The 144,179-nt window shown below is 46.4% G+C and overlaps 5 protein-coding genes and 1 long non-coding RNA gene across 8 annotated transcripts; 3 read left to right on the forward strand and 3 right to left on the reverse strand.

Moving 5' to 3' along the window:
* Positions 1 to 12,580: 12,580 nt before the first annotated feature.
* LOC126527734 (uncharacterized) lies at positions 12,581 to 20,078 on the reverse strand. Its single transcript, XM_050175609.3, has 2 exons — positions 19,662 to 20,078; positions 12,581 to 14,636 (listed from the first exon to the last, which is right to left on the reverse strand). Exons 1-2 carry the CDS (start codon positions 19,953 to 19,955, stop codon positions 13,353 to 13,355), a joined length of 1,578 nt encoding a protein of 525 aa, XP_050031566.1. The 5' UTR covers positions 19,956 to 20,078; the 3' UTR covers positions 12,581 to 13,352.
* Positions 20,079 to 26,203: 6,125 nt separating this feature from the next.
* On the reverse strand, positions 26,204 to 34,471 carry LOC140213315 (sodium- and chloride-dependent glycine transporter 2-like). Its single transcript, XM_072284528.1, has 5 exons — positions 34,343 to 34,471; positions 33,487 to 33,586; positions 30,819 to 30,919; positions 29,780 to 29,935; positions 26,204 to 26,610 (listed from the first exon to the last, which is right to left on the reverse strand). The coding sequence occupies exons 1-5, from the start codon at positions 34,469 to 34,471 to the stop codon at positions 26,281 to 26,283; spliced, it is 816 nt and encodes a 271-aa protein (XP_072140629.1). The 3' UTR covers positions 26,204 to 26,280.
* Positions 34,472 to 38,252: 3,781 nt separating this feature from the next.
* On the reverse strand, positions 38,253 to 58,867 carry LOC126527652 (sodium- and chloride-dependent glycine transporter 2-like). Its single transcript, XM_072284529.1, has 9 exons — positions 58,844 to 58,867; positions 55,226 to 55,358; positions 51,363 to 51,494; positions 49,788 to 49,957; positions 44,687 to 44,868; positions 43,966 to 44,098; positions 41,739 to 41,873; positions 39,442 to 39,545; positions 38,253 to 38,472 (listed from the first exon to the last, which is right to left on the reverse strand). The coding sequence occupies exons 1-9, from the start codon at positions 58,865 to 58,867 to the stop codon at positions 38,253 to 38,255; spliced, it is 1,233 nt and encodes a 410-aa protein (XP_072140630.1).
* Positions 58,701 to 73,296, forward strand: LOC126527736 (uncharacterized). Of its 2 annotated transcripts, XM_055068919.2 has the most exons (7): positions 58,701 to 58,901; positions 59,915 to 60,180; positions 63,020 to 63,114; positions 64,800 to 64,820; positions 66,199 to 66,252; positions 67,708 to 67,912; positions 72,840 to 73,296. In XM_055068919.2, the coding sequence occupies exons 1-7, from the start codon at positions 58,866 to 58,868 to the stop codon at positions 73,081 to 73,083; spliced, it is 921 nt and encodes a 306-aa protein (XP_054924894.1). In that variant the 5' UTR covers positions 58,701 to 58,865; the 3' UTR covers positions 73,084 to 73,296. The 2 variants fall into 2 exon arrangements, with proteins under 2 accessions (XP_054924894.1, XP_050031568.1); XM_050175611.3 differs by lacking the exon at positions 64,800 to 64,820.
* Positions 73,297 to 75,345: 2,049 nt separating this feature from the next.
* LOC126527739 (uncharacterized) lies at positions 75,346 to 79,885 on the forward strand. Its single transcript, XR_008611709.1, has 4 exons — positions 75,346 to 75,431; positions 75,508 to 75,685; positions 76,704 to 76,999; positions 79,797 to 79,885. It is a non-coding gene; the product is annotated as an uncharacterized lncRNA (long non-coding RNA).
* A 15,520-nt stretch (positions 79,886 to 95,405) lies between these two features.
* On the forward strand, positions 95,406 to 110,180 carry LOC126527653 (uncharacterized). 2 transcript variants are annotated; one of them, XM_055068831.2, is made up of 7 exons: positions 95,406 to 95,707; positions 96,588 to 96,787; positions 100,412 to 100,503; positions 102,057 to 102,077; positions 103,061 to 103,114; positions 106,210 to 106,414; positions 109,736 to 110,180. In XM_055068831.2, the coding sequence occupies exons 1-7, from the start codon at positions 95,423 to 95,425 to the stop codon at positions 109,986 to 109,988; spliced, it is 1,110 nt and encodes a 369-aa protein (XP_054924806.1). In that variant the 5' UTR covers positions 95,406 to 95,422; the 3' UTR covers positions 109,989 to 110,180. The 2 variants fall into 2 exon arrangements, with proteins under 2 accessions (XP_054924806.1, XP_054924807.1); XM_055068832.2 differs by lacking the exon at positions 102,057 to 102,077.
* Positions 110,181 to 144,179: the final 33,999 nt, after the last annotated feature.

The raw sequence follows: 144,179 nt of genomic DNA on the forward strand, positions 1-144,179 counted from the left end.
GCCACAAGACTGTCAAATTTAGCGATATCAAGGATATTTAGGCGGTGAAGGTTAGGGCGGGATCTAAAGGGAACTTGAAACGCAAGATGACAGCCTACAATATAATGATCGGCCAGTTTACACTTTACTACCGCTGAAACAGTGCTAGCCAATGGGGCTCTTACATTCACATGGTCAAGACAAGATGACACCATTTTGCTTCCAATGTATTCCTCTCGCGTGTAGGCACTAATGGTTGGACTGACTCCCCATTTTGTCAGAATGTTAAGGTACTCGCAAACCACTGGCCTTGATGGCGATAGAGTGTCAATACTAATGTCCCCAATCAGACAAAGTAGACTATTTGGTGATAACGAGAGGAGAAGATCATTCAATCCTGTTAAAAATAAATTTGCATTTTCTGATGGAGGCCTGTAAATAGAAACTAGGCTGATATCGGCATCAGGCGCTAAAATTTTTAGCGCAACACACTCTGCAGAGATGAATTTTGTGGCGAACGATAACACTTTTAAAAAGAAAGCTTTTTAAAAAGTGGTATTTCAAACATGGATACAACCAATGGCACCTTGTTTGTAACAGTCTTTAGCTACTCGAAACGCTGTTACTCTGCATGCTTCGTTTACCAATAAGAATCCTTTACCAAAGTCCTCAAATATTTGTTCCAGAGTGTGTTGGAACCAGCTGTAGCAGTTGTTTTCATAAGTAGTCTTTTGTGAAGATTTTTTTTTCACAGGATTGCAATACGTGAACTAGTTATATTCCTAGTACTGCCCATCTGCATGGCTGGACTGCAGTGCTCTAAACTGTGTTTTCAATTAACAAGATCCACATTGGCTTCAGTATACAAGCGGATCAGAGTATTTGGCTCCATTTTCAGAGCTAACCAATTGTTCATCAGTTGTCACCACGGTGGATATCCACGCTCACAACAAAATTGCTGACATTGCTGCCTAGCCGTTTTATATTGGGTGACGTGGACGGCTGCTTCGTTGACACTTGCAAGCAGTCTTTGCACTTAGAGAACACTATACTGGTGTACAACCATGCGACATATTTCCGAAAATTTTATCAGGCTTCCTTGCACACTTCAAAGAAAAGAACTAGGTATGTATAAAGTAGCATCAAAAATAAAACAGCACCAGGCCTTCCCAAAAAAGCTCTCCTACTTTTTCAAATGAGACCCATGCCCTAGGATGCATTTGAGAGACAAATACAAAGATAAATACTGCATGAGATACGATAAAAGATACTTGCAATGTAAGATAGATACTTGCGTGATTAATCATGGTTATCTTGCCAGCTATGTGCGCAACAAAATACAGCCTATTATGATGTGCCACACTGTTCCCTAAAGTATGGTTCTAATTATGAGGAGTGTCCAAAAAGAAACCGAACTTTTGGCATAACATCTTTATTATTTATAGTACTAATTTAGGCACTGTCCCCCTATAAGTAGTCCCTTCTATTGGCAATACACTCTTCCCATTGTTTCTTCCATTTTTGGAAAGCCTCCTGGAGGTGTGCAAGTCCCTTGTTGCATTGTCCTGAATCTACTCTATGGTTTAGAAACTACACCCTTTCAACTTGGTATCAAGTCTGGGATGCAGAAGAAAGCCTGCTGGGGCTAGGTCCGGAAAATATGATGGATGGGGCACAATGCGAAAGTGACGTCTTCTTAGATAGCTGTGGACAAGGAGTGACGCATGAGCCGGCACCTTGTCATGATGCAGCATCCGAGTCTGGTTTTCCCACAATTCAAGCCTTCTACAGTACATAGCATCCCTCAAATGTGGTAGAATTCCCTGGTAGACTTCCTTGTTTGCATCTGGCCACGTGGCACACATTCCTCATGTACAATGCTTTTGCAGTCAAAAAACAGTACCAACATTAGCACGATCTTTGACCAATTCATGCATGGTTTTTTGGATAAGGAGACCCTTTGCTCATCCATTGCAACGACTGCCCCTTTGTTTCAGTATCATAGCCATAAACACATGTCTGATCGCCCCTGTTACGATGTTCTTAAGGAAGTTTCTATTGTCAGCTGCAGTGGCACGCAGTTCCTCGCTGATTTTAACATGGGTCTGTCTCAGATCATCAGTCAACAAACGTGGCACGTATTTTGCACTGAAACAATGCATCCCGAACTTGTCACTCAATATTTCATGACATGGGCCTACACTGATGCCCACTTCTACAGCAACTTATTGAACTGTTAAACAGCCATTTCCACAAATCACAGCACGAACTGTCTTGACATTGTCATCATATGTTGAAGCGCAAGGTTGTCTAGGCTTGGGATCGTCACTGACCGACATTCTCCAGTCTTCAAGATGCTTAAACCACTCCTGGCACTGCGTGTGACCCATACAGGGCTCCTTGCATGCTTGGATAAGCAATTCATATATGTCTGTGATAGTTTTGCCAAGTTTGTAGCAAATTTTCGCGCACACACTTTCTTCTTCAAGATCTTTCACAATAACTATGGCAATATACTGACGAACAGATTGTGGACATGCTCACTTCAGCAGCTGTAGCTCGCCAACTAACGGTCAGAGCGAAATGTGGCAAATGGCAGTTCGTTGTCTAAAGCTACCACTATGTGCAATCAGTAGCCGCAGCGCACTCCCTCTGATCTTTGCCATGCTATTTCAAAAGTTTGGTTTCTTTTTGAGCACAGCTCGTACAGGAAACACCCTGCACGACAGGGCTGGGGCTACAACATCATTTAGAATTGGAGGCATACTTGTTTTGCATAATGTATACAGCGTTATTAATGCTGACTCATTATATAAATATAAGTTAGATTCATGTTGAATTGCTGACATTGTAGACTGTTCAATCATAAGAAAGCCTTGGTTCGTCTTGACCAGCACTTTACATGTCCTTTTACGGCTTTCATGTGCAAGCAGCATCATTGAACATGTGACGGCAGCCTGATGCGCCTGTCAGTCATTATCATTGGAAGTAATAAAAAAGTCGTATGGGCTAGACACAGAAAACTATTGTATGCCACGATATCCGTAGAAAGCTTTTTTTGTTAAGAATGATGTAAACAATTTTCCTACAAAGCTTTTCAATAACTATATGCAGAAGACCTCTTTGATATGATCCTGTTTTGTATGATTTCTTGGTGACAATGTTCGCAAACAAGAACAGCAAAAATGACCCAATACAGTTCCATTTCTTTAGACCTATTGATACTTTCCAGAAAATCCTAATCTTTTCGCACCAATGTTCATTATATTGTCAAACTGCAATAATATGGTATGTTTTCTGGCTGCTAGATCCCATGTAAACAAGAAAGGTGCGAGGCAGGCACGATTGAAAGCAGATTGGTGCCCACAACGGCAGCTTTCCCAAACTACTTGCCCACCGGTGTGACGTGAGAATGCCGCCACGCATTCAGTTTCCTATTCTGGTACCAGCAAGTCTCCTTACGGGACATCGCGCATCCCCATTCAGAGCTATCGCTGCCAACCAATTGAAATAAGCATCTTCACCAACCTGTTTCAAAGCAAGTGCCCTACAAGAAGCTACTGACCCAGGCTGAATATCAGGAACGCGAATGTGAATTTGACAAAGCCGAATAAAACAATGTGCACATTGGATTGCAGACCGGCGAGCATCGGCATATTCAGCTGAAACAATTCAGGCAAAGCTTCCTAGTAGATGTCAACTACAGTTAGTCCACCCCATTCTTTAGTGTCTTTAAATGACACGCTTTCCTGGTTAGGATGTTTTCTCGCAGTTTTTTTTTTTTCAAAAGACATGAACGAGGTTCACCGCATTTGCATCCATGCTCAGCACTGCATGTCTCGAACTTTTGAATACAAGGGCTAGTTTAAACCATCAACTGGCACATGTTCAACTAGCTCTGCCATTCTGCAGCCGTCAGAGGTTGCAAGCCGCCCTTCTCCAGTTTGCTTTTGCTTCAAAGGGAACTCATTTGCACGAAATAATGTTACGCCAACGAAAGGCGTTTATTGTCAAGCCACATAGAGTTAGACGCGATGGCCTTGACCAGCTGAGCGCCTGCCACGATTCATCTAGCCAGCCGCACGCCGTCTTCCTCGTTCAGCTCTGTTGGGTGCCCCCCATACTTTTTGTTAAGGTGTAAACCCACTACGCGCGTAAGGGTGTTACATTTCCGCCTGCGCGGACGAAGCCAGCAGGACAAGCCAAACAGGTTGTCGAGAAATAAATGGCTTTAAACGGGCGACATGCGAAAGCTCAGTATTTACTGACCGTTGGCCATTTGAAGTGCGGCGTGCTATGCAGTAGGTTAATTCGCTGATATGATCTGTAATAACATAGGGTCCAACATAGTGGGCCAGCAGGTTTCCACATAATCCACGTTTTCTGGTAGGTTTCCCGAGCCACACTAAACCACCATGGTCATATATCACGTGTCGACGTCGGCGGTCGTGGCGTGCCTTCGAGCGGTCTTGTGAAAGAAGAATGCGCAAAGAAGCAAGTCGTCGGGCTTCTTCAGCAAGACAGACTGCCTTGGATATACAAAGATTATCGTGGCTTGAAAACGGGAGGATAGTGCCTAGTGTATAACGAGGCGGACGAGCACAAAGAAGAAAGAAGGGAGTGTTGCCCGTAACTTTCTGCTGCGATGTGTTAAATGCATAAATAATGAAAAGTAGCACGCTGACCCAGTTCTCACGATCTGGCGCGACGTACATGGACAGCATGTTAATAAGAGGTCTCATCGTGCATTCCGTAAGGCCGTTTGTTTGTGAATGATACGGTGTGGAATGTCAAAACTTCAACCACATAGATGAAGAATCTCTTCGACCACGTCAGCAGTGAACTGCCTCCCACGATACCCGATGACGACTCTGGGAGGTCCATGTCGGAGAATGACAAAACGCAGCAGAAAAATACGCATTTCGGTTGCAGTAGCCGATGGTTTTGCAGCTTTCTCACAGTATTCCTTTCAATTGATGAAGTACCAATAGTGACGGCACAGTAGGAAGGAACAAAGACAGGACAAGGTGCTTCCTGTCTTTGTCTTTGAACAAAGACAGGAAGCGCTTTGTCCTGTCTTTGTTCCTTCTAGTCTGCCGTCATTATTGGCGCTCCCATCTATTGAAAGCTATGCATCAACTAGCCCCACAGCTTGTTTTACTGAAAATCTCACAGTAGCGTGTCAAGTGATTGGCACACACGACAATCCAGCAATTCCCTACAGATGACCGCGGGAAAGGACCGAGCAGGTCGACGCCAACTTGCTGAAACGGACTACTGGGGGTGGCACTGGATGTAGTCGACCAGGAGGAGCACTCGTCGGACGCTTGTGAAGTTGACACTCGCTGCAGCGGGACATGTACTGGGCGGTCGTCTGGCGCATTTTAGGCCAGCAGAACGTTTCTTGAAGCCGGTAGAGCGTTCGAGCAGATCCCAAATGACCATTGGGTCGTCATGCATTGCGCGTAAGTTGGAGACACGGAGACTCTCCGGGACCACCAGAAGATGTCGTGGGCCGGTAGCAGAATAGTTCTTTATCTAAATAACCCCATCACGAACACAGAAACGAGTGGATGGTGTTCATTGCCTTGCAGTAATGAGTAGTGGTTCTAAAGTTCTCTCTTTTTGTTGCTCGACCTTGAAGGTATCTATATCAGGAAATCCGGGCTCCAGCGATGCGATATAGCGGTCGAAGTTGTCTGCGCGGCAGTCCGTCGTTGGAAGCGGCATGCGCGAGAGGCAGTCAGCGTCGGCGCGCCTGCGGCCCCTTTTACACGAAACGGTAAAGCCATATTTCTGTAAACGAAGTGTCCAACGCGCAAGCCGGCTTGACGGATCACGGAGATTAACGAGCCAGCAGAGAGAATGATGGTGTGTGACCACAGTGAAGGGGTGCCGGTACAGGTATGACGGGAAGCGCTGTAGTGTGAAAATCACTGCAAGACATTCTTGCTCTGTGACGGTGTAGTTGCGCTCTTACCACGAAGAGCGAATGGCATAGGCGACAACGTGTTCTTTGGTGTCGACGTGTTGAATAAGGACAGCGCCGATGCCAATACCGCTAGCGTCCGTATGAACTTCTCTGTGAGCTGGATGGCACAAGTGTCAGAGAATGGGATGTGACGTCAGAAGAGACTTCAGCTCACGAAAACTAGCCTTCCATTCAGGAGTCCATTCAAAGGGAACGCCCTTCTGGAGGAGGCCTGCCGGTCAAGACGCGATGTTGGTGAGTCCACTAATAAACTTGCGGAAGTACAAGCAAAGGCCTAGGAAACTGCGTAGCTCTTTTACATGGCGAGGTTCCTTAAATACTTCCACCGTAGCAGTCTTCACTGGATCGGGTCGTATACCTTCCTTGTCCACTAGGCGTTCGAGAGCCAGTGTTTAGTGTCCTCGAAAATGACATTTCTTCGAGTTGAGCACCAAACCCGCTTTGCCCAAGCAATCTAGCACAAGATCTAGACGTGCGTTGTGCTCACTGAACATGCGCCCGAAAATCGCTACATCGTCTAGATAGCACATGCATACTTCCCACTTAAAACCACGCAGTATGTTGTCCATAAAGCGTTAGAAAGTTGCAGGCGCATTACAGAGCCTGAACGACATCCCATTAAAATAAAAAAAAGTCCATCTCGTGTTACAAATCATGTTTTCTACTTACCTGCTTTGTGCACAGGAATCTGCTACTACCTAGACCTCAAGTCTACAGACGAAATGTCAGACGCTGATAAAAGGCAGTCGATAGCATCATCAATACTCGGAAGAGGATTTACGTCCTTTTTAGTGATGGTGTTGAGGCCGTGGTAGTCAGCACAAAATCGCCATGTACCATCTTTCCTTCCAAAGAAACAATTTATGATAACTCAAAGGGAAGCTCATTATTTTCCGAAGCGAGATCGGGATGCCTTAGAGCACGCACCTACAAAGCGAGTTATAAGAAGGAAGAAGAAGCATCTGCTTGCTGCGGTAACTGTGGAACTTGTTTTATTAGAATGCGAAGACGTCTACCCAGCGGTTTTTCTTTTTTTTTTCTTTACCTAGGTAGGACAATAGGCAGTGTAGCAACAAGAGCTTCATGGTGCAACCCACCGCCACGTCCCAAATCCGACGCTTATAACACCCATACATCCATGCATCCATGCATCCATACATCCATACATCCATACATCCATACATCCATACATCCATACATAGTGCCGGTCGCGCGGGGACAGGCAAAAGAACGAGAAAGCTCGTCTTCGCGCGTAGTGCTCGCCGCAAGCGTTCCCCGATAAAGATTACGGTTACACATGCTGTCATTTCCGAGAAACTGGGATGCAGTCTCGAATCTTTGATTACTATTGCGTCCTAGTCGTAAAGGCGAAGCTTAAGCGTCTCCCAAGCATTTGGAGTGCAGTTCATCATCATCATCAGCAGCAGCAGCCTGGTTACGCCCACTGCAGGGCAAAGGCCTCTCCCAAACTTCTCCAACAACCCCGGTCATGTACTAATTGTGGCCATGCCGTCCCTGCAAACTTCTTTATCCCATCCGCCCACCTAACTTTCTGCCGCCCCCTGCTACGCTTCCCTTCCCTTGGGATCCAGTCCGTAACCCTTAATTGCAGTTCTTAGGTGCCGGTTACTCCGCTGAATGTCGGCATGCCTCGGCGTGACTGGTAACCGAACAAACGAGAGCAGCGAAGGATGAATGAGCGAACGAGCAGTGCATCGGGAGATGAAAGATGGTGAGAGTGAGGAGAGAGAGAGTAATATAGGAAGGCAGGGATGCTAACCAGTCAATAGTCTGGTTGGCTACCCTACGCTGGGGGAAGGGAGAAGGGGAAGCGAGAGAAGGGAGAGGGAACGTGTAGATACGTGTACGGACAGCAGTTGAATTAAAGCCGCTCGCTCAAACCAGAAGTTCTGAGAAAGCATAAAAGTGCCTTCACTGCCTTCTGAACCGATGATCGGTCGGGACGGTGCTCTAGTAACGTCTGTTTACTCAGAGGAGAGTGAGAGTGAGGAGAGTCTGATAAGGAAAGCGGAAAGGAAGATGAGGAAGGAAGGATGATACGGAAAGGGGAGTGCAACATTAGATATGATCCACGGCGGCGAGCCACTGTGCATGCTTGATTGCGCGCGCGCCGACTCAGGTAGAGATGCGCTCTCACAATGTTCCCGCATCCTTGTTCCTTCTTTTAGAAAAATGAGTGATGTAACCAGAGGAAGTGGTGCGCGGACGAGAGCACACTACCGCTGAAATTTGAATTTGAACGCTGATGTTCTCACAATTCGAGAATAACGGGAATTCAAAACCCCTAAGATACGGTGCTGAAATTTCGCAGTATCGTAATCGCCGGTAAACTTGATATTGTTACGTGCAGCAATATATGGGCTTCTTTATAGCGATTAGTCTTACCTGACGGACGGCTTTACTCGTTGGGTAAGCTCATAAATGCTTACACGCCTAATAAATGACACTTGGGCAGATCAGCAGCTGGAGTTATCAGCCCAGCTGCTCCGACGACGTCCCTATGATTGGTACTCGCGATTTTGCCGGTATTCGCAACTCAGTGTAGATTGAGTGATATTGTACCATGACGTATCGGCTCTGCCCAGTTACAGAATCAAGGCGAATAAAATAGTGTTTAAGAGGAAGTAAAGTATTAGTTCACACTGGATAAAATAATCAAGGCAGTTTCATTGACCGTGTTGCGCACTGTACGACTGAACTACAAAACGTGATATTGAATTACGCGTTTTTTTGTTTCGCTTTACAGGTGGAGCTAGGATACCACCTCCTGACCGAAGACCAGGTGCATAGCGCCGTCAAAGGGCTAAGGAACATGGGCCCATACAACGTAGCGCACAATTCCTGTCAGACCTTCGCGACGAAGCTCCTGCAGCTGCTAAACATCCCGCTGCCAGAGGATATCGTGCCGTGCAAGGCAGCGGTAAGCGAGCATGGAGGGAGCAGCTGACGGGAGCAGTGGGGCGTATTGGGCCTTCTGAGATCCATTGGGCCAACACATCTCTCTGAAGTGCCCAGACCATGTCAGAATTGTGTCACACCTGGCAAGATTCCACCAGCGCCAACTCGTATCGGCTGCAGTGACGAAGGTGGTGCCACCTTGTCGCGACGACCCGGCCTGTGCCGCTGAGTACAATGCGTTTCTGCAACCGCCGATGTAGTGGGCCGCAAGCTTGGTGTTCAGGACGCTCTCGCCGCATCGTTGACACGGAAATGCGTGAAAGGCGCACTCTGCCTCGAAGTGTCGCAGAAGGGTCTCCAGGGTGCCAGCAAAATCGCAGCCGTGGACTTCGTTCCACCAGTGAGCCTTCAAAGGAGAATGAATGGGAACCCGGCGGGACGTAGTGGTGTTAACAAGCTACTCGGCACAATGAGTGTTCTTTCTTTGTGTTCCTTCTGCAATGCCGCCGCCTCTTTCAGTGTTAGTCAGCCATATCGCCCTCACCTCCTGCCGCGCTAGGAAGATTCTGCATAAGAAAAGGCCTAGTCTCACACGAGATCTCCTGCCTGTTTGGTTCTACCAGACCTTCACCTGGCCACGTCAAGAGGATATGCCGAATTTTACGCGCGGAACTCTGGCGTCAGGTACGTCTTCTGTACGATTGGCTGCAATGGATATGTTTTCCCCAGAACTCTGCGAACATTGCAGGCGTGAAACTTCAGTCCTTCAGGCGGCTGGCCGCCCAAACTAGTGAATTCATGTGGAAAAAGACATTGCCGGTACTATTAAAATGTGTTAAAAGAAGAAACCAAGACAGCAGCATGGCGCTCAGGGTTCTGGGGGGTACTAGTATCCCGGATGATGTAGTTGCCATCCTTAGGAAGGGCCCGAAGTACAGCATCGAGCCTAGGATTCCAGGGCATGAGCTACTTTCCTTGAACCGAAGGATTGCCGGTAAAGCTGACCCAGAGGACCAGGAAAGGTGCTTGCTAGATGGAGTGGACAGCCTCAACAGGACCGCGCCCATCAAGCACTCGGTCTGACCACTGAATGGCTGTAAATTACAGCAATAAAGTGTATCCTATCCTCATGTAAAACGCTCCCCCTATTTCACGCTCTCTTAGTTTGATGGGTGAAAACATCTGCATTGGAAAACGTAGGTATGCATGCACGCTATTTGCAATGTTGAGGCTTGCTTCAGGACGCCTGTGTAAAGCATGTTTCCGCAAGAGCTAGCAAGCTCTGGCGTTGTGGAGTGGTAGAGTAGCTCACTACCGCGCAGAGGGCCTGCGTTCGATCCTAGCGGGAACTTTTTTCTAATTCCTGGTAACAGCTGTGACGGACACCGGGGGTGGTGGCGGAAAACATCGCCAACCGCAGCAGCTTTTGAAATTAGCCCATAACAGTTTACGCTGTAAAACAAAGCAAAAAAGCGTGCGTTAAGATTGCCAGTTGTCCGGCCTTGGCACTGCATGAACAAGAGGTGTCAGTTTTCGAGCGCGCAGCTCTTTGGCGCTTGCTCCTGCGGCCACCGTCGGCATCGGCGAGAGAGCGAAGGAGCGCAGCGAAGGATGAAAGAGCGAAAGCGGAGCGTCGCCGCGGATGGCAGCGTAGTGTGGCGACGATGGCTACGAGATGGCACCAGAGTAGCGCGCGTTGTCTGATAGGCCTGTCGGCGGCGGCCGCTGCTGCTGCTGCTATGAACCTCTCGCTGGATCTCGCGATCTCCATATTGGCGAGGCAGTCACGTCACACTTCGCTCCGTTTGCAAAGTGTCGCATGAGACAGAGTGTCCTCGCCAGCCAATATACCGCAAAATGAAAATACGTATTCAGTTGCGCTTAAATTTCGCATTAGGTGGTACCGTAATCGTCGGTGAATTTTTTTTCTTTTCGTGTATTTGTAGAAACGTGAATTGACTAACCAGGCAATCTTTTAGGTGATGATGTTTGCTTTATGTGTCTGATGCACCGTGCGTAAAAATAGCTGGTCGTTTGAAATTAACGCTAGACGCTATTTCAGCGCACGCCACGTCGTTTGTGCTGGCTTCGTCCTTGTTCTTGGCGCTGTTTACGGACACTCGAAATCAACCTTGTCTTTATCGACGTATTGTTGAAGGGAATCAAGATCTCGTGAACACGGGACATAATGAATAGACAACAGACACAGCTCCGTGCCTGTTGTGCATTCTTCATGCCCCGTTTTCTGTGCTGCTCCATTCCTTCCAACGTGTACCAACGGGCCCAGTTTAACACAGTTCCCAGGTATTGCACCTATTGTGATGACAGTGTCACCTGATGAATCTAGATGTGCGACATTTTGCTGTCGCCGGAGCGCTCGACCTCAATAACGCGACATTGACAGAAAACAGACAAACTATTCATTTTAACAGTAATATAACACTTTGGCAATCACTCTTCTAATTCACGAAAAACACTCGAATTCATAAAACAGACGACATGGGGAACTTGTACTAGTTAAAAAATTAATATGAAAATATACGTGCACTTGCACACAAAATATTGCGGGGCGCGCGAGACCGACGCCTTCGCGCATGCGCGTACCTCGGACACCTGCAAGCATGCATGTTTCCACTAGTGTAGTAGTATAGTCTAGTATACTCGGCTTTTCACGCTTCCTCCTTGCGCGCCGGCGATATACGAGCCGCGAGGTGCCCCTCTTGCGATTGGCGCTGTGGCGGCTTCAACGGGCAACACTTAGTTTACACTACGGAAATCGAGAGTTTATTTTCGTCTTGCCTGTCTCCTCCTACAGAGCGCGTTTTGTGCACACGCTCTTCCCGGGGAGAACGCTCCGTTAGTAAAGAGAAAGGAAGGAAGATTGGCCACAAATAGGCGCAGCACATAAAAAAAAAAAAAAGACTCGTCGCGTTCTTCAGCGGGCTCCGCGCTCGTGATTCGACAAAAAGCGGCCGCAGAGGCGCGCGCGAGCTCACCGGCGGTCACCGGCGACCATTTGGCCATGTACCGTGTCGCGATTAGATTTAGATTCGGGAGCCTCGTTTAAACTTTGTGCCGAACACCAGAGGTTAATAACTGTTCTCTGTTGCTTATATAGGAGCTTCGCCTATGGTATCCCTTGCTGCGCGCGCGGTCTCGCCTTCCCCTAGCTGAGGCCGGTGGGGCGCGTGGGTGCGCAGTGGCTAGTCGGTACACGGAGCGGGCCGGAGCAGGCACGGACACGGCACCATGCATGCATGCATGGCGGCCAGGAGTGCTCGAACCCGTTGCGGTCGTCCGGCGCGCGCGTTATCGGATCGTACGCGCCAGTGAGCATAGCGAGGAGGCCCCAAATTCTACGGATATACCCGCCGAATCAACGTTCGCGTGATTGACATAGATTCTGCAACCCGAATAGTGCCCGCGGTGTCTTAAGATAAGCACGACACGAGTGTCTTCAGAAATTTTGACCTGCCACTCAATTTTGGTGCTCGTCATGCATCTAAGTACGTCCAACCAGCTACTAACACTTTGACATTTGTGGTAAGTGTGAACCTAATGTCCGTTTTTGTAGTATTGTGCACTTCCGCTGGAATCTGTTGCAATGTTGCTATAGTTTGGAGCGCAAAACCCTAGATTCTCTCTCTCTCTCGTTTTCTTTGCTTTGAGCCAAAAAATCACCTAGAAGGCTGTGAGTCAAAAATAACTTTTTTTATTTTGAAAGAAACCAGGCAGATACACATTTGAAGTCACACGAATATGCGAAAGGTGTACAAATCAGAAAACAAATGTCACCTCGAAATAATTTCAACATGCACAAATCAACGTGGACAAGTCAGAAGAGAACACCGCAACGCAACACGGAAAATGACGTTGTGTGAGTGATTTCATGAATCCCTTCGCAGTCGCGGCTTAAGAACAGTATTCCTCTGTTTCACGACCTACTGAGTCACTATGACAAACTGATTAGAGAAGAGGTATTTGTATGAAATACGAACTGTTGTATTTGCTTAGATTACACTGAAGTCCATGCACAATTTGCCTTTCACGCCATAGTATGTACTTTTCTATTAGATTTAGCGGCCCCTTCTAATTACACTGGCAACCTTCGCAAGACGCACACTTCACTCTTAGGCTGACAGCCTACTCACGCGTTTCGCTGTGGTCAGATGTTTAGGGCGTCGAACTTCTGAGGGTAAGTTCTCGTCCTGAGGTTCTACGCCGATGCCTACACAGGAGCTCATGGAGTTTTCTAAGGTTTCGACGTTATCTCGCCACTGCTCGAGAGTTGTCCAACGCGTCTGCAGGAAACAGTCGCTTTTCAAAGTGGACTTATCACACGCGGCAAGGTAACAATAGCAGCGTAAAAACAGCCTTTTGTTTTGACGGCAAAAAGAAAGCATACGAATCGGATGTAAATGCAGTTCCATAGCGTCATGGTGCGCTCGGCTAAAATCGTTGATCAAAGTTGAAGCCGAAACTTAAGTTCTCCGCCTTTTATAAAGCCCTCTGCACCGAGCGTTCGGGTTTCAACGTAAAATAACACGTCATTTGTTGAAGCGTCGGATTCGCTGAAAGCACCAGGAGCGCAATCAATGCAATTGTCATTACACTGGTTCTCGTTTAGTACCGTCAGTGCGGCATTGTCGCAGGAATACCAAGGAGTGTCCGCAAATGAAAGACCGCGGACCAGTACTACAAATCGCCCTACAGCGGTATTCGCAAAGACAATGTGCAAAAAGATATCACTGCGGTGCCGGAGAATCCACTCTGCGAAGACGCCTGCCTTCAGGCTAAATATTTTGCCAGCGTTTCTCAAAGTTACAACGTACGCACCTGAAGTGCAACACACTTCAGAAATCCATGGGCGGCCGCCATGCGACAGACACTCCTGCCGCATTAATTCCAGGGTGCGTAGTGATGCACTGGCTAATTCATCCAACTTTCGAAGGATGAGCTTCTTTTCCGACTGCCACGGCATGTTCGTTTTCCCTGAACTGGTCGCAGCAACGGCACCTTCACTTTCCGAAGATAATTTTTTCTGCTCACAGCAGTCAAGCACTCTTTGAAGAGGCTGCAGTTTCAGTGCTAGCGTCGAAGAGAGATGTGCCTGAAGTGTATCAATTTTTACCCCCAAGTTACTTTCCGAGTCTCTAAGCGCCGCGGTCATTTCCCGAACTAAGGCAGCGTAATTGGCCTTTGATTGATCGACGACTTCGTTCATTTGACCCTGAAGATTGGGCAGGTGATCAGAGCACGGATCTCTGAATAGCACCTTCAGCTCTGTCAGACCGGTGTTCAGCTGTGCAACCGTACAGCAGATACTTGACTTGAATTCTTCCATTTTGTGCACCAAGTTTTCCTCGGAACTCATGACCACGTCGCTGATCTCCGACAAACGCACGGCTTCACAGTTCCTAAATAGTTGCAAGAGTTCGTCCATTCGCCTCCGAGCTATTGCCAACTGCTGGTGACACGGGCCTGTCGGAATGGACGTCATTTCGTCCATTGTTTCACTCGGGTCACGAACGGCTAGTGAATCGCCACGTTCGCAATTCTGTGCAGAACACGAATCACCGCGGGAGCATCCGGCCACATAGTGCGCGGCAAGCTCTGTGCGCTTCACTCTGCGTGCACACCGTGGGCACTGGAGGGTATGCAAGACGCACTCTCTCTCGTAGTGAAGCAGTACAGCTTCGATGGTGCCTACGAACTCGCAGCCGTTGCATTCATTCCAGCAATGGGCCTGGAAATAAAAAAAAAATGCGTTAAGGTTGATAAGCTTCCGGCGTAGATATGCGTGACGAAACAGGGCCATCTAGAGATTACAATTTTACTTGGTCACGGAGTAACAATATTAGCAAGTGATCAAATATTTTCAGTGGTTGCCGCTGGGATGATTTCCAATGGCACCCCATCTGAAACAGGCAGAAGACTAGTAGTTCAACCTAGCTTAACTAATTAACCTGCGCTACATATATTGTAGTGAAATCCGGTTACAATGTCTAACCGGGGTTGTTGGAGAAGTATGGGAGAGGCCTTTGCCCTGCAGTGGGCGCAACCAAGCTGATGATGATATATATTGCGGTCTACAATTCAGCTTTCCTCTACCTCGCATTTATCGCCGTTAGAAGGTCTGCGTTTATTCTGCTGTATTACCTACACCTGCTACGACCCCGGAAGCTTGCTCGCTTTCTACATTTTCTCCCCCAGACTTCCGAACGCCTCCCGTTTCTTTTGACCGCTGAGCAGTTAGAGCATGCAGAGTCGCTACCTGGCACATTCCCTTGGAACCAGATCAGCGTGAACATGGCCATTAGAATACAAAATTAGAAATAAATACTGACTTTAAGTGGCGGGAAACTTGAAGCGACTATAAGGCCCGCCGTAATGGTGGAGTGCGGGATAATTTTGACCGCCATTATATATATATATCTATTTAGAGAGAGAGAGAGAGAGAGAGAACCGCAACTGTATACATAGTGCGCTAGGCGACCACAATGACAATTCCTCCTCCCGTCGGCTGCTTCCTAGTAGGATGCACACGGACGTGTAAGGCGAGCTTGTAAGGACTGCTTATTCTTTTGTTGCAGCCCACCCACGATTATTTCAGATTTTTATTTGTCGATAAGCGGAATCGCTGTCTCGCGCTGTCTTTCAGGTATCACAAGATCAGCGATCGTCTTCGACGAACGCGCTCGGCGTTTTCGCAACGCTATTCGTTGACAGCAGACTTCTCATTTTTTTAATTGCGATAGCAATTATAGGGACACTGCAAGCGCATATGTGCCGTCCGCGTCGCCGTGAGGTTCTGCATAAAGTCCAACGGCGATAACACACTCCCCGCGCGTCCTATACGCTTTATGTGCGAGTGAAAGTTTATAACAGCTGTGTCTTACCAGTACTCACGTACGGGGCAGAAACCTGGAGGCTTACGAAAAGGGTTCTACTTAAATTGAGGACGACGCAACGAGCTATGGAAAGAAGAATGATAGGTGTAACATTAAGAGATAAGAAAAGAGCAGATTGGGTGAGGAAACAAACGCGCATTAATGACATCTTAGTTGAAATCAAGAAGAAATGGGCATGGGCAGGACATGTAATGAGAAGGGAAGATAACCGATGGTCATTAAGGGTTACGGACTGGATTCCGAGGGAAGGGAAGCGTAGCAGGGGGTGACAGAAAGTTAGGTGGGCAGATGAGATTAGGAAGTTTGGAGGGTCAACATGGCCACAATTAGTACATGACCGGGGCAGTTGGAGAAGTATGGGAGAGGCCTTTGCCCTGCAGTGGGCATAACCAGGCTGATGATGATGAAAGCGTGCGAGGAGAGCCGACGATCGCGGCTCAATCTCGTCCGCGCGAAAGCGACAGAAGCGGTGAGGCAGGAAGCGCGCAGTCTTAAAACCCCTTAAACTTGGTAAAGTAGTGCCACGCTTTGAAGAATGCCGCCTCCACTTCGCGCGCTCTGGCCGAGGCCGACGCCGAGTCGCTATTGGCCTAATGGCATCACGTGGGCCCTCGCACCGTGCATCAGCGCCATTTTTGCTCGAGAAGCGTCTACGGAGTGGCGAGGAGCTCATGTTGGCGCCGTTTCTACGGTAGAGCAATGTAGGCGGCTCCACGGTCGACGAGGCAGCGTGGAAGAGAGGAGAAACGAAGAGGAGGGAAGGCGGAGGAGAAGAGTGTCATTACTTTACTAAGTACAAGGGGTTTTACGCAGTCTCGTCGCGCACTTGGAGCCCAACATTGCGAGGCATCGCGGGAGAGGGGAAGGAAGGGTGGCGACGTTCTACTTCGGCTACAACTGCGCATGTCGCGGCGGCGCGCTGTCGCGCCCTAGATTGCACGACCGTATCTTGAGAGCTGTCTGCGTTGGGGCCAGAGTCTAGGTGCGGCGACGGCACATAGCTTCGTGCGTGCTGTGTGTTCTCGGCGCTCACTTTGCATTGAAGCGATACGAAGCACGAATGTCGCTTCAGTCGCTACTGCTGCGGCATTTCCTCACGCCAGCGGTTTAATAGCGAGTTACCGCGGTCACCAAGTGAGATGTGTTGGTGTTTGCTTGCGCGCGCGTGACACGATGCATGTTAAATTAGTATGCCTATGCTCACAAGTTTGTATTGTCGATAAAAGTACTATTATTACCTGGTATAGCTGTCCACTAATTTGCTATCACCATCGACGCTACGCCTTTCGGGCGAAACTGCGACTTTGTTTTCTTTTTAGCCACTGATGATACATAAGGCAATGTTATTTGTGATGTTCGGAAGAATATAAACATTAACTGTAGAATACGAACTGCTGCAGTCATTTGATGGCTGGATCAGTCCTATTTGACATTTCCCGTCAGTCAAATGAGGTGGAGTAAAAATCACTAACCGCATAGAAACGTATTTAGGCTTCCACACTCATTGTGTAATTCACACACTGTACAGTTCCGTGAACGTCCTATCGTGGTTAAAGAAAGGCGAGTTACCAGCGGTTGACTCAAAAGAACGACAAGACCTTGCTGGGCTAATTAGTACGTGTGCCATGTGGTTGGTTCTTTTATGTTCGCCCATGCTTGTTTGCGGGTGAACAGTGGCTCCCTGAGAATACCTTGTGTTTCTTTGACGTTAAGCGCTGTCGAGTCCCTCCAACTTCAACGGCACGTTGCCTCGCTTTGGGCTCTTGCAAAGCACCCGCTATCTAAAACATACTTCACTTTCCACTTAGAGTACGCAATCTCCAGGCCTGGCAAGATTTTTAGTATGTACTATCTCCGCTATGCGCACATATTTTTTCGTTGAGTAGAATCACACTCTCGGTTTCTGTTTCACGTGCGCGCCGATTGAACTAGCCTACCAGGGTTTCATTTCGGCATTTATCACTAACTACGAATTATGACTGCTCCGTACATGAGTCTACGCTAACTTAGCGTGTCTTTTTCATCCCTAGCTTCATCGTCACGACCTTTTCATTGGCTGCAATGCATTGGCTTTCATTTTCAATAGGTTGCAAATTGTGTAGTATACAAGACGGTAGGGGCTAGAAACTCGTAACGCACGAACCCCAGAATCGACCTGAACTCAGTAATAAAAAAAATGTCTGCAACAAACTGCTTCTCCATGATCTCAAAATCGAGAATACGATTGCGAGGACAAACATTTTGTCTCTCTGAATACATCTTTAAATTATCATGCCGATTACAATCGGAATACCCTGAACCACCGCCTGAACAATCATAAAACGAAACCTGCCTCAATGTTAGCGTCCCTAGTGCTCAAACATAGGGTGGTTCGGCGTTAGACATGCAAATATGCTGCGAAATGAGTCTTAACATACCATTTCAAACATACAACGCAAGCTGAAGAAATGACAAAGAAAATAATGGTGGGAAAAAGACAGTGCGTAATAATCCCATGCGTTCATGATCTATGGCAACAAATATGAAAGATCTAAGCATCACTCGCCCGGTCCCTCTCAACCAAGTGTGCGGCAATGGAACGCCCGAAACAGACATGGAATAAACAACGACTAAGTTTCTTCGTCATGTGTGCGGCGTACATCCAGCCATAATCTTTCTTTTTTTCTTGTTGGCACAGTTACGTTCGGCAGAAAGGCCGACGCAGTGGTTCTAAAGCCGCGCCCGCTTGGCTACCGCCCACTACGGAGGGGGCAAAGGTTAGTAAGGTAAAGGACACGAAAAGTAATACAGAGGCAGTCAGAGTGAACACACTTGGAGATGAATGTTCGGCGACATTCAACAGCGCTCGTACAGTCAATCAGCCATATTTCATCAGGGCATGCCATCAGGGCATGCAATCAGTCATATTTTCAATGATACCGCAAAGCCGTCGATCGCATGTTCGTGAGCGCCGTGTATATCACGGTGACCGGTGGAGAAGCGGGGGATAGTACGCTGACGCGCGCAATGAAATCTTCAGCGCAACCGTTGTGTGCCACGCCCTTTCGCCTATGACAGTGCAAAGCATTTGGCTTTGTGGCCGACGAGGCATCATCGTTCACACGTATGCCCGCCGGTTCCTCGCTCGTGCTGATATTTTGCCACTTTCTCATTCATCTTTAGCGCATGCTTCATTCCTGTGCTAAGGCAAAGCAATGAAAAACGCATTGTAGATGCCATAACGCACCTATTTGGCTTCACACCGTTTTAAGCAGGGTCGAGCAAGTATGTCTGGCAGAGGGATGCATGTGTCTTCGTGGCGTAGAATTAACTCGAGGGTTCAGTATTCATTGTGCGCGAACTATCAGTGGTCTCGCCATTTTAAGACCTTTACCATGAGAAAAGCCGGAGCTCGCGTGATACTGCTAAAAATCTTGTTGATTGCGCTTCAAGAAGCGCAGTCATGTTTTAGAATGCCCTGCGGAAGTTTTGGAAACTGTTAAGTCCATTGCTGGAACACGAGGGTTATTGCTAAAAAGGGAGGCTAAAACGGTCGTGTGGACACGGGGCACTTGGAAATTTCCCGGGCTTTGCAACAATAGTACGTCGCATACCAAGGCAACACCAATGTGCAAAGTTAAATTATTTCACGCAAGATTTCGTCCGCAAGTTGCTGTAATATATGAAGTAGTTAACCCAACCGAAGGGCCGCAGATTGAAGATGTACGGCTCTGGGAACCCCGCTGATTGAGACTTTCGAACCGCCCTACCCGCATACCTTGTCGCAGCGATGCCGGCTCTGTGAAAGGGAGCATTCTGCACTTTCTTAACAAGAAGTCTCCGCCAGTACCACGAGCAGAATCGAGCTGATATTCACTCACCTTGAGGCTGCTCGCTCTCGAGGCAGGGAAGTCATTCCATAAGCACTCGCCCTCGTCGAACGGTTGCAGGTCCAAGGGACACATGCAGCGGCCATCTTGATCTCTGGCGTCGTTGCAGGAATCACACAGGAAGTGCGAGCAGGGCAGCTCCACCGTTCTACTGGGAACCGTGCGGCAGAGGCTACAGACGCGCGACTGCGGCACTTCTTTTGTGAAGTGGATCGGGCGCCAGTTCGCTCCAACGACGTTGTGGCCGCTCAACGTATGCACCGCACTTGCCGCCGGGTCCGGCATGGCAGCGGCTTGGTTTGGGGGCGTTTTCCGCACTGAACAAGGACAGGCGAAGTGCCTGTTTCCGACTTCTTTATCCGGTGGAACGGGTGTTGTTCAACGGCTGCGATAAACGCGGTCACTGGCTACGCGGATCTGACATCACGCCTATATAGGCAGCCGTGCCCTTTCACCCCTCCTTCCAACTCCTCACCCTTTGCCCTCTCTCGCAACGCACTCACCTTCGAGAGCCTACGCGCGCGCCCGCTGGCCCGACGCCAGCTTAGCCGGCTGCATGACGTTTCAAGTTTCGTTATCCGCTGTTATCGGGAAGCGTGCGCTGCTGTGCGTTGACCGGCGTGGGCAGTTTCGTCAGTTTCGTAGTCCTCGATAGCTGCGTGCTTGTGCTCCGTCATGTTTCACCCGTTTCATGACTCGCACCATTCGCGCATGCTACAGCGTTGCACGAATACCTCGAAAACAAGTCCTGCAAGGTTGTTCCGGGTGCGTAAAGACAACAGGTGTGAGCGCAGACCCAAGAAGACCAGAAGGCGCATGTACACCAACACGGCCCTGTCCATGTGTGCGCTCCATGAGTCTCCGGGCTTCGTTGCGCCTTGATTGTGCTATACTTCCCTCTTACCAGTAGAAATAGCTGACAAATAGGTGTTCCTCCTCATTGTCACCAGGTCTATGACTTGTGTTTTTCTGTGCCAAGTCTCATTCTGCAACTTCAGTAACTTGCCCAGCTTTCCATTCCGCCCTCAGTGCTTGTTCTGTGTCACGTTGTACAAACTTACTAAGAGCTGAAAAATTACTGTTCGTGTTTGTGTGTCATCTCAGTAATCGCCGATGGGAAAACCGCCCGAACAACCTTCGTGTATATGCATGATACGCTTTCTTTTTTCTTCTGAAAAGCATGAGCATTCCAAGTCTCCTAAATGCAGATTCCTGCAGTTCGTGTTTATTACACAAAGGGGTGCCCAGTAGGTACGACTTAGCGTCTTAAGTGACGTAATTTTAATGCTAAGCATTGCATTCGAAGTGAAAGAAAAGTCATGTGGTTGGCTTATTTTACCTGGTCTTTGAGAAATAGGCCTTTCTGCGAATGTCGTGTCTTGTTCATTTTGTTCAGTAGTAATGAAGATGTCAAGCATTTCATCTACTTTTGTGCAGGTTTATAAGTAAGCTCTTGTTTTTTTTTGTTTTTTTTTTGTATGGCTTTCAAGCAATCTTAGCATTTCATTCTATATTTAGGTGTTTTCCGTGTCATTGTTTTTGCCATTACCAGTGAATTTCCCTTTCTTTAGTTGTCATGACTGTCATACACATAATCCAGTTTTGTGCAATATATCAGTGAGTATATTAGAAGTTCTCAGTGCGCATATCAGAAGCACTTCTACACTTTGATCTTTAGGGCATTATATAAACATCTACCTTTTATATGTGTGTACATGAAACGGCCTTCGCGTTTTCTTGAGTTTTATTTTTGTTTATTTTACTGTCTGTGAACTTTTGTGTTGCTTAGTAATCATGTACTTGTCATGCATTTTTCACTTTTGTTTATTTTCTGAGCGTGTATCGTACCAAGTTAAGCGAAAATATTTGTTTTTGGAAACGGAAGTCAATAAAACGAGGCCAAATAGCTGTTGTGTTGAAAGTGGAATTTATGTACCTTCTGGCATATGCTGGCATACTCAAAGCATGGACAAGGCTGGGTGCGGGCCACTCCGTGGTGCGGGCTAACGCATAAAGTACTCACGACGCAACACGCGCCAGTCCACAAACAGTGCCTGGGCTAGCGCACATGCGCGATAACGAAACAATACGCGCAGCGGACAGGCAAAAAGAAAGCAAAAGTTAAGGGGCGCGGGGCATGGGGTAGGGTGGAAAGTGAGCGGAGCCGGTCGTCATAATAAAAGCAAAGAAAAAGCGAACAGCGCCAGGGTGAGGAGATGCCGCGCGCCTGCTGTTTCCGTTGCCATGACAACGTAAACAATCGTGTGCGCCGCCATTTTGCCAAAGTATCGTCCTCCTGCTAGGGCCGTAACTGAAGGGGACCTTGGCGCTAGCGTCGAAAGAGCGTCTGCTCAAAAACAGCCAATGGCAGCCATTCAGAGATTCACGCCTGGGCCTTCTTCGCGATAAACCCGTGCGCCCACATACAGTGCCTGTTCGGTTTATCGCCAGCATTGTACTGGGAAACCGATGAGCAATAATCGCATCTACGCAGTGTAAACTAGGCCAAGGAGCACTGAAAAATGACAAGTGTCCGGGAGAGATCCTTGAACAGCGAAAGAGATGAACAGGCGGAGAAATTGCATGCCCAAGCCACCACGTTTGGCCAGCTAGATTGCCATCGACTGTAATAAACACCGTAACGAACCAAGCAACACTTTAGGCAGTCTCGGTGCGCATCGCAAAAAAGACCTTGGCCCTCATTTGAAACGATCCGATGCTCTCAGTACTTTTTTTTTGTCGTCGTCCCCTATTGGCAGCACGGCGGTGCCTGAGCAATGGACGAAAAGTAAAACGAATGGAGGAACTCGATCGTCGCAAATTACCGGCCCACTGCAAAACCGTACAAACAAAAAACACTGAAATGCCAGAGTCATTGCCAGAAACACTGAAGTGTCGGAGATAACATTGTTGTTTGCCAAGTGTGTTTTTCCTCTCGTTTACGTTATCTTCAAATGAGCGTAATCATATGGGTAACTCAGTGATATTCTGGCACTGAGCACGAGATAACGCTATTACATATCTCGCATGCGGGTGTGTGCGGGAGTGTATCTTCTTCTCTCATTCTTCTTAGTCTCTCTACGCTTACTGTACAGTGATCATGCCAAGCTTGGACCCAGCCTCGCCTTCTCAATTATTCTTAAACTTGTTATCATTATTTCTGTATACCTTCACGGCATTGTTTTAATAGCCACCACAACGAAACATCTGACACGACGGCAGCGCTCAATGGCACTGTTGTCCTCTTTGCACAACATTAGAAGCGGTCGGGCGAAATTGCTGAATATTCTATCATTTTTGCTGTTGTTTACTTCGAGCTCTATGCCACATGGGAAGAACTGAGACTTGAGAACTCATGAATCCATCCGTTAATGTAAACAAATGTCGCCAGGTGAAATGGTAGTATGGGCATATATGGCGATGGTGGACTTCTTGGTAACATATTGACTAAAGATAGTTGAGCTACGAGTACAAAATAAGGCGCATTGCACACAGAGGCGCTAATAAAGAGTGTGATGATTACTTCCTTCGCCGAGCTGGACAAACTTCAGCAAACGACATCCCAGATTACGTGAACTACATTATAATCAAAAAACCAAACAGGAACCAGAGATAGCTCCCGAAGAAAACTCGGGAACGACAAAAATCGTCATCGCAGGTGCGCAAAATTCAATTCTTGCCAAAGTTAAGGAAGCTTTGCCGAGGCGTGCGTCTGCGAAATTCTGATTTTGCTTAACTTCAGTTGTAGTCTAATGACGTCACATTTATTTGTGATCACGGTAGCAGTTTTGCCGAAAAGTGGTTCGTACCCACGCCTCCTGCAATGTAGTGCATCAGCTGGCGCTTTTTTAGCCTTACCGCTACGGTCTCGTAACCGTTCGTTTGCGTAGGTCCAGTCTTCTCCCGTAACACCGATTACAGGACAAAGGATTTCGATAGATCACACACGTTTTTCACTCAGTGCATTTTTTCCTGTGTGTTTCTTTTATCATTTACATTTCCCATTATTTGGGGATCCGTCTTATGGTGTTTATTTATTTATTTTTGTCACAAACTGCTTATTTTACTGGGTGCTGAATGAAAAAAAAATACATTTGTACGTTCCTTCGTCCAGGTAATTTTTTTAGACTGCGGTATACCTCGTGGATGATGAGAACATTGTCAAATTTCATTTCCAAAAGCGGGGCGATCTCCTGTGTTAGGCACACCACGACTCGCATGTACTCGTTGCAGTAACGCTTATGCTGTACAGTACTCGTTGCAGTAACGCTTATGCTGTACAAACCGCAAAGCAGTATGGGTGGCCTGCTTTTAGGAGCCGTGAAGCTTGCTTCTCGAAACTTACGTCAAATAAATGTTGGCGGGACCTATTAAGTGCCCTGTTAAAGTACATCTAAGTCATGCCCCTTTTCACTAAATTTGAATGGCCCGAACGGAAGGCGACAAGTGGCTTATTTGCCTTGAGTTCATAACACCAACAGGTAAGATGATCAGTGAACACAAAATTTAACATCTAGGAATCTAACAATTCAATCTGCTGGCATTTCAGCCGGAAAAAGAAGGGGACGAAGAGAATTGTGTATGATAGATAAACATTCAAGTGTGCCAACCTTAAACAAAATAAGATCATCTACATAGCTAACAATTTTAATACATTTATGTTCCTCGATACATTGGGACACATGTCGGTAAACCTAGGCTATAGCAAATAGCAATATAACCTAGCCGAACTGAAACAGATACACGAACATTTGATTTCTAAATCAGGAATGTTGTTCATTATGAATAAACGCCGAAGAGAGTAAAAACTAAGCAATTTGCCAGCTCAACAAAGTAACAAAAAAGACAACAAAAGAAGCGTCTATCCACTGTGACGGATAGATGGCGCCCTCGATTGTTGACATGGTGCAAAATATTTTTCTTCAATACACCTTCGCTCCGGGTACTTGCAGAATGCAGGTGACGCCATGGACCCTGAAAAAGGCCGCTCTTGTTACACCTAATGGCCTCTATCAGTTTAAAGTGATGGTGTTCGGGTTACGTAATGCCGCGGCTACATTTGAATGTATGATGGACGCTGTCCCTCACGGTATTATGTAGTCAGTGTGCCAGTGTGCTACCTCGATGGCTTTATTGCCTATTCACTAACTTTTGCCACGCCCCTCAGGCGTCTTTCCACAATTCTTTCTTTCCCGCAGGCAGCAACCTACTGTGCTCGGACACCTCGTCGATTCTTACGCCGTCCGTCCCGATCCCAAGAATGTTCGCGTCGTCAAGACTTTCCCCGTGCCGACCTGTGCCAACGACGTACCAAGCCTTTGTGGGCCTCTGCTCATACTTCCACAAGTTCGCACGCAATTTCGCCAGCGTTGCGAGTCCTCTCAGCTAACTTCTCAAGAAATGCGGGGTTTTCGTCTGGCGTCCGGGACAGGCTACTGCGTTCGCCGAGCTTACCGTGTGGTTCGCTTCGCCACCAGTTCTCGCCCCTTTTGGAGTGACCGCCCCAACGGAAACTCGCACCGATGTCAGCGGTCATCGAATCGGCGCTGTTCTTGGTCTGCGCGAGCAAGGTTGCGACCATATTATAGCGTACGCTTGCTGTCTCCCGTCCCAAGCGGGGCGTAATTCATTACTGAGAACGAGTGCCTTGCCCTCGTTTTGGCGGTGGGTACATTTCGCCCCTACTTGTAAGGCCGGACATTCACCACTCATCACCGAGCATCTCGCATTATGCTGGCTTTCGTCCGTAAAGGATACAACTGGACATCTTGGTCGGTGGGCTCTACGACTCCATGACCACTCATACAGAGTTGTGCGTAAGAGCGACCGATTGCATGAAGACGCTGAATGCGTGCCGGGCCATCCGATAGAACCACCAGAGCTTCCCGACAGCCTCGAGTATACCTGCATGCTGTCGCTTACTGAGTTTCAGAACATCGCAGATGAGCGACGCCGTGACCCTTACTTACGAGAGATCCTTCTCCGGCTGACTCGTGAGACATCTTCACCTTCTCTGTGCATGTTGTTACTGCAGGATGGTGCCTTGCACAGTTACAACATGCACCCTGACTGTCCGAGCTGCTTTTGGTTATTCCCACACATATGCGTCAAAATGGCCTCGCACAGCAGCGGGTCACCTCTTAGTGTCCGTGATGTGTGACCGTTTTCGGCATGACTTCTTTTCGCCCGGTATTTGCCGTTCCGTCTGCCGTTACGTCGCTTCCTGTGAACAACAGCGCCACAAGAAACCGGCAGTACAACCAGCTGGCCGCCTTCAACCCCTTGACGTACCATCGAAGCTATTTTTTAGGGTTGGCCTTGACTTTCTTCGGCCCTTCCCGCTATCTGCCTACGAAAATGAGAGAATAGCAGTCGCTACCGACTACTCGAATCACTACGCGATCACTCAGGCACTACCAACCAGCTGTGCAACCGACGTCGCAGGCTTCCTCCTCGCAGACATATATATATATATATATATATATATATAGACAGAGAGAGAGGGAGAGAGAGAGAGAGAGAGCGAGTATCGGTGCAAGGAAGACACGACTTTAGATAGGAACATCTTGAATATATGCACATGCCTTTTTTTTTTTTTCGTCACTTCGATTCACACAACTTCCTTTGCGGCGCCGGCGGCAGTTCCACTGTTCCCGGCAATAGCAACAGCGGCTGTAGACGGCTCCAGCATTTGCTCTTTCTGGGCTGCTTCGACGGCGCCAGCAGAGGCTGTCGAGGGCGCCGCCATGGCGTCCTTCTCGGCCTCCGCGTGCTGCTGCCAGCCCAGAGCGAGCGCGGCCTTCTTCAGGGGCTCCTGGTCGGCCCACGCCTTGCCCGGAGGCAACAGGGCTCGATCGAAAAGGAACAGCTGGTAGCGCAACAGCGTGCTCGCTTCCTTGGGGCCCCACTCGGGTCGGGGCAGCACGGCCTCGGACCATCTCTGCGATTGCCGCAGCGGCGGTAACATTGCTGCTTACGAAAAGTAGGCAATAGAGACCTCTAGCGTGTCTTCAGACTTCGTACCATTTACGGCTTTATCTCGTTACGGGAGCCGTGGACCTGGGCAGGGTGGATGGATAGATGCTATGGCCGTCCCCTTTGAAACGGAAACCGGGGTTGCACCACCAAGCCCTTGTTCTTATCTTGCCTAATTTCTTACCGATGAGAATGACAATTATCGTGATGATAATGATTATTTATCGGCATCCCCTTTGTAACAGGGCGGTGATAAAGGGTCACCTAGCCTGCTTTATTTATTCAGGTATGCTATACATGATTTTTATCCTAGCATTTTTTCTATACGTCGCAATAATCTTTTTTTTTTTCTCAGAGCTTTTCTATCTACCTTGTACCGCTTCCTATGCCCCCACATGATCCGGTCGTATTAACTTCTTCCCAATATTCGCACCGTACTCAAACGTTCCATGTGCAGACCATTAATTCCAGACATCTTACGTACGACTCCTACGGTAGTTACACAGAATTTACATGGAATATTCATATAGATTCCATAAAGCTTACACAAAAAATTATGCGAGAAATACATGGAATTATTGGAACTACATGCGTGGCATTTCAGTATATAAAAAATACCCCTAGGCCATCGAGCGAATAATTTTCGAATTCAAGCGAAGCCTTCTGCGCCTTCTTTCCTAAGATTTCGCACATCTTCTCGGTAAGTTATTAACACCGAAATTTGGGCTAGTTGGTGCTGATGCAGTTGCTGTGACATAGTTACTAGCGCGAACGAGACTGAAGAGAAAAAGGGTGGGACAGGACAGAGCGCTAGACTTCAACTGACATGCTTATAGGTATGGGCTTCTTCCAGAGAAAGGTAGGCCAGTCCTGGAGACATTAAACTGGTCTAATCCTAGACACGAGGTGGTAAAAAAAGTGGGCCGCTCCTGGACAAAGTAAAAGCCGCGTTCACGTGGATCGCATGCAGCAGGTTCCAGCCTCCAACAAAACCCTGAATTCCCTTGTGCTTTCCTTGACTTCATTACCTGTCGGCTTCATATGGTTGTGATTAATGAAATTCGCGTACCTCGGTTTCGCCCTCTCCTCGTTCCCTATGTCATTCTCGTTTAGCACGCCCCTCGGATAGTAGGAATTGCGAAATCACCAAAGAAGTAGCATTTTGAGATAGTCACCTGCTTATTAAAAATTAATCTTGCGGTTTTGCGAGCCACAGCCACGATATCATTTAAACCACTCCGACGTGGGGAATCGCGGATTAATTTTTGCCAGCTGAGGTTATCTTCCGTGCATCTAAATCAAAATAAAGGAGTGTTTTTTCACTTTGCCCCCATCGAAATTCGCTCGGGATCGAACACCCGTCCTCGACTTTGGCGGTACAATGCGATAGCCACAGGACTACCCTGGTGCGCTTAGTTTCTCATTTACAAGGTGGTCAGTTAACTAAAGCAGCGGTTTCTCAAATGTGAAATATTAATGTAACATTTATAAATAAGCTTAAGGAGTTTTGCATTGTGAGACAGACGCCAAGCCATCTATAATTACTTCATTGAGGAATGAGAAAGGATCTACATTGGACTGGAAATTCGAAGGCCTTCTTTCTCAAACGCTCGTATTCGAATTTATTCAGAAATAATGCTTTTTGAACACGTCAAATTTGCGAGAAAGTGGCACGAAGCAACAATGAAAACAATTACTTTGTTTAGCGCAAAACAACGGACTTGTTGTTGAGCCGCTTGTGTCTCTCTTGTGTCCGTTGTTTTGCGCTAAACAAAGTAATTATGGATTCGCACCAACTAGCCCGTCAACATATTGTGCTCAACAATGAAAAACCCAGGCAACTTTCTCAGTTGCCTGGCTTAGCATTTGAAGCAGGAAATATGACCTGATCTTGGGTTCCAACACGCAAGATGAACGCCATTGCCAAGGAGGTCGGCAGCAAATAATGCGGCTAGGAGATCGCAGCGCGAAGCGTAGTTTTTCGGAAACTCGAAGCGCAGGAAAATCGAAGAAGCACGGCCTCCGAGATTTCTCTCCCAGATTCTGCGAGACAGATCTCGGACGTCTCGGAAGAAGCGCATTAGTTTTGCAGAAACTCGCGAGATGGCAAAAGCTTCGCGAAAAGGAAACGTGATCGATCGCCTGAGAATAGCCTGAAACTGCAAAAAGAAGCATGTTATTTTCTTCAAATGAATGATTTCGTGGTCTTAAAAGGAAGCTTGTGTTGCTCCGAAGATCCAACCTCGGATCAACACCTTTCAGGGCTGGTCGCTTTGCCAACTGAGCTAACCGGGATCTTTTTTAAATGAATTTATCGCAGAGCACCATTTGCGCGAAACATTGACAAGCATGCTACTCTGTCTCCTTCCCTTACACGGCGATGCAGAAATGTACAATGGGCCTCATAGTTCTCACTCATTCTTAAGACATGCTGCTGAGGCAACGGTCAAGTTTTACAAGAAATGGTGAAATGGTTTTAAGGATAAGCACCCTATCAATGTAGAATATTGCTCCGGAAGAAAACAGATTTTTTTTGTCTGGATATTTAAGATGGACGATCATTTGAAGAAATTATTGACAAGCAAACTTAAAATTCAATTATTTGCTTTAACAGGCGTGCCTTTAACATGTTATGCCTTCCATCTGACATGATCTTAAAAATCATGATGCTGTTACTACTAACAGCACAGGTATACTGCCGAGTTAACCGGCAGTATCTTTTTTGTTTTATTGTAAAAGAAATCGTTTCGCTTTCGTGTGGTAACGTTAAACCTCCTCGAGCATGACTTTCGACAGACCTTAGGCCCGCATTTGCATTCCTCTGCTCGTGCGATGATGGTACTTCACCACGATCATCATACTGATCGTCTTTACGTGCACTGGCCTGGGCTGAGGCCTCTCTCAGTGATCTCTAATCACCCCACCCTTTCACTAGCTCATTACAAGTTGTGTCTGCAAAGTTTCTGATTTCATCACACCGCCTACCCTTAGCACCCATTCTGTAACTCTAATAGGCCATCGGTTATCTGCAATACTCATTCAATGGACAGTCGAGCTCCATTTTCACTCGTTGATGTCCACTATAATATCGGTATGTAGAGCACGAAGTGGTTAGCGCATGCGCAGTCGCTCACCCCCTGGCACTTGACAAGGTGTGCGACGCCACCGCCAGCCATGACCAAGACAGGCGTCACGAAAAGCACCTTGCCGATGAGCTGAACCCACGGAGGATAGACGTAGGCACCCAGGGTCAACGGTCTCGTCTCGAAAATGCTGCTGATGCAGAGGAACTGGTATAGACGGAAGAGAAATCACATCAAAATGGTTCGGGCATTTGAAAAGTTGAAAAGAAAATTTTCCATCCATAAATATCCACCATCCTCCGCTTCATAATTATCAGCATTACCTATTAGCATTTTAAGTGTTCCTGTCATTACACGAAGAGGAAGGGGAAGAGCGAATCGTAAAGCAAAATGAAAATAATCACATAGACACAATGACGGCAAATGCACGTTCACTCTAGCAATATGATACACTTATACATGCCGATCTTAACGCCGGCTAAATTAATAATACGCAAAGCATAATTGCCCGTTCAATACACCTAAATGCTACGAAGGACACATTACACTATACTCAAACGCCTGACATTTCACACGAACGCAAATTAATTCAGGTCCAGTCCGCAGAAACATTTCTTTTTTTCGGAGTTGAAGTTCGACTTTCGCAATTGGAGCGGCTGTGTTCTGCTGCTACATTTGGCGAGTGAAGCGTGAGCTGGGACTTCGAAACGCGAACGAACCTCATTTCGCTCGACCTTCCTCGTCTACTCGGTCGGCTTTTCAGTTTATGAACATCCTCCCCTGTCTCTGGTGTGATACGCAAACTCGTTTGCAGCGTTATCGTAGCTTGATATCTCAATGATTCGCGCAGGTGATGTTGATTAGAGTTTGCACTGTGTGATGCGTAAGTTCAGAAAGTGCACGGTGAAGATTTCTGCCGAGCACATAAAGACAAGGGTCGTTTTGTAGAGATAAAGTATTGTCATCGCTGCGCAAAGCAGCAAGTTAAGCACGATAACATCGCACGAGTGCGCTAGCTTAAATCGAAGTCATTCCACAAGTCGAAATACGCGGTTGGGTCCTCTATGGAAATATCCTTCCGTAAACTCACCAGTAGCAGGATTGGGCAGAAAAACTTCCAGCAAATTTCTATCGGTAATCCCATTGGCCAGCCCATCATAAACTCGGCGTCCAGGCTCAGCCTATTTATACCTGAAAAAGAGAGAGCGTCAGAGACAAAATTGCACAAGCCCTAGGTGTTAGCCAATTCTTCTGTTTCTACGTTTTAGGGCATCTCGATACTATACGTGCCTGATGCCGGGTATACTGGGAAAACTTGCTATAGGGCATCAACTATGACAATATCTCATTTCATATGGTCTGATTTCTTACCTTCAATTTTCGGCCACGTCAGAGTTATACTAAATAGATTATTTGCAACACATGCTTCAAGATATAAAATTTTAACATTCAAGCACCGATTTTAACCATTACGGTTATCGAAGTAGATTGCCTGCGCGACACTACTCGGCCATATTAGAAACTTGAAGTGGTCATTACACCAAATTATGGAGATTTAATTATGTTACAGTACGCGTCCTACAGCAAGCTGAGAAAGTTTCACCGCATTCGGTGCATAGTAAACTCGATATTTCTTTTTCAGTTGTTAAAGTCTGCAGACGTCTTGCCATAATGGCGCGGGATGCATGATGGTACATCCTGCGCGGTCAAAATAAATGCGTGGTACACGCATAGTTTCGTTTTCGCAAGCGCACTTGGGTGGTGAGCACCTGCCCAGCACTGCGCATGCGCCGTCTGGTGCGCCGTCTGGAACACGACGTTCACGTGGTGTTCCCGACTAGACGACACAGCGGTGGCCTACTACATTGCATTTAAACAGGCAAATAACTGGACTTAGCACGTTTGGGGCACTTTTATTGCGCCACAAGAACCCAAATCCAATTTTTTTTTAAAATCCATGACGTTACATTGACGCACTGGTAACGAAGTTCTGGCGCGAAATTAAAAAAAATAGTTCGCAGTTCAATTTCTTTTTTGTTTCTTTAAGAAATCAACGACATACCGCAAAAGTTGCGAAAATAGAGTTTTGATAAGATTACTTCCTCAAATTAGGCTTAAGTTGTTAGGTGTTTTTTTTTTAGTGTTCCTCGAACACTTGATGCCATAGATTATTAGGGGCAAAGCGCGATAATTATTTCTTTCTTTTTTTTTTTAAGGATACGGGTAAGTTGCCGTTCATCAATTGAGACTGCATGCCAGTATGCTCTCGCACCAATAATTGTTGGTTCGACACCTTGCTTTTCGTGAATCGGTTTCCCCGCCATCTACTCGTATTAAATAAACATTTTTCTCGCACAGCCAAAAAGGCGTCTATAATCAACCAGTTGTTGATAAAAGTTGATAAAACTCTAGCCAACTCTGACTCGGTATATAGATAAGTTGACAAGAGGCTGTCGGCCAGAATGTGAGCAACATAGGGTGAAGCAAAAGCAATGATTCCGCGGTTTGTCTTAAATGTTGAAAGTTAAAAAAAAGTAGATAAGGAAAAAAGAAAGCTTCATGTAAACTAGAAAATAAAAATGCGAAAGGTGTATACAACTGAAAAGTAAAATGATCCTTTGAATGAATATCTGCAGGTAAGCTGCACAGAACGTAGTTCAAAGGCTGCGACCCAAACGCTATGAGCCATAACGAAAACGTCCTTTGCTTGAGCCGGACTTCGCTACAAAAGATAATAAAAGCTGTAAACCACGTTCCACCACAGATGTCAAAAGCTTCACTTCGCGCTTTGTACCATTTGCACTACAAATAAAAAATATCGCTTTAATATATGTCTTATCTTCAAACCCGAAATGCTAAATGTCTTAGCACATCAATGACAACTACGCTAGAGAGATTTTCACCAAAGCAATGGCACAAGCAGTTCCAGGTGCATATCGCTCTTGTGCGTTATGTTGCACATGCTCTTTAATCCTCCTCAATATTAACTCGAGTTCGATTAAGTGAAATGCCTATCTCGAATAGGAAGTCAGATGAATGTGGAACTGTATAAAAGTGGTGTGATGATAATGTTACTGCCTGATTCTGAGAAACTTGGCACTAACTACAGCTCGACATTTGGGCGAGTACAGTACACGCAGAAAAAAGAAAACTTTCGTGAATAGCTTTTCATGTCCGGTGTGACGCTATATAAGACGAAAAAGAAGTGTCAACATGGTCCCTGGGATTAACATGGCAGTATGTCAAGCGTAAGCATGACATCGTTGTATTCTTGCAAGGAAAAGCACTAGACATCACAACAGACAGGATCCGATAGTTACAGTATCCACGTAACGAAAAACTGTGCACTCATCCATCTCACTCTCGTATTTAAATAAAAAATGACTTCTTTACGATCGTATCAGACAAGTAATCAACTTGAAAAGCGGTTATGTGCCTAGCCTCTCTCCAGGTTTTAGCAGGATCTGCTGCGTTTTCCTACTATTTTAAGGGAGCTACAGTTATATAGAAGGCTCGAAAAAAATTTGAGTTGCACTAAGAGAAGGAGCACAGATTTTTGCTGCATTTGATAAAAAGTTGCAATTTTATTCTGTAGTGACAGCGCAAGAAAAATGATCATATTATCGTACTGTGTTCGGAACTAGCCAGTATGCACGTGACCGATATATGCATCCGCGTACCAGTGCGTTGCCAAAGGTAGTGTCTTCAGAGCTGTAGAAGTGCGAAATATAAGAGAACGTACTATACAGAAAGCGTACCGTAGCCAATAATCATGTAGACAATCTCGAAGAGTGCGATCCATCGAAGCAAGTTCACGCCTACTTCGGTGTCGATGGCGTTGAGTATGTAGAACCCTCCCTGCATGTTTCAATATCGTGTTAGCCTATATTTCGGTTACGCCAAGAAAAATAGCAGTGCTGCTTTTTTTTTCGTTACGTATTTTTTATAGTTACGCATTTATTGTCGAGCGCCTTTATAACGAAGTACTTGGGAACTCCGAAATCATTCGTTATACTTGCAACTTCATTGTAAAGGTTGCGCACCTCGCAGCTCGTGATAGAACCGGGACAAAATAATTTTTTCGTTATACAGGTCATTTCGTTACACAGGTGCTCGCTCGTATGTGGTTACTTATCGCTGCGCGCATCGCGAAAGCACTGTTTTTTGCGCGTTCAGCACGCAAAGAAAACAATTATTAAAGAAAACGATCGCGACAGCGTGAATTAGTACTGCAAATTTTTTTATGCGCAGCACATTTTGTTACTGAATCCTGGTTTCGTAGTAATTACGACTTTTTACCTCGATGATATTTGCAACCTGCTGGTACGTGTCTTATATTCCAGGCTTCAGTAGTGGGGGCAACTGTACAAAAATTGGCATCCCCACTTATGTTTTCTTTCTGTGTGAGTGTGTCCTAATGTCCGCAGTCATGGTCATCCTGTTCGTTTAATCGTTTCGTGTGCGTGCGTGCGCGCGTGTGTGTGCGCGCGTGTGGGTGTGTGTGTGTGTGTGTGTGGCAACGCGATTGTGCGTGCGCGCGCGTGTGTGTGCGGACTAATTGCTGTGTTGTGTGCGTGTCCTTCGTGCTGTAACCCCACCCTTCCCCCCAATCACCTGCATAGTGTGCGGCAAGCCGAGCAGGAAGCCGACGCAGCAAGCGACAGCGGCGAGGGTGGTGCGACGCTGGTGCAAGTTCTCGAACTGGTCCTTCAGTGCAGACAAGAGGCTCTCCACGAACGCCATCTGCGCGCAAAGGCGAGAGTCGTTTGCTTTTCGACTTGTCTTCGTTCACGCAATTGACGCCGGTAACGTCCTCCCACAACAGCATTTGCAGCGTAACGCTACGAAGCGACCATTGAGCGCCATCCAGGATACCGCTAACTAGTCTGAGAACGAGAACAACGCTTTCGATAGATGAAGCGCCAACAGTGACGTCACACTAAGAAGCAATAAAGACAGGACGAGGCGCCTTGTCCTGTCTTTCTTCCTTCTTAGTGTGCGGTCACTGTTGGAGCTTCATCTTTTGAAAGCCATGCACCAATCTAGCCCCACAACGTGTTTAACTAAGAAGAATGAGAACGGCGCGACCGCGATGCCAGTGGCGGCGATGTTAGAGCCGGAACAAACTACGCGACAGACACGACGATGACGACGACGACAACTTCAATGACAGCACGATGACTCACCACGTCGTACACTTGGAATTAAATCCTGGGTAGCGACAGCTTATATTTTTATTTTTTATTTTCTTGCTATGCTATGTTTTCTTTTTTGGCGTATACAGGGTGTCCCAGCTAACTTTAGCCAGGATTAAAAAGAGGCCGATGCACTCTAAAGGGACGCGACCAAATGCACGTTGCTAAGAATTGTGTGGAAGAAGTTGCACTATTTGTTGTATTCTGCTTAATTGCATAATTAGCCAAGATGATTTAACCAACTTTGCAAGCAACAATGTTAGGCAAACAATTGTAATTATAAAGTTGTAGAACGCTTTGCAAAGCGTCTGATTAAACAGTTTCTAACTTTCTGTCTATTAGGCATTAGACAGCAGAGCTTCGTTGTCCAGTATTTCAGAAACAACATTCATCTTGACAAATCGTGAGAAGGAGCATGCCAGAGACACGCCTGTAGGGGTGGCGTCTCCTCCTTTCTGCTCAATAAGATATTTAATTTCTCTCTTTCCCTCTCTCTCTCTCTCTCTTACCTTTTTTTTTTTTTTTGATGGCTGTATCACTATATGTGGGTACTGAATCCTGAGAAGCATGTCTGTTTCTGACCCTCCGCTCTGGGAAATATAAGCTCCAAACAACAGAGAAAGTTGGATGCGATGTTTGTGATACGTACACTACAGTAGCAATGTTTTTCATGGCAAATTAATGTTTAAATGCTAGTGTGTTCACTTGGCTACACTGAACCCCCCTTGCCACCGGCGTTTCCAGCATGTGCGATATTCATGCCCAGGTATACAGTTTTTCGACTTCTCTGTGCTGCACATTGTTCTCCGAGCGTCTGGAGCCCGGCCTGTGATGGCAAGTTGCTTCGTTTTCGAGCTTTCGCATTCAAGGGTAGTGGGCCCTGCTAGGCGAGGAAGGACAGTCACACGGCTACAAAGTGTAGCGAAAGAATACCGATATTAAGTCCGCAATGACAAGAAATGGTTTCAGAGACAAAATAACCAATTCTCAACTTTGTTAAAGCTTTCTTAGCCTCCCTTATTTATGGATTCTACATTCTACAGTCTACAAATGATCGCTGCTCCATATCCCAGTTCGTTCTGTTGCAGGGGATTTGTACCTAGTGCAGAGACTTAAAGCGCGATGTCATGCAGGAGTCATGAAAGGCAATGAGGTCAACTGTGATAAAGCGTGCTTGGCTACCCTGCACTAGGGATACAGTAAAGGGAAAGGTTAGGAGAAGGAAAGTCAAGAGCTGCAGCGCTCTGGAATCACCGACCTACTGGAATGCTGGGCGTTGAGTGAGAAAGGTATTCAGCCCACCTGGTTTAGCTGGCGCAAGCTCTAACACTCGTCTTCTAGCCCTCACTGCAAACCCAGCACGTCCGAAGTGGGCCGCATTACGGCTTGCACGAGAAGGTCGCCGAATGAAGAAAACTTCGGCAACGTAGCAAGACTACGTGTGACTCAATGCACAGAAGTGTAGAGAGAGCTCATCGGCATGGCGTGCAATGCCTGGTGTATCGTTAAGACCTCTGACTCTAAGAGTAGCCCACAAAATGATTGGGAACTTCTTCGGAGTTTTCAGTTCAGTGCAAAAGGAGGAAGAGTGTAATGCTCACTTGTGATCCCAGAGTGAGGAGGAAGAGCATGGCGAAGAAAGTGGCTGCCCAAAGTTTGGGCTGGGAAACGGTCGAAATGGCCTGCGGGTAAGCCACGAATACCAACCCGAGCCCTGTGGTGTACAAGCCGTCAGCGTGAATGTCGCCTGCGAACGGCGGAGGCGTTGGCACCAGTGTAAGTGGGTTAGTCCTCTTTAAAACAAACGTTTATTAATTCACTAGGACGGCGATAACTGGGAGCGATTACAGCGCAATTGCTTGTATGTAGCGCTAGCCCTGAAATGGTGTGGTAACGGTTTCGTGAGCTGCACTACACCTGTTGCAACGAAACAGCACGAATGAAAACTCGAACAAGACACAAAACGAAGTGCGTACTCCATTTTGCCTATTGTTCCGTTTTGAATCCATGTTTTTTCTCAATGTATTCTGCGTAGGGTATCTCAGTGACACGTGAAAGAGCAAGTAGCTCTTCGGCAGGACTTGGTTATGTCCTAAGTTTTCATTGCCTGGCGTCTTTCCAGAGCTAGAAATACGGAATTGCATTCAAACGAATATCGCGTCAGCATTGCACGTATATGCATACAAGTGTCCCAGCAATTTATTAAAAAAAATATGGTTTTACGTGCCAAAACCACTTCCTGATTATGAGGCACGCCGTAGTCGAAGACTCCGGAAATTTGGACCATCTGTGGCCCTTTAATGTGCAGCTCAGCTATTCAATAGCGAAGCCGTTCGGAAAGAACTGCTCCAATATACGTTCTCGAGCCCTACGGTGTTTTCGCAATCATTCCTCCTTCCGCCACCATGATAGTTATTGTGTGTTTATTATCCCGATAATTGGAAGATTATAGTGAACAAACTTGTATTTTTTTTTTAATTTAGAGCTCGACTATGGCTTGGAAAGCTGTTACTGCTTCTTAAAGCAACCCCTTCATTTGTTTTTATTGTGTTCTGTCCTGCGGAATTATATTTTCCGTGCTTTACTCGTAGCTCGCAAAATATAATAAACATAAATTTGCGTAGCTCGCAAATCTTCAGCCTAATTGTACGCCCTCATTTCACAGGTGCGGGCGTCCCAAAAGCGATTGGAAGGAACCAACTTCCTTCATTGCCTGACTCGATCGGCAACCACGTGGTCATTGCGATAGGGTGCGTTCTCCCCGCGGAAAAGTATAATAATAGGTGCCAACACCAAAAGCTTGTCATCCCCAAGATGTTTACCCGTTAAATCAGCCAGGGTTTTCATTTCCTTGAAATCACTTTGGGACCACAGGCTTGGCGTCACCCTGGTGCACAATCAGGCTGGGCTTGTGGTACATCATGCGCTAAATAATAATTACTCAGGTCATACTGCGATGAAAATGACTGAATTTCTATTGAATTTCATAGCCCTAACTTAGAAACCTACTTATTATTATCAAATTAGCTGGATTAACACACGCACATTATCCTCGTGGCTGACGTAGGCGCATGACGGAAGACCGTAGATCTCATATTCAAATATTGTAGCAGTCTTTTTAGTAGCTCGGCTAACATTACAGTGTCTTCAGATCCTTCATTGTATTGAATCTTCGTCCCCCATTTTTCACCCATTCATATTGATGCTCATGAGGTTCGTCAGAGTAAGAAATAAGGAAGTGGGAGAGAGGGCGGATGGAAACGTAAGAATAAAGCTAAGGATATTTTTCTACAGTGATTTTCTTTGAGTAGTCTGTCTTAGGTCTACTACTACCAGCCTCCTTCACGGCAGTGGTTGGGCAGCAAAACTTCGTCGTCAAATTTGTCTGCTGATGAGCGAAGAACGCAGGTTAGCGACAGCTCACCTATTCTCAGGACGTCCATCATGGACACCCGTAGTCTGAACGCCATGCTGCCCAACACCGTGAACACCACGAAACCGCCCACGAGGCTGACGACGACGTCGATGACCGCGATTACGTAAACGTCTCTGCACACACATGTACAAAAGTAGAGATGCTTACCAGGGGAGTGGCAATGCCCCAATGACCAATAAAGCTGGGATTATTTTAATGCGATTAGCATTCACTGGCAGCTCAACTTGTTCCCTTGCCGTACGTATGTCTGCCCGTACATGACCTAATTCAAGCAACCCGCGTTGACTGGGTATGTGCCCCTAGGTATGTGCCACACCACTTAGATTAACCTGATTCACGGAAAATATCCGATAACAACTTGGCTTAGAAGCTGGCTCCCTGGTCAACAATGCCTTCACGGCCACGAGGTGGCCCACAAAGCCGCAGGGGTACAATTGCCATGCACCCCGACCAAGTAATATCGAAACGCGATAGCAAAACAATCTAGGCAATGGCACTGCTGGCTCCACTACAAAAGAGCGTTTTTGCAATTCGCACGGCCCTCGCTTAGGCAACACCGCGGGTCTTGCGGCAAGAAATGGCAGGACACGCAGGAAGCGCCACCTCCTATCCTCTGAGCAAACTGAAACTGGTTGGCGAAAAAGGCCTATTGATTTGCATTAAGATTCCATTGTGTTCGCAGGTTTATCAAGTACGATCACCTGCCTTGGTTTATCCATTTCGGATATTCGTCGATACGACATGGTCATATCGCCAAAATTTGGGCGCTTTGCAGAACGGAGGCATCTTGCAGTTATCTCCAATAAACTTTGTCTTCCGTAAGCTTATCTGTCCTCTCCCTTTGAAATTTATTTCATATCATGGCACAAGTTGGTTCTCCGTCGTCGCCCTACTGCAGTGTCCTTCATTCAGCACCAATTCACGTACTCTCATAGACAGCCCGTTCTTATTCTTTGAATAAGAAAGTCCGTATAAAAAAACTTTTCGAGTTATAAGTTTGACGGACTATTTCATATTGTTTTTCGGGCGGGCGTTAGTCTAAAACGTTGATCATCAAAAGTAACATTGCCGGTGTTGCTCACATGTTAGCGTTGTTAGAGAATTCGTTGTAGCTTCCCATCGTGGTTACCATGCCTTGAGCCACTCCCAAAGAAATCAAGACTTGCTCGGCGGCTTTCTGCCACACCTGCAGGTGTAAATGAGAACACAAAAGCTTTCAAGGAGCGTTTAAGACTTAGGGCTTACAAAAATCGTGTCAAGGTGTGTACAATAACTTACTGAGTCGAATTAAGCTGAAATGTGCTCTTAAATTGGCACAGTTATTGGCACATTAAAACAGGCTTATTCTTGCAATAGATGCCTTGACACGTACAGCTCGTAACGTTAGTGACGATTGCAGACACAGTGAAATTGTTGACGGATTTTGAAGGGTAAAATAATGAGAAATGTTTAAATTGTTTGAATACTGACACGTGTAGTTGTTTGTCTTTATCGGGCGACACGTTCCACCGCCTAACAAATGTTATCGCACAGCGCAGGACGCGCCTGCATGTATCGGAAGTTTCTGGAACGTTATCAATGGTTCCATCCGCTGTCTGTGACCGAACCTTGTCTAATCTGATTGCATGTGTGTGCGACGCGAATAATGTAAAACTTTATGGAAGGCACGTAGGTAGCAGCGATTACTCTGGAACATTCGACGACTGACGTATAAAAGCCGACGCGCTTGACCCGCTGATTAGATTTTTCGATGATCGCCCACTGTGTTCGCCGCTGTCGCCGTTCTTTGAGTGTAGCCTGTTTTTGAGGGCACAAGTTCGCCTAATAAAACGCTAGTTTCGCCTTTCCCAGTTTGGCTGATTTCTTCACCGTCACTACCACGTGACAATACTAAGTGGTACACGTACACTGTGAACATCATTTTGACAAGTGCTAACCCTGGGGCATTATAGCAAATTAAGGGTTCAGGACGCAATAGCTAGTTCAAAGAACTTAGATTACGGGCGTGACATGCTGTTCCGAATGTGAATCATTTTCTAATATTGCTCCGACAAAAGGCTTCACGGAAGATCGTTTTGAGTCACGATTGTCGCATCTTTGGTATAATTTCTTTTCTATTGAGAACTTTTAATAAGATGGTTTTTTGTTGTTTTTGGTTCATGGTTTTTATATTAAGGTGACACGTTCGGATGATAGCATGGCTGCCCGCTTTTCGTTCTAAGCATTTAAACCGCGCATAATTGTGTGAATAACCAAGCAAGCTTGAGTAGCACAGGCTATATTTTGTGCACATACTTGGAATTGTTGCTTTAATGTGTGCATTTCAATATAGCAAACGCTAAAGGGATCTTTATCGAAAGCTGGACATTTAAAAAATATCTTCCAGATTGCATGGCATATCCCCCGAAGTCGCCAGGTATTACAAAGCGTGATTCCCGCATTTACATTTATAGTTTTCTGCAAACTTGGCATATACATCACAGAAAATAAAAACTTGGCGCGTTTCATAAATATACACTTCTGGCCACTCGTCACACAGGAAGAACGGATTATGGATATTGCGCTGTTTCTGGAAAAAGTACACAAACGTAATGGTACAGATGCGCCAGCAAGTCATGCGGCTCCGATTTCTCGCACACACCGAAGAACACATCTTAGATGTAATGATATTGAATGAAATGCGGAGATTTCACTCACGTACGTTATTGTTGCTTTCTCTGCGCACGCGAGACAAACACTGATTTTGTTAAGAGAGGTCGATAGCTGCATTACTCTTATCATTTAACTTTTTCTTATTGTGTCATCGGTCGCTCTACAAAAAGACAGTGTGACTGTATATTCACCGATAAAATCGGTTATGTGCAGGCGAAGAAAAGTATTTTGTCCTCTTTTAATCGCCTGCTTTATGCGGTCAGTGCCCATGTATTCTTTTTTTTTTACACAACTGTGCAATGATCTGTCGTTGTGTAATGGTTGCCAGGAGAACACAGAAGAGAATGGGATGGACTAGCGTGCCCCTTGCAACTGAAAACTTCATAAAACTACACAAACAAATTATTCAGAATAGTCCTCATGGATGCCCGAAAGCACAAATAATTTGCCTTCAGCAAGGTTTTATCTGTTCGCGTACAAAGCAACAGTCGAGCAATGCAGCCATCCGAGTTCTTGAAGTTGCGGTACTCCGCACCCTTCTGTTGTATGTTCTCTTTGACGCTCACTACACCACGACGAATCTGCAAAAACTAGGCCCAGTGTCAACTCTCATGCCACGGTACTGCACAACCAGACGAGCATTAGTGAAACTATAGATCCTTGTTATCAATATAAGTATACGAAGATGTAGAAAGAGCGTGAACTGCAACAGTGCCCCTCTTTTAACCTTGTACTCGAGAAGCCTCCGCCATTTGGGGAGCAGGTAGTAGGCGGTACCAAAGCTGACTCCGGTGAGAGTCGCGCCCCGAATGAGCAAGGCCACCATCATGACGAAAGGCACAAGAACAGTCACGAAGGCCACCTGCGGCGAGTAACAAAGAATCCACCGAGCTCTGCTTTCAAATAACCTTCAAGTAAAATAGAACACGCTTAATTAAAAGCGCCCCATTCGTGGGTTAGTTAACCCTTTCTGGTTCGAATGTTTTTCTCATAAAAGCTATAATTTTACGTTACGGCCTTCTGGATGGCAAAAAAGCAAATAAATATAAAGAACGCATTTCCACTGATGTTTTTTTTTTTTTTTAAGCAAGCTAAAAGTTCTCTTGTGAACTGCCAGCCCCTTAACGTTTCGTACGCAGCATTCACTTTCACAGGCTCCACAATCATAAATGACTGAATTATGGCCACAGATTATTTGAACACCATTTTTCAGTGCCACGCCATGCAGGGCGAGACGCATTATAGTCAGTAGGCTCCATAGATACGGCACGGACACCTTAACCTCAGCGTGATGCGACGCATAAACGCTTGTGGAAGATCAGGGAGAGTCATATTTATGTGGGACATAAGGCCGTCTAGTTATGTAAATATCATGCTTATACTGAGAATGGTCTTTCGATGCGATTAGCGCACTTCGCCTACTTCACCGAATTTGGCCTGCTGTTGTTACATGCTAAGTATCCTCTCGAACGTCGACTTCACGCGCGCAAAGAAAAGGGAGAACACTACATGTCAAATGGTTAGTTTATAGCCGGGCCGGTTTGCAGCCCGATACTTTACCCGTTAGACAATGGGCGCGTGGCGAGAAATCCCGCATAACGCGCTTACCAGCTTCAAACCTTCCAGCCAGTACTCTGTGTAGCTTTCCATGTGGGTCACGTCACGGGGCAACAATTTCCCAATACAAGTGACAATGCGCGCACTTCTATCTCACAATGAAATTAAAGAAGAAACATTTTTATGCCAGAAAAACAAGACTATGAAACCAGGCTGTGGTTCATTCGCCTTTAGATACGCTGGACCCAAATTTAGGATTGCACACAAAGCACAAAAAGCAGGCTGCGGTTGGCAAGACGCGTTTAGTGAAGTTTTCTCTATGGTGTCTGCGTACCAGTAGCAGTAGAAATCTCTGAATGACCACTATAGAGTATAACCGAGCGTGCCATCAAGCAATACGCTGTGTCGCTGCGTTACTTGAATGGTAATCGCTTTAATGTCGACAGTAGTCGTGACATGGGTTCTGCCGGAATAAGCTCGTTTTTGCCAATATCATATATTTACAGAAAACGTTATGATTCCTACGGGAATCATTGAACTAGAAAGGGTTCAGGACAATGCCGCATTTATCAGCAATACCTCCTGGATTTCTTTGGCGACAACACTCACCCAATCTGGTAAATAAGAATATAAGGAAATTCGCAAGGTGGAAGAGGTTTGATTAAACAAAGTAGCTGTACAGTTATCCACTCTGAGAGCGTCAAAAAGCTACAAAGGAACATTGTAGGATTCTCCAGTAAGAAATAATAACAAATATAGGTGCAGAACTAACAAAGTTGAAATCGAACCAACAAAATACGTTCGCCTTTTCCCATGCCTCAATGCAACACCTGAAAGCGCAAATCGCTAAGACACCGCGGAGATGGGCGTACTTTTTTATCTCTTTATTCTTTTGCGCGCATCACTGTCTCTAGTCGAATCTGCAGTGGCGGTGGACTTCATGACTACTTCAATAAAACAAAACAAAAAACGTTTCAGACTAGGGAAAATCCTGTACTCCAGGTGCTCGCTGTACTCCAGGAGCATGCGCTTAGAGCCATTCTCGATCCATCTTGCGCGGTCTTCGTAAATCACTATACTCTGTGCAAAACTCGGCCATTTCCACGGAGTTCCACCGTCCACACTGCGTATTCGTCTCGCTAAAAAAAAAATTGGCAGCGAATACTGCTACAGAAGTGAATTGTCATGCTCGGCTAAGTGCGTAAAGTCAGTTTCCAAGGCCCTGTTTTAATTTCCCGCACTTGTCATCAGATTCGCGAACGGTGGCGTTCCGAAGCTCGCTCTCTTTCTTTTTCCGTTGCTATAGAGGCTCCAGGGCGTTTATGTACGAGATTTGCTACCCTCAGATTCGCTCGTTTAAGAACGGTTACGGCTTGACAAGAGGTGAGTGATCGCACCTTTCCGGAGGACCGGATTCCTCTGGAGACGGCAAGGAAGACAATGATCCAGGCCACGAGGAGGGCGAGGAATATGTCGGCCTGGACACCACCCGGTTCATCGATTCCTGACGTAATGCCCAGAAATCGCTTGCTGCGGTGCATGCAAAAAATCACGAACAGATTCAAAAATCGGTCGTTTCGCTAAAAGACGGAGGCGAAGCATTGAATGCGATAGGAAGGTATAGCGTTGCACTAGAGCTTCTCGCAGGGTGTTCAAAAACAACACCCAGGGACAACATGGGCACGACGAACACCAAGCGAGTGAATCGATGCCCTGCAACAGCACCTTAGCACATACCAGGCGTATCACAAATCTGCGTTGATTGGGAACCTCGGAAGCGCCGTTGGCAGCATCGCACTTCGTCGGTGCAAGAGACGAGACCCGCAGCGGGAGGACCGTGATTGTCCACTTGGCTTCGCCGCTTTCGCAAACAAAGCGCACCACGTGTCTCTGGAGAGCTAACAATATAAAAGTGGGCAAGGCACACGCGTCAATATCGTAATACTGCAATCTATGCGAAGCGAACCATTCGTGAAGCAGTTAGTTTAAATGCTAGAAGTTTGCCAATTTCATTCCTGCGTTGTTTTTTTTTTTTTTTTTGCGTAGGGAAAGTTGCGCTTGATCACGTGCGGGTGACGCGAGCTGCCCGGCGTTCAAGGGAGAGTCGAGCGCGCTCACTAAAAGAACTGCTCCGTGGAGGTCTCGTTGGCGTCCTTGCATCCGTTGTACCTCGACTCGAACTCGTCTCGAGGCACCATGTAGACCGTGGAACCGTTTCTGATGGCCACGGCGTCTTTCTCGGTCGAGTTTATGCGCCGGAAAAGTATTAGGAGAGATTCGTTGGCTTCCTTGCATGACACCTGAACTTGAAAGAGAGACAGAGAAAGAGAGAGAGGTGGGGGGGAGGGAATTGAGCAGAAACCAAGGAAGCTAGGAAATTGTGAAAGTCAAGTGATAGTGTCCAGATTGATGTGCTGCGGTATGCTGCTGGTGAAATATTGTCTACGTTTACTACATGGTTAAGCGAACCCTGCCGAAAAACAAGAAATTAATTTAAACTGATGAAGCATATTTTTCTTTCAAAAATTTATGCTCGTTATTTCCCTGTATCATATACATTGTCAAAACACAAAACGAAGCCTAAAGGTGCATTTCTTGAATTTTGCACCAAAACCCCAGCGCTGTTACGTCAAGGTAGATGTAGCCGATTTGAATGTGTCTTTTCCCACATTGGGCAGTTGTGGCAAAGTAAAGGTTCATAAAATTTGCCTATTTCTGCCTGAAGCACTCTTTTAAAGGAACGTAGTCCAACTTTATTGATGAAAACTTAACTATCTCCGCGCATCGCCTTCAGTATCTGTGACGTCACGGCCCGGCAAGCTGGTGCGTAAACTTCCCTGCGACGTCACACCTCGTCTTTTGTTTTCCCGTTGTTTTCTCTCTATGAAGGCAAGGGTGGCTTCTGTTGTCATTGTAGAAAGCTAATTCTCCAATATTTTTTCGTAATAAACGTCCCTCTTCTGCTGTGCTGTGGGTGCTGTTATGTAAATGCACATGGGCGAGTGTATTCAGCAGGTAATGTAACGAAATGAATGACAATCGTGTGTAAGATTTCCCTACCTAGGCTTCACCTACCTAGGAGTACCTAGGCTATACTCTAGCCGTAACATCAGATGTGCTGCGGCTAGTTTCTGCGTCGCACCCAAACCACGGGACAGAATCCACGGGACCGTTCAGCAACATAGAAAGGCATGCCACGATGGCCCGTTCGCGCTCAGGAGACTCAATACCACGTGCCAAAACACACTGATGATTGTTCGTGCAGCCATGATGAAGCACCGCTGTCAACTTCAACAGTATACTCAAGTATTGATAGTATAGTCCATTTGGTTAGTGCGGTCCGCGTAATCATTTTTGCTTGTTTCTGCCCCATTGTTTTGTTACAACCCCATCGAAGCAACAGACAATGAGGATAGTGAAAACATAGCGGGAACTAACACATAGGTTTAATTGAAGAATAGAAATAGTAAGAAAAAGGTAAATGAGAGCGGACGAAACACAACTTCCCGCAGGCGGCAGCCGAACCGCATCGCCCGCATTACACGTCCGGTGCTTTACTAACACAAAACCGCCGCGGAAATCCTCCTCGTCTCCATTTGTTCCTTTATTTAGTTATGCGTACAACATTAGACCTGGGTGTGTAGCCAGCACCCCTCATGGTCACAGCGGAGAAATGTGAATCAACCTTTCAACTACAAGCGCCACGTAGCACGTCAACTTAGGTCATCTATATGATCGGGCACCTACGCAAATCGGTTTCGGCGCAGTCTTTCTCAGCGAGACCACTGTCTGCATCGTATAAACACCGCGGTTGACCCGGTTCCGCAACACATTTTCGCATTACTATACCTTCACTGCTGCTCCAGCTCTTTCAATCATGGGTAATATTGGCAAACTACTTCTCCTGCGACGCACGCCTTTAAATTGTAGAACAGGTCATACTTAAAAATGGATACTTTCAGAGGCGTGCAGTGAAGCCATTTTCATACAATACGGTGCACGCGGCCGAACGCCTCAAACAGTACAGGCAGGATATTGCATGCTCAGATCTGTATGCTATATGGTTGTCGAGGCAAATTAGTGATGGCACTTGAAATGGTCGTGCAAGCACACGAGTGTCTGAACGTTTGTTTCTTGGGAAGTGCTTTTGCGCATTCCCTGAGCTGTCATTTCTACGCTTGGCGCCTTAGGCGCAGCCGTGTGTACATCATGCCGAGCCCCGTTGATGGCGCCATTGAAGCCAGCATATCTAGGAAGCATCAGCATTCGCACTCAGTAGCCGCGCGAAACGTGTGTAGGGGCAGGACTTCAAGTATTCTGGTTGATGTTATAAAAAAAAAGTATTCCTGAACACAGTGTCTTTCCAGACGCAGTCAAAGAAATTTTTTTTCCTACTGGACGCACAGTTCTTTGTATAAAGAGATCGGGACAGCACGGATTGTAATACCTATCCGCGCTGTCCCGACTCTATCGACGATACCGTCTGTGCTATTAAAAGCTTCAAACCTTCAGGTATTTCAAACACATCGGGCTCAAGCGTGTCTTGTTCGTGCTCGACACTTCCTGTCACGCGTATACTTGCAGGTGATTCGTGGCAGCGTCATTCCCAACCAAGTTCGTGGAGCACTGAGTGAGCCCACGATCTTCAAGTGATCGTCACAAGCAGAAAACACGATGTAGCGAAGTGAACAGTGTTCGGTTGGGCTGGCCGGCACAACTGGTTAAACAGCCTTAAACACCGCAACAGAGGCCAAAGCAAAAAAAAAAAAAAAATAGAAAGGCAACCGAACACAGTTGTCGTTGGTGAATGAGGCGAAAATTTGCAGGAACGGCCTCAAACTTCTTTACACAATGTCGAGTACCGCACATAATGTGTGACAGAGTCATAAAGACCTTAATTACGATAACGTCCGTGCACCTATGATAATATGGCCGGCTGCGAGTCCCAACCAAGAAATAGCTTTCTCAAAGTTTCATACTTTGAACAAACTCTGCCCATACTGGGTGATCTTCGTAAAGTCTTCAAATAAAGATCACATTTCAAGGATCTTGCGGGCCTTTGGAGATCCACTTTCAGGTTACATTTTTGTTATAAGGTACGGTTTCCATGGCTTCCACGTCCTTATGCGTAGAAGGCTTTTGTGACCCGGAGCGTTATTCTCACCAATGTTGAATTACGCCATATTGACGAACTCTCCATCTGGTCATTCCTAATTTGCTCACAGTGCAACTAACTGAGCTAGCTAACAGAGTCAACAACATTAAAGGGGCCCTGAACCACTTTTGATCGAAGTGGGAAAAAAGCACTTGAAGCGAAAATAAGCTATTTCAGCAATACTTTTGCCGCCAGAAGCACTTCAATGCGTTCAGCAGGCGCGGAGTTATTGGCAATCAAACAGGGTCTCCGCTGTGCTCCCGTTCCTTCTTCAAAGCCTTGCACTGCAAGGGCTGCAGCCGGAGTGGGGCGTACCCACATCGCTTCGCCTCGCAAATGTCACTGTGGGGCGCAGTTCAAATTTCATTTCGGATGTCTACGTAGACGCCACGGATACCGATTTTGGTGCGTACGACGCGCTAAACGTAAGCCAAACGCGGTTGTCATCAGCGAGGCGCAGTACGCTTAGACAGTGGACTCGTGGCGACACCCCGCGGGGGCCGCGGTATCTACGCAACGCAGTCGACCACAGCTACCAGTAGCAGACGCGTATGGGAATCCGATTTATTACGAAATTGTTGTTTACGAAGTGTTGTTTTCTGGCGCAAAATCTTTTCAGCATGTGAGGTCACATAGTCCGTTAAAACTCTAGGCGCTGATATTTATTATGAATATGACCTGGAATGCGCATGTAAAGAAATTAGCCAAAAAAACGTCCGTCAACTGTTGTCCTTATGCGCGGCGTTATTGCTGTGCTGCCTCGATATCAGTAAATAGAATGCTTTATAAGTTGTTCTTCTGCTGAACCTTCACTTGCCCTGACGTCGTCTGGGGAACTACTCATGGTAATATTGCTAAAGTGCTAGTACTTCAGAAGTCTATAATTCGATTAGGTCATGAGGAAACTTATTTAACTCACACCAAGTTGTTCTTGTACAATATTGTTCAGAAAACCGCGACTATTACGACAGAGTCCTTGTACAATTTCCAGCTCTGTCGTTACTACAAATTCATTAGATGTAACAACGACACTTCACTAGGAAAGCTTGCTACATTAGGAAGCAACGCCATCAAACATAATACCCGATAATTCGAAAACAAGCACGCACTTCGCTGCATGACTAACTATGATAGCCAAATGCTTCGTCTGTGGCTACCTACATTATTGAATAAACTCTTGCTACGAGAGCATCTTGATTTAAATGAAGTTTTATATAAAGAACTGTGATACGTATTCTTGCGAAGTTTGTATTTAACTAACCACATGCCTGCAATATTCGTTGACCATACTAATCATTGACCAACTCAAGAAACGGATAAGACAAATGAAGGATTTTTTTTTATCACTTCTCATTTGCAATTGTTGTCCTTTTTGTATTCTCATTTCTTAACGTAGATGCGATAAATTTCGGAGTATAAATGCCATGTTTTGTTTTTATTGCGGTTTATATAGGCTGCTGAGCACGAGGTCGCGGGATCGAATCCCGGCCACGGCGGCCGCATTTCGATGGGGGCGAAATGCGAAAACACCCGTGTACTTAGATTTAGGTGCACGTTAAAGAACCCCAGGTGGTCAAAATTTCCGGAGTCCTCCACTACGGCGTGCCTCATAATCAGAAAGTGGTTTTGGCTCGTAAAACCCCATAATTAATTACGGTTTATATAAGTGAAAAAAATTGCTGAAGTCGTAAGATTGAAGGAGCCAAGATATCCGTCAATTCGTCCTTTTTGCATCGTTTTTCGTTGCGCCTCTGGAACCACGTGATCTAATGCCGGATAAATTGCATTCGACCTACGCCCACCCCGATTGGCTCCAAAATGCCAGTACGGCCCGAAACCCGCACTGTGCCGAATATCCTTTCCCATCGCGAGGCCGCACCGGACCATGCCCGGCCATATCATCACGTGTGACCAGTGCCAGTACCAGTACTCATCACGTGTGGCAAGTACCAGTTCCATGACCAGCCGTCAGCGTACACAGCTAGGGATTTGGTGAGGGCAATCGGTGCTAGTGGCCATGTCATTGACCCTGTGAGCATTGGGCTAACGAATAGCGTTACTTACGAATTTCGATCCTTGAACGAAACAGTACTTGTTGGTCCATTCTGGGTTGCACTGCGTCCAGGGAAGCACTTGCCACAAAGAGTAGTACACGTAGGTGAGCGCGTAGCACGAAATCACGTTGTAGTAGATGCTAGTGAGGAACACGGCGTACATCATGACCATGGGCACACCTGCACATAACCCAGAGCTTTTTTTTTTTTTTTTTTTCGGTGGTGCCAACCGGTGCTCGACGTATTCGTTACATGGCTCAGGCAAATGTCGACGATTGAACAGCCCGACCCTATTTGTCTATCGCCCTATAATCTATAGCGATTGCCTCTATAACTATCGCCCTATAAACTATAGCGATTGCCACCGTATTCGAATGTTAGCAAATGTACAGAAAGTCCGCTCGGGTAACACCGAAATGTGGAAGAAGTTCTCTTTGCAATTCGAAAGCCTATAGCGCGTTTATCTTTCCTGGTATATTTGCATTCCTGAAAGCATTTTTGTTTCTGAATTCTGTTCGTACAAATACGTCATTTACTCAGTGAGACTAGTCCAAGTTACTTAAGATTAAATTGAGTTTGGTCAGATCACAAAGAAATAAAAACGAGACAAACAATTCAACTAACACATAAAGAACAAGCGGCCTTTCGCACTTAAAGCAGGTATCGAGCGAGTCCCCCTGTATGCACGGTAGTTTAGGTGGAAAAGACGAAAGTATAAAGCGTAACGTGCAAAATAGACAGCCGTTTTTCTACCAACAGTTCTGGCCTCTTACGGCTAATAACAACAGTGCAGTGGAAACAAAGACGAAGAAAAGGGTAGACACAACAACAACAAAAAGGTCGCAGTTTCTCTCGAAAGGAGAAGCACCGACTGCGAGTGCAAATTAGTAGACAGCTATACGAAATAAGGATAGCAGTTTTATCGGCCGTATTAACTTGTAAACATTCGCTTACTAACTAAATTAAAAACATGGTGTCACGCGCGCAAAAGCAAACGTAAACACATCTCACTCGATGACCACGCCCACTCGCTCTCAAAGCGCTGCACCGAAAAAGCGCGGTAGCAGCAGCGAGCGATTTGACCTTCGTGCTGCCTGTCGCTTCCACGCAACTTAGTGGCGAGAACACAGAGCAGACGAAGCTATCAGCCCTCGGCGCACTCTGTCCCAATTTCGAGAAGACAACCGAGATAACGCTTCGAACTTTGTTGCCAAGGTACGATAAAGCATACATCACCAATCACTTCCGGTGCCGGAAGAAAAATGCGTTACAAACGGCTATCTTTTCGGCCTGACGCGGGTAGGCTAGGCGTCGCCATGGCAAGCGATGACGCAACTTCCGCTGCATCCTTGCAACGGAAGGCCGTGGGAGACCTCGACAAAAAAAGCTTCTGCCGTAAAAACAAACAACTGCCTAAAGCCGCTGAATTTTACCTTTTTGCTTTTAAATTAAACGAACCTTCTAGACTTTCTTGTAGTGGAAGCAGAGCAAACATATTTCTATGTTCTCATTTAGTTAGATGGAAGCTGTTGAAGTAAAGCGTCCTCTTGTGATGCACGCCTTGAAAAGACCGTCTTATCCTTACACTGAGCGAGCGGCAGGCAGGCGAAGGACTTGATGGTGGAGGAGCTGCAGAACTGTCCCAAAATGAGTTCCAGGAAGTACATCGGACGTCCGAGCACCGTGAGCAGGAGTAGGTACGGGACAAGGAACGCAGCTGCATAAGCGTCAAGAACACATAACGCAGTTGCGAAACTAAACGGCACAAGACAGAGTTGATATGAGCACTGACAATATTTTAAGGGTCACTAATGCGGGGCAGTTAGATCCGTTTCGAATAGTAAGGTATACTCATTGCTATGGCAAATAAATTGTGCGGGCACTCCAGAAGCCCTTGCATCGTCACCACGGCCGCGCTGTTCCATATGCGACTACGCATGCGCGGCCCACGCGTCACGTGTTGGAGGACACGTGACTTGGTGCAGGTGCGATGGCGAATAGGCGGAGGCGACAGCGAGGGCGAGCTGTCTTCCAACTTTCCGCACGCCCAGTGCTCGAGGGCGCGTGCTTTGTTGAGTTTCAGATGCGTGGTGCAATGAAACGCCCAAAAAAAGAGAACCCCATTTTCCTTCGCTGCCACTATATCCGACGTTTAGTTCCAATGAAGCATGCGTGAACCAGGGTTGTCATTTGCAGTAGGAACGCGCAAAACTTTCGTCTCCGGCTTAATATTGTGTTTCTCGCTAGAAGTAAAGATGTGGAGATTGAACAGCTTCTTCACGACACCAAGAGGGCCAGTTTGATAAACAACTTTTCAGCGCACGTAAGAATTGGCTATCATACGTGGAAACCGATCACTGCTGGCCCCACTTAGTATCCGTCTTGCAGTGATTCACTGTCTCGTTCTGGCTTTCCACCAAGTTTGGTATTCGATACATGTGTAGAGCAGGATGTTATTTAAGGTATCCGATCTTGCGCAACGAACAGCGTGATCTGGCTGCGAAATTGTTGCACGATAAGCTACGTAACTGTTAGCGTAATATCCCGACAAAAAGACAACGCTTAGATAGATCTCACATGCCTGTCTGTGCAACATCATTGACGCCATTTTGATTGCACCTCTAACGCATTCTTGTTCTGACGCGACTGGATGCGAAAAATGTTATGAGGTAAAAAAAGTACAGGAAAGAGCGTCTCTTTATGTCCTGTTCCCCCTACAAGTAGTTTCTCGCCCCAACACACCGAGAGAACTACGAACCAACAAGCCCAAACACGAGTAGTGATGAGCCTCACGCCATCCCAAAACGTTAACAGTAAACTTGGCTGCCTCGAGGCCACGGCTTGTGGCATAGTGTCTCACGAGTTTCATTTTGTCGCAGGATCTCATGGCGTTATTGTGGCATATCATAAAGGCATATATTTTTGATGCATGGCGATTGGACGTCATTTTTAGCATTCTTCTTGCGTTTCGATAAAAGTATTATGCGATTTTGGGAAGCTTTTTACAAGGCATAATGCATCGGTGCTTACTCAGTTGTTCGCATATGGCATAAGGCAGTGCGAGGTGCAGAGTGAATATGTAAACAAAGGTAGATAACAAGGTAGTCAGAACATCTGTCTCATTTGCTAATCCTCTCGGGAAAACGAGGACGAAAGCGTAGAAAGTGGAGACAAAGAGAAGTTTTCTGGAACACATGAAAACGCAAGGGAAACTTCGCGCGTTCAACGGCGTTCTATTCGTTCTATTCCATCTATTCGTCCCAAAATCGTTGTATCTTATCTTACGAGGAAGCTTTTGCTCGGCGTCTTCGATTTAAGATGCATGGAAAAGGAGAAATCGTATTTCTAGGCAACACATCCCCAAATTTGATGAGGCTTTGTTGAACTTAAAATAGAAACAGTTCAAATCTAGTGACTCTTGGTAGCAATTTCATTGTTTACGCCGTCAATATTTTATAAAATATTGTTGCAAATCGAAAATTTTTCAGAAAGCAAGACTAATAAGCTTACAACTCTGTGACTCGGCATTGGAAAGCGTTATCGTAATTCTGTAAATGGCACCTGATCGCACTTCTAAAGCTTACGTGATTGGTGTATGAATTTGTGTATTGTGCATGGTTCTAAAGTAGACCACTTATATGTGAGTAGGAATTTTACAAGGCCCCTCTAAACAATGTAACAAGTTCACGTAACATATAAATTATTATGTCAAATTTCTCGGCGTTGGATGGTCTTAATGATGCAGCTTACAGAACTGCGACATCTGTACTTGGCGCAGAGCCTAGAATTTGTTACCTTCGTGCTTCTATTCTTTCTTCAAACTTACCAATTAACAACAAATCTTTTAAAAGCAATTCAAGCTGTTTATAAAACTTTTCCTTGCAACAGCCACTATTTCAATAAAATCAAATTTCATTAGAATCAGCCAGTAGTAGTTAAGGCTTAATAGCTCTGAAAATATAGTTTGGCCATGCTTTATTTGGCCCGCTTTTTCTTACATCGGATATGCTAACTAGCACAGAAAACAGTATGTCAACAGAATACCTAACTAAATTTCAACTTTAGTTTGCACTCATATCACCTGCAGATGACAGTGGGCACGGCAAAACGTCCTTAATTAGGTGTCAGTAGGAATGAGTCCCCTACCGCTAATCAGCAGCGTGCAAAAGAAATTTACTGCCGCCGTCGCACTTAACCTGAAGGTGGGAACAAGCGGCCCGTGTAAAGCCCCTTAAACTTCGTAAAGTAGTGCCACGCTTTGAAGAATGCCGCCACCTCTTCGCGTGCTCTGGCCGAGACCGACGCCGCGTCGCTATTGGCCTAATAGCATCACGTGGGCCCTAGCGCCGTGCATCAGAGCCATTTTTGCTCGAGAAGCGCCTACGGAGTGGCGAAGAGTGTATGTTGGCGCCGTTGCTACGCTCGAGCAGTGTAGGCGGCGCCACGGTCTAGGAGGGAGCGTAAAAGGGAGGAGAAATGAGGAGGAGTGAAGGCGGAGGAGGAGAGTGTCGCTACTTTACGAAGTTTAGGGGGTTTTAGGCCCGTGTGACCGCCAGCGCAACGAAGCGACGCCGGCTGGTTCGAGGCGAGAATGCGGCCGGGCATGCGATACCTGTCGGCAGCTTATGTAACCACTCCTCACTCTGAGCATCCGCACTTCGGAGTCGCATTAAGTGGCGGGGGCGCGGTCTCTCGATGAGGCCGATATGAACACGGTGCGTCAGCGCGTCCTTGCTTGGCCACGGTGGGCCCAATGGCTTTTCCGACGACATAAAAATAAAGGCAGGTGATTAGACATCGGTGCGTGTACACAGAATCGTCCTCGGAAAGGGAAGCCATGCAGTTTGGTAGGCGCACCCGCCACGGGAAATGCATACCCGCCACATGTCCCTCGGTAAACGGAGCTAGAACTGGTTACATATACTGTTGACAGGTGTCGCATACCCGGCGCCACCCTCGTCTCGATCGCAGCAGTTGCCGCTTCGTCGCGCTGGCAGTCAAGCAGGCCGCTTGCTCCACCCTTCAATTGTGGCGACGGCAGTGCACATACATACATACATACATACATACATATATACATACATACATACATACATACATACATACATACATACATACATACATACATACATACATACATACATACATACATACATACATACAAGGCATACACAAAAGGGTAGTGCTACAAATACAACATGCGTAATAATGTGTTCGTTCAGACGATGCATAGCTTAAATAACATATTTCTGCACAGCGACTAAGACGAACAAAAGTTAATAATGGAAAATTATACGCCTTAGAAGTTACAGAGTGCCACAAGAATACAGAACAATTAACTCGCGTTTCGCTGAAGTGATGGCAATGTCTCGCTTTCACATTTCGCAGCTTCACGGGCAGATTGGCAGTGATGACGCACTTCAAGGCAATATGCAACCTTTCACGTACCTCCACCATTCTGGTAGGTGAGGTACGGGAACCTCCAGATGTTTCCCAGACCAAGGGAAAGAGCGACGCACGAGAAAATGAACTCGACCTTGTAGCTCCATTTGTCCCGCTGCTCGGCAACTTCCATGATGCCCTGCGATGGCAAGTAAGAATTCTCGTGGTTTCAAGTGAGATAAAGAACCTGTAAAAGCACTAAGGCTGTCACCTTGATGTAGTCGAGCAGCTGGCAAACATGGGGAGCCTCACACTGGAGTCCAAAACCACTTTCTGATTATGAGGCACGCCGTAGTTGAGGACTCCGGTAATTTCGACCACCTGGGGTTCTTTAACGTGCACCTAAATCTAAGTACACAGGTGTTTTCGCATTTCGTGGCCGGAATAGCTTGGAAACTTATCCTAGCGGTTTCAAATCTACAACCTTTCATTCAAGAGCTTGATGTGATCCGCTAGAGAAGACAGCACTATGAACAAACTCGGGTTGGGACTTGGTGTCAATCAATGCAGCATTTGCACCTACATGAAAAAAGGGGCAGTCTCTGTTCCGAAGCCATGAATGACCGATTAACCCAAGGTAATTATTCGGAATGGTCATCACCCCTATTTCTTGTTTGTTCGTCTGCACATTAAGGCAAGCTGTTCCCACAAAGCCAGTAATTCAGGTGTGCTACCTGGCTAGGCTGCTCGCATTTTTTCAGGATGCCAGAAGGAGGCTTTGTTGGGTGAGGCGAAAACATTTTGCTTACCTCGCAAAGCCTGTGGTAGTTGGTTATTTGGTCGTTCCTCAGTGAAAAGACGTTGCTCAACGGATGTATCGCTTCTTCTTCTTCTAGTAAAATATATGTTAGTTCGTTAACACATGACAGTTACCCACTGGTGGGCTTAGCCATACCTAAAGAAACCAAAACCCTTATTTAAATATTGTAAATTTTTGCGAAAAACATATGTTTCTACAATTCCGCAAAGATATCATTTCACCTGCCGTGGTGGCATAGTTGCTTTGGCGTTGTGCTGCCAGGCCCAAGGGCGCGGGTTCAAATCCAGGCTGCGGCGGCCGCATGAATTACAGTACACGCCCGTGTACCATGAATTTGGTGCTCGTTCAAGAATCCCAGGTTCTCAAAATTAACTCGGAGTTATGGCATGTCTCATAATTGTATTGTGGTCCTGGCACATAAAACCCCGGAATTTGTTTTTTTTAACTTTTGTTCTACTTCTCGCCAAGAAATGTGTTTACCACACCGACGTAGGTCGTCACTAATCAAGAAATTGAAAGCACTATTAAAATTTTTGCGAGAATTTGCTATAAATCTGCACGCAAGAATTCCTTTCTGCTTTTCGCTTACAAACTAAAGACTAGTTCTATACCGCACAGATGTAGGTCATGTTGTTTTGGATGCTTACTACACTTATTTCTAGTTGACAGCAAAAATTATGCTTCCAAAGCATAACTCACTGGCCAACTGCCCTTACAACGATCGCATTATCAAAATCATACATTGAAGGATGATGTAAAAAGGACGAGTTGTATCTTTCCGTGAAATGGACAGATACAGGTAGCGGCTTTGTGAAACGCCAAATCAATTTCGTGTGTATGCTAGATAAGTTCGCAAGTGACGCTTGATCGCTGAAGACACCTCCATAACATCGCGTGCAACTGAACACCTGCGTGATAAAGTCGGGAGTCTCGCAATATCGACTCTGTTCGGGAAGAATCATAGCGAAGACGAAAACAGACTCCAACCAAGGTGAAAATAATGCTCAAGAACTTGATGTTTCGGCTTACACAGGCAAGCCTTGTTCACGATGAAGGCTCTCAACAACACGATAAGAGTGATTGATTGTGAACAGGGCTGCCATCTTGGGGTCGAAACGTCAGGTTTCGTTTAATCTTTCTACCTCTGACGGCGTCTGCTTTCTTTTTGGACGCGAACACGTGTGTTTACGCCACATCTGGCAGGAATGCGAATGTTTGTAGTCTTTTCTTTCTTGTCGCACTTACATCGCCTACAGAGCGCAATAGCCTGTACTCCTACATCTAGCTTTTGCGAGAGTGGCACATCAATCAGGACTTCATTTAAGGTAAATAAAGTGGTTAACTAGTGGGCATCTTCTACACATGGGCGGTAGGCGCTGTAGGCAATGGGAGAAAACGGAGAGCAGCTTCCACAGAAACAAAATAAACTTATAAATGCGACAGACGGGCAATATAAATGGAGAAAATCATCAACGAATATTAACACGAAGTGATCTGAAAGAGCATTCACAAGACAAACCATCAGTAATCGAACGCATTTTTCTTGAACTGCTGTACCAGAGGCTTAAGTAGTATACCGTGCAGCCCTCGTCGCCTTGAACTCCTCCATAGGCCCCTTCTCCCTTTTCACATCTGTCTTCCTTCCGCCCCGAAACCTCTTTCCTAGAATGTACTAGCAGCAACCTAGAGGTACTTCACTCCGGCTGAGAACTCCAATGTTCTGGCATTAAGGATCTGTCGTTCTCAATCCCAGAATGTGCTCTGCGTTGCTGTCAACTCATGACGTGCAATGGGTTAAACAAAAAGTTACGTTGCGACGTGAGCCCTCGTTGACTGGTGACTAACATTGCAGGCAGACAGTCTTTTCCGTGGCGTCCTCACCTCTTCCTTTCCCTGTTTTGCGCTGCTTACCGCAGTAAGGTGCCCTATAATTTGGGAAGAAGGTCTCATCGGCATGGGCCTCGACATCGTTTGGTCCCTTATAGACGTATGTAACCGGAATTGAGGGCAAATGAGCTACCAATGTCAATATAATTTTAGTACTGCTAATACAGACTTAAATGGCATGTACCTACATTTCGATCACTTTACCTTCTTCTTCATCATCTTCTGTTCTCAGAAGAATATGACGCATGCCTCGAGCAAGAGAATAACCGAGCGTTGTAATTTACGCATTCATAAAATCACAAAAAGAAGGACAAGTGGGAATGTTATTAATTTGTTGATGTAATCGTTGTTGCTTTGTTGAGTGTGGCTTCTGGTTTGATGCCTACAATACCTCATAATAAGCTACACTGCAACATTTATCATCTGCCGCCATACGCTTGCAGAGAAATCGTCTGCTCCTACTGTAGTTCCGTTCACCGCACTGATCTGTACTATGCCCCCTGTAATAGAGATTAATACGCCGTGCGATTCATCACTGTAGTGAGCATATTTAGAGCTAAACCATACGGGGACACAAGTCCACCTACGAGCTGACGAGAGCGCGAGCTTATATTGCCGAACCCACGAGCTCGAGCAATTACTACGGTCGAGCAAAGAGGACGACAAAGAAGAGCGTTCCGCGCGTTCCATCCGTTGGGGCGGCTTCGAAACCAGGGAACAGTATTTTCTTTGAATTGCCAGTCGCGGAGAGAACAGAGCCGAGTTCAGTCGGTGAGTACGGGGTGCTCGTTTACGGCAACATGCATGCCACCACCTCCAACGATATTCACCTCGTTTTTTCTTTAACGCAGGCGAAGCAGCCGGATGTGCCGCTGATCCAGCTCCACTCGAACAAGTCGTTCCAAGGCGACAACGGCAAACAGTCGCCGACCAAAGACATATCTTTTTTCTCTTAACTGACGTTTCGGCCTCCTCACGGGAGCATTGTTCAGGGGAGTCATGTCGATCGATGTAGAGCCAGGGACTTCTACCATGGTGAGTACGCCCCCAGGAGCGTGGTCGCGTGACTTCATGCGCACTTTTAGGATCTTGCTTTTTGAGCCATCGCTATAATTTGCGTGGACTTTTACTTCCTGGTAATTCTTCGCGTACGTTATGTCATGCTTAGTGATAGGTTCGAATATTCTGTGGGACGCACAAAGGAGTGTCTTCTCCATCAATATATAAAAAAACGTTAAATTACTTTAAAAAGCGCCCTACTACGTAAACTTTCCTAGCCTGAAATAGATGAATGAATCGCCACTATAGCGATTGCAATTACATGAAATTTCTGAGCAAATTTTTGGCCGTCGGCGTTGGCGTCGCCATGCAACACCGCATATATTTAGGTATATGTATGCTGCATGCTTAATTATGCCGTGTATGAGGGTTGTATTGATACGCTATTCAATCACTAAACTTACTCATACCCGGCCTTACGTTCTTGACCAGCTTATTCGTCAGAATATTGAGAATGGCAGCCCCCAAACAAAAGTCATAAAAAACATTCTCACCGTATACCTTAAGTAATTTCTCATTGTTAAATACTTAAAAAATTACATATTATTGTAAATGTCTTGCTGTGTTTTGTTCACCGGAAAATCACTCATGCGAGCATATTTAACGTTTATCCTTTGTAATTTTTGTTTTGTAGTCCTATTTTTGGTGTGATTATACCTTCCACGTTTGTCAATATATGTGAATTGTACGTAGTTTGCAACATCATGCATCGTTCGATATCTCTGTGACCTAATGCTGACCCATCTTCGAGATACAGGGCATGAGAGCTTCCAGTTAACAGCAGTTGTCCCTCCCATTCGTCATGTTCGTTATTGCGCGTCAAATAACAAAGCTCTACCTCTACCAAGACTGCTTTTGCAGCACGGTTGTTTTGGCGTTTTAGAAGCCTAAATAACAAATACACGTCAAACCTATTATACAGCCTATAGTGTCCCTTCCATTAAAGAGAAAAGCTTTTCCTACCCCTCTCAATCTATCCTCGTTCGCAGTCAAGCACGCGCTCCGAAGATTGGTCCAGTAGTTGGACTTCCGGCACTCAAAGTCGAACGAACACGACCACCGGCACCATGACCAGCAGCACTTCTGCGGTCCCGTCTGGCCTACCGTATGGTATCACGCCACCCGGTATCACGCCGTCCAGCATTCCTCCACGCGCTCTAGAGAACGCCATGTTCTCGGGCCCCGCGCAAAAGTCCCAGCCAAGGCCCCTCACGGATACAGCAAAGACCTCGGATTTGAAAGCCCCCTCAGAACCGTGAGTTCAACTTGACAGCACTTTTATAGAACGTGAAATGGACATTCTACATATAGCCGCAACGCAAGCGGTGTGTCGTAGGAGGTGTATGAAATGGGTCAGTGGAACAAGCAAACTAATCATCATTACCATAGCCGCAGTGGTCCAGTTCTCGTTGACGTTGCACTATAGGGTACCGTAAAGTATCAATGCAACGCATTTGTATAAATAAAAAAGCACCAAGTCTTTTGAAATGTATACACACTGATACTCCGCAGTGGTGGATAGCGGGGGCATTTACCCCGCCGTTAAGAGCCTCGTACCGCCATGGTTGAAAAAAGTAGGAAAGAAACTTTGTGTGGTGTGACATCATCCGTTCATTGGCTTGCCTGCTCAACAGAGCCACTTGGAATGTTTGCCGCATTCTCGACAGAATATGCCGCTTAGGGTCAACCAGAGTCCTTGTCAGCGATGAAAGAACGGCGGGCTGGAGATAAAGGTTCTGCGCTGGCACTTTGCATGTATGGAGGCGAAACTAGTCGCTGTGATAATAGCAGGCTAACAATCTTTGGCAACGTTTTATAGCGGTAGAATTGTTATGGACGTAACTGTGCTCATTTGAAACGTGCGGCGCCATTCACAACGTCTAGAGAGTGGTGGGTCCTCACGAGGTTACTGGAGACTAAAAAGCCTACAGTGTCGCACTAAATTTGCTAAAGGGAAGCCTGTCGTTCCGACCTAGGAGCTCACATGAGAGCATTCAGCAGCAGACAGAGTTGTCTAGTCTTCGTGCCTCCGGCTTCAAACGTTCTCGTGACCTTGCCTATCACGCTTTATCTTTCTAAAATACCAAGCGAAAGTGTATTCTAAGCGCGTGATGGTAATTATTTTCAGCGCACATGCATACGAATCAGGAAGTACCGTTACAGCTATGTGATTGTTTGAAAGCACATGTTGCGCATTAATTTTTTTATGACGTAAACAGGATTCGATTTGATTTGACATGATTTCAGATCTATTTATAGCACAAAGTCTTGTTCAAACTGATCAGCTCCCACAGTGAGAAGGTCATTTCAAGCCAGGAGGACCAAGTTTATTCAATTGCGACCATTAACCGTTATTCCTTAGCTGACTTAATGGCGACGCTTGTGGCTGCCGTGGACACCAGTGCCAAATGGCTCTCGCAAATTGCAGAAAACTCTACAGTATGTGCTATGAGGTACTTCACACTAAGCCACAAACATTGCTCTGTCTAATACGTGCTGTAAGGCGAGTTGGTGGCGGCCGACACTGCGCTATACAGCCCCCACGCGTGTTCGGCGTAGGTGAGAGAGCTCGGCGTTCCAGGCCCTACGGGAGCGCAAAGAATTTCGGTTGCCTCGCTCACTTCAGAGAATGAGTAGTGTCTGCAGAACGGTGAAGATCGGTTATGACAGTCAGGCTAGTGGTGTCACGCATTTTATCTCGACAGTCACGTAAACTTCTCTTCAATGCTTTAAGATTATGTATGCGCTGAACAAAAAAAAATATTCTCCAAAATATATTGCTCCAATTTTGCATCGCAGAGACAGGTTGTCGCTCTTTCTATTGACCTTGACAGGTGCAAGTGTGGCATCTCTCAATTACTACGAGCAACGCGATGTGACACGGATGTCAGTCGCGGTGGCGTTCCAGGGGCTTTTATCGCTCCAGCTTAAAGCCATGAGTCCTCTCTTTTCCGAATAATGCCTTAAACTATGGCAGTTTGTTTTCAACACGCGCCACATTTTCCTCTTTTTTTTCTTTTTTTTGCAGCCAAATAGGTTTTTCGTGCTTTTCAGAAGGAATACTCCGCAGCTAAAAATTCTGTAACCGAGGCATCAAATGCTCTTCTGAAACTGTCGCTATACCAACTCGTGTCACAGATGGTCAGAAGATTGTAGGTAAAATGGCTGAGAGTAAACGAATGGACAACTTTACGTGTGGGAGCAATGAACATGCACCGAATCCTGTGAAATTCAGCAAGGCGGAGGCAGAGTGATGCCACAAAAAAATTGGAATCTGTGTGAAAGTAGCACGCAACCTATGTTCGCAAATGTATATATCACCCGCCACGGTAGCTTATGGGCTATCACACTGAGCTTTTAAGTTTGAGGTCGTGGGTGCCATCCCGCCCGTGGCGGCCGTATTTACATGCGGGCCGAAATGAAACAACGCTCGTGTACTCATACTAGGATGCACTTTAAAGAACCGATTTGGTCAAAATTAATCCGGAGTTCCTTTCTCTGGTGGACTTAGTAATCATGCTGCTGGTTTTGGCACATAAACCCCTAGAGTTTATGTTTTATGTTAGCAAACACAAATCTTTCTTAGTTTCGCGAATTTGCGGATACATCAATCGCTTACGGTAACTGACAATCGATGAAATGAAAAAAATATGAACGATTTTCTGGGATTTTTCATGCCAAAACCACGATTTGATTATGAGGCATGGCATCGTGAGGTGAATCCGAATTTTGACCACAAGGGAATCATTAACGTGCCCCCAATACACTAGACAAGGGGGTTTCTTTTTCTTTCTTTCTTTCTTTCTTTCTTTCTTTCTTTCTTTCTTTGTTTGTTTCTTTCTTTCTTTCTTTCTTTTTGCATTTCGGCCCCTTCGAAATGCGGTCACCACGGCCGGGATATGTTCCGGCGACCACGTGCTCATACGAGCCACCATAGCCGCTAAGCCACCGCGGTGGGTGAATCCAGGAAAGAGTTCATCATCAATCAGTACATGTCACGGGAAAGAATTGTGGATGTGCAAAGTGAAATAATCAGTGATTATGTCATCTCACTCAATGAGTTGTGGTTTGTCTCTCTCTCTCTCTCTCTACAGAAGAAGAAGGGAAGGCGCACTGTTGCCATTCCTCAGTTGCATCCTGGGCATCCTGGTTTTGCTCGTTATTCTCTCCCTCATTCTGTCGGCTCCTTGTAAGCATCAAATATTCCTGCTCAATACTTCCGCTGCTTAATGAGCCATTTTGGCTCACCGTACTGGTATCACGCAGACGCGTAAATTGCAAACGACTGACTCTGACATCGTGTTCGACAAGAATCTGTTCCTGCTAAATCAAAAGTCTGCGCTGAAGCAATATCTCAAACGAGAAAAGAACAAAAAATAACCTCATAGCAATATAGGTTTTTTTTTTTCACAGACCTGCTGGGTGGGAGAAGATCTTGGCAGTATAATGCGCAAGGTCATTTCAGAACTTTTGCTTCAGCAGACGCATACCTCGTCCTGTCGCAAATATTCGTGTGGCATGTTCTCTGCCCTCAGACAGTCAGCTCGGGCCTGGAATAGCAAGTCTCTGCCCTTCGTGTTATTTCACAGATAAAGCACCCCTCGTTTCTGTCCCACACGGTGCATCTTCTCCACTGAATAAGACGAGATGGTGTAATAAACCACCTCCGTGATTTCTACACGACGGAGAGGTTTCAGAAACAAGCCCTCACTCCAGTGCATTTAGAACGTCGCCGGAATGCAAGGAAACGAAAAAGAAGTGCTTCGCTGGGGACTCATCGGGGGGGAGGGGGGGGGGCGTAAGTCATTGGGGCACAGTGACTGTTTCAGCAGATTGTCGGCGCTGTTATTCAAGAGCAGTCGAGGTTGAAGGTGGAGCAGTTGTGCTGAAAATGTAGACTGAAACTGGGGCCTCGCTGAAAGACAAATGTCGCATAATTGGGGAAAATCCTTTCACTCGGTGCTCTTGAATGAAAGAACGGCCTTCTGCCTGTCATTACATTATGATCATCTCACGCCTCATACGGGGCGGGGCCCCTAATATTACGAAGGTTTCTCTTTTCAACTGATCTAAAAAATAGTTGTGTGCTTTTCCGGCATTTCTTTATTTTAGCGTACCCTATACGATTGATCATAATTTATGATTGATATGAGTCGTACAGATGATTTCAATTTACGACACTCGTAAGCAGCCAGAAATATTGCAATCAGTTTGAATGACGCCATGGAAAATTGTGGTTAAATTTTTTACCTCCTTACGTTACTCTTACCGCTTTTAGTTCAAGCTATGCCACTTACGGGAAACATTTTGTATCCTGTCTTGTTTTAGCATTTTTTCAGATGTCGTTGAACAGTCTTTATATATCAGTCTTCTTGTACTGCTTTTCCTGGCTGATCATTACAGGAAGGTGCAACATTTAATTGCCGGTAACTACAGCTACCATAGCCTACCTGACTAAGTCCAATTCCTGAGGCGATTAGTTTCTCTATTACTCTTGGCTCGTCGTTAGTACAATGTACATTTTAGTGGAAGAACGAATCTAATGAACGAACGTCCACCCTTAAAGTTGTGCCAGGCGTGCATTGGCACCCGAAATTTATTAAAAGAAACTAGGACTATTTCAAGAATTCCTTTATATTGATATACAATGAACACTGGCTCGCTCACAATGGTTATTTGCATCAGCTGTTATGCGGCAAGATTAGGCTCCTGGCAAATAAATATAAATATATTTGTTCGCGTTCGAACATAACGCACAAAAAGCTCGAATGAAAACTGTAGTCGAAAGCTTAAAATATGCGTTTCCTTGTCGTAATTTTTACCTGAGTCGCCACTAATTATATTGTGCTTTGTTTGCCTGCTGTCTTCCTCTAGACCCTACCCGACTTCACGTCAGTAAGTATGACGATGCATGAGAATGGATTAGTCTTGCAAACTTTATGCCCCAATGCACTGTCACCTTCTTCAGTCTAAATGCTTAAGACGTAGATTTGCATGGGCCGTCTGCTAGAAATGCAAAATGCCTCAATAACTGTAATTATGGCTTTCACATAGGGAAACTGCACTAAGCGGAGGGATATTACTGGGCTTGGTTTCGATTTTACCAAGCTGTTTCAGGACCATAACGTTATTATTTCGAATATTATCCCAAATTTTTTAAGGTTAAAAGGACCGCCTTAACATAGCAGTCACCAGCTTTAGAATTATGGTGGGGCCTATTGCATAAAGAAGCGAAATTGCTTTAGTATGCTCAAGCAATGTTTTATGAATGGCCGTAATAAAGGTCCTCTGTAATTCACTCATTGGGAGCAAATTTCATATAGCACGAATACCATGTCATGCTCATGCCAAATACTTTCGAAAAAAATTAATGATATCTCGTGGCATTTCTGCTGACTTTCTGATGCATACAACTAAAAAGTATGTTGAGATGCCCAGTTGAACGTCATTCATTAATTTTGAAAGGTAAGTTAGACATTAATCCTATGGTTTTGGCGTAAGAAATAAGGTGATGAGAGATGAGAACAAATTGTAATAACAAGAAAACAGATCCATTAGGCGACGCTAACAGTAACTATTAGGTGACGCTAGATTGAAATATATATAGGCTTCCGTAATAAGAAATTCAGTATTACCTGCGCTAAAACAGACTTTGCAAGCAAAAAAAAAAACGAAAATGAAAAAATAAATAAGGGGGACACCGATTTTGCGCTATAGCCCCTCTCATGTAACATCAGCATCGGCGGATTCACAGAGAGCGGCAGAGAGAGAGTGGTCACGTGCGGATTACGTCAACTAGTCCGTTTTGATAAATTCTAGACCTACAGTAAACACGCAGAAATGCCCGTTATTTCGATGACTTCACTGTTAACTTCGTGTGGGTATTCCGGTGGTATGGAGCTATCAGTTCAAGAACAATTTACGCCAGTGGCGCCTCTTTTCCAGTGTGATCGAAAAGACATTGCCGCCGTCTGCATCACGGCCTTTAAGGTCGCCAATGGTGATAACACCAGGCATGCAAACTAACGTTTTGAGATCGCCGGTGTACCGCTGTAGTCATACGCGCGGACTTACTTACGGACAACCCACCCTTCACCATTTGAGCAACTCATTTGGCCCACGAAGGCATAATGCATGCTTCGGTAACAAACCATGTCTTGGCGCAGGTGGTGAGAGCTCGCTGATTTTCGGGCGCATAAGCCATATCAACGCAGCTATAGATTCTATACTTCCTAATATATATCTAAAGCTCACGTCCCGATTTCATTTGCAGACGCCGAAACTCCTCGACCTACTGACGCATCTGAGCGCACGCAGAAGCCGAATCGTAAGTCGCCTTGCTTTTGGAAGAAAGTATGCTTTGCTCACTAAGGTAACTTCCGCGTTGGAACCGCTGCTGCTGCTGCTCAGTGGCTCTAGCACTCTGTTGCAGAGCACGTGGTGCCGGGTTCGAATCCAGGCCGCAGCGGTTGAATTGCGACTGGGATCTGATGAAAAAAAAAACAGTCGATGACCTTTCCGGATTGATGATTCCTGCAGGAAGCGTAATGATTTGCAGGAAATACCTGACATAGAAAAATACGAGTGACAAAAAACAATTCCCCGAAATCTCATCGTTGGTAATGCCAATAATACGATTTTGTCGACATTGTGCCTCAAATAAGTATGGCCGTCCCTGCTATTTTAGAAATGTTGCTGCGTCGCATCACGCTGAGGTTAGGTCTCCCAGCTTGAAGTTTTTTTTTTTTTTTTTTTTTGAGGTGGAGGAAGGGGGGCTGCTCCCTCGGGCATATATCTTGCCTTGCCAGTGTTGTGTGTTGGCCAAGTTGGTACTCTAAACGTGGATAACATTGCTAGCGCCAGCTGTCTCTCCTCATCCACTGGCGCTAAAACTGTTAGCAAGCCTTCCTTGGGTTTTACAAAAAACGGGCTTCACATACGATCTGTGGCCATATTTCACGCCCTTGTGTGTTGCGAAAAAGAAAAGTGCGATGAACCAAATGCTGTTTATAGCGTGTTAAACTTCTGACAGTTCACGCGAAAGACCTTAAATATGTTGTCGCCAACAACAGCGGAATTTTCCCCTTTTAATTTCTTCCGGATTTTGCCATTTAGATATGTGCATAGTACAAATTATTCACTTAAAAAAATGTTACACAGGAAGTGCGGGAGGCCTACGAGAGGAAGCCCCGCGGATGTCGAAATCCATCCGGCGGCCCACATTACACGTAACTAACGCTGCTACATCTGCTTGACGATGATTCCAATCCAACTAGCCCCAAGCCGCGGGCTCGCTACTGTGTATCTGCCACATGATGCAAAAACTCTTATATACCATCATGAAAGAAGGTAAGGCGTTCGGACACGGACACAAGAGAACCAGATGACAGAAAAGCCAAATGTCAACTGAAAGGCGCAATGTGGAGAAAAAAAGTGGACTAACTTTATCCTGCGCATACTCGTGTATGGCAACGCCACTTGTAAATCAGCCACAGGAAGTCTGGCCCTACGCGAGAGATACCTGTTTAGGCATTTCGTTTCACCTTTCCGCGAGTTAATAGAACACTGGCTGGCGTATGCGAATACCCTACCATTGATATGCAAGGTCTCTACTATTAGACGCTTAAGTTTCTTTCGCGTTGAATAACTTCCAACTAGCTCAGCTTTCTGTAGTTGTAATCCTAAATACCGCGTCATTATTTCTATAAGTATTCCTTAGTAAATTGTGTCAGACTTGCAGCGTTAACCTTGCTGACCCCTCAACCTTTCCTGGTGTTTTCAGTCCCTCCCGCACCACCCACGCCCGTAGTGGGTCACGTGGGCGCCCCCTGCAGCGACTCCACTGCTTGCCTGGGCGAGGCCGACTGCGTGGAGGGTGTCTGCCAGTGCCAGGGCACCGGCTTGCGCATCGTGAAAGGTGTCTGCGTCTATTCCACCACGCCGAGGACGATGACGACACGGTCACCGACGAGCTCAACGTCTTCCAGGTGAATATTGATGAGCTTTCAGATATATTGAGAGTGCAGAGACATCTAACGTACAAGCTTTACCTCGCCAGCTGGAAATACCGGAATCATTTCGTTGTGGACCAACCGGACGCAGTTTGGTGCAATTTCTTGACACCAAAAGAATAAGCTGATGAGAACTATACCATCTGCTAGCTGCATATTTTTTTTTCGTTTAGGTCATTCACTTTGTTGTACTAGTTACCCAAAATAGGAAAATGTGAATAACCGGGAAGTGTCAAGTTTATAACTATGCAATAGAACTGATATCGCAATTCCGTAAACTGCAAGCATTTTCGTCCTCTAAAGTGTGCCAGTTTTGTACAATGTAGACTGCTCTGAAATGTACCAATAGTTTTGGAAAGCGATTTTATCGAAGCTCACATAAACAAGTCATTTAACGTAAGAGATTGCCAACACCTATGTCTTCTCTTTTAAACCAGCGAAAAAATAGAGTTTACAGAAGTGATTTATCTTCTTTATGCTCCGAGATTTGGGAGATTAGCCGATTCTCGATGGCGTTTGTAAGCTGTTGATGCCTCAAATCAGATGCGTTAATCTCTCTCTCTCTCTCTCTCTCTTTCTCTCTCTTAGATGCATTATAATTTCATTCAACGCGGTGCAGCAGTTGTCTAAGACGGCAATTTTCGCGTTTCACGTGCATTTGAATGCTTGACTCGAAGACTTCGGGGAAGGAAAGCTTCGCGCAACAGGAAGTTGCAACAACGGCAAAAATTTAATTTTTCTATTCGAATAAATCTCAGACGATATTGTACTCCCAGGTTCAGATGCCGTTAACCGCAAACTAGCCAATTTCCATGCAGTTATGTACGAGTTAACTCCTTGAATTCGGTCTGCTTTGCCGAGTAACGCACTTATTCGTCTATGGCCCTGCTCATCGTAAATGCCACAGCGCAAACCTTGGAGTTCGAAACTTTGGTGTAAGAAAAGAAAAGAGGGAAGAGCGAAAACGCAGGTAGGATTCATAACCAAAGTATTGCCTATTTGGCTACTCTACATATGAGCGAATGAGAAAGAGTGAAAGAAGGATAAGTAAACGCGAGGTGGAATAAAGAACAAGGAAAATAAGGTTGAGGAAAAACAGTAACTACGCGTAAACACGCAGAAGAAGGTTCACTAATGTAGTCACAGGTGGTGTGAAAGACGCAGTCGTCGATAGGAACACGATAACAATTTAGTGCCCCTGAACGTCCAAATGTGCTTCGGCTAAAAGGTCAAGGATATTTGATCATTTATGTAGTCACTCATTTATGTGGCTGGGACTATACGCACAGGAAGTAGAAAGAGCACTGGCCCATACATATTTTTTTAAGAAAGACAGGGTACTACAGGCAGCTCCTTTCAACTTGAGCATGCTGCTTCTCCCTCTATTGAATTTATCTGCGGGAGTTCTCGGTAAGTTTAGCTTGTTTATGCGCAATCAATGCTAGCCTTTTCCTCTGAGGGTGCGAGAATTCTCGTATACAGAAAGAAACAGGACACGAGGAGTTGCTTCTGCGAAGAGCACTTGCCCTGCAAGCACTCGTGTTGTTCGCAGAATGTACTGATCGCGACGCGCGCTCAGGAGAAGCATACCTCAGGACCCGCCGTGGTTGCCCAGTGGCTATGGTGTTGGGCTGCTGAGCACGAGGTAGCGGGATCGAATCCCGGCCACGGCGACCGCATTCCGATGGGGGCGAAATGCGAAAACATCCTTGTACTTAGACTTCGGTGCACGTTAAATAACCCCAGGTGGTCGAAATTTTCCGGAGTCCTCCACTGCTGTGTGCCTCATAATCAGAAAGTAGTTTTGGCCCGTAAAACCCCTTAATTTAATTTTAATAACTCAGCCTGACAACGAACACGGCGGCGGAAGAATATGGAACAGTAGGTGCTCCTCATTATCGGTCACTGTTACATACAGCGTACTATCGGCGTCCAACGAAACGCGAACATCGAAGCGCGTGCACGAAGCATAACTGAAGGTGCAATGGCAGCCCTGCATTCCTCGCCATTGCAAGACGTGCAGATCCGGTGAGACCGCACTGCCGTGATGATGCTGCCGCTACACTGCGATATTTTCGTTTCTGTTCTGGTTGCCCTGCATTCGAGAGCGAGAAAAGATGGCGGCGCCGTAACGACGACGGCGCAAACAGGACGACGGCACGCATCGCTTTTGGCTCGTCGTTTTGCCACATCTCTGCGACGATACTCGCCCCCATACGGTGATATTTTAGATTCCGCTTTGTTCGATTTTTCCCTTCTCGTTTTCAGGTATTTCAAATGAAAGAGAACCAGAACAGAAACGAAAACATTGAAGCGTAGTGGCAGCATCGTCGTGCTGTGCTGTCAAACCAGACGTGCGCGTCTGTCGAAGGTTACGTCTGGACGGCGCGCACTACATCCTCAGCTTTTCTTCGGCCACGGGCTCTGCTGTTCGCGTTTCATTTTGCGCCGATAGTACGTATGGCATTCGTGGCGTGACTAGCATACTGTGCAGCGGTTAGGCCTGGCTTGTGGAAGACGCGCGTCGTGCCAACGTTTTCAATAAAGAAAACAGAGTCGGGCTTCATGCGGCGTTTATGACCACGTCTGTGTACTCATCGCTTTCTGTAGCAACGAAGGGAAAGCAACTAGGTACGAGTTTCTCCACGCGTGTTACTACGCCGTGTAGTCCGGCAGAGACTGACGGCGGTTTCGATTCTTTGGACCACATGCTGAATCAGCGTAGCTTCCACACACGACGGTTTCGCATTTGCCCAAACGAGGAAAAGCCCGCAAATAAGTCAAATATAAAACTCAGTGCCAGGGTTCGTCTTTGTTGCTATGCTTATAAATATGCTTGCACTTCCTCTTCCCCAGCCTATATTAATGCGGGGGAGAATGTGAAACTTTTCTGTTTCTTTTTTTTTTTTCAGGAGTCCTCTTGCGCTCGTTTCTCCTGCATACCTTTATTTTCATTGCCAGAGCAAGTGGCGCGCGAATATAGTCGCCACAAGTTATCACTACAACACGCACTGTCACCTTTATCTCGAGTTGGCACATGTTAACTCAATACCGTTATTTTCACATCAGCGAAGAAGCACACCTTATAGTCCTACGAAGCTCCAACTTGAAATTAAACAGGGCTGTTTCAGCGCAGTAATAAAACCTGGTAGTTCATCCATCCTTTGAAGAAGGTTGTCGACCTTAATGCTATTAACAATCTATGTTGTCGCTGATGCGTAATTTTCGATAATATGTTTTATATAATGATCACAAAGGTACCACATGCCCATTGAAATATACACTGCAATCCAAGAGAGAGAGAGAGAGAGAGAGAAACAACTTTATTTGCCACTGCAGTGTTGGAAGTTAGGGCAGGTAGGCCTAGTGTGGCTCCCAGCTGGGGGCGACGTCTTGGGCCCACGAGACGAGTGCCAGTTGTGTTTTCTTGTCTGCTCTTGTCAGCAGCTGGTTCCAAGCCTCCTCGGAGGAAGCTGGCAGTAATGATTGTGCGGGAGGGTTACCCTCGCATTTCCAGAGAATGCGTGCCCGAGTGGCGAACATTCCGTGGTGTGCCCGAGTGGAGAACACTCCGTGGTGGCACTTAGTACAGACGGGGTCGCAATCCCCGCCAGTGATTAAATAAAGCCTATAATGACTGGCAATGGAATCGGTCTGCAGTCTGCGAAGCATGGTGGCTTTCGCTCGGTCGAGGTCGGGGTGGGAGGCGGGTGCACGCGTCTCGTCTGCTTGCATAAGTTAGTAATGTCAGCATAGGATTTGGGGGCCTCTGCGAGAGCATCCAGTTTCGAGGGTCCGGCCTCCGGGTTAGTTAGGCCTTGGGCTAAACGGTCGACCCCTTCGTTCCCAGAGTTCCCCGCGTGAGCAGGTACCCACACTAAGGTTACAGTTCTGTGGAGAGCTCAACCGCGGAGGATGTGTGCGGCGGGGAGACAAAGCGATTTTTTTTTTTTTTTTGAAATTCTGGGTAGCTTGTTCAGAGTCACTGAGAAGCGTGCGTGTCCGGGGATCCGGGATGGCTAGCGCGACCGCGACCTCTTCGGCAGCGGTGGAGGAGTGTGTGCGCACTGTAGCGGCGCTGATGAGAGTGCTGGTTGGCGTCGCTGCGCAGGCTACGTATGTGTTAGTGTCGCATTTTGCCGCGTCCACGTACATGGCATGCTCGTCGGCGGAGTAGGTGACGTCTAAGGCTTGTGCCTTCAGTTGGCGGCGCCTATCGTGGCGACCGGGTAGCCTATTCTTGGCCATGGGTTTGATGACCAGCCGACTGCAGACTCCAGTCGGGAGGGGAGCAGTGGGGTGGATGTCACATGTAAGGTTGATGTTAAGAAGGTTAAGAATGTAACGACCGTGTTCGGTGCAGTGTATCTGTGCAGACGGAGTATCTGTGCAGTCTTGTGTGCCTGCATCAGCAATGTGAGGGTGTTGTATACTCCAAGCTGGAGGAGACGCTGCGTGCTGGCGGACTGGTGCAGTCCCATTGTCGCCTTGTACGCTGAGCGGATGACCGTATTTACCGCCTCTTCGTCTTAGCGGCGGAGGTGGTACTAAGGGTATGTGTATACAATCCTACTAATGAGGTAGGCTTGTGTAAGGCGGCAGAGGTCGGTCTCCCGCATTCCCCTGCAGCGAGTAAACTGGCACCAGATATGTTTATTGAAGAACACGACAGTGCCGGTGTTTCAAACCCAGTGACTCTTGTTTTTGAAGCCACTTGCCTCAGCACCACAGCCCAACGCTCTACCCATCGGACCACTGCGTACCTAGTGACTCAAGTAGTAGGGAAGCAGTTTAGACGCCGACATTCATACATAGATACACAGAGATATAACGCATGCTCAATGATGTTTCGCCCCGAAAATTCTTAATAGCAATAATGATTCCCTGTCACTCGGTATTGCAGGCGCCCAAGCACGAAGACCCTGCCATCCAGCTTGCGGTTCTCGTTCGTGCGTACCGTACGCCTACGCACCACTCCAGCTCGTAGCGAGACCGGGGCTGCGTCCGTGACCAATGAAGACCGCGACCGGCCGAACACCTCGGAGACAGGCGGGAGGGCCCGCAACGAGGCGATCTCCCGTGGCACCAGGGCGCCCAACGTCACTGCCCATTGGGAGGAAGAGGAGGAAGCAGTTGGAGAAGCGTGAAGTGCGGGAGGAATAAACATTGGCCCGGGACACTTCAATTCGGCAACTTAACGCGCGCGCATTTATGAGCGCCGAAATGTTGTAGAATTTGAGTTATATGTATAGCATATTCGTAAATTTTTTTCTTTCTTTTTTAGTAACTGGATCAAAGACCTGTTTCTGTCGCAGGTCTTGATTCAGTTTCTGTCGCAGGTCTCCAAATAAATATTAATTTTGTCGAAATCTCAGACTTTTCATACGCAGCGGCGAAGTGCTTAAATCACGAGAGAAAAATAGCTGCAGCAGCAACAAGCGGACTTGTTCGTATTATTACGATATCATCGAGCGATGCTCAAGAAACGACCCGCCGCGAGAACAACGATGAAGTTGGCCGGTGCGCTTGGCGCGAGCGAGTGTAGGCCTGGCTGCCTGGCTCCAGCGTAAATAGCCTGTAAATAGCCTCTTCAGTCTGTGTCTTTCCACAAACAACATTCTGGTGGAGGTTGTTGCCCTAGCATGTTGCCGTGATTGCTTTTGGGTACATAAACGCGGCAGCGTTCAGAGGAAGCTCTAGCTCGGGTGCTCCTATATAAATACATGTACAATGATAACTCGCTTTTCTCGGCAACCACTGCACCAAATTTGACGAGGTTTGTTGCATTTTAAAGAAAAACTCAATCTAATGACTGCTGGTTTCGAATTCTTGATTTAGGTTGGGAATTTTTTATTAAAGATTGGGGGAAATCTAAAGTTTTCAACAAACGAAACTATCATGTTTACAACTCTAACTCATCAACGAAAAAATATAATACAATTACGTGAAATGCATATATTAGTACATCTAAAGCGGACAAAATCGATATGTTACACATGAATCTCAAAAGGTTTAGTAACCCAGAAACGCAGCTTTTGCACAACTTTTGTAAACAACGTGATAAATTCCCGTAAGATGAAAAATGACATCATTTTGTGCGCTTTCAATGATCTAATGGATGCAGTTCACATGACCGCGATATCTATCCTTGATGCGGAGCTATGCGTTTTTAAACTTCATGCTTCTATGTTTTTCAAACTTCCGAATTTTTTAAAATTGTCTTAACAATATTCACGCCCTAAATCGAAATTCCGCTTCCAATGGTCACTCCAATTTAACTTTCTCTCACAAATGCAACAAAATTCGTTAAAATCGGTCCAGGGGTTATCTTAGAAAGCTTTCTTGCGTTTTACATGTATTTGAATAGGCCGCGTCGGAGTGGGGCCCGAGCTGAAGCTTCCACTTAAGAGACGCGTGTCGCAAAATATCCGGTGTTGACATCTGGCGTCCAGCGTCGGACATCGCTTCGGCAAAAAGAGGTTTCGACCACATGTACCCAACCACGCAGGCCCTCCATGTTGCGCAAGGAAGTTACTGACACTCCGACCGACAACTCAAATTTTCTTCCATTGAAGATCTGTCGCGCTCACTCCCAAAATGTGCTCTTCGTTGCTGTCAACTCATGACGTGCAATGGGTTAAACAAAAAGTTACGTTGCGACGTGAGCCCTCGTTTACAGATGACAAACATTGCAGACAGACAGTCTTTTCCGTGGCGTCCTCACCTCTTCCTTTCCCTGTGTTGCGCTGCTTACCGCAATAAGGTGCCCTATAATTTGGGAAGAAGGTCTCATCGGCATGGGGCCTCGACATCGTTTGGTCCCTTACACAAGTATGCAACCGGAATTGATTGCAAATGACCCAGCAATATCAATATCATTTTATTGCTGTTGACACAGATTGAAATGGCGTGTATCTACATTTCGATCGCTTTACCTTCCTCTTCGTCATCTTCTCTTCTCAGAAGATTACGACGCATGTCCCGAGCAAGACAATACCCGGATGTTAGAAATTACGCATTCATCATACCGCGAAAAAAAGGACAACTAGGAATGTTATTGCTTTGCTGATATAAACGCGTTTGCTTTGTTGAATGTGGGTTACGGTTTAATGCGTAATCATAATAAGCTACACTGGAACTTTATCGTCTGCCTCAATACATTTGAAGAGAAATCGTCAGCTCCTACTGTAGTTATGTTCACCGCACTGATCTGTACTATGCCCCCTGTAATAGAGATTAATACGCCGTGCGATTCATCATTGTAGTGAGTATATTTAGAGCTAAACCATACGGGGACACAAGTCCACCTACGAGCTGACGAGAGCGCGCGCTTATAATGCCAAACCGACGAGCTCGGGCAATTACTACGATCGAGCAAAGAGGACGACAAAGAAGAGCGTTCGGCGCGTTCCATCCGTTGGGGCGGCTTCAAAACCAGGGAACAGTGTTTTCTTTGGATTGCCAGTCGCGGAGAGAACAGAGTCGAGTTCAGTCGGTGAGTAGGGACTGCTTGTTCACGGCAACCCGCCACCACCTCCAACGATATTCACCTCGTTTTTTCTTTAACGTAGGCGAAGCAGCCGGACGTGCTGCCGATCCAGCTCCACTCGAACAAGTCGTTCCAAGGCGACAACCGGAAACAATTTCCGACCAAAGTGATATTTTCTTAACTGACCTTTTGGCCTCCTCACGGGAGCCTTGTTCAGGAGAGTCATGTCACTCGATGTACAGCCAGGGACTTCTACCATGGTGAGTACGCATCCAGGAGCTTTGCGACGTCATTTCATGCGCGCTTTGAGAATGGCGCTTTTTGAGCCATGGCTGTAATTTGCGTGGACCTTTACATCCTGGTAATACTTGGCGTACGTTACGTCATGATTAGTGATAGGCTTGAATTTTATGTGGGACGCACCAACGAGTGTCTTCTCCATCAATATAGAAAAAACGTTACATTACTTTAGAAAGCGCCCTACTACGTAAACTTGACTAGGCTGAAAGGGATGAATGAATCGCTATTATAGCGATAGCAATTATATGAACACTCCGAGCAAACCTTTCGCCGTCGGCGTAGGTGTCGCCGTGGAGCACCGCATATATTTAGGTATCTGCATGCAGCATGCTTACTCACGCCCTATATGAGGGTTATATTGACGCACTACTCAATCACTAAAGTTACTCATACCAAGCCTTACGTTCTTGACTAGCTTATTCGTCAGAATTTTGAGAATGGCGGCCCACAAACAAAAGTCATAAAAACATTCTCAAAGCATACCTTTTATTTTAAGTAATTTCTTATTGCTAAATACTTAAAAAATTACATATTATTGTAAATTTCTTGCTGTGTTTTCTTCACCGTGGAATCACTCATGCGAACATATTTAACGTTTATCCTTTGTAATTTTGTTTTGTATTCCTATGTTTGGCGTGATTATTCCTTGCACGTTTGTCAATATATGTGAATCGTATGTAGTTTGCAACGTCATGTATCGTTCGATATCTCTGTGACCTAATGCTGACCCCTATTCGAGATACAGGGGATGAGAGCTTCCAGCTAACAGCAGTTGTTCCTCCCATTCGTCATGTTCGTTATTGCGCGTCAAATAATAAAGCTCTACCTCTACCAAGACTGCTTTTGCAGTACGCCTGTGTTGGCAATTTAGAAGCCTGAATAGCAAATGCACGTCAAACCTATTATATGCATATAGTGTCCCTCCAAATAAACAGAAGAAAGCGTTTCCTACCACTCTCAATATATCCTCGTTCGCAGTCAAGCACGCGCTCCGAAGATTGGTCCAGTAGTTGGACTTCCGACCCTCAAAGTCGAACGAACACGACTACCGGCACCATGACCAGCAGCGCTTCTGCTGTCCCGTCTGGCCTACCGTCCGGTATCACACCGTCCGCTATCACGCCGCCCGGTATCACGCCGTCCGGCATCACGCCACCCGGCATTCCTCCACGCGCTCCACAGAACGTAAGGTTCTCGGGCACCGCGCATAAGTCCCAGCCCAGGCCCCTCACGGATACAGCAAAGACCTCGGATTTGAAAACCCTCTCCGAGCCGTGAGTACAACTTGACAGCACATTTTTTAGAACGTGAAATTGACATTCTACATATAGCCGCAACGCAGGCGGTATGTCGTAGGAGGTGTATGAAATGAGTCAGTGGCACAAGCAAACTAATCATCATTACCATAGCCGCAGTGGTCCAGTTCTCGTTGGCGTTGCACTATAGGGTAGCGTAAAGTATCAGTGCAACGCATGTGTGTAGATAAAAAAGCACCGAGTCTTTTGAAATATATACACAGTGATATTCCGCAGTTGTGGACAGTGGGGGCATTTACCCCACCGTTAAGAGCCTCGTACCACCGCGGTTGAAAAAAGCAGGAAAGAAACTTTATGGTGTGACATCATCCGTTCATTCGGTTGCCTGCTCAACAGAGCCACTTGAAATGTTTGGCGCATTCTCGACAGAATATGGCCGCTTAGGTTCAACCAGACTCCTTGTCAGCGATGAAAGAACAGCGGGCGCAACTAAGACTGGAAATAAAAGTCCTGCGCTGACAGTTTGCATGTATGGAGGCGAAACTAGTCGTTGCGATAATAGCAGGCTAACAATCTTTGGCAATGTTTTATAACGGTAGCATTGTTATGGATGTATCTCTGCTCATCTGAAACGTGCGGCGCCATTCACAACGTCTGGAAAGTGGTGGGTGCTCACGAGGTTACTGGAGGCTAAAAAGCCTACAGTGTCGCACTAAATTTTCTAAAGGGAAGCCTATCGTTCCGACCTATGAGCTAACATGAGAGCATTCAGCAGCAGACGTTCTCAAACGTCTGCTTCAAAAGTTCTCGTGACCTTTCCTATCACTCTTTATCTTTCTATGTTCCCAAGCGAAAGTGTGTCCCTAATCGCGTGATGGTAATTATTTTCACCGCACATGCATACGAATCAGGAAGTACCGTTAGAGCTATGGGATTCTTTGAAAGCACATGTCGCGCATTAATTTTTTATGACGTATAAATAGCATTCGATTTGATTTAACGTGATTTCAGTTCTATTTATAGCACAAGGTCTGGTTGAACCTAATCAGCTCTCACAGTGGGAAGGTCATTTCAACCCAGGAGGACCAAGTTTATTCAATTGTGACCATTAAGCGTTATTCCTTAGCTGGCTTAATGGCGACGCTTACGGCTGCCGTGGACACCAGTGCCAAATGGCTCTCGCAAATTGCAGAAAACTCTACAGCATAAGCTATGAGGTACTTGACACTAAGCCACAAACATTACTCTGTCTAATACGTGCTGTAAGGCGAGTTGGTGGCGGCCGACATTGCGCTACACAGCCTCCACGCGTGTTCGGTGTAGGTGAGAGAGCTCGGCGTTCCAGGCCCGACGGGAGCGCCAAGAATTTCGGTTGCCTCGCTCACTTTAGAGAATTAGAGAATCAGTAGTAGTGTCTGCAGAACGATGAAGATCGGTTATGACAGTCAGGCTAGCGGTGTCACGCATTTTATCTCGACGGTCACATAAAGTTGTCTTCAATGCTTGAAAATTATGTATGCGCTGAACAAAAAAAAAAAAACATATTCTCCAAAATACATTGCTCCAATTTTGCTTCGCAGTGACAGGTTCTCGCTCTTTCTATTGATCTTGACATGTGCAAGTGTGGCATCTCTCAATTACCAGGAGCAACGCGATGTTACACGGATGTCAGTCGCGGTGGCGTTCCTGGGGCGTTTATCGCTCCAGCTTCAAGCCACTAGTCCTCTCTTTTCCGAATAATGCCTTAAACTATGGCAGTTTTTCGTTGCCCCAAATTCATTTTTAAGACGCGCCACATTTTTCTTTTTTTTTTTTTGCAGCCAAATAGGTTTTTCGTGCTTTTCAGAAGGAATACTCCGCAGCTAAAAATTCTGTAACCGAGGCATCAAATGCGACACTATCGCGCTTCTGAAATAGTCGCTATACCAACTCTGTCACAGATGGTCAGAAGGTTGTAGGTCAAATGGCTGAGAGGAAACGAATGGACAACTTTACGTGTGGGAGCAATGAACATGCACCGAATTCTGTGAAAATCAGCAAGGCGGAGGCAGACTGATGCCACGAAAAATTGGAATTTGTGTGAAAGTAGCACGCAACCTATGTTCGCAAATGTATACACCACCCGCCACGGTAGCTTATGGGCTATCACACCGAGCTCTTAAGTTTGAGGTCGTGGGTGCGATCCCGGCAGTGGCGGCCGTATTTCCATGCGGGCAGAAATGAAACAACGCTCGTGTACTTATATTAGGATGCACTTTAAAGAACCGATTTGGTCGAAACTAATCCGGTCTTCCTTTCTCTGGCGGACGTACTAATCATGCTGCTGGTTTTGGCACATGAACCCCTAGAGTTTATGTTTTATATTAGTACACACAAATCTTTCTTAGTCTCGCGAATTCGCGGATACGTCAACTGCTTGCGGTAAGTGGAGAATCGATGAAATGAATAAACAAACGAATTCTGGGATTTTACATGCCGAAACCACGATTTTATTATGAGGCACGGCGTAGTGAGGTTAATCCGAATTAATTTTGACACGAGACAAGGGGGTCTCTTTTTGTTTCTTTCTTTTTGCATTTCGGCCCCATCGAAATGCGGTCACCACGGCCGGGATATGTTCCGGCGACCTCGTGCTCATACGAGCCACTACAGCCGCTAAGCCACCGCGGTGGGTGAATCTAGGAAAGAGTTGACCATCAATCAGTACGTGTCACGGGAAAGCGTTGTGGATGTGCAAAGTTAAATAATGAAAGTGGTTATGTCATCTCACTCAATGAGTTGTGGTTTGTCTCTCTCTCTCTCTCTCTCTCTACAGAAGAAGAAGGGAAGGCGCACTGTTGCCATTCCTCGGGTGCATCTTGGTCATCCTGCTTTTGCTCGTTATTCTCTCCCTCATTCTGTCGGCTCCTTGTAAGCATCAAATATTCCTGCTCCATACTTCCGCTGCTTAATGAGCCATTTTGGCTCACCGTACTGCTATCACGCGGACGCGTAAATTGCAATCGACTGACTCTGACATCGTGTTCGACAAGTCTATTCCTGCTAAATCAAAAGTCTGTGCTCAAGCAATATCTCAAACGAGAAAAGAACAAAGAATAACCTCATAGCAATATATGTTTCTTTTCATAGACCTGCTGGGTGGGAGAAGATCTTGGCATTACAAGGCGCAAAGTCACCTTAGAACTTTTGCTTCAGCAGACGCATACCTCATCCTGTCGCAAATATTTGTATGGCATGTTCTCTGCCCTCAGACAGTCAGCTCGGGCCTGGAATAGCAAGTCGCTGCCCTTCGTGTTATTTCACAGATAAAGCGCCCCTCGTTTCTTTCTCACACGGCGCCTCTTCTCCACTGAATAAGACGAGATGGTGTAATAAACCACCTCCGTGATTTCTACACGAAGGAGAGGTTAGAGAAATGAGCCCTCACTCCAGTGCATTGAGAACGTCGCCGAAACGCAAGGACACGAAAAGTAAGTACTGCGCTGAGGACTCATCGGGGTGGGGGGGACGGGGGGTGTCGTTGAGGCACAGTGACTAGTTCAGCTGATTGTCGGCGCTGTCATTCAACAGGAGTCGAGGTTGAAGGTGGAGCAGTTGGGCTGCAAATGCGGACTAAAACTGGGGCCTCGCTGAAAGAGAAAAGTCGCCTAATTGGGGAAAATCCTGGCGCTCGGTGCTCTTGAATGAAAGAGCGGCCTTCCGCCTGTCATTACATTACGGTCATTTCACGCCTCATAAGAGACCACTCATATTACGAAGATGTCTCTTTTCAACTGATCTAAAGAAAAATAGTTGTGTACTTTTCCTGCATTTCTTTATTTTAGCGTACCCTATACGACTGATCATAATTTATTATTGATATATGAGTCTTAAAGATGATTTCAATTTCCGACACTGATAAGCAGCCGGAAATATTGCAATCAGTTTGAATGACGCAATGGAAAACTGTGGTTTAATTTTTACGTGCTTACGTTACTCTTACCGCTTTTAGTTCAAGCTATGCCACTTATGGGAAACATTTTGTACGTTGTCTCTTTTTTTTAGCTTTTTCTCAGATTTCGTAGAACAGTCTTTATGTATCAGTCTTCTTGTGCTGCTTTTTCTGGCTGATAATTACAGGAATGTGCAACATTTCATTGCCACTAACTGCGGCTACCATACCCTACCTGACTAATCCCATTCCTGAGGCAATTAGTTTCTCTAGTATTCTTGGCTCGTCGTTAGTACAATGTACATTGTATTGGAAGAACGAGTCTAATGAACGAACGTCCACCCTTAAAATTGTGCCAGACGTGCATTGGTACCCGAAATTTAATAAAAGTAGGACTATTTCAAGAATTTCTTTATATTTATATACAATGAACACTGGCTCGCTCGCAATGTTTACTTGCATCAGCTGTTATGCGGCAAGATTAGGCTGCTGGCAAAGAAATATAAAAATGCTTGTTCGCGCTCACCCATAACGCACAAAAAGCTCGAAGGAAAACTGTGGTCGAAAGCTTAAAATATGCGTTTCCTTGCCGTAATTTTTACCTGAGTCGCCACTAATTATATTGTGCTTTGTTTGCCTGCTGTCTCCCTCCAGACCCTACCCGACTTCACGTCAGTAAGTATGACGATGCATGAGAATGGATTAGTCTTGCAGACTTTATGCCCCAATGAACTGTCACCTTCTTCAGTCTAAATCCTATAGACGTAGATTTACATGCGCCGTTTGCGAGAAATGTAAAATGCCTCATTAACCGTAATAATGACTGTCACATAGGGAAACTGCACTGAGCGGAGCCATGTTACTGGGCTTGGTTTTGATTTTTCCAAGGCGTTTCAGGACCATAACGTTATTATTTCGAACATTATCCCAAATTTTTTAAGGTTAAAAGGGCCGCCTTAACACAGCAGTGACCAGCTTTAGAATTATGGTGGGGCCTATTGCATAAAGAAGCGAAATTGCTTTAGTATGCTTAAGCAATGTTTTATGAATGGCCGTAATAAAGGTCCTCTGTAATTCACTCATTGGGAGCAAATTTCATATAGCACGAATACCATGTCATGCTCATGCCAAATACTTGCGAAAATCATTTGTGATATCTCATGGCATTTCTGCTGATTTTCTCATGCATACAACAAAAAAGTATGTTGAGACAACCAGTGGAATGTCAGGCATTATTTTTGAAAGGTAAGTTAGACATTACTCCTATGGTATTGACGTAAGAAATAAGGTGATGCGAGATGAGAACAAGTTGCAATAACAAAGATACGGATCTATGGAGGGACGGTAACGGTAACTATTAGGTGAAGCTAGATTGAAATATATAGGGTTCCATAATAACAAATTCCGTATTAACTGCGATAACAAAGCGTTCTCAAGCAAGAAAAAGACAAAAATAATAACAAAATCACTAAGCGGGACACTGATTTTGGGCTATAGCACTTCTCATGTAACATCCGCCTCGGAGGATTCCCAGAGAGCGGCAGAGAGAGAGAGAGTGGTGACGTGGGGATTACGTCAACTAGTCCGTTTTTACCTACAAACTCTAGACCTACAGTAAACATGCACAAATGCACGTTCATTCGATGGCTTCACAGTTAACTTCGCGAGGGTATTACGACGATATGGGGCCATCAGACCCCAGTGGCGCAGCTCTTCCGGTGTGATCGAAAACACATTGCCGCCATCTGCGTCACCGCATTTAAGTTCGCCGATGGTGGTAACACCAGGCATGCAACGTCGCCTTTTGAGATCGCCGGCGTACCGCTGTGGTCGTACGCGCTGACTTACGGACAACCCACTCTTCACCCTTTCAGCAACTCATTTGGCCCACGAAGGCATAATGCATGCTTCCCCTGCCCGGGGGCATTCTTCGCGAGCAAGCCATATCTTGGGGCAGGTGGAGCGCTCGCTGATTTTCGGGCGCATGAGCTATATCAATGCAGCAATTGATTCCATACTTACTAATATTCTGTCTAAAGCTCACGTCCCCACTTCATTTGCAGACGCCGAAACTCCTCGACCAACTGACGCACCCGAGCGCACGCAGAAGCCGAATCGTAAGTCGCCTTGCTTTTGGAAGAAAGTTTGCTTTGCGCACAAAGGTCCAAGTTGGAACCGCTGCTGCTGTTGAGTGGCTACAGCATTTTGTTCCAGAGCACGTGGTGCCGGGTTCGAATCCAGGCCGCAGCGGTTGAACTGCGACCAGGATCTGGTTAAAAAAAATTGTCGTTGACGCTTTCCGGACCGATGATTCCTGCTAGAAGCGCAATGATTTGCAGGAAATAACTGGCATCGAGAAATACGAGCGACAAAAACATTTTTCGGAAATGTGATCGTCAGCAGTGCTAATTAGACAATTTTGTCGAAATTGTGCCTCAAATAAGTATGGCCGTCCCTGATATTTTAGAAATGTTCCTGCGCGCCATCGCGCTGAAGTTATATATCTCAGCTTGATGTTTTTGTTTATTTTGTTTTTTGGAGGGGAGCGGGGCTGCTCCCCCGAGCATATAGCTTCCCTTGGCACTGTTGTTTGTTGGCCAAGTTGGTACTCTAAACGTGGATAAAATTTCTAGCACCAGCTGTCTCTCCTCATCCACTGGCGCTAAAACTGTTAGCAAGCCTTCCTTGGCTTTTGCAAAAACGGGCTTCACATACGAGTTGTGGCCATATTTCACGCCCTCGTGTGTTGCGAATAGAAAAGTCTCATGAACCAAATGCCGTTTATAGCGGGTTAAACTTCTGACAGTTCACGCGAAAAATTGAAATATGTTGTCGCCAACTACAGCGGAATTTTCCCCCTTCATTTTCTTACGGATATTGCCATTTAAATATGTGCGTAAAGAAATAATTAACTTTAAAAAAATGTTAAACAGGAAGCGCGGGCGGCCTACGCAAGGAATCCCCGCGGATTTCGAAATCAATGCGGCGGCCCACGTTACACGTAACCAAGGCTGCTACATCCGCTTAACAGGGATTCCAATCCAACTAGCCCAAGCTGCGGGCTTGCTACTGTGTATCTGCTACATGATTAAAAAACTCTTATATACTATCATAAAAGAAGGTAAGGCACTCGGACACGGACACAAGAGAACCAGATGACAGAAAAGCCAACTGTCAACTGAAAGGCGCAACGTGGTGGAAAAAAAAGACACAAGCTTTATCCTGCGCATGCTCATGTAAGGTAACACCACTTGTAAATCAGCCACAAGTCTGGCCCTACGCGAGAGATAATTGTTTAGGCATTTCATTTCTCCTTTACGCAAGTTAATTGCCCGCTGGCTCGCGCATCCGCTTACACTACTATCGATGTGCCAGGCATCTACCATGAGACACCTTACCTTCTTCCACGTTGAATAACTTCCAACTAGCTCAAATTTCTGTAGTTGTAATCTTAAATACCGCGTCATTATTTCTATATCAATGCCTTAGTAAATTTTTCTAAGCCTGCAGCGTAAACATTTCCGACCCATCCACCTTCCTTGATGTATTCAGCCCCTCCTGGATCGCCAAGGCCCGCAGTAGGTCACGTGGGCGCCCTCTGCAGCGATTCGACTCCTTGCCTAGGCGAGGCCGACTGCGTTGGGGGTGTCTGCCAGTGCCAGGGCACCGGCTTGCGCGTCGTGAAAGGTGTGTGCGTCTATTCCACCACGCCGACGATGAAGACGACACGCTCATCGACGAGCTCAACATCCTCCAGGTGAATATTGTGGAGCTTTGAGGTATATTCGGAGTGCAGACACATCTAACGTACAAGCTTTACCGCGTCAGCTGGAAATACAGGAATCCTTTCGGTGAGGACCCACCGGACGCAGTTTGGTGCAATTTCTTGACAGCAAAAGAATAAGGTGATGAGAACTATTCCAACTGCTAGCTGCATATTTCTTTTTTTTTCGTTAATGTCATTCTCTCTGTTGTACTAGTTTCCCTAAATAGGAAACTGCGAATAACCGGAAAGTGCCAAGTTAATAACTAACTACGCAACAGAACTGATATCACAGTTCCGTAAACTGTAAGCGATCTGGTCCTGTAAAGTTTACCAATTCGATATAATGTAGACAGCTCTGAAATGTAGCAATAGTTTTGAAAAGTGAGTGCTTCGAAGCTCACGTAAACAAGTTATTTAACGTAAGATACTGTCAACACATATGTCTTCTCTTTTAAACCAGCGAACAGATAGAGTTTACAGGACCGATTTGTCTTCCCTTTGCTTCGATATTTGGGACATTTGCTGATTCTTGATAGCGTTTGTGAGCCATTGATGCCCCAAATCTGATAGATTTAGCTCTCTCTCTCTCTCTCTCTCTCTCTCCTATACGCAATGTAACTTCAGCCAAGGCGCTACAGCGGTTGTCTAAAAAGGGAGCTTGAGTTTCACGTGCATTTGAATACGTAACTCGAAGATTGCAGCGCCAGCAAAAATTCGAATTTTCTATTCGAGTTAATCTCGTACGATACTGTGCTCACAGGTTCATATGCCGGTAAACCAAAAATTACCAAACTTCCTTGCGCTTATTTTCGAATTAATTCCTTGCATGCGATCTGCCTCGCAGAGTAAGGCACTTTTTTGTGTATGGCCCTACTCTCCGTAAGTTCCACAGCTCAAACCTTGGAGCCCGAAATTTGGTGTAAAAGAAAAGAGGGAAAAGCGACAGCGCAGATAAGGTTGACAACCAAAGTTTTGCCTATTTTTCTATTCTACATAAGGACGAATGAGAAAAAGAGAAACAAGGATAAACAAAGGTGAGGCAGAATAAAGAACAATGAAGATAAGGTTGAGGAAAAACAGAGTCAGTAATTACGCCTACACCCGCAGAAGAAAGTTCACTGATGTACTCACAGGGGGTGTTAAAGACGAACTCGTCGTAAAGTAATACGATAACAAATTAGTGGCCATGTACATACAAAAGTGCTTCGGATAAAAGTTCAAGGATGTTTGCTCATTTGTGTAGTCAATCGTTTAGGTGGCTGAGACTATATACGCACAGGGAGTAGGAAGAGAACTGTCCCATATGTTAAAAAATACAGGGTACTACTAGCAGCTCCTTTGAACTTGAGCATGCTGCTTCTCCCTCTACGAAAGTTCTTTGGAGGTTTAGCTTGTTTGTGCCCACTGAAAGCGAGCGTGTTCCACTCAGGGTGCGAGAATTCTCGTAGATTGAGATAAATAGGGCACGAGGAGTTGCTTCTGCAAGGAGCACCTGGCTGCCAAGTGCTCGTTTCGTTCGCAAAATGTACTGATCTCAACGCGCGCAGGAGAAGCATAACTCAGCCTGGCAACGAACAAAGCGGCGGTCGGTTATGGAACGGTAGGTGCCCCTCATCATCGGTCACTGTTACATACAGCGTACTATCGGCGTCCAACGAAACGCGAACATCGGAGCGCGCGGACGAAGCATAACTGAAGGTATACAGTGCCCGCCCTCCAGTCCTCACCGTTGACAGACGTGCAGATCCGGTTGGACAGCACTGCCGTGACGATGCTCCCACTACACTGCGATGTTGTGGTTTTTGTTCTTGTTGCCCTGCATTAGAAAGCGAAAAAAGATGGCGGCGCCGTGATGACGACGGCACAAACCGGACCGCACGAGTCGCTTTTGATTTGTCGTTTCGCCCCACTGTGCACGACACTCGCCCCCATGCGGAGACATTTCAGATTCGGCTTTCTTCGGTTTTTTTTTTTTTTTCTCGTTTTCAAATACTCCAAATAAAAGATAACCAGAACAGAAACGAAAATATTGCAGTTAATGGCGGTATCGTCGGGCTGTGCTGTCAAATCAGATGTGCGCGCCTGTCGAAGGCGACGTCTGGACGGCGCGCATTTCTTCAGCTTTGCTTCGGCCACGAGCTCTGCTGTTCGCGTTTCATTTTACGCCGAATAGTACCTAGTGCAGTCATGGCGTGAAGCGCATTGCGGCGCTTACGCCTGGATCGTGTAAGACGCACATCCTGCCAACGTTTTCAATAAAGAAAACAGCACGGACTTCACGCGGCAATCATGACCTCGTCTGTGGACTCATAGCTTTCTGTAGCAACGAAGGGAAGGCTACAGGCTACGAGCTTCTCCACGCGTGTTACTACGTAGTGTAGTCCAGCAGAGACTGAGGGCCGTTTCGATTTCTTGGACCACATACTGAATCAGCGTAGCTTCCACACGCCACGGTTTCGCATCTGCGGAAATGCGGAAGATAAAAAGGAAAAAATAAGCCCAATTTAAAACTCACTGCCATATTTCGTCCTAGTTTGTTGCTTAAATTAATATGCTTGGTCTTCCTCGTCTTCAGCCTACATTGATGCGCAGGTGAATATATATATAATTTTTTTCAGGAGCGCTCTTGTGCGTGTTTCTCCTGCATACCTTTCTTTTCATTGCTAGAGGAAGTCGTGCGCCAGTATAGTCGCAACAAAAGTATAGTCGCAACAACATCATCGCTACAACCCGCACTGTTGCCTTTATCTCGAGTTATGTGCGTGTGAACTCAATACCGTGATTTTCACTTAGCCAAGCACCTCGTAGTTGATACCGTGATTTTCACACCATATAGCGCTTCGTAGCTCCGACTTGAAATTAAACAGGGAGATTTCAGCGCAGTAATAAAACCTGGTGGTTCATCCATCCTTTAAAGATGATTGATGACCATAATGCGATTAGCAATCTATGTTGTCGTTGATGCGTAACTTCAGATAACATGTCTTATGTAATGATCATAAAGGTAGCGCATGCGCATTGACACATACACCGCGATCCAAGTTAGCATCAGATATGTTTATGGAAGAGCACGACATGCCCGGTGTTTCATACCCAGCGACTTGAGTTCATCGGACAGATTGTTTTTGAAGCCGGCTGCCTCAACACCGCAGCCCTACGCTCTGCCCATCTGACCTTGGGCTACCCATTGACTCAAGTTGTAGGGAAACAGTTTAGACGCGGACATTAATTCATAGATACACAGAGATTTAATGCAAGCTGAATTGAGATTCTCCCAAAAATCTTAATGGCAATAACGATTCCCTGTCACTCGGGTCTTTCAGGCTTCCGAGCACGAAGACCCTGCCATCCAGCTTGCGGTTCTCGTTCGTGCGAACCGTACGCTTGCGCACCACTCCGGTTCGTACCGAGACCGAGGCCGAGTCCGAGACCAAGGAAGGCGGCGTCCGGCCAGACACCTCGGAGATACGTGGGAGGGCCCGCAATGAGGACGACTCGCGTGGCACCATGGCGCCGAACGGCACTGCCCAATGGGAGGAGGAAGAGAAAGCGGCGGAGAAGAGTGAAGCGCGGGCGGAATAAACATTGGCCCGGGACACTTCAATTCGGCAACTTAACGCACGCGCATATATGAGCGCCGAAATTTTGTATAATTTGAGTTATGCATAGGATATTCGTAAAATTTTCTCTTTTTTTTGTTACTAACTGGATCAAAGACCTGTTTCTGTCGCAGGTCTTGCTTCAGTTTCTGTCGCAGGTCTCGAAATAAAGATTAATTTTGTCGAAATCTCGGACTTTTCTTACGCAGAGGCGAAGGGCTTAAATGACGAAAGTGAACAATAGCTGCAGCAGCAACGAGTGGACTCGTTCTTTTCCCTAGGTCGTTACCGTGATTGCTTTGGGGTACATTACGCGGCAGCGTGAAGGGCCCAGTGTTTCAGGAAATCCGGCGTCCTACATCAAGCGTCGGACGTTACTACTTCCGCAAAAAGAGTTTCGGACCACGCAGGCCTTCCATGTGGCGTGAGCAAGTTGCTGAACTAATTTAATTTTTTGAAGTTAAATACGTAGAAAAATCGTAATGTACGACTTACACACAACCTGCAGACATAGCATCTGATTGTAATTTGAATGTACGAGAAAACAATTCCGTTACGCGAAAACGAAAAAAATCGGGCCGTGTCACGTCGATGATTTGATCACTTGCAGCAGCTGTCACTCTTAAAGGAACTCGGGATGCCCCCTCTCTAAAGTTTCGTGCATACACCAAGCATTGCGTTCGCCGCCCGCGTTTCCAGGTAGCCATTACGGTTAAACAAGCTGCAGCTGCCAGGAAGCGTGAGACGCGGTCAGGTAACTTCGAATGCTATCGCGTTCCGCTCATGAAGGCGAAGCTTAAGTGTCCTCCAATTTTTTTTTTTCCTTGCAGGTAAAAATTGTGCACATTTGCCACACACGATTTTTCAGACTGGCCCGACAAAAGAAAACGTGCAGAAGGAGTTGCACCTGGTAATTGCGTAATGCTATAAGAGGAGAAACACTATCTTCTCTGCCAGGCATTGAAAGGGAAAGCTTTCTCTTATTCTTTTTGACGACATGAAAGCACTCACTGTACAACGACAAGAGTTTGATACAAGATGACCACGCAGGCTCGTGCTGAGCCTGCGTGGCTCAGCACGTTAGCAAAAACAAGGCTGAATAACAGCTATTGCTGCAGAATAGAAAAGTCATCCAGACAAAAGGCATATTTTGTACATTACAGGTGCAAATGAGCATTAATATTGCATCCAACAACCCACCATAACATAGTAACAACATAAACATAACAAAATATCCCACAGAACCTTGCATTATTCATAGTTTCTGACAGGAGCAGCCATACAGACGAAAATGTCATACAGACGAAATGTAGGACGAAAATGTCTTAATTAAAATAATAAATCTTCCAATAGAAGGACCTCTCTGAACACCTTGATAGTTTATTATTAAGGCGAAAGCCTTATATGACTCACGAGTCGAAAATTTGACCGTCCGGCATTATGGCACCAAAATTAAATGGCACCAAAATTCGGGGTCGAGCCGACTACCTTTAGTGTTAATTATGGAGAAGCTTATTAAAGTACCGTTAATTACGATAGATTTCACTAAGGCACTCGAACCCACGACCTTTGGTGTTAAGGCGAAGGTAATTAAGGTACAGGTAATCAAGGTAGAGTTAAGCCACCAGCTCACGCAAGCCGGGCTGGTGGCACCGAGCTGCTTGTTTAGCTGCTTTAGCGCCTTGCCGCATATCGTTTTTGTTCCTCGCTAGAACACAAATGAATAACATCATTGTTTATTAACATATTTTACAGGCATCAATATGGCTATAAACAGACACCATCAAGATAGAACATCAGCCAAGAAATAAGCTCGAAAACTTTCGGTCACTTGTTTTGTTTTCGTCATCGCTTTTCTTGGAACTTTCCTGGTTGAAGAAATGTGCGTTACGGTCCATTTTCATAAGAATACACACATGGAATACATACAGGAATACACTGCTGCTACAGATGTCATAAGGTATGAATCTATGCAATATACTGTATTAAAAACATGTCAGCCCTACGCCTCCTGGAAATATCCATTCATACTTATTCCATCGCATCTTGTTGCCCCGCTAGCGTTACCCTCGCAGAGTACGATTTTCCGTAACCGCTCTCCGACCAATGCGCGCGCTGTGAGGCTTGCACAAAACCGTGCTGCGGCTTTCCGTGAGGTTTCCACTTAGAGAACCAGTTGAGAGAACAAGGACTAGAAATGTTAACTTCGTCTTTCATTAATAACTCTTATCTTTGAGGAAAAATGTTTTCGAACACAGCACTTCGACATTGTCGCATTGCAAGACATGTTAACTTTATCGCCAATGCATGCTTTCCTTAGGCCCAGTTACACTTAGTCAGTCCTCCTTTATTTGGTTTATTCGTTCCTTTTCATTAACAGCAGTCCTTCTTTCCACTGGTCCAGGTATGTGATGTTTTCTTGTTTTGTCAGAAATAATGCAGACTGAACGCTGCATTTTTTTTTACCTAGAGCGTATATACAAATGACTAGAAACAAAAGAACGACGACCCGACGCGAACCCTACAGGCATGTGCAGAAGCTCTTTAGTACGCGTCAGGCTTGTGCGCAGAGATGCAATGTAAACTCGTCAGAATCCCACCGTCTCTTTCCATGCAATCCCAACAGCTATTGCATTCCTGTTTGCACTTGCAGCTTGGCTGTCATCGACAGTACGATTGGTCTGTGCATGAAGCCGAAGATTACTGCCGCATTGAACACCACTAAAAGGTACAAACTTATACCTTCGTTCATTTTTGTCTCGTTGCAAAGTTGCAAATGTACCATCTGACGGCATACGGCTTTAAGTCTAGGTGGCAGAGACTGCAACAAATACCTAAAGAAGATGGCGTAAGCAAAGTTGTAAACAAGAAATAAGTCAAAAACGAATGGCCAAGGACATCCCGACTCATCATGGAGAAGGTATATGCGCACTTAGCAACATGGGGACCTAAAAAATTAGAACAATTGCCGGAAGGGGTAGGGTGGATGGGAGGGGGAGAAAAACGCTTTTTTTATTATCTTGGCAACAAAAATGGCGGCGGCAGCTCTGAGTCACTGGCAGTACAGTTATTGGACGCTTTGGTGCTCCTACAGTGGCCCGGGGAACGCTTGCTAGTCGCTGTTAAGCTCTCATATACGGGGTGCGAGGCGGGCGAAAGAAAGGCCGCAATGGTCAGGAACAGCTTTGAATGGCTGGCAGCACAGTTATTAGGCCTCTGGGTGCTCGTACCGTGACCATGGGACGGCGTGTGCATGCGTGTACAAACTATGAAAGTGCACTATGTCCCGCAACAGTGAGTGAGTGAGTGAGTGAGTGAGTGAGTGAGTGAGTGAGTGAGTGAGTGAGTGAGTGAGTGAGTGAGTGAGTGAGTGAGTGAGTGAGTGAGTGAGTGAGTGAGCAAAACGCGATAAAACGCGCACCCGTCTAAGCCCACGACGGGACCTCTTTCTGCTCTTATAATCTTCACCACATACAGTATTGTACGCGGGCAAAGGTGACTTGTAGAAACCAGCCCGATTATGCAACACATATTAGGCGTTTGCCTCACGTGAACACTTCGATGGGCGACTCGATCTGAAGTTAACTGAAGCCTGCACTGCCTACACATAAGTGACTTGGATTTAAACCTGAATTCGACCAGCTACTTCGGGCATACTGACAGTTAAGGGGGCCCTGAACCACCCCTCGGGTTTGGTGAAATAACATAGTCCGCGGGTAGTATACACTGCTGCGAACATCTGGGCCAAGTTTTGCTATTGTATGCGGTGCGAGGAGCTCGCATGTGGAGCGCGAAGTCACCTTTTTCTCAAACGCTCTCTTTTCAACAGAAGCCTCCTTCTCATTCTCTTCTGGACACTTCATTTCGTAATAAATCGGGCTCCCATACGTGACTGCTATAGGTAGCTGCGGTCTGCTACGTAGCGTAAATGCCGCGGCCGCCGCGGGGTGCCGCCACGAGCCCAATGGCTAAGTGCACTGTGGCTCGCTGAGGACAACCGCGTTTGGCTTACGTTTAGCGCCTCGTAGGCACCTAAATTGGAAGTCGTGGCGTCTACGTTAACACCGCGAAAGAAATTTTAACTCTGCGCCGCGGTGACATTTAGAAGACAGTTCGTTGTGCGCCCGCCCCACTTGGCCGTAGCCTTCGAAGTGCAACACACTGAAGAAAGGAGAACACAAGGGAACCTGTGTTTGATTGCCAATAACAATTTTTTGCTGAATGCATTGAAGTACTTCCTGTGGCAAAGTATTTCCGAAATATTCTATTTTCACTTCAAATGCCTTTGTCCACTTCGATAAAAAGGCCCCTTTAAATGTGGCTAAGCTGCATGAGGTGATTTTTTTAATGCGTCAGCATTCTTAGGTCCGTCCGTCCGTCCGTCCGTCCGTCCGTCCATCCATCCATCCATCCATCCATCCATCCATCCATCCATCCATCCATCTATCTTTGTTTCTAGCCGGACAGCAACCTCAAGGACAGCAACCCGACGCATTAGCAGGCTGCGTCACAAAAGCACTGGGTGCATGCCGCTTTTTCAATGAGCTTGTCGCTAAGTTGGCTCGCTGAGTATCTGCCAGCGGAAAATGAGGCATTCGTTGTCAGGGTTCGCACGCACCCATGCGACATGCAGTTCAGAGGCCACGCGTAGGCTTCGCAGCGACGGCGCTAGATGGCGCCGAGTGTTGTATGGATTATTAGTATTTGATTTGAAAATATATACAGACATGGGAGGAAAGGGAAAGCGCGAAAGAGGAATCCCGCTTCAGTTCACGCCTCCTGCATAACTCCTTTCGACGGTGGCAATACGTTGCGTCGCTATACTGATTCAATGCCAAATGCGGTACGGTAAACAGTCAACGAGAGAAAGGGTTCTGTCGCAATTTCTTCTTTGCCTCAGAGTACCCAAACATACTTAGCCTCTCATCACGCCTCTTGCAATCACCACAAGACTAGTCGTGCGGCGAATGCTCGCGGCCTGGTTTCTGGGAGGTGGTGGGCCTCATTCTCGCAGGTCAAAGTGTGGCCCCAGTTGGACGGGGTCACGTGCGCTTTCGTGTTGAGAATGAGTACACTGCCGGTGCGGTTGTGGGCTTAATTGTAAGATGGGCGAGTCTTTCGAAAGAGAGGCAGTCCACGGCTGGCTCCGAGCCGTAAGCGCTTTCGTGGTTTGCGGATCTCGGGTAGGTAAGGAGCCAACACAACACACTACCATTCATTCATTCTTTTTTTTTTTCTTAATAGCATGACTTCTTCCTAAATAGACCTTCCATCTGCGCCACCATGCCATGCATGAATCCTGACCTCAGGGTAGAATAGGTGCAACAGGAAGGGCCGTGTTCCTGTGGGCTACGACAGTCACAGACGTCAAAGAAGAACGTAGAAACCCGTAATGTGAAGTCAAGAACCGGAAGGAATAGAAAACTTTCTTGAGGTCCATCCGAATGTGCACTTCTGTGGGCCGACTCGTTGAGCTTGGACAAGGCGTCCTTGATCTGTGCCGTCTGAGCGGGGAACGAGACGATCGTGTGTTGCTTGATTTCCTTGTCCCGTAGGATTCGCAAGACCGATTTCGAGACGGTGACATTGGCGAATGCTCGGACCGCCAAACACGGATCGCTGTATATCGTCATTCTGCCGTCATTCAGCAGGGCCAACACTATCGCGGCCTGTTCCTCAACCTCGGCCGCCGTCATCCGGACCGTCGAGAAGTTCGTGATTTGGCAACAGAAAATAGGACTATCACACCAGAGTGGTGGCCCGGGCATCCCATCGGTCACTTTTTATGACGTAATAAAGAGGGAACAAATTTCGCGTTCTCAGGCACCGGCGCGCCAGAGCTGCCTTCGAAAACACGCACGGACTTCTCGGCGGCGCCACTAGATGGCACAGCGGACCCAAAAAGATCCGTGAGAGAGGGGTTGCCGCATGATGCATGTCTGGTCGTTCACACGCACCTGTGCGCCATGCATTTCGGAGGCCGTGCACAGGCTTCGCGGCGGCGGCGCTAGGTGGCGCCGAGTGTTCTTGCGGAAGCTCGAAAGAGGAATCGCGCCGCAGTGCACGCCTCATACATAACTCGTTTGGACAGTGGGAATGCATTGTGAAGGTATATTCATTAAATGCTAAACGCATTATCGTCGACATTAATCGTGAGATGGATACCACCGCTCTTTTTCTTATTTTTTTGCAGCGGGATTGGGCTGTATTAGGTGGATTTATGGTCCTGTGCGTACAATCGGGAAGATTGGTCGGAGTTCAGGAGTTTGCAGTACCGATCGGGAGAATTATAAGGTGCGTTGCATACAGAGGAGACTGGCAGATTTAAGATGCAATCTGGGCATCCGGTGATCTCTCGCATATTCTTTTTTTGCATTCTTCGCGTTGCGTTACTATCCACTGCTGGCATTAATTGTATCATCAAGAATTCACGAACGCGTACTCTCATTTACCCAAGGCTTATATTACACGCCAACAGACCCTATCCCCCCTCCCTCCCCAAACTAGGGCTGCGCCCTCTCTTTCACCGTTCCGCCCTTTCTGCAGTAATGATGTTGTTACAACTCGAATGCAAGTGTTAGTTGCGTCAGCATCGCCACCTTTACCCACATGCATTTCTGTGCAGCCCGTATCAACAGCGAGTGAAATATTGATGGCAATATAACGTCGGCACAGAATATACCTAAATGAAATCTTGTTGTATTTATGGCCACATTCTGACACCTTTACCTTCTTCTTCATCATCTATCCTCCAAGGATTGTGTGGGGTGCGTCTTATGACGAATTCACTAAGCGTTATATATATATATGTGCTTATGATACGTAACACCAAAGAAAAGTACAAATTTGAGTGCATCGCCCAGGCGAATTTTCAATATCATGCCGATGACACTGCATAATAAAAGAGCTTCTATCTCCCTCACCTGCCTACACACACGCATGCGCATATCATCGGCTCCTAGGATCTACAGTCCTGCGATTCCAAGTCTGTAATCGTATTCAAAAGTGAACTATATTGTGACACGTGTTTTAAACCTCGAGCAGACAGTTGAGCCAATAAAGAGACCCCCCCTTGCTACGACTCTCGCGAAAAGACGACGACAAAGAAGCGCGTTGTCAGCACGTTCTTTCCGTTCGGTCCCCCGATGAAAAGAGGGAACAGCCTCTTACAGTTTCCAGCCATGAAAAGAACAACGCTGAGTTTGATCGATGTGCTGAAGGTTTCTGGATACGAAAAGACGCCACCGCGTCCGGTACCAGTTGGGAACATGCCGCCACCGCGTCCGGTACCAGTTGGGACCATGCCGCCACCTCCTGCGATATTCGCTCCATTCCTGAACACGGGGGAAGACACCCGACTAGCGACGACCGGTCGAGCTTCGAGTGTCCACGTCATTCCGATTACCGTGGAACCTGGCGCTTCCGCCATGGTGAGCAGAGTCTGCGTCAAGCACGTTGTGACGTTGCTTTTCTTTTCCCGCATTCTGAGGAGCGTGCTTTACAGCCATCCTTATTCTTCCCGGTTAAACTTCGCGTACGCTGCCTCGTGCGTAGGGATATTTTTATAGTCTGAGGCTGAGCTCACCAAGGATGACCCCCTTGAGCAATACGAAAGGGAACATGATGTTACATTCAACATGTTCTTGTTGCTAAACGCACATGTCGCGCATGACCTTTACTGAAACGCTCGTTGACATTTAAATTTCTACAACCACCAAGCTAGTGTTATTGAAAAAGCTAGGGAACATTACCGCATTTTTTTTGAAATGGGATATTGCTGAGCGACCCTAAATCTTCGACGGGAAAGCTACTTGTTCCATTCAAACATGTCGCATTCGAATTTAGAGATCACGGGTTGTCTTCGCTGAAAAGGAAATTTGATATTCGCTCTGGTATTGCTGACATAATGTATGTTAACTATATGTAAACGTATAGCTCTAGAAAATAATTTGAAATACTTTAAGTTAATCATAACCTCGAATTCCAAAAGATATTAGCATGCTTTTTAGCGGTCGCCTTCTCGAGTTGGAGCCAAGATGAGGCACGCCCTGCCTGACCAGCGTTAATCACTTCAAGTCGCAATCTCTCGCGGAATTTTTCCTTATTTTGTATCCCTCGTTTGTCGCTTCTTGCTTTGCACAACTCTTCTCACTGCAGCAGTGGCCGTTTTGTTATAGTTTAGACATAAATAACGAATAACGCTTCACTTCGGATGGTATTTATCGATATGTTCCATCAATGCACAGCAGGAAGCGTTCTCTAAAAACCCCATTGCTCTATGCTCGCTCGCGATCTAACATCCGCTTCCAGGACCGATCCGGCCACGGGACTGTGGAAACGCATACTCTAGCAAGCACGATGCCCGACACCTCGTCCAGCACGGCGTGCGAAACCCCGGCGCCGTCCGGCGTCCCGAAAGGCACCAAATTACCTGGCCCCACGCGAAGACGCCCCACCTTGCCTCTGGGGACCAAGACCAAGGCTGCATATATGGAAGGGCAACCCGGGTCGTGAGTTCGGCGCAGTCAGACTATTTTCTCTAATACACGAAAACATTTAGTTAGGCAGGCCACACGCACTGTGGCAATCGACGTCATGCGACTCACTTTGCAGGTAGTCGGCAATTTCAGCAAGTTCCTCTGAAAGGATGCCTAGAGTAGTGACGAAGCACTGAACCCTTTGGTGCGTACATGTAGATAAGAAACACACGTCATCGTTAAATCATAACGAGATACGGCTCCACTGTAGCAGATGCCTATGATATTTTTCGTCGTCTGACAAGCTTAGATATCTGTATTTACAGCGAAGCAACCTTCGTGTAATTATGTAGCCTTCCTGTGCTTGTTAGAGCGGACGCGTGAATCTTGAATGTGCTCACCTAAAATTACACCACAGTTGCCCCACACTTGACAGAGTATGGCGTTCTAAAGACAACCGTAATCGTTCTCGGCGATCACGAAATGGCGGGCACTGCCGCTGCAGTTTATAAATGTGCGGCGTTCATAATCTGCATGTCTGGAGGCGGGACCACTCAATTTTGATGACAGCACAGATGCTATCGCTGCTGGCGTTTTCAAAACTGGGCTCATATTTCGAACATCTTCGGTAACGCGGTGTTGGTGTTCTTCAGTAGCGTTTAAAATATCTGTTTATTTCAAACATACACGCCTGCAGAGTCATAGCTCGTATCCAGTGGGTGGGTAACCGCAAATGCACTTGCCAGAGGTTATATATAACTGCTTCTGCGCTGCATTCGAGAAATGGTGGCGAGATTAAAGCATCGGTAAAAAAAAATTATGGGGTTTTACATGCCAAAACCACTTACTGATGAGGCACGCCGTAGTGGAGGACTCCGCAAATTTCGATCACCTGGGGTTCTTTAACGTGCACCTAAATCTAAGTACACGGGTGTTTTCGCATTTCGCCCCCATCGAAATGTGGCCGCCGTGGCCGGGATTCGATCCCGTGACCTTGTGCTCAGCAGCCTAACACCATAGCCACTGAGCAACCACGGCGGGTGTAAAGCATCGGTATGTTTGATACGTTGCATAGGGCACCGTGACCAAACCCGGCACTCTGGCCTCAGAGGCGTTCTTTTTCGGATGAGGATTCGTCGGTTTTCTCTTATTGAGGCTTGCGTGCCGAGCCAGTGGCGATGCCAGTAATGTCTGTAGTCCAATGAGGATCCACGACAACGCTAACGGTATGCAGGCATGTCACGAGTTTCATATCGGTGGGCGTTTAAAGTTCTCGTCAATTGCGTAGCGGTGCTCCCTTGTCGTTGAACAGAAGTAGAAGCAGCATCTAGATATGAAATGTCAGTCGTGCCACTGCTCCCACTTCGTAGTTACTCGCGAACAACTTTGGAGGCAAAAAAGGACAAGTTGCAGGGGCAGAGCTTACGCAAATTATTTACTGACGCCAACGCCAGAGTCGTTTTGCTTTTTCTCGAGATAGACGGCGCATCGACGCAACTTGCTACTTGCGGCTGTGTCGCAGCTACTGAAAGGTGAAACAGCGAAGGAAACATTGCGCGGCTTTAAAACTATGCGATGTTCAGAGCGGTTTATTGCCTCTCTAATTATACTATACGTAATTTATTAAATTGGATGCTTGTTCCGCATTTAGATGGGGGCGAAATGCGAAAACACCCGTGTACTTAGATTTAGGTGCACGTTAAAGAACCCCAGGTGGTCGAAATTTCCGGAGTCCTCCACTACGGCGTGCCTCATAATCAGAAAGTGGTTTTGGCACGTAAAAACCCCATAATTATTAATGGATGCTTGTTTCCTATTTCAAACCTTGAACAACCGCAAATACGTCTGTGCGAGTAATTTGAAACGCGCTTTCGTCTGTGCAGGCGTTGCATCTGTTGCTTTCCGTTGGAGCCTTTCTAGTCACAGAAGCTGCCCGCGAGCATGGTTGCGACAGCCTATAGCCCTCAATGCCATATTTTAAGACTGCAACGACGACATCTTATTAGGGGAGTTCCCTAACGTAGTAGTCGTTCTGAAATGTCAACGAGCAGCCAGCGACACAACTCTGCTTCGGAGCACAGAAGGGATCGTATGACCAGCATGGAGGAGGGGGAAGAGTATTCTGTAAAAGTCCGCTTAGTGGAATGTCCATTTCTGCCGCCACTGATTGGCTGCAGCTGTGCGAGTAAAAAGAGAGCAGGATAAAGCAGCCTGTCTCCTGGTCGTTGGTACGCCTACCAGACAATCAGCCTTTTAGTAGCAGCCACGATGCACAGTCCACTAGGTGGGCACTTACGAAATACCCCTTCATGGTATCGGTGACGCGCGGAGCGGGACACGAGCGTAGGTGATGAATCGTCACACTAAGCACAGCTGGAACCACAGCCTTACCGGCATGTCGGAACGTGCAGCTAGATGATGGCGTCGGAAGAAGCGGTGCAGTACACAGAAACCCGCATCGTATGCAACACAGACTTTGAAAGTATTGAGCTGAGATATAGTGTAGCACCTGAAAATGCAAGGGAGTAGTGCAGAAATAGCAAAGCCACTCGCTGGAGAAGTAACCTCTGGAATTTCTGACGCGTCTGAGAATTCCTTTAATAAACAACCTCGCTGACATATGCTGCACGAGTTGGGCTTACTAGGACACATCTGCGAAGGATGCTTTCCTTTAATGGTCATTCAAAGCACAATTGTTACGGGGGTGTCGGCTTCGGTGATTTACTCGTGATGTTTTTTCTCCCTCTGTATTCACGAAACTAACGCACCCATTCGTACTTAACGAGTATTTGATACGATTTTATGCCAGTTGTTCAATCCGTCATTTCTTCTTAGCACGTGCTGAAGATTTCACCCAAGCGAGTTTTGCAGAAATCGACACCTTGAATGAAGAATCTTTAAATATAGCGCTCGCGCGAAGTTTCGGAGCCAGCAGTCTGCTTGCACCGAACATGAACGCAGCTTTACAAGAGAATAACAGATAATAGGTTAGAGACGAAATAATGAACGACTCAATCCGTGGAAGTAATACAAAATTAGTTTGAAAAAATAATGCAAGGTGGAGGCAGGATCGTGAAACACGAAGTTTGTACCGATTTGAATGTAGCTCGTAGCTAACGTTCTTATTTCTCAAGCACTTTCAAGGTCGAGAATTCTTGACATATTCATTTTTTTTTTCACGAAAGGGCCAGATATGGCCAATGAGCACAATGTCCATGATAACGAGTGGAAAATGGCACATGAACTGTGCATCTAACGTGGCTATAAACTGGCCCAGAAACAATAGATGTAAAGGGCCTAAAGTTTATTTGTAATAAATATATCAGCATGGCTTGTTGCGAGGCCTTTCACACGAGAATGTCAGACCACTAATCGATCAGACTGATTTATGATTCGATAACTTTTCCGAAGAGCACCTAATAGAGACTACAGAAACTCAACACGATTTGAACATGCCCTCAAGAATTTTTATACGGGACACAGTTCACTCGCTTACAATTAAAAGATGTTTTCTAAGGCCAGAGCACAACACCTGTGGCAATAGTCATGGCAAAAGAAATTTTTGTGATAGTGCACAAAAAGTTTACTCGAGACGGATCGGTCTTCCCTCTGTCAGATTTTTACTGTTTTTCATTTATTTTGCATTTCTTTCAGTAGAAGAGGACTCGAAGCAATGATTCAGTTCTGCGCCTGCACACTGGTCCTCCTGGTTGTGCTCCTCCTCCTCTGGTTCATATTTTTCAACTATTGTAAGCATCAAAAGTACTCGTTCGCCATTTTCACAACCTAATGAGCTAACAAATGGTTCTCGTATTGGGCTCACCTATTATAACCAAACTTGGATTGTGTTTGCACCGGCCCGACCTTTAGAGCCGTACCTTTTGGTGAAATGATCGACTAACGTTACGGCGCTTCCTGTACCATGACACTTAGTACCCAGACGAATAGGTTATCTGCGTGGTGCGAGACAGAAAGGGACTGGACAGGGATTCTGACTTGAATTTGGAAACCTTTCATAAATAAAATGCCGCCCCCTGCAGTTTTGTACATAAACGTAGTGATCGCTTCAGTCTGAATGCAGGGTGCCGGCCGCGTAAACAACGTTCTTTCGCAAAGAAAAAGAAAATTACCGCCCATGCACCCCGTACAGATGGTAAACCAGCGAAGGTGAAATGTGCGGCCCGGTGTTTATCGCTGGGTTATTTCAGACGGCTTATTAAACTCTTTCTAAATTATTTCTTACGTCCTCGTGTTTCTTAATTAATTACGCGCACGTTTGGCTTGGGTTTATCACATTGTTTATTTGAAAAGCCACACATTGGGCCTCACATAATCACCATCATGGAAGGGTGCAATGAAACGTTCATTGTATTAGTCCAGCGGGTTCGTCAAAGTATGTCTGAATTATGTTACGCATTTGTGTTTCGTAATGCGTTAATCATAGTGTTTATGACTCGGTGATGCACTGTAGTTACCAAGTGAAAAACCGGGGCTGCCCATTTCATTTAATTAAATACAGGCACACATTTTTGAACCTATCGCGAAGCCGGGGATAGACTGCTGCTCGCGCGCTCTGCTGCGGGAGAAAACGACGTCACTGTCGGCGTAGGCAATGGTGTCCCACACCTTTGCTGCGAGATAATTATGTCATCATGATATTGTCTTCACCCCGTCCCCCTCTGTGTCCCTTACCTGCAATAATACGTGGACAAAAGTGTATGTTTTATATGCGTAAGCATTTCGATCCCTACCCAACAAAAAATTTGTCCCTCCCTCTCGTAATACGAATGCATGGCTCAAACCCCCCTAAACGACGCCTCATACACCCGCAGCAGGGTTTCTGTGGTCGGATAAAGAGTTTTCGCCTAGGCATATAAAGCCTCGCTGTAAAGGTTTTAGGGATGCAAAGCTAGTGGGTGTGAACTAGTGGGTGTGTATGAAACTTTGCCTACGAAAGCGAAAGTGCCTAGTGCTATTGGCCCTTGCCTCTGTGATGCTGTCGTTAACACACTGATTGGCAGCAGAATTCGCGAGTGCTCAAATGGCAGCGACTTCAGATCGTTAAAATTGCCTGTATTGTTTCTAATATTGTTTTCATATGAATAACCGACGCATCGAACTGAAGCAAACACTGTTCTCAAGAAATGTATCGCGAGGAACACTCAACGGAAAAGTGTGAATGCTGAATATGAACTGAAGTTAAAAAAATAAGCATGCAATTTGTTGCTTTCAAATTTTACCATAGCGTCACTAATTACGCATGTCTTGCTCCCCTCTTGTTTTCACCCTTTTCATCACCCAGCTGAAGAGCCACATCGCTTCTGTAAGTAGACCCGTATGCTACGACAAGCTTATTTTACGGTCCTCTTTCTTGGAGAGCAATTCAGATTGTTCAGTTTCAATGCTAAACCTCTAGATTAAAAAAAGGACCTCTGCTTGGAAGCGCAAAATAGCTTGAGAAAAATTCATTATCACTTTAACACAACGACATGGCACTAAACATAATGTTATTGTTCTTTTAGTGGCTTTGTGTTCAATATTCATACGTATACTTTCGAACCTAAACACCTTTACATGAAATAATTGCTCCAGTCCTAACATTGCACGAGAAGGGTTTACACGCAACACCTGTCATTACTTTCGATGCAGCTTGTTGTGCGTTCCTCTTGAGCGAACAAAGCGAGCGCTCCTGAGAAAATTTACCAGAGCATACCACCGACTACAAAAGCACGCTGCAGCAACAGATTACTTCATTTCGCGGTGACCAAGTTCTTTGAGGACAAAGATCACGCCACCGCGGGTGAGAAATTTTGGCGACAGTCTCAACACTATTGTTGAAACACTCCTTTCGGAAAAGGGTAATAAGCAAGACGATATATCACAGTTGCAGCTATAATAATTCAATCGCGATTCCTTCAATTGGTCGGCTATGCCGGCATCTTTTGGGACAGGTTGGCGCCCTCTGTATGAGTGGCTTTAAATCTAGTGCGGCGACAGCCCATAAAATTTGTGGAACCTCCAAGATGTCCGACGCTACGGAGGATTCATGCACTTCAGAATAGCGTGACCTGCGGGATTCCCGGTGCCCTGGAGGAACTTCGCTCTGTTCGTTCGTGTGGATAACGCGCCTGCCATTGCTTTTTCAAGGCACTTCACTTTACGGAAGCGAATGTAGCATTCGACTGCATTGTTCGCTCGACAGGAGAAACGCTCGGATAGATTATCGACAGTCATCTATTGGCCCGGTTAAAATTAGGACACACCTTTACTCTGTCTCCAACACTTGCGTCCAAACTTTTCTTGCAGACGCTGAAACAGGCGGAGCTACTGAGGCTGCCGAGCCCACGCCGAAGCCGAACTGTAAGTCAACTCGCTCTTTTCAAACCTTGTTTCAATAGGTACTTCGGCATTTGCTTTTCTAATTGTCTTAATGCCATTGGCATTGTGAGTCATTAAACACTTAGTCTAAGAACTTGCAGGTCCTACACACACGTCGAAATCTATGCGCAGCGAAGCTTTACTGAAGTTGATATTTTAGTGATGCTTATTCACTACACAATTAGCGAGCTCTGCCGAAATGCAAACGTTAAATCAGGCATAATCACAGTTGCAGACGTCGATGCAGCGTCCGCATGAGGACGAAGTAAATGCATAAATGCATGATGCTTCTCGCGAAAAGACTAGAGATGAGAGGTGATGATGGAGAAAAGTTCAGCCCATGTGTAAGCAAATTTAAGATTTCTATATAGTCATTACAAAAAAAAAATGAAGCCAGTCATTTAAGAAGGCAATTGTTATGTTTATTTCTGATGTGGACATTACAGGGAAAAAAAAGAGAAATGAAACTGGACGCGAAGATTTTTGCCGCCGGTGGGAATGGAACCCGCACCTTACGCACCTGTAACGTATACTACAGCTAAGCGCGACGGATAAGGTTTTACGTTGTAGTGGGCCCCCGATGGTTCCTGCTGTATGTTGAAGACATTGCTGATTTTGTCAAGCCAACTGGTCAAAACGAGTATTTGCAGACGATCGAGCTTTGTCTAATGAATTAAATCGTGCTAACGACCAAAATGACCTGAATCACAGGCTGAATAACGTTCTGTCTTAGTGCTTATTATGGGGAATGACCCTAAATGTCGAAAAAAAGAACCTGTTTTTTTTCTTCCCTTATGCAGTAAGAAAACAACATATGCCTTAAGCTTACATGCTCAGCTCTTCCCCACTTAAAGAAGTTGCTAACCACGAATATATAGATGTCACGTTGTCTAGCAGCCTTTCGTGGAATCTTCACGTTAACAATACATGTTCCTTCGCGGCTCCTGAACTGCGTCCCCTAAAATACAAACTAGCAAAACCTCCACCATATGTTGAACCTCCAGGCTTATCATTGCTTAATTTTTGCGAAGACCGAGTACGCCTGTATGGCCTGGGACCTCTACACTCAGTGAAACATAGTCTACTAATGACGACACCAACTCACCACAATGATCAAAATGCTTTAATCCCATACTTCGCCCGGACTAACATAAATTTAAATGGTCATTTCTTCCGCGCACCATTGACGGCTAGAATTGCTTGGCTGTGTGACAATTGTATTCGCGCTTCTGTAATTCCTAGGTTCAGCTGTGTTGTTCGTTATTTCTTTTTTTTTAATTTTTGTAATCTCTCCATGGAGCCCATGTCCGAAGGAAGCGTTAAATCAGTAAAGAACCAGCATCAAGGTGCCACTGGCTACCGCTGTAGCCGCTACGTACGTCAACCGTCAATTTCTCTAGTATCCATGTTATGCGCTAAGAGCAAGACGGCGGATATAGAGAATTTTAGGCAAGCCCTACTATCACGTTACCGAAACACATTTTGGCAAAAGGTCTCATCCGGTAGACTGAAGCAGTCTTGAGGCAGCCGATTACCCTATACCACGCAGGTAATGGGGAACCATGACGTGGCTAGGAATGCTAGTCATTATTATCACAGAAGAGAGAAAACGGGGCTCGTGACAAGGAACCACTTTAAACTCGGCAGACTAGCGTGACCATGCAGAATCACAGCGAAGTTATTTAGAGCACTCTACCCATCTAATCCGCCGTTCCCAAGAGCCATCTCCGGGACGCATGACGGTACACTACGCGGTCAAGGTCAAGGTCAAGGTACGCGGTCAACGGTATACGCGTCAAGCATGCATTGCGGTACCTTCTGTGGTCACTCCGGTTTCACACTTAGCCGGAAACGCCGCACCAGCTGCGTATTTCGTGCCCCTTGCGCCCTGAGGTAAGCGGCCTAGCCTACAACCGAGCGAACCAGAGCGAGTGCCAGAACGTCGCGATTTCTCGCGGCCACGTAAGCACCTTCTGTGTCGTGACGTCATGCCCCACAGACTTCCTCGGAAAAGAAGCCGAAACTGGTTTGTAGGTGTAGGTGGCTATGGGTGTAACGTTAAAGGATAAGAAAATAGCAGATTGGGTGAGGGAACCAACGCGAGTAAATGACATCATAGTTAAAATCAAGAAAATGAAATGCGCATGGGCAGGACATGTAATGAGAAGGGAAGATAACCGATGGTCATTAAGGGTTACAGAATGGATTCCAAGGGAAAGGAAGCGTAGCAGGGGGCGGCAGAAAGTTAGGTGGGCGGATGAGATTAAGGAGTTTGCAGGGACGACATGGCCACGATTAGTACATGACCGGGGTAGTTGGAGAAGTATGGGAGAGACCTTTTCCCTGCAGTGGGCGTAACCAGGCTGCTGATGATGATAATGATTATGCAACGAATCAGATAGGGTGCTACGAGACTCGCAGTTCTTTTCTGGCTTTCGACGTGACAGAAATAAAAATTGAAGCAAAGCAAACATTACGTCATTACTAGTTTAATATGCAAAAATCAAGAACTTGTTAAATCTGGTATACAGTCTAGCCCGGTTATAACGAAGTCGGCGGGAATCGGAAATCACTTCGCTATATCCACTATTTCGTAATATGTAGACTATGAAAAAAAATGCAAACATGGGCATACCGATTTATTGCCGCTGAAAGAAGTGGTCCAGCATACCCTGAACACGTTTCGCGAGTGCGGACTTCAGTTATTAAATCTCTTCGTTATATCCGCTGACGCGCTCTTATTTACTTCGTTAAAACCGGACCCAACATGTATTGAAAATGCAAAAATGAGAATGGGAAATTGAAATTCCTTCGTTATAACCGCTATTTCGCTATAAGTGGCTTCGTTATAACCGGGCTAGACTGTATAAGCACACAAGTTTCTAGCACCTAACGGATAGGCTTACTGGTCGTTAGTCTCGATAATTACGAATGAATCCCAGCCAACTGGACCAACATAATGCCTTGCCATTGTCTCGCGTAGAAGCAAACTCCCTTATTATGCATGCCTTAATGAGTCGACGATTACCGACTGCACAATTGCGAGCTATTCACGATGCCTGTGCTGTTCTTTGCAGCCACTCACCGACCTCCAACGCCCGCCGAAGGTCATGCAGGCGCCCCGTGCAACGACTATGCTCCTTGTCTCGGAGAGTCCCACTGCGTGGAAGGCGTCTGCAGGTGCAAGGGTCCCGGCACGCGAGTCGTCAAAGGCGTCTGCGTTTCTGTCACCAAGCCGGTGACGAAGAAGACGCCTAGGCGCAAGAGCCTAACCGGTACAACGTGAGTACTTAATAATTATTCGAGTGTCTGGAGAAATACAGAGCTCTACATAGTATGGGGATACGGAGACACAATTTAGCATCTACCACGGCAACTTCTGCGAGATTTGTTGTGGTAAAAGAAGTCGTCATTTTTGCTGATAGCCAGGAGACCATCAGTATAACACTATTATTCTGCTTTAGTAATATCAAGAGTCTCTTAGCTCCATGTAATTTCTACATTAAAACTGGAGGACAATTCCTTGAACGTTCACTCGGAAATGCAGCAATAATTTCAGTATTGCGAGGCTCGGCTCCGGAGTAACAAGTTCACACAATGAACCAAACATATTTCTCCTCAGTACAGGATCTGGCAGACAGGCTTTACAGAACTGTGATAAGTTTAGAACTGAGGTTGAACAGCGCGAACAAAACAAGGACACGAAGAAACAAAATACCACAGACAACCGCTGATGAGTTACTGATAAGTTATTACACTGCTGAATCACAGCGTTACCAACTTTGTGCTTCAATTTATGTCAAATTTACTGATGTGGGAGAATTTCTGCAAAGCATTTCTATCGCTAAATTAACATTCTGCTTAGAACAGTAGCTATAATTTGAGTTTGTGCTTTTAATGACATTAATTTATTTCGTAATGTTTGAGCGGTTGTTTAAAGGTACAATATTTGTGAATAATGTCTATTCAAATAAGGAAACCAGAGTTTGACTCAAGTTCTTTTTTTCGTAATACTTACTTCGTAATGCTTAATTTTCGAAGCAGCGCCATTTTCTTGACTCAAATGCTGCATCACAAACTAATAAACATGCTCGTATCTTGGTGCCATTTAGCCAATAGGAGATAAATATATTTAATTTGAGCGTTCTTACTTCCCATTAATGACGTGCCTGCCTGAGCACCGTATGTACTCGTGTATACTCCTCCTTTCTCTGAGGTTCAGAAGAAGAAAACACTAATTGACAGCAACCCTAGACCGGGTTTCTGACACGGACAGCCAAAACTTGGAAGCCCTCATGCTTCTGTGGAACACAGGAGGGAAGAGAAAAACGCCAGGAAGTTGACTCAAGGTCTCGCCCGAGTCGGTGTGCGGCACCTGAGGAAAGGAAACGCAGAAATGGAGGAAAAAGAAGTGCTAGTCAGGGAGAATCCTCACACCCACACAGGAATATTCACTAACATAGTGACAGTTCTCGAGTCCACCCCTTTTAGAGGCGAAGTAAAGCTATAATACCCTTCAGCATACGAGAGTACTTCAGTCAGAGTACGAGGATCTTCAAAAGGCACTCTGGCAACTAATTGGCCCAAACAAGTATTCCACGAGTGTCGCTGAGAGTGGAAGGTATTGCAATGCCAGAAGTGTTGCTTTATAGTTTTGTTTTGCCAAGCAGTCCACACTAAATACTACGAATTACTGTCCGCTTACCTGTGATGGAGTAACTTCTCCCGCCAGTTTGAATCCACCTTCTCGAATTCTCTGTTTAAGGCTAAGAGTATATTTTTGTGCTTGTACTAAATCAGATCAAAATTATTTCATTTGGAGTACCAAAATTCGCGAAAGCGGAGGTAAACACGGGAGAAGCAGCTGGTTATACAAAAACAAATATGGGCTGCTAGCGCTCACATTGCTCTCATGCGACGTGATCTCCATGGCCATGGCGTTACGCTGCATAGTACGAGGTCGCATGTTTTATTCCGGGCTGCATAGACTCCGTCAACCCCATCGACCCCCATTCGTTTGGGCGATATTCAAAAAGGATCATACACTTAGGTTTAGGTTTATGTGCGTCTTAAAAAACTCAACGTGGTCAAAATTACTCTCGAAATTATTCCAGAGCCTTTCACTATAGCATCTCTGAAAGCCCTTTGTTATTCTACAACACTAAGCGATCAATCAAGCAATCAATCAAGCAATTAACTGCTTATTTTGCAGTGTACTGCAAGCGACGCGTCCCAGAGTTATCTCAGGCAATCAACGATAATAGTAGAGCGAAGCAAGCTTATAAATAAATACTGTGATTTTCTAATGCGGCACGGAATGATGGGTGATAACTTGAAAAGTGGTTGCGTGCAGCATACGGATGCGCGCATGTAGGCTGAATTCTGTAAGGCACGCATCTTGTCAATATACTCAAAAAAAGAAAGAAATGAGTACGGGTCTGGCGCGAGTCAATTCGGGACTAAGTGCTGCAGTCATTTCAATGTCTGGCGATTCGGCTCCTAATTGTTCCCCGACTATTAGATAGCGCCAACATGTTTACGTACAGTAGTCCTTGGGTGTAGTTATTAACCGCCAGTCATTCTGGACTGTCGCAAAAGCTTCGAGGCGAGCCGCAGTAAGGAAAACATTTGTAAGTATCTCGAGGTTCCCTCATTCCTCTTGTAACTCTCAAATTTCCCATGCACGTTCACAAAGGTAAACGTTCGGTCGGGCACACTCAATGTTTCTTTCTTAAACCTTTTTCGTCCCCATCTATGCTGCCTTGAATTAGGCCAGAGCAAGTAATCGCCGAAATAGATTACCGGCAAGTCGCTTAATTTACCCCTGCGCTTATACCTCAGGCGACGCATAGCCATATCAGCTTCCACATTGCCTGCTGTTTCCATTGAGCGGTGACATTAAGTTCTTCACCTAGATGCGCCTCTGGACTCGTACGTATTTAGGCATACCTGCAAACCTTCGAACATTCAAATTCGTAACAATCATTCGCTCACAAGACGAGGAAAGGGGGGCAAGACTGCTTGGAGATCGCCGGATATTTGGTGAGGTTGCCTGGAGCACAAACCTTTTGTAGGATACGAACTCATTTTGTTAACGATGGTTTAGCTTTACAAGCAGCGCTCAAGCAGCAGCAGCCGTAGAAGCAGAGTGGAAACAGCCCAAACTGACAAGCAACGCATTTTTTTATATAGCACAGCAAGTCTTTCGGCGACGTCGCTGCTGCCGATTTTGTCTGCTTCAGGAACTTGTCTGTATGAGCTTGCTCGAAGCAAGCGCCTTTCCGGCACCCTCTCACCACAGGAAAACTTCAAACGGGCTGTTCAGGGAGCCACGAGCAAACGTTTCTCGCGAGTCAGCATCTTTCGTAAAGCTTGACCCAACATTCCGCTTAGTTTGCGATCGCTTTTAGTTACAGCGAAGGAAAAGCTTCGCTGCGATAACCCAGCTTAAACGTTTCTGCGCTCCACACGTCCGCGCAATACTATGCAGTGATTTGTTTATCTTTCGCCCACTAGGGAAAGGTCACAGCCATTAGATGTCTTCGTAAGTGAGCAGAGGAAATTTCAGCGCAATCGTAAGTCGCTGCTACTTCGTTTCCCCAGGGACTTCGGAACAGCGACCCGGCCCCCTGTCGCTCGGTTTACGTTGGTGTCTGTCGTCCGCTTGGACGCTACTTCTACGAGTACAACCACCGAGACCACGCCAGGGACTCGCGGGAAGAACCCGGGTCAGAACAGGACCGAGGTCGGCGGGACGGTTCGCGACGACGAGGACTCGCGTGAAACACCGGCCTCGAACGGCATAGCCAAGAGAGAGGATGAGGAGGTGGAAGAGCCTCAAGCACCGCCGGAATAAACATTCGCCCGGGATGATTCGAATGGGGCACTTACCGCAAGGGCCCGCAAAAGAAAAAAAAAATTTTTTGCATCGCGCTATTTAGAAAATATTCGTTAGTAATTTTCGGAACTTTTTGAAGGACCTGTTTCTGTCGCAGGTCTTGAATCAGTTTTTGTCGTAGGTCTTGGATTAAAGATTGTATTTGTCGAATCGGATGTTTTCCTTTTGTAGGCCGAAGTGGCTCAAGCCGTGCAGTTTGTAAAGAAATCGCCCACACGTTCTCAAACGTTTGAGCCTTCAAAGTCATTATTATTTGTCACATCTTTTATGCTCCGAGTATTGCGCGCGGCTTTTGTCGAAAGTACAAAGATGCACTGGGTATAATTTTACGGCAAATTATTCTCTATAGGAAGGCGTGAAAGATATTATTTCAAGTGCGTTTACGTAACAGGCTTCACACCTCCACGCAAACGTAGCACAATTGCAGCCCTAGTCCTTATACATCCACCTGAACCCACTTTCAATAACTCGTTTCTTTATGCAAGACATATGAAGAAAACTGGAGAGCCCACCGATATCAGGGAATAATTATGCAATGTGAAATCTGCTCAAAGTATGAGATTGGTCAAAAAGGCGCAGGCCTAACTCCTTGATGATCTATTTGCATAATTATGCTGCGAAAAAATAAATAAGGGCTCCCTTTCGCCAGCTCGCAGAGCCACATGGAGAGAACCTGCTTCTTACGAACCGATTCATTAGGAACTTCTGTAAACTGTAACAAAACCGCACGCTTTAAGACAGTGCTCATGTGTGGCGCAATCGTTGGGCCACTCAACCGCTTAAAACACTGCCTGCATATAGTGTTCTCGAGCACTGTTTTACAGAAGAAATGCGCGTACACCGTATTCTATTCACGCACAATTTACTTCGCATGCAATTCACTATATTGCTGCCACAGTTATCGTTAAACTTGATCTCGGTCTCAAATATATTTCCCCTAAGGGCTCGACACTAAATAAGGTTATTGCTCTCTCTCTCCCTCTCTCTCTCTCTGAACAGAAGGAAAATTCCTGCACCATGAGTAAAACATGCTTCTAAACCTCCAAGACGTTAGCGTGCGTGGGCTACCTCAAATGCCGTTATTTAACCGCTGTATTTTAAATTTTTACTAGACATCACGCATAACTTGTTCCATATTTTCAGTAAATGAAAACAAATGAACCTGCTTAGTCCACCGAGAACATCGGGGGAACATGCTCAATGCCAGGATCGCATTCAAATAGGGAAAAAAGAGTAGGCAGTCGCAATTATAGAGAAACTTTCTTGAACTCTGCCTTCTCGGTTTGCCGGTTACAACTGCTACTGTTTTGCGATTTGACAACGACGCGTCGCACTGGGTAGCTGCTACTATAGGTCTTACGAGTGACGAAAGTGAGGCACGTACAGAGCAAAACGACCACGGACACGTGGTTTGCATCTAATAACACTAATGTACATTCTCGACGCGTTTATACGGATGTCACCTCCACATCCGAACTTTTGCGGTACTGTGTTGGTTTTGCGTGATGGCCATACGCTTTGCAAATTATTGCACTGCATCGTCACAATTGCGCGTAAATTGTGTTTAGTTTGCCTCATTTCGCGCAAACCTTTGCGTCGTTTGCGTTACGTTTGTAATGGGGTCGCAGCCACAGTGAATTACGTGAAACGTCTTGTGTGTGTGCTTCTGATTGCGTATGGGCACTAAGGTACAGGAATGACGCTAATAAATACAAAAGTGACATTCCTAACTGATGATGCAGCTAGCGGTGGTCCTACGTTTTAATCTTGCATTCGTGCTAACTCTCTATCGGCGGTAGGCCGGCCGTAGTCGAAGACAGTGGGCGCAGATTGGCATCCCACTGCCTTTTGACCTACTGCCGCCCAATTCATGGCCGATCCCCCGTAGTGGGTTGAGCCATATGCGTATGCACCAAACCAAACCAAATCTGCATAATAGGTTGAATGTTATGCAATGGGGGTGTTCGCCTAGCAGAAGGGTAACTAGATATAGGTTGTAGCGCTAGGCGTAAACAGGTCGGCGCTATATCGTAACGGGGAAGCAAGCACTTCTCGTCGTCTTCTCTTGCACCAGCACCATGCCCACTGCCCAGTGCCTTCAGTACAATCACTCCCCACCGAAAGAGTAGCCATCCTGGCGACTTAAGGGCAGGAGAACACAGGGGGGTCATGGCACTGCTTGAGCCGGGAGACGTGGACAATTTCCTGGCCCCGACGACGCTGGTCGGAAGGCGTTTCGAGTGGCTCGATGAGGTAGTTGACCGCGGATGTTTGTTTCAGTACCCGATAAGGACCGTGGTACTTGGAGAGCAGCTTGGAGGAAAGGCCTGGAGGAGTAGAGGGCACCCACAACCAGACCAGCGAGCCAGGCGCAAAGCACGGAGCCGTAGTGGATGAATCGTGGCGAAGCTTTTGGCGCCACTGGTCCTGGGATGTGAACGAACGAGCGAGCTGGCGACATTCTTCGGCGTAAGCAGCCGCTCTAGAAACAGTCGTACACTCCGAAGCATCTGGCCGGTAAGGTAGAATCGTGTCCATAGTGCATGAAGGTTCGTGTCCGTAAAGGAGAAAGAAAGGGGAGAACCCAGTGGTGCTTTGCGTGGCGGTATTGTAAGCGTAGGTGACGAAAGGTAGAATGCGATCCCAATTCGAGTGGTCAGATGAAGCATACATGGCCATCATGTCACCAAGGGTGCGGTTGAAACGTTCGGTCATCCCATTAGTTTGAGGATGATATGCTGTGGTAGTGCGGTGAATGATGCGACACTCCTTTAGCAATGCTGAAAGGACGTCAGAGAGGAAAACGCGACCGCGGTCGCTCAGTAATTCTCGAGGTGCTCCATGGCGTAAAATCAGATTTTGAAGGATAAAACTGGCGACGTCTTTTGCTGTGGCAGATGCTAGGGCTGAAGTTTCAGCGTACCGCGTGAGGTGGTCGATAGCAACAATAACCCAGCGGTTGCCGCTTGGAGTGTTGGGAAGCGGACCGTATAGGTCAATGCCGACGCGGTCGAACGCGCGCGCGGGGCATGGTAAAGGTTGCAAGGGGCCGGCGGCATGTTGAGGTGGCGTCTTGCGTCGTTGGCATATGTGGCATGACCGGACATACTGGCGAACGAAACGGTACATACCGCGCCAGTAGTACCGAAGCTGCAGGCGAGAGTATGTCTTTAATACACCAGCGTGGCCGCATTGTGGGTCGTCGTGGAACGTGGCGCAGATGTCGGAGCGGAGGTGTCGGGGTATAACAAGCAACCACTTACGGCCGCTGGAATTGTAGTTGCGGCGGTACAGCAGGTTATCCCGAATGATGAAGTGCGTGGCTTGGCGACGAAGCGTCCGAGAGATCGGTGCTGGCGACTGGCTGGACAGGAAGTCAATAAGCGAAGAGATCCACGGGTCGTTGCGCTGCTCTGATGGCATGTCGGAAATGTTGAGGGCGAAGGCACCGCAGGTAGAAATAGACGAGTGGACAGGGCCAGAGGGCAGGGGTGACCGGGATAGAGCGTCGGCGTCTGAATGCTTTCGGCCTGAGCGATAAACAACGCGGATGTCGTACTCTTGTAGGCGCAATGCCCAACGGGCAAGCCGACCAGTTGGATCTTTTAGTGAAGATAACCAGCATAGGGCATGATGGTCGGTCACGATGTCAAATGGACGCCCGTACACATAAGGACGAAATTTGCCGATAGCCCAAATGATGGCCAGACATTCCTTCTCAGTAACTGAGTAGTTCGCCTCGGCTTTGGTAAGGGTGCGGCTGGCATATGCGACGACGTACTCTTCGAAGCCATCCTTGCGTTGTGCAAGAACAGCGCCGAGCCCGACACCACTAGCGTCCGTATGGATCTCAGTTGGAGCAGAGGGATCGAAGTGTCGCAGTACTGGAGGCGAGGTGAGAACGCGTCGTAGTTCTTGGAATGCGTCGTCGCACGCCGAGGACCAGGCTGATAGGTCAGAACGGCCGGTGAGAAGCTGCGTCAAGGGGGCAATGACAGAGGCAAAGTTACGGACAAAGCGTCGGAAATAGGAGCACAGGCCGATGAAGCTGCGAAGCTCTTTTATGGTGGTTGGTTTAGGGAACTCGGATACGGCGCTAAGTTTTGTGGGGTCCGGAAGGATACCGTCTTTTGAAACTACATGGCCGAGAATAGTAAGTGTGCGAGCGCCGAAGTGGCATTTCTTCAAATTTAGTTGCAGTCCTGCAGTGGAGAGGCACGCAAGTACCTGCTCGAGGCGGTTGAGGTGCGACGCAAAGTCCGTGGAAAAAACCACAATATCATCTAAATAACAGAGGCACGTTTTCCACTTCAGCCCTCGAAGAATGGTGTCCATCATTCGCTCGAAAGTGGCAGGCGCGTTGCAGAGGCCGAACGGCATGACAGTGAATTCATATAGCCCATCAGGCGTTACGAAGGCTGTCTTTTGACGATCGGCCTCTGCCATTGGCACTTGCCAGTACCCGGAGCGCAAATCGAGCGACGAAAAGAATTCCGCTCCCTGCAGACAGTCCAAGGCATCGTCGATGCGCGGCAGAGGATAGACATCTTTGCGCGTTATTCGGTTAAGGCGGCGATAGTCGACGCAGAACCGAATGGAGCCATCTTTTTTTTTAACGAGGACAACCGGAGATGCCCAGGGACTGTTAGAGGGCTGGATGATGCCACGCTCCAGCATGTCGTCAACGTGCTGGTCGATGATACGGCGTTCAGCAGCCGACACACGATAGGGACGCTGGCGCAATGGTGTTTGCTGACCGGTGTCGATACGGTGAACGACTGCGGACGCTCTACCCAAGGATGGTTGGTCAATGTCAAATGAGGAACGAAAACGTTGGAGGAGTTTGATGGTTTCTGTTTGCTGCGCAGGTGTGAGTTCTGCGTCGACGGCGCGAGCGAAGACGTCTACAGGGGCATCAGTCGCGGCAGGATTAGTGACGGAACAAATCGGAAGTGATGCCGTGTCGCCAAACATGGTGGCCGGGAGAACGCTATCGAAAGCTTCAGCGGTACCCAGGCACTCGCCGCGGAGTAGGGATGATGGGCAGGCGGACGGATTGCACACGTAAAGGGCAGCAGAACCGTCGCAAAAAGTGACGACAGCAAACGGAAGGAGAAAGTTCCGGCGGCGCGCACAAGTGGCCGACGGTGTAAACAAAACAGATGAGTTCGCAGCAGAGTTACATGACACAGGAACCAAAGCGGCGGAGAAAGGTGCAATATCGATGTCAGAGGCGGCAACAACTTTAGGAGAAGAATGGTCGTCATGGTCGCAGCACGGCACGGATAACGTAAGTTCGGCACGAGCGCAGTCGATAAGAGCTTGATTGACAGATAAGAAATTCCATCCAAGAATAACGTCGTGTGAGGAACGAGGTAGGACGACAAATTCTATAACATACATAACGCTTTGAATGACAACCCGGGCTGTGCACGACGCTGAAGGCTGAATGCGATGCGAGGTTGCCGTACGCAGAGAAAGAGAGGTAAGGGGAATGGTCACTTTGTTCAAATTGCGGCAAAGCTTCTCACTAATAATAGAAACGGCGGCTCCGGTGTCGATAAGTGCGTGTACGGTGACGCCGTCTACGGACAGTTCAATTTCGTTCACCGGGTTAGAATGAGGCCTTGAAATGTTCGACGTAAACGCAGTTCTTGCCTCTGGAACTGCGACTGTTAGTTTTCCTCACGGGCTGGGCTGGGTCGGCGAACCATCGGGGAAATGGATCGGCGACGTGGGGAAGGTGACCGGCGTGCATCGAAAGGGAGGCGACTGTAAGATGAGTCCGGAGGAAGGCTAGATGGGTCCTGACGCGGAAGTCGAGCAGGCCTGTAGCTTGAGGCGCCCCCACTGGCAGGTAAACGGGGGCTGCGACGGCGGCAGAATCGTGCTACGTGGCCCGGAAAATGGCAGAAATAGCATATTGGCCGGTTGTCAGATGTACGCCACGGGTTGACGACAGGGGCTCCAGAGGCCGAGTAAGGGACGACCATCGGGCGTGAAGGTGGCGGCGGCACATGGAAGGTGCCAGTGGCCCGGTAGGCATCAGGAGCCGGAGGAGCGTAAGGCCGGGCAACAACGTCAGCGTAAGTGAGCGGTCCAGCTGCAGGCTGCGGAGGAGGGGCAGATGGCAGCGCCGCGGCAACTTGGGTCTGAATGACGTGGCGAAGCGAGGGAGCCAAGGTTGTCGACGGCTCGGGTGTGCTGTTCGCCAGAGAGAGTTGGCGTGCCACTTCCTGACGGATGAACTGCTTTATCTCCGGCATTAAGGCAGAGATATCGGCAGCGTCGCGGCCGAAATCCAACGGAGATAGATCCGTGGTGTCCTGCTGAGCAGCGCGCGTTGATGCACGCTGCTTGCGCAGCTCGTCGTAGTGCTGACAGAGCTGTACGACCTCGGCAATCGTCCGCGGACTCTTCGCGACGAGCATCTGGAAGGCTTGGTCATCGATGCCTTTCATGACGTGCTTAATCTTGTCAGCTTCGTCCATAGATGAGTTGACGCGCTTGCATAGCGAGAGCACGTCTTCAATATAACTAGTGAAGGTCTCCTCCTGGCGTTGAACTCGACCACGCAAGCGCTGCTCAGCGCGAAGCCGGCGAACGGCGGGACGGCCGAAGACCTCTGCCAAAGTTGCCGTGAAAGCCGACCAGGTGGTAAAATCGGCTTCATGATTGCGGAACCATAGGTTTGCCACGTCAGTCAAGTAAAAGATGACATTTGTGAGCTTGGCGCGGTCGTCCCACTTATTATAGGCGCTTACACGGTCATATTCGGCGAGCCAGTCTTCCACGTCGTGGTCGTCTGTGCCGCTAAATATAGCCGGATCGCGCTGCCGGATGACGCCAGAACAGACGATGGCGGGGGGCACGGGAGCAGCAGCCTGGGACGGTCCCGGTTCATCCATTGCAACAGCTGGTGGTAGCGTTCGGCTGCGGAGTTCCAGGATGTCGAAGAGAAACCCAGCAGCTCCACCAAATGCAATGGGGGTGTTCGCCTAGCAGAAGGGTAACTAGATATAGGTTGTAGCGCTAGGCGTAAACAGGTCGGCGCTATATCGTAACGGGGAAGCAAGCACTTCTCGTCGTCTTCTCTTGCACCAGCACCATGCCCACTGCCCAGTGCCTTCAGTACAGTTACTATGTTAGAACGCTGTGGACCCGTATGCATAGTTGAAAAGTAAAAAAAAAATATTCTGCTAAAAAGATCATTCTCTTCAAGGCTGTGCCATGTGCTCTCGAATTCAAGTTTTCACTTGGCGCTTGCTTGAGAGCGACAACTCGAATGCTACGCCCACGAAACCGAAGATAAATGCCGCGCTGAACGCCAAAACTCACACACTTGAAAATTCATTGCATTTTGTCTCATTTCACGAGTAGAGCCTCGAGATCAAGCGACGGGATTCTCTACGTCTTGCTCCTGCTAGACCAACGTATCACGGTGAGAGAAAGATTTACTTCGACGTGAATAATCAATTAAGTTCTCGGGTGTTATGTGCTATAACCACGATCTGATTATGAGGCACACCGTAGTAAGTGACTCCTGGTTAATTTTGAACACCTGGGATTCCTTAACGTGCACCCTATGCACGGTACGTGGCCATTTTTGCATTTCGCCCCACCGAATTGCGGCTGCCGCGTCCGGGATTCCATCCCGCGACCTCGTGCTTAGTAGCGCAACGCCAAAGCTGCTAAGCCACCGCGACGGGACCTGTGCTTGCGTAGGAAGCGCTGGATTTTTTCGCTCACAGTGGGAAACTGGGCAGATAATGCCAGCAACTATGAGAACATTGTAAATTCCGAAGAAATCCAAAATGAATGGTAGCAACTATCCCCACCATATCACGAAAAAGGGCAGCTACGAAACCTCGGACACTATCCAAATAGTCGGTGGCAGCGAGCATTGTGAACATAGTTCACTCTACGCTACTGCTAGCCGTTTTCTTGCGATTGCCCTATCTTGAAATTAAGCTGCAGAGTGGGCCCCCGTTTGCAGAAAAGTAATGCTGTAAGCAGAAATAACCCTCCAACTGATATTCACCTCTCTTTTTTCATTGTCTGGAACTTTCTACCGCAGCAACAGTTCCTGCAATTATAAGCAATTGTTATTGGTATGGACGCCATCAATTTTCTAGGCCGTGCATTGCCATACAATCAGGCACAATCGCAAAAACAAAATAACGATGGCAATATGACGTCAACATAAAATATATCTAAATGACATGTAATATTGTTGTTATGTCCACATTCCGACTGCTTTACCGTCTTCTTTACTCTCTATTATCGGAAGATTTGGAGCATATGCACAGTATGATGGAATTCATTAAAATTTTATTCCCTTTTTACCTACTGCAACCGAATTCATGGCTTATCTCCGCAGTAGGTTGAGCCTTCCTATAGGCACCCCACCAAAGTAGGGTTGATTCTCTCAGCATTACAGTTTGGTATTCCTCATTATGCGCAAAAAGAAAGTACAGATGTTTGTGCTTGACCGTCGACACTGCTTTCTATTTAATACCGAGACAGTGCAAAATAAATAAGTCTTCGTCTTCTTCGTCAGCCTCGGCACACATATACGCCGGTAATCGGCATGGGCGGGTACGTGCCAAAAACTGTAATATCGTCATCATCGTCGTAATCGGCTCGTAACGCAGTACGGCGTATCCCGTTATTGACAAGACTATGATAAGCATGTTCCGTCGTGAACTATACGGGGACGCACTCTTCCATCTGCGAGCACAGTAAAGCCATCCAAGCGAGCTTCAGCATTGCGACACTCGAAGAAAGACAACGACGAAGAAGCGCAGTCGGCACGTTCTCTTGGCTGGGCCCGCTGTCGAAACGAGGGTAGAGCCGCTTAGACATTTTCAGTCATGAAGAGAACAATGTCGAGATGGTTCGATGTGCCGAAGGTTTCTAGATACGAAAAGACGCCACGCCGCCGCGCGGCGATAATCGAGACCACGCCACCACCTCCGGCGATATTGGCTCCGTTCCTGAACACAGGGGAAGAGACCCGACGGGCGGCCGGTCCAGCTCCGCGCATGCGCATCATTCCGACTACCGTGGAGCCACGCACTTCCACCGTGGTGAGAAGAGTCAACTTCAAGCAAGTTGCTGTGCTACTTTTACCGCATGCTGAGGCACACGCTTCACCAACCATCGTTATTATTTGCGAGTCCGCTTACTTCGACGTCATACGTCTGGTACGTTACCTCGGGCGTTCTGATATACTTGAGTTTGACTGGAGATTCACCAGAGATGACCCCCACGAACAAGATGAAAGGGAACATGAGATTACGTTCACAGTGTACCACTTGATAAGTACACACGTCCCGCATGAGTGATCAATCAGGCTGATTGTCCGACGTTTAAGGTACTTGTTTCACGCGAGCATACCACATGGGAATGTAGACATCAAGAGCCTTCCTTGCTGAAAAGAGTTTCGGTGTTTGCTTCCATATTATTAAGAAGTGGGCCTTAGCTTAATGCTGAAGAGAGCTCTAGAAGAGGCTTTGACCATCTTTAAAACATTAGGTTAAAATTCCAAAGAATGTAAACAACCTTTCTAGCCATCGCTTAATTAAAACATCAGTGAAGCTGAGACATTTCTTCGACCTGTGTTGATCACTTCAAGTCAACACGTCCCTGTGAATTTCTCTTTAGCTTGTCTCTCATTCTTCTGTCCTTTTTGGTTTGCCACAACCTCTGTAATTGTAGTAGCGGCCATTCTGGAATCGAAGAAGCGTAATGAATTATTTCAGCTCTACCCTGTATGGTATTTCTTTATAATGTTCATTTACTACGAAGCAAGAAACGTTCTGTAACAACCCCGTTGCTCTTTCTTCGCTCGCAGTCGGCCATCCGTTTCCAGGACCGATCCAGTCACAGGACTTTGGACTCGCAGAGTCGAACGAGCAAGGCGTCCGGCACTACGTCCAGCCATGCGTGCTGCAAGGCGTCCGGCATCCCTTCCAGTACCGTATCCGATCCCCTGGCTACGTCCAGCGCGTCGCAGATCACCAAAGTGTCTCGCGCTACGCAAAAGTCGCACTCCTTGCCCCTGGTAGACAAGTCCAAGGCTGCAGGTCTAAAAGAGCCCTCCCAGCAGTGAGTTTAACCTCACCCCATATTACAATCTAGAACACAAGAAAAAAAAACATTTGGCAGATCGCAGGCATTGTGAAAATTGATGTCGTGCAAAGCAAATTGCAAGTAGTTGGCGATCCAGTGTCTTACTTTGATACGTAGCGTAAAGTAGTAACGAAACACTCGCCGCTACGGCGTATTGAGGAAGAGTTCTTTATCTTTAATTTTAACGAAAGTATCTATATGCATTTTCTGATGCCCAAAATATTTCCCATTATCTCACCTGTGTAGATATACAGAGCTACCAAAGAAGGACTCTTCGTAGAGTGGTGTCTCCGTTCTTATTTATTCATTAGTGTTACTATCGGTCCGGTCAGGACCAAGATAGGAGTTGAGCAATAAAAATACCGAAAGGTGAACATACTAGACAGAACACAAGCACCGTCCAATGGGTGCTGAATTACACGCATTTAAAATGGGACTGACTGAACGTGACTGGAAACGTCATTCCTCGCACCCTCGTCACAGTCACATGTGATGTAATCATTTTGGCAGCATTCTCTAAAAATCATGGCCGTGGATGGACAATCGTATTCCTTCTTGGCGATGAAGGACTAGCGACCGCTGTAACGACAGCTGATAAACGCGCAACGCTGAAATTCTGCACGTGTGCAAGTAGACCTGGTTTACTTCGATGGTGAGACCACTGGGGCGTACACTGATAGTGTTTTGTAATGTTTACGCATTTCCAAGATACACAGCTAACTCGCCTACCAGAGCATAACAAGCGCTTCGCGGTACGCTCGAAACAGCGGAAGCGAGCTTTAATTGGGCATTAAAAGCAATAAAGCTTTATTAGGAAATCACCTTGGTATGATACCAAAAAACATTTTACTTTGAAGGGACGCCCAATAATCCTGAAACCATTACTGCAGGAACTCCTTATTTGTACATGTGCAATAGTGCGTAAGCCTTGTTTTCAGTCGCTCATGTTCTGTTATAAATGGTGTCCCAGCTAGCTTCAGCCGGTTTAACAATGTGCCAATACCACGTAGTTGGAAAGAACCAAGGTAATGTTGTTCGCCGTCGCTTGGAAATACTCAAATTATTATTTTTCATTCCGCCTTATTAGATATTTACTGTTAATCAATTACTTAGCTTCTCGAATATTATAGTTATATGAAAAGTGCCAATGAGAAAATTGTAGAGCGGCATGAAAAACTCCCGATACAGCTTTCTGTTGCTCAATACGTGCTACGTAAAAGTGTTTTTCGGAGCGTAAAAAAAGCCCGCAAATGCACGCAAAATTGACACGCGACTGCCCGCTGGAGGCACTTTGCCTGTATTCGCGGGCTTCATTCACGCTCGGAAAAAACTTTTATGCAGCACGTATTGAAGAACAGAAAGCTGAATTGGGCATATTTCAGGTCACTTTTACAATCTTCTCATTGACACTTTTCATTTAATCATAATATTTGAGAAGTAGATTAATTAATTAAGATTATTATCTAATTAGGCGGAATGACGAATATAAACTGAGTACCTCCAAGCGACGGCAAACAACCTTAACTTAGTTCTGTCCAGCTATGTGGCATTCGCATATTTTTAAGCTCTGGATAAAGTTAGCTGGGACACCCTGCGTATCATATCATAAGAAGCGAACAATCATAGACACCAAGGACCACATAGGGGAAATTACACGTACTTAATACTTGAATCAATGAGATGAAAATTAATGGAAATGAACATGAATGAAACGACCACTTGCCGCAGGTGGGAAACGAATCCGCGCCTTCCCATGACGCGTGCGGTGCTCGTACCACTTGAGCTACCGCGGTGTCATTCTCCCGTCCACTTTCTTGGGTTTCTATGTTTTGGTGCTATAACTAACCTTGGGAATGTTATAGATATATTAATAACATTCCCAAGCAGGACGTGTGTCGAGTGAACTCCTGAACACGACTTTGCAATGTGGTCATGAACACGGTGTAAGTCATGGATCCATAACGTCAAAGAGGTGCCGCGTAATGCTAATGCATTTTTTTCCTCAGAATTACCGCTAAATTGCCGCTTATTTTTTTTTTTCTAGAAATAACTAGTGAACCCACAGTTGTTACACGGCCATTTATTTACTCCTCCCCCATTCGCGAGATGGACGTTTCTGACATAATATTTTATAGGACGTTATTACAGCGGTGCGAAGTGTCGTTAGTCCTTAACACTTGTTGACACTCTTAGCCCAGTTAATCAAGCGGAAATCGCAGGGTGGAGGCAGAAGCTCTAAATCAGCGCTGGAACGAAGCCACAGGGTCAAACCATATGAGCTGCTCAGAAAGGAAGTTTTCGGTCTGAAGAAACATTAACCCTAACGCAGCGGTAAAACCCGGCAACGCCTACTTTCCCGTGCAATCGCTTTGTCAACGAACCTACAAAATTAGCTATAAGATTACAGGATGAGGGCGATAACTCTACCGACTCAGTGTGCTGGGAGCAGGAAATAAGCAATGAGCGCTGGGAAATGCCAAATGGCGGATATCGACTCGTGAAAGACAAACTCCAATGCATGAATATTGCATGATGTTCAATTCCACCTGAAAAAACATTCCAGCGAAGGCAATAGAAAGTCAAGACAAACCCACAAAAATAAACAATTGATGTCTTTTTAAAGATGGATTCATGCGAATGTAGCTCGGGGTCAACGTTCGCGCTTGTGGAATGTCCTGTGGCCACAGAACGTAAACCTATGGCATTGTGATTTTATTCCAATCTCCTGGCGTCATATTTACGTAGATGGTGACGTAAGCATCGGGCAGTGACGGGAAGCGTTGTTTGAACAGGGCAATAAAATGCTTTTCCTCGTTTATAGGATGTCACTCTTGTACGCTTTGAAAGCAAATGGCAGGTTTTTGTTGTCTGATTGACCGACAAGACCCGATGACTACGGATATGCCTTTGATATATCCATGCTAGTGCATTTAATGCAGGTAACCAAATGATGAAGGCGGTGCCGGTGTTAGCGGTTAGTCCCCATTATTTGTTTACCTTAAGGTGGCTTGCCGAAAATCGAGGTGAAATACAGCGGAAGGTCAAAAAAAAAAAAAATTACGCAGATACAACGCACATGTTCGAATCTAGATGAAGCCAAGTTTTCGTGAGGCAGGAAATCAAATTGCGTAAATTTTGCTCATTTCATTCCTGCATCTTTGGTGTAAATGAAATGGCTTAACCAAGGTGACACATCTGACGCAGGCTTGTACTTCTTCATTTCTTGTATTTTCGTTTAAATGCGGTTGCCGCTTCCCGATCGCTATTCCCGAGAGTATTTATGGGGGGACGCAGAAAATCAACGCAAATCCTTGGACATTCCAACAAAAGTTTTGATGAGGGGGCAGAACATCGTCGCTTACAACTCATCGATATTTTCGAAGGCGAAAGCACTGCAACTGTAATAGGTGCGCCACGGAAAAAAAGAAAATGTTGTGGCAGCGCGAAAATAACTATTCGACACGAATCGGTCTTCCCTCGGTCGCTTGTTCTTTCTTTCTCATTTCTTACAGGAGAGAAGGAGCACACGCGCTGCTCCCCTTCTACGCGTGCATCCTGATTCTCTTGGTGCTGTTCATCCTCCATTCGTTGATTCTCTTGGCTCCGTGTAAGCTTCGAAAGTTTACCTTCAGTGTTTGCGCAATTATTCTACTAACGGGAAGCTCATGCATGATGGAAACCTAATATAGTGTCACCGTATTGTCGTCAGACATAGCTGCCAACGGTGCTGCTTCTGGCGACATCTATTTGTGACATGATAGACAAACCTTGCGTACAACTGTGAACAAGGCCCCCGCATGGGAGCCGAAACATCTTGGTTTCTTTTCTTTTAATGTTTTTGTTCGGCCTCCGTTTTAACGCTTGACTATCAGCAATCCCTACCAGACGAGTTTTCGTCGAACTTTTCATTTCATTTCTTGAATCATGCACTTACTTTAGCACAGACACGAGAAGTTTCTGTGCTTGGTGTTCGACAAAAAAAAATACACCTGGTAGGAATATGCATCTTATTTTCGAAGCTTCCATGATTTCAGTGCCAAACGCCATAGTACAACACCGTAGTAATTGTCTTCGGTGCCAGTATGCCGGCGCCGTAAGCAACGTTATTGCGTGAGACGAAGATATAGGCATGCGAAGGCTAGTGTACGCCCATGAGCAAAAGGATATGGATCGGGCACGGCGCAATAAACCTCATTTTCTGCTCTGTCAGTTAATGCAACTTGAAAGTAAAGAGTGCAATCCAAACTTGGCATTACGAGTTTTCTAGTGGACTCGTTAGTTTTCGTTGATGCATGTGAATCACGGAAAAAATCTGTTCTTTCGGCGACCCTGTGGTCCGTATACTTTTGCTCACAAGTGTACGAGAGCGCAGGCCCTTACAAAACCTCTCTTACGGAAATGCCTCGTGGGATTTACCAACACCGCCATGATGCAGTCGTTATCACACCGATCGCCAGCAGGACTCGCGGGTGTTCAAATGGCAGAAGCTTGAAATTGTCGAAATTGCTAATTGGCTTCACTATTTTGTTCGATACAACTAATTTTGTTGAGATAAATACTCCAAGTTAGTTTGGGAAGCTTTTTTATGCACTGACGACCACTCGGATATCTTCTGCAAGTAATGTCACCCTGTCCAATTGATTAGCCTAAAATAGCATCGTTGCGCTTCTGGTACAGGCAATATAGAAGAAGGCTCAGTTTTCGCGAATATAGATCGCGCAGAAAACTTTGCCCAAGTTTGTGAATGCGGAGGAGTAAGGTAAGATAAAAAAAAGAGTCAATTTATTGTCTTTCATTTTTGCCGAGATGTTACTAGTAATATACGTGTTGCTCCTCTCTCTCTTCACCCGCTTCCCTTCATTCAGCAAAAGTCCCACGTCGCCTGTGTAAGTATACTCCGGTGCTATATTAGCTATATTATGAAGTCTTGTTAGTGTGTTAGCTATATTATGAAGTCTTGTTAATGTGTAACCAATCAGATTGTTCAGTCAGTCGCAATAACAACGATTTAGTATACTGAGGCGGGGACGTCTGACTAAAAGTAAAAAAGAAACGGCTTTAAACATGTATTAAGGATCTTACATGTTGACAGGGCACTTAACACGATACCTCTACATTTTCCTTTTCATTTCCATTGATCTTTCATACATAACTTGAAGACTACACCTATTATTTCAAATAACTGCGACTTTCTTTCCCTTACCGTGAAATAGTCGGCGTGTCACGTCTCTGTTCACCTAAATGCGCTTTATTGTTTTTTTGTTCAGTAAACAAATCGAACGCTCTTCAGGGAATCGGCAAATACAAACAATTTCATACAAAACATGCCAAAACAGCTCTTTTTAATCCACGGCGGCCTGTAGGGTTCTGTGAGCACAAAGACCACGCCACTGTTCGTGAGAAATTTGGCGACAGCCCCTACATTCTTGTGTAAACACTTCTCTCGAAAGAATTTTCGGAACGCAAAGTAATAAGAAAGGTGATCGATTATTTTTCTTCTGTAGTGAAAATAGCACGCAACAACAGTGCAATCATTATCCGCTCAACCCGCCAGCTTGGCCGGCGTTCTTTGCGACAGACTGATGGCGTGTGTGCGGCGGCATCTAAAACTTCAATGACGATTGTGCGTATATCTTAGCTTAGGTCTAAAATCCTCGGCGCTACGGAGGATCTTGGCATTTTTCATCCATAGGAACAACGCGCCTTGCTCGAATGTCGCGAGCAATTTCGGTGCAGGGTGGCGGGCCCTGCATTCGACTGTTGTATTCGCTGGGACAGAGCAAACGCTAGTAATTTCACGAGCATAATCTGTCACTACGGTCAAAATTACGTTCCTCATTTCTCGGTGTCTGACATTTAACGTCCCTATTTTACATGCAGACGCTGAAACAAATCGTGCTAGGCAGGCTGCCAAGCGTACGCCGAAGCCGAACAGTAAGTCACCTTGTTTCTTCGAAGCTAGTTTAACGCCAACACTGGCATTGGCTTTTTCTACTGTCCCAACGCTGTAGGCCTTCCGAATCAGTTAGGTTAGAAATTGTTACCGATTCAGGGTACCTCTCCAAATCCACGCGAAGCGAAACTTCCCGAAGCGGTCCCTCAAATACTACATAAATTTGCCGATTTCAATCTTGCATCCTTAGCAAAGGGCCTGCCAAGATTCAAAACCTCGAATACGAATCAAACAGTCTTGGCTGATGGATTCGTAGTTGATTCGAGACTGTCGATTTTGAAGTTGTCTGCCGTTCATTTTACTCGAATACTAAATGGACAACAACAGTCCTTGCAGTTTACAGAGAGAACGACTGATGCTAATAGAGACTCGTGTTGATTATTCTCGTTTACAGGACCGCAGTTGTGCAGGCAGTTCGGTTATTGAACCCCCGGAGGGGGTCGTTTATGCGCAATAGTTACCAACCGTTCGGTAGGCGTGTCTATTCTCAGACAGCCTACGAATTCACTGTGACGATTGAGAGAAAGCAATTTATTGCTTTCTTTAACCAAAGCGCAGTGCCGTAGCATTTGTCCTTAGTTACTTTCAACGATCACTACACTGTAATAATGTACACTGTATTTCGGTCCTAAGGCCGTAGGTTTAAAAGTGATAGCTATGATCCGTTCCATACTTAGCAGTCAAAGCAGTGGAAGCTACACAAAAAGTTCGGTCAAGGAAAGTTATCACTCCGCGCGTTCCGTACACGCTTCACTGCGCGCCAAACAGCGTTCGCTCGCGCGAGAATGCACGTGAGGCTCCTCGGGCCGGGTTGCAAATAAGAAACGCGAAAAAAACAACAAAATCAAAAATGGTCTTAAACAGCGCCTTAGGAGCCGTATACCGCAATGCGCTTGTTTCTAACAATTACAATTTGTTTCATTCAGTACTGAGCCTGTAACAAAAATAGTTGCGCAATGTTGCGGTCAAAAACCATCGAGCTATGTGCGAATGCGAACAAAGCCACTGTAAGAAATCTCTCTAGCCTCCACAGAGTTGACTGCTACGTATGAAACGCAGTAACGCCCTAACACTGCGCTGAAGCTACTCAGACGGCGTCTGAAGAATACGTGGGGACAACATGTTGGCGTGACACCATTCTTCAGTTCAGCAAAGTACCTTGGACGTGTTAGTGCTCCGTATTCATAATAAATTTTTATCGAGCAAGGAGGAGGGCACAAAGAGAAGAGACGGAACACGGCACTACTTTCAGCTGTTTAGAGTTGGTCTGTCGAGTGCACTTAGTACCTCCTTTGTTGTGTCCTTCTTGTCGCGCTAAAACCTATCACGAACAGCGTGCGAGGCAATTTCTGCAGCGAAGGAGAAACAGCGCCCTGGCAGCTACCGGGCGTCTCACGACGCTGGCGTTACGAGGAACGCCGCCACCGGTGTCACTGGCGTCGCAGGTTAATGGTGCATGCGACATGTAACAGAAGGAAAATTGTCAGCGTTTCTAACAGCTTCAAGTGTACTGATCAAGTAGGTTACAAACAAACATGGCAGTGGCTTAGCTCGGCTATGCCAGGATATTCGTATTGAAAGCTAAGGCATAGCATAGTTAGCCTTGGCTAATCATGATTGCAAGTGCAGGTTTGAATGGTTGTCTAGCTATGTTGCCGCGTTTAGCCAGTCGTTCGTCGCGCTGTTCGTCTGTTACCTGGGCGATTCGTTTCCTCTTCATTTCGTTCCGATGTCGATTCCAGGCCTCCTCCTGCTTACCAGAATTGTCGCCGTCCATACTGCCGCCTCGACTGTGGTTGCGGCGCGCGCGAGCTCTCCTTTTCAATCCTCCGACATGTTATGAGGCATGCGACGCCGTTGGCGAAGCGATCGGAGGCGAGCGCAACGACGAGGAACGCGGTGTGACGTCATACCAAGCGGCGGCGCGGAAAGGCGCGGCGCTGCGCAACGGCAGAACACCTCTGGCTCGGTGCTACTAGTGGCGCACGCGCAGTAGTGACTAGGGAGCGAGAGAGAAATATCCGCGGCGAGGCGCGCGTTGTGACGTCATGTGCCTCCTCGGAGCACTGCCACGGCACCAAGCACCAAGTTCGCGGCCTGTAGAAAATTGTACACGTGCCCGCGCGGCACTGACTGCCCTGCTTGTCTTGGCGCGCACTCCGCTGAGGCAACCTCCAAGGATGCTCTCTACGCAGCCCGGATTCCGGCTCCAAAAGCCTTCCCAGTGAGAGCGTCACAGTTGTAGAAACAGCAGTTGCATTCGCAAACACGCAATAAAGCGAACTTCCTTAGTTTCAGCTGTTGGTTGCTTTTATTCTGGATAATTTTTAGAATCTGTGAATCCTGCAACTGCTGTTGTTGCTATCGTTTTTCCCTGCTTTTGTGCTCACATTGTGCTCACTGTTTGTAGCCATCCTCGCAATGCCGACGAAGTCTGAATTCTTATAGCGAATGGAAGAGCTAGAAACTATATTGAAGCATCGGTTTAATGAATTAGTCGACCGGCGTGTTATTAGTATACAAACGAAGCTTCAGGACACAGGCTTAGATGTCGGTGCGATGAGAACTGAAGTTGGTCGCATGGACGACAGCCTCAAGCTTCTGAACGATGTAGTCGAGTCAACCCGATCTCGACGGTTTGAGCTGTCTGCCGCAAACCGCGTTCTGAAAGCAGAAAACGAGGCACTTCAAAGGAAAGTCGCTGGCCTTCTGAGCACTACTCAAGATTAAATAACTCGGAAATAAAGGAGGTGACATGTACCCAGAAGGGAGGATTGTACCGCAATCCTGACTGCCATTGGCGACAAAATCAACTGTACGGTTTTAGCCGCTCATGTCGACACAGTGCATCGCGTACCAAGATGGTCTGGACATAAGAACCTGATCGCGCGGTGTTACTCTCGAACAAAAAAGACTGAATTCATGAAGAAGGCACGAAGGGCCCGACTGAAAACCTGAAGCACAGGGTTTTCAGGAGGAAACGCGCCGACGATATTTGTCGATAAGCATCTATCGGCAGACAAAAAGCGTTTGTTGTCCAGGACGCTTCCCTTGAAAAAGGAAAAAGGTTGACGCTTCATCTGGAGGGAAAATTGTCGTATGAAGGTGTCGAAATCTCCCGACAGTCCGGTGTTTCGCAACGCTTCTGATGTATCTATTATTGCCTAACCTTGCCTAAGCCTTCTAATTTTCAATATTTAAGTTGTGCCCAGTGGCTTCGTACTTTTTACCTGAAGAACTTGAGGCTTATTTTTCGTCGCCTTGGCGTTCACTAATCCATTTCAATGAGCGAACTCTGCAAAAAAAACATGGATGGCATCACAAATTTCGTCTACCCCTCAATTGTCTACAAATCGTCTACAAATCTTCTACAAACCTGGCTCTACGCAACTCACAATAACTTATATAGCCCTCCTTCGTACTCTTCTGAATATTGCCACTGTAATAACAGTTATAATACTGGTGCTGCTATTTTTGTGTCCTCCGAGTTGCGTTTCTCGACGCGATCTGACTGGACACTCAACGTGACTCACTGCGAACCTGTTTAGGTCAAATTTAACAAATTTTTTTCAGCAGAAAAAAACGTAATAGTGGGTTGCACCTATCATTCAGGTTCATTATATGGAAGCGCGTTTCGCTTAGCCCTGGGTCATTTGCTGCATAAATTAACGTTAGAGCAGAAAAATGTCATTAACTTGCGTGATATTAATATTAACCTTTTACATACATCCAACTCGCTACTTGATGATTAGGTTACTTGCCTAAATGGGTTGGATATGAAAACCTAATTACGCTTCCAGCTCTTTGTCCCAGAAACAAACAGCGCACACTTAACGACCACATATTATCTAATCTTCTTACTAACGCTGACTTTGCTGTTGTCCAAGCTTCAATAAACGATCATTGCCAAATAATCGTGCGCTTAACTTCTACTTCTCGCAATACCAATACAAACTTCACCTGAAAGAAACTTAATTCGACAATATTTATTAAATTAATTACTGCTTCAGCCTGGTCCCCAGTATAGGCATATTATTACGATATGATCGGTAAATACCCGAGAGACGAGCCGCCATGAGAACGACGACGAAGTGGGTCGGTGCCCTTGGCGCGAGTGAATGTCGGCCTGGCGCTCTGGCTCCATTCTAGTGTAAATAGTCTGTAAATAGCCTCTTTTGTCTGTGTCTTTCTACACGTAACATTCTGGTGGAGGTCAGCGATCCCCGTCCTCGCCACGGAACTCCGGAGTGGTCGGTACGTCGAGCTTGTCACCATGCCTCCCGGTGACGAGCCCGCCTCTGCAACGGCTTCGGCTGGCCCGACTGCTCCCGTCGTCACGGTTGCCCAACATCGCGACCCTGGTGTGTTCTCTGGCCTGGAGGGACAGGACGTTGACGAATGGCTCAAGCTATATCAACATGCCAGCGCTAACAACAGGTGGGACCCAACCATTATGCTCGCCAATGTCATCTTTTATCTTGGCGGCACGCCACGCGTGTGGTACCAGACGCATGACGAAGACATCAGCAGTTGGGACTCTTTCAAAGAACAGCTACGGGAACTGTTCGGCGACCCCATTGGCCGCAAGGTTGCCGCGAGAAAGGCCCTTGCGTCTCGCGTTCAGACATCTACAGAGCCGTACGTTTCCTACATCTTCGACGTCTTGGCTCTATGCCGCAAAGCTGACGATGCTATGTCTGAATCAGATAAAGTGTCACATGTCCTAAAAGGCATCGCCGACGACGCTTTCAATTTGCTTGTTTTCGGCAATGTCTCGACAATCGACGACATCATTAAAGAATGCCGTCGCCTTGAACAAGCCAAGAGCCGTCGTATCACACACCACATCACGCGGCTACCCAACACCGCTGCTACGTCGACATGTGAGGGTCGATCGCGTCAGGCCACCACCTGTGACGACGTCACCCGTATTGTTCGCCGCGAGCTTGAGGCCGCCTGTTCGCCAGCTTTCTCCACGACGCCTCCCGATCCGCCAGCAACCACGATTGCCATGATTCAGGCCGTAGTCCGACAGGAATTTGAGAACATGGGTCTGAACTCCGTGTGTTCAACATCTCAACCCAGCGTTCCCCAGTTCTCCACCGGCCCTCCTCGTCCCCGACAGTCCTTTTCCGCCACATCTCGCCGCAACCCGTCCGATTGGCGTACCTCTGATGACAGACCAATCTGCTTTCACTGCTGTCGCATCGGCCACGTCGCTCGTCACTGCCGCAACCGTTGGCCTCCGCCTCCTCGGACATACGCCGCCACTTACTCCCGCACCTTTGGACCTTCCGTTTCCTATACCACCCGCCATGAATCCACTGCCGCTGATGCTCCTGCTCCGAACCTTCGCTACAGCCGCTCGCCCTCACCTCGACGCCGTCAGTCCCGTTCGCCCCAACCCCGCCGCTTCTCTTCGCCGCCTATCACCTCCCGGGCCCAGCCGGAAAACTAGGCACTGCAGCTTCTGGAGGTGAAGCTGCGTTGTCCACACTGCCCTCAAATCCTCTGCTCACGTTAAACACGAACCAAAACCTTCTTGACGTTGACGTTGATGGCTATCCTGTCACGGCACTCATCGACACAGGGGCACATCTTTCTATTATGAGTGCTGCCTTCCGACGACGACTGAACAAGCTCCTCACTCCAGCGTCGGCACGCGTCGTCCGCGTTGCGGATGGTGGTACTGTGCCTATCATCGGCATGTGTACGGCACGTGTTAGCATCGCCGGCCGCCACACTCCTGTCCTCTTCACCGTGATTGCTCATTGCCCCCACGACCTCATTCTCGGCCTCGATTTTCTCTCCGCGCATTCTGCTCTTATTGACTGCTCTGCCAGTACCCTTCGCCTTGAGTTACCGATTCTCGCAGAACCTTCTGACGCACCCCAGTGCCGCCTACGCCCCACTGGCTTTATTTGCCTGCCGCCAAAATCAATAGCCTATATTGAACTCTTGTCTTCCCCACCAGTCCCTGATGGCGAGTACCTCGTCACTCCTCTGCGCGACATTCCACTACAGTATGACGTTACCGTGCCTCACAGTATACTTACTGTTACTGCGAACCGCACTTTCATGCCTATCTTTAACTTTGGATTGGCGAAGCAAATTCTACCACAAGGTATTTGCCTTGCCAACGTTGATTGTCTCAGCGACCATCACGTGGCAAATTTATCAACCGATCCTTCTTGCGAGCTTAGCAGGCCTCTCGTGCCAGCCTCGGCCGCCGATCCCAAGATAGAGAAAATGGTTGCGACGGACCTGTCTTCTGCGCAGGCTGAAGACCTTTATCGAGTATTATCGGCCTACAGAGATATTTTCGACTTCGACGATCGCCCTTTAGGCCAGACGCTCGCGGTCAAGCATCGGATTCTTACTGGCGATGCTACTCCTATTCACCGACGACCGTACCGAGTTTCTGCGTCGGAACGCCAAGTTATTCAAAGCGAAGTCAACAAAATGCTAGACAAAAACATCATTGAGCCTTCTTCGAGTCCCTGGGCGTCACCTGTAGTGTTGGTTAAGAAGAAGGATGGCACGTGGCGCTTCTGTGTAGACTACCGTCATCTGAACAAAATTACTAAGAAAGACGTCTACCCGCTCCCACGTATAGACGACGCCCTTGACTGCCTCCATGGTTCCAGCTATTTCTCTTCTATTGATCTTCGTTCTGGATACTGGCAGATTGCTGTTGACGATATGGACAGAGAAAAAACCGCGTTCATCACACCTGATGGCCTATACCAATTTAAAGTAATGCCGTTTGGATTATGCAACGCCCCTGCCACCTTTGAGCGTATGATGGACTCCTTGCTCCGAGGTTTCAAATGGTCCACATGTCTCTGCTACCTCGACGACGTCATCGTCTTCTCACCCACGTTCGACACTCACCTTGAGCGTCTCACAGCTATACTTGATGTATTTCGAAAGGCGAAGCTGCAACTTAACTCGTCCAAATGTCGTTTCGGCCGCCGCCAAATTACTGTTCTGGGCCACCTCGTTGACGCTTCCGGAGTACAGCCTGATCCTGACAAAACTCGCGCTGTCCGAAACTATCCGGTTCCGAAGACAGCCGCCGACGTTCGAAGTTTTGTAGGGCTATGCTCGTACTTTCGTCGTTTTATTCAAGATTTTGCGGCAATTGCTAGACCCCTCACTAATCTTTTGAAGAAAGGCGTACAGTTCTCGTGGGGTACTGCAGAAGCCGCCGCCTTCTCTCGTCTCGTTACTCTTCTCTCCTCACCACCCATCCTCGCCCACTTCGACCCTGATGCCCCTACAGAATTGCGTACAGATGCCAGCGGTCATGGCGTAGGTGCCGTCTTAGCCCAGCGTCAGCGTGGCCAGGATCGCGTTATTGCTTATGCGAGCCGCCTCCTCACACCACCGGAGCGCAACTACTCCATTACGGAACGAGAATGCCTTGCTGTAGTCTGGGCGGTAGCGAAGTTCCGTCCTTACCTTTACGGTCGCCCTTTTTCCGTAGTCACTGACCATCATGCTCTCTGCTGGCTCTCATCGCTAAGAGATCCTACAGGCCGGCTTGGTCGATGGGCTTTGAGGCTACAAGAATTTTCATATTCCGTCGTGTACAAGTCTGGCCGCCTGCACCAAGACGCTGACAGCTTGTCGCGTTACCCTGTTGACGACCCTGACTCCTCCAATATTACCAGTGCAGCTTGCATATTCTCTGTGTCGCAGCTGCTTCATTTCGCCGACGAGCAACGTCGTGACGCCTACATCAGAGCACTCATCGACCGTTTTGAACACACTCCGGCCGACGCCACACTACGCCTCTTCGTCCTCCGCGATGGTACTCTGTACCGTCGTAACCTTCATCCGGACGGCTCTGAGTTCCTACTTGTCGTGCCTAGACACCTCCGCTCAACCGTTTTAGAAGAGCTTCACGACGCACCAACGGCAGGACACCTCGGCGTATCTCGAACCTATGACCGTGTACGTCGCCGTTTTTTCTGGCCGGGCCTTGCCCGTTCCGTGCGACGTTACGTCGCCGCCTGTGAACTTTGCTAACGACGCAAGAAACCTTCCCAGCTCCCCGCTGGTTACCTACAGCCGCTCGACATCCCTGCCGAGCCCTTCCATCGTGTCGGCTTAGACCTTCTCGGCCCATTTCCGGAATCTACATCAGGAAACAAGTGGGTTGCAGTCGCGGCGGACTACGCGACCCGCTATGCCGTAACACGCGCTCTTCCGACCAGTTGCGCAACTGATGTTGCGGACTTCCTCCTGCATGATATCATTTTGATTCATGGTGCTCCGCGTCAATTGCTAACAGACCGTGGCCGTACGTTCTTAGCCAAAGTAATTGACGACATCATGCGTGCCTGCGCAATACAGCATAAGTTTACCACCTCCTACCACCCTCAAACGAACGGCCTCACTGAGCGTTTGAACCGCACCCTTACAGACATGCTATCCAAATACGTTTCAGACGACCACCGTGATTGGGACCAGGCTCTACCTTACATCACCTTTGCGTATAACTCTTCCCGTCTCGACACTGCTGGCTTTTCTCCTTTTTACCTTTTGTATGGCCGTGAACCGACGCTACCGCTGGACACTGTGCTTCCGTCCAACACAGCATCAACTAGCGCTTATGCCCGTGATGCTATCGCCCATGCTGACCATGCTCGCCAACTTGCGCGCGCTCGGCTACAAGTCTCTCAAGACAAACAAAAGCAGCGCTACGACCTCCGTCACCGTGATGTCACTTTTGTCCCCGGCACCCTCGTGTTACTTTGGTCACCATCGCGTAAAGTTGGCCTTTGTGAGAAACTGCTTTCCTGTTATACCGGCCCATATCGCGTGCTTCGCCAAGTGACAGATGTCACCTACGAAATCGTTCTCGCCACGCCCACTACGTCCTCTGCTGTGACTACCAGTGACATTGTCCACGTCGCCCGACTCAAGCCCTACAACTCTCCACGTGCCTTGGATATTTAACTGCACCGTGACGGCGCTTTTGCCGCCGGGGGGTAGTATTACGATATGATCGGTAAATACCCGAGAGACGAGCCGCCATGAGAACGACGACGAAGTGGGTCGGTGCCCTTGGCGCGAGTGAATGTCGGCCTGGCGCTCTGGCTCCATTCTAGTGTAAATAGTCTGTAAATAGCCTCTTTTGTCTGTGTCTTTCTACACGTAACAATATGATAGCCCTGGAACTGCCTATAACACATTTTTTAAAATAACTTCCAATGCTATTGAAGATTCTACAGTACTACTGAATTGTAAAAAAAAAAGTTTTCAACGAGTGAACTCGGAAGGTGCGCGTAAGGTCACCGGATCTATTAAAACCAACAGAGCCGAGGTGGCTGAGGAATCGGCCATTGCTCTCGCGATGGCTTCCACACTGGCCACGATAATAGTCAGTGATTCTAAAACCACCATTTTAAATTACGCGAAGGGGCGCGTTTCGCCGGAATCACAACGTATCCTGGCAAACTTCCGCGGTGAGCGGGTTGTCCATATCATCTGGGCGCATGCGCACTCCTCCCTCCCCGGCAATGAGGCGGCCGACACCGTGGCTCGAGGACTCACAAGCCGAGCCACCGGGGCGCCGCGGTTGGGGCTGACAGGGGACCGGATGGTTGGCTACAGGGAGATAACTAACCATTACAGATTGGGGAGGGTGCGTTTTCCTCCCGCACACCCATCACTTAATAAGCAGCAGGCGGTGGCATGGCGCCTCCTTCAAACAAGTACATATCTAAATCCGGTGACTTATAATCTTTATTACCCAGACCAATATTCGGCCAATTGTAAATTTTGTCAAGAAAGGGCGGACCTGGATCACATTATCTGGGCCTGCCCTCGGGCGCCCCGACAGGGCCAAAAAATTCGGGATCGGAAGCAGTGGGAGGCCGTGTTGCTCGGCTCGGCCCCCAAAGACCAACTTTTGGCTGTCCAGCAGGCCGAGGATGCCGCTAGAGCTCAAGGACTTCTGGCCGCCAACTAGGCGGGGCTGGCCCCCCCAACAATCTGCCGGCTATATAAATAAAAGTTATTTCTCTCTCTCTCTCAACTCCTCGTAACCCGTGGCTATCCATCAGTTTGTTAAATTTTCTACGAAAAAAAAAAAGATTACCTTTACAGAAAAACCAAAAGACAGCCATTTAACACTGCACTTCACGGAAGGTATAATAAATATTCTAACTTATTAGGAAAACTGCTAAAGCAGGCTAAAACTAGGTATTATGAAAATGAAATTAGGTGTACCGGTAATGATGTAAAAAACAATGGAAAGTAGTAAACCGTCTCTTAGGTCGATCTAATCGTAATATTGAAATAAATATGATACAGACGGGAGGTGATTTCCCTGATAACCCCTTGAACATTGCAAACTCCTTTTTTTCTGTTCAGATAATCAAGGGTACGACGATTAACTGACCCAGACATAACCCTGTGTGCCTCATAGCTTTTTTCCTTCATCCCGTGACACCTAAAGACATAGTCACAGTCTCTTCCAGTCTAAAAAACACAGGGTCTTGTCTTGATAACTTCAGCCCATCTCTAATAAAGATGATAGCGCACTTAATATCTGGAATACTCTGTCACATAGTGAACCTTACCTTTAAGACAGGAATTTTTTCAAGTTCTTTGAAGAAGGCCAAAATAATCCCTATTATTCAAGGAGGGAGATAAGCGCCTAACATCTAACTACCGCCCTATTGCTATAGTTTCATTGTTCAGTTAAATTATCGAAGAACTAAGCGAAATATGCTGATCAAGTTATCTGTCAAAATTTCATATCCTGTCACCAACTGAATCTGGGCTTACGGAGGGATACTCAACTGATGTGGCAATACTATATCTAAGAGATAAGATTCGACAGACAATTGACACTAGCAACTTTGCTGGTGCATTATTTATTGTTGTTTCTAAAGCGGTCGATTAACGTCTTCATAACATACTTTTTGCTAAATTAGACTCTGTAGGTATAGCTGGCCCGGCACTGCGATTATAACGTAATTATTTGATAGATTTGAAAATATACTGCATCAATATTTAGCACTTACAACCTAAAGCAGCTAACAGTGCTATACCGCAAGGATTTATATTAGGACCTCTCTTGTTTTTAAAAATTTGGAGGGCGCTTAATCTTCGCCTTTAAGAGTGGAATGCGGCAGCGTTCAAAGACCCTTACTGCGTTTCATGCTTCCCGGCAACTGCAGCTTATGTGACCCTAACGTTTACCTGGAAATGCTGGCTGCGAACGCTTTCTGGTAGAAACGCGGCCTCTTGCGTTCGTCTATCTCATGTTATTGTTTCGCACTTTCAATACTTCACTCTGAGAAGAGATAACATAAAGGACATGTGCTGTCGGTGTTTCTATTTTATTACATTTGTTTATGGGCTGCCATTGCGAAAATTCCAAGGAATGACTTTGTAATGAATGAAAGGCAAGGTATGAGCAACTTTGGTGGTAGAGAAGTGGTTGGGTATGCGTGGTTCGGAGTTTGGTTTGAAATCACAAGAGAATGTAGTTTTCATACACCTGTTCAACATGATTAATGAGAAAAATAGCATGTATCAACTATTCTTCCAAAATCGCGATCCAGGCACATTGAACCCATTTAGGATGTAGGGAAATAATCTAACGAAACTTATGAAAATAGTGAATCATTACATAAAGCATTACATAAAGGTAATTTTAGTGTACAAGAGATAACTGAAGGAGACCGAACATACAGGGACAAAGCATTGACTGAGAAATTTAATAATCACCTTAGTTCATCGGTAGACTGCGTCAGTGACACCACCGCCCTACATGTCCGCCAAAAGTAGCTTTGGCGGTTTATCTTTCTCCAACAGATGAATATGAGGTCATGTGTGCTTTCAAACAAACTAAAGAAAAGTAAATCGGAAGATATCGACGGTTGAAAGGACGCTCCAATCTGTCATGTTACAGATATATTAGTCGTCCCTTTAATATACATTTATAACCTCATTTTAGGCACATGTATTTTCCCACAATGCATGAAGCATAGAAAAGTTACAGTACAGAGAGGAGACAAAAATGATTTGAAAATCTATAGGCCCATATCCGTTCTACCAATGTTTTCAAAGCCCATAGAAAGACTAATATTTATAAGATTTTCGAACTTCTTTACAGAACCCTCGGTAATTACGCCAGCTCAGTACGGTTGTAGGTCAGGGCTGTCGACAGAGGCAGCATTGCTACGGCAACAGGTAATTAAATTAGGCACTATAGAGGACAAGAAACTTACACTAGGTATATTTGTTGAATTCTCGAAAGCCTTTGACCGGATGAATCACAATAACATTTTACAAAAGTTACCCTGTTACGGCATTCCAGGCACTGCAGTGAATTTAATGACCAGTTATTTGAGCAATAGGCTACAGTGCGTAAGCATAAACACAGAACACTCATCTTTGAAAAGAGTTACTCAAGGTGTAACTCAAGGTAGTATATTGGGGCCACTACTTTTTATTACTTATGTCAACCACATTATTAACATAAACCAGCCAATCCAATTTGCCATATATGCGGATGACACTTCCTTGCTTTTCACAAGTGTGGTTGTAAGTGACCTCATTTCAGCAGCAAACGCGGCACTAGGTGACTTGTATGCATGGTTTTATTTATTTATTTATTTATTTATTTATTTATTTATTTATTTATTGTACCTTCAAGGCCCGAAGGAGTTACAGAAGGGAGTTGAACAAAATACAGAGCATGTACAGAAGACAGGGTATAATAATAAAAAAAATTGAAAAATTCTTAAAAATTTATAAAGTGCGGATTAACAAAAGTATTCTTCAATAGTAGTTCCTAAGCAGATGTATCGGTTATATTAACAACTGAGGCCGGCAGATCATTCTATTCATTTGTAGTTTTAGGAATAAATGAATGAAAAAATAGGTTCGTGCGATCGTTGACCGTTGACCGTAAACTCCCTACAAATCGACTGCTTAAAAATGAAAGCCTTTCTGTATCGAGCGAAGGGAACAACGTACATATCTACTTCACAGCTATACCTGAACGATTTTACGATTGATTTTTCTTCGACAGCTAAAGCATTGAGAATAGTTTTTCACGAGCATTTGTTATGGGATTCCCGATAGTGAAATGGTAAGAAAAAAGCTAAGTAAGGCACTAGGCATGCTAAGGAGCTGTCAATCATTTCTACCGACTACTCAGATGTTAACTATCTATAACACGCTATTTTGTTCACAGCTACGCTATGGTCTCTTGGTGTAGGGCACTGGCACCGTGCGATCTAAGCAAAATGTTGTATTGAAAATGCCGAATATAATGCACATACCTCGTCTTTATTCAATAAATTCAAAGTGTTAAGAGTTGATAACATGTTGAGTATTGTTGATATGTGTCTTTGAAAACTGAATTTAACAAAGCAAATAACAATCTTACCTCCATAGCATGCTTAGAGCGAAGCACCTCATCTCGACCTACTCGACAGAGCGATTATTGGAAGGTTCCTCGATGCCGAACAAACTATGGTCTCCGAATGCTGAAACATTCACTCAAACACAAACTTACCAAATTCAATTTCTGATTAGAGCGATTGCGCCTTCTTTCGCTACAGAATATGTCCAATCTTTTTTACTGACATGTAGTATTTCTTGTTGCGTTTTCTTGTTGCTAAAATGCGGCATAATATGCTGCCTTCTTTTTCGATTCTTAAACTTATTTTCTCGAGGAGTGCGAATGTTTCTGCATTTTCTTTCTTGTATAATTATATTCCTTATTGTGCCAATTTCAGTACGTATTTATTTGCCTGTTTACTTGTTTACATGACTTTACGAATGCAGTCACTTTTCTGCCCTGTATTGCTGGGTTGTGGGGCCAGTCAGGCTGCGTTTATATCGCAGCTTTTTTCCCGCTTTCCACGCCACACGTTGCACCTTTACTTCGCGCCTGACTGTATAAAAAAAAATGTAAACATTGAAACAGTGTGGTGAAATAAACTCCTAACCCCAAATTTCTTTTGCCGAGACGACGTCCAACTCTAGAAGTCGGATGTGGGACGCCGCATTTCCTGCCGCACGGGCTACTAAACGCTACTGCGTTAGTATACATTATCGACGTCTCACAGTGCCCAAACTCCTCTGACTGTATCCTTTACGCTGACGGCCCACCATGTTTTCCTAAGAGAAAGGCCTTGATTTGTTAATGTGCAAGCCTAACCACGACGCGGCAAACATTGTAACCTAGTGCGGACTAAATAGACTATAGATTATTACTACAAAATCTAACTTTTTTCATTTTCTCAGCTAAGCAAAAGCTTATCTCAGGGTCTCCACCACTAAGCATTGCTTCCAGCGCACTTTATTCTGCTGACAAAGTACTCTTTCTTGGTGTCATATTAGATAAACACCTAAATTTTCACGAGCATGTTTTATCCTTAACTAACAAGGCAGCATAAGGGATTGGAAAATTAAATAAAGTTCATAATTTCTTTAATGTGAAGACACTCATCTACCTCTACTACGCTTCTACTCACAGGCATTTTAATTATTGCGTATCATCATCGGGAAACATGTATTCCGCACACTTATCCCCACTGCAGCATATCGAAAATTAAGCAAATTGCAACCTTACAGGCAGCACCTACACATGAGAAGCACCTCCATTGCTAAGGTCTAGCGCTATTTTATCATTGAAGAAGCTAAATCAACACTCGCTTGTAATACTTATTCATAAATCTGTCAACGGAAAGCTCCGATTCTCTACAATTACTAACAGCGAATATCCACACTCCACGTCTACCTGATTCACTTCTACCAACAGCTGTTTATTACCAAAACCTAGAACTAATTATGGTAAATTTACTACTAATTTTTCAGCCGCACAACTTTGGAACTCATTACCATGTCATATTATGATACACTCATTTTCCACATTCAAATCAAACTTCCCTAAAATATTCAACTCAATGTAATCATTTCATCGTTAACATTATATTAATAAATGCTTTGGGTTATCAATATATTTTACAGGGTTAGTGACTAATTTAATACGGTCTCTTGTGTGTTTGCATATAAATGCTTTGTATATACATATTCTACTCCTTTCTAATGGGAGGTCCCCTGTACAGTCACTTGACCATGGTACCTCCCTCTGTAGGTACGTATAACCCTCATTTTTAAGCTACCAGGTACCCCCCCCCCCCCCCCTGGGTATGTGCCCCCCCGCCGAAATTAAGCGGCATACCCCCGCTCCCCCTCCCCGCCCACGCCAAAACTCCTCACTAAAGCGCCGCCAAATCAATGTTGAGACTTGACAGCTATTCAGCAGTCAACGTTTTGCTGCCTTTTTCACTCCTTTTCAATGGCAGTAGTTATATCGGCATCTCTTGGGGTGTGAAGGCCAGTTTTCTCATAGGTTCCGTGCCGGCGCGATTAAGTTGAAATGCGTTAAGTTGTCACCATCTATTCAACGGTCGCGCGCATCGCTATTGCTTCGTTAGTTCAACCTTCTTTGTTCAGACTGATCCAGGGAACAGATAAGGGAATTCTGCTCTCGGTCAGCTGGTCTGTATGCTCGTGGAACAAGTTGCGGCCGGAGAAAACGCCAATTGCGTTTAAATTTTCCTTTTGCTTCGTTATTTGTTCGAGTCACGGCTCGCCACGACGCTGGCAGTTCCCCCCCTCCCCGAAAAAAAATCCTGGGTACGTGCCTGCTTATTATTACGCACAAATAACGAACTCTGAACTCTGAGAGGATACCTAAGCATGAAATGGTAACCGGAAAAGCAGATCGGTTCGACATGATAATAGCCACAATCTTAATATCGGCGTAGTGCATGTTCGCAACGGCACACCCCACCACACCACACCACCCCACGTCATACTATGCACTGGTCCATATGGACGCTGCCCAGCGAGAAAAAGGAAACCGGCTTAAAGCGGCAGGGCAAACAACGAAAGACGCCAGGGAGACAGAGCGCCCTCGCCAGATATAATCACCGGAAAGGAACACGCCACGCAAAATATATATGTATATATATATATATATATATATATATTGCGTGGCGTGTTCCTTTCCGGTGATTATATCTGGCGAGGGCAATATATATATATCTATATATATATATATATATATATATATATATATATATATATATATAGTTTTGTATTGGTGTATGTATATGTAAATATTTTTTTCTCGTGCTTCCCACCTTGGTGCGAACCGTCTTTCTTTTTTTTTTTCTATTTCTCGTGTTGCTTTTTTTTTTCTTGTACGGGTGTACTATAGTGCCACGTGGTGGTGACGTTGAAGAACACAGTAGCAATACCGTGAAGGACAAAACTAACCTTTATTGGGCGAACCTGTGCCCACAAAAACAGGCTACACTTATAGCACAACGATAGCGGCGAACACGGTCGGCGATCGTCGAAAATCTGATCAGCGGGTCAAGCGCGTCGGCTTTTATAGAGCAGTCGTCGAATGTTCCAGACTAATCGTTCGGACCCGCGTGCCTTCCACAAAGTTCTACACCATTCGCGTCAGGTGATGAAATCAGATAACATAAGGTTCGGCGACAATAGACAGCGGATAGAAGCATCGATAACTTTCCAGAAACTTCGGATACATGCAGGCGTGCCCCACGCTGTGCGATTACATTTGTTAGGCGGTGAAACCTGGTTGCCCGATAAAGGTAAGTACACGTGTCAATATACACTGCTGTTCTGCCGCTGTTTCCGCTCCCTGTAGGGCCCCAGGCCTCGTCAAGCTGCTCAATGAGCAGAGTTTTGTCTGGGGTCCATTTTTCCTCGAGGAAAATAAAAACTGATTCTGATATATATATATTATATATGGGAACGAGAAGAAAGGGTGTTAACCGAGGGGCCCGATTTCTATTGATCATATCATGAGAAGCCAACAAACAATGACACCAAGGAGCAAATAGGGGAAATTACTTGTACTTACTAATTGACATAAAAGATGATAAATTAATGGCAATGAAAGCGGATGTATCACACACGTTATGCGAACATGTGCGATCGTTCCCCACCTGTGGCAAGTCGTTTTTTCATCCACGCATTATTTTTTTACGTTATTTTTACTCCAAAGAAATAGGAGATTCATGGAATGAAAAGAACCTAGACGCAAAGAAGCAATGCTTTTTTTTTTCCCCTCTAGCACAGGAGCGATTGGAACAAGTCGGTACACAGTTTATGTTGCAGATACGAGCAGTCTTTCTTGGTGAGAGCCAGGGACCGGGTGCTCACGCACCTATGACCCGCATTTTCGATACCAAACACTTCAAATATTTTCCTAACGACCTGCCCATAGGGCCACCTGAGCACACGAGTGCGTTGGAACTGTGAGGTGACCACCAAGTGCTCCTGCGGCAACGACCAGCCGGATGGACGCCAGCCGCTAGGGCATTGAAAGCTGTCATTCTCAAGCGATCATTGAAGCACCACTCTAGAAGGCCCAACTTCCTATTGCCGCAATTAATCTCACTTCTTAGAAATATCGGCCCCAAATGATTCAGGTTTTGGTCACTGATAGCAACCCGCTAAATGGAGCGTGGAAGAAAGGCATTGGCTGCGATATCGGGTAACAGGAGTGCGTTAAAATCTAAGCCCACATTATTTCAACACGCTTCACCTGTACGTAACGACAATTTTACAAGTCAAGGCTGCCGTAAGTTATAAGGAATATTTAATGTATTAGTCTTGAGGGGTAAGGCCCATGTCTTTTATCTCAAAACATAACATACTTTCCGCACAGTAGATCAGTTTAAAAACGAGCTTTGCGTTTCGAAGCATTAGAGTGGTAAGGCCCGTGAAAGCAAGTTTCTTGGGGCCGCGCTCTCGACCGCTGCCGTTATCGCGCGAGTGAGAACTTCTATAGATGTCGCGGATCATGGGGCACAGTCCCACAGCATATAGAGGTGATTATAAGTTCTAAATCAGACGTGGCTTATTTGTTCTGCACAATTCAAATAAATTTCGGTGCTCTTTTCGGGTTGGAATCTCGTAGCTTTTAAAATACATACAATGTTTAGCTTTTCACGGCTAAGACAAAGAAAATTTTCAGA

Source organism: Dermacentor andersoni, chromosome 9 (genome assembly GCF_023375885.2).
Source record: "Dermacentor andersoni chromosome 9, qqDerAnde1_hic_scaffold, whole genome shotgun sequence".
NCBI lineage: Eukaryota > Metazoa > Arthropoda > Arachnida > Ixodida > Ixodidae > Dermacentor > Dermacentor andersoni.

Bases quoted from the DNA above. Each gene is read 5' to 3' on its own strand.
- LOC126527734 (XM_050175609.3), bottom strand. From the start codon at position 19,955: ATGCCGGACCCGGCGGCAAGTGCGGTGCATACGTTGAGCGGCCACAAC. The intron at 14,637-19,661 runs GTGAGTGAATAT...TTTTATTTCCAG, and splicing joins CGAGAGCGAGCAGCCTCAAG to GCCCATTGCTGGAATGAATG.
- LOC140213315 (XM_072284528.1), bottom strand. From the start codon at position 34,471: ATGGCGTTCGTGGAGAGCCTCTTGTCTGCACTGAAGGACCAGTTCGAG. The intron at 33,587-34,342 runs GTGATTGGGGGG...TGAAACATGCAG, and splicing joins GCTTGCCGCACACTATGCAG to GGAGGGTTCTACATACTCAA. The intron at 26,611-29,779 runs GTGAGCGACTGC...CGGCAATCGCAG, and splicing joins ACCTTGTCAAGTGCCAGGGG to AGATGGTCCGAGGCCGTGCT.
- LOC126527736 (XM_055068919.2), top strand. From the start codon at position 58,866: ATGTCGATCGATGTAGAGCCAGGGACTTCTACCATG. The intron at 64,821-66,198 runs GTAAGTATGACG...TTTCATTTGCAG, and splicing joins CCCTACCCGACTTCACGTCA to ACGCCGAAACTCCTCGACCT. The intron at 67,913-72,839 runs GTGAATATTGAT...TCGGTATTGCAG, and splicing joins ACGAGCTCAACGTCTTCCAG to GCGCCCAAGCACGAAGACCC.
- LOC126527652 (XM_072284529.1), bottom strand. From the start codon at position 58,867: ATGACTCCCCTGAACAATGCTCCC. The intron at 49,958-51,362 runs GTAAGGATAAGA...GGTTATGTGCAG, and splicing joins CTGCCTGCCGCTCGCTCAGT to GTGTGCCCATGGTCATGATG. The intron at 38,473-39,441 runs GTGAGCAACACC...ATGTGTGTGCAG, and splicing joins TTCTCTAACAACGCTAACAT to AGACGTTTACGTAATCGCGG.
- LOC126527653 (XM_055068831.2), top strand. From the start codon at position 95,423: ATGAAAAGAGGGAACAGCCTCTTACAGTTTCCAGCCATGAAAAGAACA. The intron at 95,708-96,587 runs GTGAGCAGAGTC...ATCCGCTTCCAG, and splicing joins AACCTGGCGCTTCCGCCATG to GACCGATCCGGCCACGGGAC. The intron at 102,078-103,060 runs GTAAGTAGACCC...CTTTTCTTGCAG, and splicing joins TGAAGAGCCACATCGCTTCT to ACGCTGAAACAGGCGGAGCT.